Source organism: Hakea prostrata, chromosome 6 (genome assembly GCF_041222555.1).
Source record: "Hakea prostrata isolate BN-2017 chromosome 6, UWA_Hpros_2, whole genome shotgun sequence".
Taxonomy (NCBI): Eukaryota; Viridiplantae; Streptophyta; class Magnoliopsida; order Proteales; family Proteaceae; genus Hakea; species Hakea prostrata.
The window spans coordinates 34,918,110-35,030,110 of record NC_142605.1 but is presented as its reverse complement, the minus strand read 5'-3'; the positions used below and the strand labels follow the sequence as shown (position 1 = coordinate 35,030,110).

The 112,001-nt window shown below is 36.6% G+C and overlaps 10 protein-coding genes and 1 pseudogene across 17 annotated transcripts; 5 read left to right on the top strand and 6 right to left on the bottom strand.

Annotated features, from left to right (window-relative positions):
• Positions 1-1,888: 1,888 nt before the first annotated feature.
• LOC149013620 (dehydration-responsive element-binding protein 1C pseudogene) lies at positions 1,889-3,403 on the bottom strand (annotated as a pseudogene).
• An 11,685-nt stretch (positions 3,404-15,088) lies between these two features.
• Positions 15,089-16,294, bottom strand: LOC149013619 (ethylene-responsive transcription factor ERF027-like). The gene has a single exon (XM_089159648.1). The coding sequence runs from the start codon at positions 16,241-16,243 to the stop codon at positions 15,563-15,565; it is 681 nt and encodes a 226-aa protein (XP_089015774.1). The 5' UTR covers positions 16,244-16,294; the 3' UTR covers positions 15,089-15,562.
• Positions 16,295-20,317: 4,023 nt separating this feature from the next.
• LOC149013618 (TraB family protein) lies at positions 20,318-24,853 on the top strand. 3 transcript variants are annotated; one of them, XM_089159605.1, is made up of 7 exons: positions 20,323-21,008; positions 21,974-22,089; positions 22,231-22,319; positions 22,460-22,534; positions 22,723-22,830; positions 23,613-23,708; positions 24,103-24,807. In XM_089159605.1, exons 1-7 carry the CDS (start codon positions 20,605-20,607, stop codon positions 24,421-24,423), a joined length of 1,209 nt encoding a protein of 402 aa, XP_089015731.1. In that variant the 5' UTR covers positions 20,323-20,604; the 3' UTR covers positions 24,424-24,807. The 3 variants fall into 3 exon arrangements, with proteins under 3 accessions (XP_089015732.1, XP_089015731.1, XP_089015733.1); XM_089159607.1 differs by having other exon boundaries at positions 20,856-21,008; positions 21,961-22,089; XM_089159606.1 differs by lacking the exon at positions 23,613-23,708 and having other exon boundaries at positions 20,318-21,008; positions 24,103-24,853.
• Positions 24,854-29,904: 5,051 nt separating this feature from the next.
• LOC149013617 (uncharacterized) lies at positions 29,905-33,642 on the top strand. The gene is made up of 6 exons (XM_089157740.1): positions 29,905-30,040; positions 30,547-30,702; positions 30,804-31,190; positions 31,306-31,382; positions 32,174-33,085; positions 33,178-33,642. The coding sequence occupies exons 1-6, from the start codon at positions 29,905-29,907 to the stop codon at positions 33,178-33,180; spliced, it is 1,671 nt and encodes a 556-aa protein (XP_089013866.1). The 3' UTR covers positions 33,181-33,642.
• Positions 33,643-34,045: 403 nt separating this feature from the next.
• On the bottom strand, positions 34,046-44,316 carry LOC149013616 (Protein kinase superfamily protein). The gene is made up of 9 exons (XM_089158894.1): positions 44,116-44,316; positions 43,867-44,020; positions 43,514-43,604; positions 43,350-43,424; positions 43,182-43,270; positions 42,225-42,343; positions 41,063-41,203; positions 34,853-34,929; positions 34,046-34,356 (listed from the first exon to the last, which is right to left on the bottom strand). The coding sequence occupies exons 1-9, from the start codon at positions 44,219-44,221 to the stop codon at positions 34,210-34,212; spliced, it is 999 nt and encodes a 332-aa protein (XP_089015020.1). The 5' UTR covers positions 44,222-44,316; the 3' UTR covers positions 34,046-34,209.
• Positions 44,317-45,168: 852 nt separating this feature from the next.
• On the bottom strand, positions 45,169-48,919 carry LOC149013615 (RING-H2 finger protein ATL5-like). Its single transcript, XM_089160154.1, has 4 exons — positions 48,485-48,919; positions 48,187-48,379; positions 46,937-47,034; positions 45,169-46,487 (listed from the first exon to the last, which is right to left on the bottom strand). The coding sequence occupies exons 2-4, from the start codon at positions 48,343-48,345 to the stop codon at positions 46,142-46,144; spliced, it is 603 nt and encodes a 200-aa protein (XP_089016280.1). The 5' UTR covers positions 48,346-48,379; positions 48,485-48,919; the 3' UTR covers positions 45,169-46,141.
• Positions 48,920-53,159: 4,240 nt separating this feature from the next.
• Positions 53,160-57,740, top strand: LOC149013614 (serine/arginine-rich splicing factor RS41-like). 4 transcript variants are annotated; one of them, XM_089159483.1, is made up of 7 exons: positions 53,160-53,238; positions 53,326-53,611; positions 53,841-53,980; positions 55,363-55,475; positions 55,612-55,850; positions 56,049-56,318; positions 56,415-57,740. In XM_089159483.1, exons 3-7 carry the CDS (start codon positions 53,875-53,877, stop codon positions 56,500-56,502), a joined length of 816 nt encoding a protein of 271 aa, XP_089015609.1. In that variant the 5' UTR covers positions 53,160-53,238; positions 53,326-53,611; positions 53,841-53,874; the 3' UTR covers positions 56,503-57,740. The 4 variants fall into 4 exon arrangements, with proteins under 4 accessions (XP_089015609.1, XP_089015608.1, XP_089015611.1 ...); XM_089159482.1 differs by having other exon boundaries at positions 53,172-53,611; XM_089159485.1 differs by lacking the exons at positions 53,160-53,238; positions 53,326-53,611 and adding an exon at positions 54,812-55,152 and having other exon boundaries at positions 53,893-53,980.
• Positions 57,741-59,152: 1,412 nt separating this feature from the next.
• On the top strand, positions 59,153-62,628 carry LOC149013613 (uncharacterized). Of its 2 annotated transcripts, none has more exons than XM_089160108.1 (5): positions 59,153-59,249; positions 59,382-59,542; positions 59,701-59,773; positions 60,389-60,446; positions 60,668-62,628. In XM_089160108.1, exon 5 carries the CDS (start codon positions 60,702-60,704, stop codon positions 62,385-62,387), a length of 1,686 nt encoding a protein of 561 aa, XP_089016234.1. In that variant the 5' UTR covers positions 59,153-59,249; positions 59,382-59,542; positions 59,701-59,773; positions 60,389-60,446; positions 60,668-60,701; the 3' UTR covers positions 62,388-62,628. The 2 variants fall into 2 exon arrangements, with proteins under 2 accessions (XP_089016234.1, XP_089016233.1); XM_089160107.1 differs by having other exon boundaries at positions 60,284-60,446.
• Positions 62,629-64,458: 1,830 nt separating this feature from the next.
• LOC149013612 (peroxisomal membrane protein 11D) lies at positions 64,459-73,992 on the top strand. 2 transcript variants are annotated; one of them, XM_089158273.1, is made up of 8 exons: positions 64,459-64,633; positions 72,016-72,224; positions 72,686-72,760; positions 72,846-72,920; positions 73,032-73,112; positions 73,259-73,333; positions 73,420-73,593; positions 73,729-73,992. In XM_089158273.1, exons 2-8 carry the CDS (start codon positions 72,033-72,035, stop codon positions 73,762-73,764), a joined length of 708 nt encoding a protein of 235 aa, XP_089014399.1. In that variant the 5' UTR covers positions 64,459-64,633; positions 72,016-72,032; the 3' UTR covers positions 73,765-73,992. The 2 variants fall into 2 exon arrangements, with proteins under 2 accessions (XP_089014399.1, XP_089014400.1); XM_089158274.1 differs by lacking the exon at positions 64,459-64,633 and adding an exon at positions 64,657-64,733.
• Positions 73,993-86,974: 12,982 nt separating this feature from the next.
• LOC149013611 (protein DETOXIFICATION 49-like) lies at positions 86,975-89,226 on the bottom strand. The gene has a single exon (XM_089158933.1). It carries the CDS (start codon positions 89,020-89,022, stop codon positions 87,376-87,378), a length of 1,647 nt encoding a protein of 548 aa, XP_089015059.1. The 5' UTR covers positions 89,023-89,226; the 3' UTR covers positions 86,975-87,375.
• Positions 89,227-104,024: 14,798 nt separating this feature from the next.
• Positions 104,025-106,972, bottom strand: LOC149013610 (BAG family molecular chaperone regulator 3-like). Its single transcript, XM_089159859.1, has 6 exons — positions 106,758-106,972; positions 106,563-106,645; positions 105,987-106,444; positions 105,595-105,851; positions 105,347-105,493; positions 104,025-105,225 (listed from the first exon to the last, which is right to left on the bottom strand). The coding sequence occupies exons 3-6, from the start codon at positions 106,210-106,212 to the stop codon at positions 104,728-104,730; spliced, it is 1,128 nt and encodes a 375-aa protein (XP_089015985.1). The 5' UTR covers positions 106,213-106,444; positions 106,563-106,645; positions 106,758-106,972; the 3' UTR covers positions 104,025-104,727.
• Between the last annotated feature and the right edge of the window lie 5,029 nt (positions 106,973-112,001).

The following is a 112,001-nucleotide window of genomic DNA, read 5'->3' as shown; positions in this document are numbered from 1 at the left end:
ACATGGGGTACCTCGGACCTTCATTAGTGATTGAAACCTATTATTTTTAAGTGGATCTTGGAAAGAACTCGTTTGATTGCAAGGAACAACGCTAACTCTCAACCACTGCTTACCACCCTCAAACAGATGGCCAAATGTTTAGAGATGTACTTGTGAAGCTTTATTTATGATAATCCTAAACAACGGGCAAAGCTACTACCATGGGCAAAGTTGTGGTACAACACTTCCCATCATCATACTGCAATTGGGATGACCCCTTTTCAAGCCTTATTTGGTTATCTTCAACCTACTCTGGCCTGGTATGTTCCTTCCAACACTCCTAACGCGGCCGTAGAAGAAGATTTGATTGATCACAACCGAGTACTATTGGACTTAAAAGCCAACTTGCAGCAAGCTCAATCATGAATGAAAACATATGTCGATACTCGTAGATCTAAGTGCACATTGACTGTGGGAGAATGGGCATATGTCAAACTACAACCCTATAGACAAACCTTTGCTGCACAACACCTGCATCCTAAGCTCTCTCATAGGTACTCTGGCCCTTTTTGAGTTCTTGAACGAGTAGGACTTATTCCCTCGCCTGAATCATCTCAAATACATCCTATTTTCCATGTTATCCTATTAAAGAAGCACTTTGATCCACCTCCAAATGACTTTGTTGTTGCTTTCCTATCCCCCCCCCCCCCCCCCCAATTGTCCCAACTCCGAGGGTATCTAATGGAGGATGCCACCTATGAAGATGCTCAACAATTTCAAAATCAGTTTCCAACTTACAACCTTTAGGGCAAGGTTGATCTTCCAGACAACGACAATGTAATGAACCATGCTGGAGAGGAAGGAGCCACGAGAAATGCCATGGTGGACTCCACACCAGGTGCAATAGAAGCCTCTAGAAGGCGTTCTAAAAGGGTGGGAAGAGCCCCTATGTATCTCTAGGAATATACTCAGTAACAAAAGAGAATGCCAGGTATGATGTTTGTTTCTGGAGTTTTTTGTAGGGCGCCCACTTAAGTAGGCCTATAATTCATGACTATCCACTTACATGGGATAAATTGCACGGTGCCCACTTTGCACTTTTTATAAAATTGCAAGTTACCCACAGTTAACTTTTTTGTTAGTTTGAAACTAAAATGACCATTTTGCCAGCCCATAATGTGTTTGTAAATATAATATTTATTATTATTTTATATTTAAGGATTTTAAGTTTTTAAATTTACAAAAAGAAGCACCCCTACTGTGATGTCTCCTCTTAGTCCATCCCTTGGGTCACACAAGGGGCTACATCTAGTAGTTATGTTCCTCTGTCATATCTAGTCTTTTGATGCTTGATTCTTTCCTAACCATGATGCATTTCTTCTATTTTGATGGATTTGTCCATATACGAAGACAAAAAACGAGTTAACAGAGCTAGAGACAGTGTTGAATCTATTTGTGCATGCTAAATGATGTTAATGATCTTGTTTGTTTATCTTAATGATATCTGATCCAATGGGTAATATGCATTGTGTGATATCAAAACTCTAGGTCTTCCAAGAAAAATCAGGTTGAATTTGGGAATATCTTTGTTACGATGAATTAGGATGATTTTAGATTTTGCGAATTTTATTTGGACGAGAAATGTCCAAATAATTAGGATTGAAAACATTATTAATTGATATCTGCAACTTCAAATACTGTTGAATGTAAAAGCTATTTACTTGGGTCTATTGAAGCTGATAGAAAAGTGTGACCAGTTACCCATTGTGAGGAGTATGATGATCTCTGTTCGGAGGAGTCGGCAAGAATTACAAAAGGTTCAATCACTGGTTGACTCCTTTCCTCCATGAAAGAACCATAACTGGTTCCATCGGACATCGGAACAATCGCATAAACACAATACCTCTCTTAAACTCTATCTGGGCTCTGTTTCTAACTTCCCTCCATTTCTAAAACTTCTATTTCCTTACCTCTGCTTTACTTCTCTGAGAATCACAACAACTTGTGAAATAGTTACAACAGTTACAGAGTTTGGAGTAGAACCCACAATTTAGAATACGACTCCAGTAATAAATCAGTGAGAAAACTAAAACAGAAGCATAAATAAATGTAAACTCAAAACACCTAGACTTCACTCATTCTTCCTTTTCGATCAGTGGTTTTATTACACAAGGCAAATGCAGATAATGTGTTTGTGTGCAACAAGTGATCACAATTCGTTCATTCCTTACGACCAGTGTTTTTATTACAGCAGGCAAATGTACATGATGTGTTTGTGTGCAACAAGTGATCACAATTCAGGAGATGAGTTGCAGACAAAAGAACTTGAAACTAACCATCAGGGACATAATCCACAGAATTGGTTGGAGCAAAAAATTTCTATTAATCGACTATGTATGAGAAATTTACAAACCTGCTCTAACGCCCTTTTCATGGGTATAAAAACGAGGAAAAGGGTTCATGGTCAAGCACTATTCTAATTAACTATGAATAAATCAATCTGATCATATGAACTGAAGCGAATCGACCCATGGGTATGGTAAAATTGGGTCCCCTAATCTTTTAAAAAAAAAAAAAAAACTACTCTGTTTTTTCCCATCTTTCTTTCCCAAAGAATAAAAGAATGAAAAAATTCAAAATAATCAAATGGAGTGACTCCATAAAACCATGTCGCCCTCGACTTCTACGTCTTCCCAATGGAACCCACCGCCTAGATGAGTAGGAGAGAGTAACGCCATATCTTTTAGTCCCATTCGAAACATCGAATCTGCTGCTGCTTCTTCTTCTTCCTTGTCAATGAAAATTCTCGAAAATCTTGAGGTAGGAGTAGTAGCCACAGTATTGTTTGGTGAAGCCACGGCAATCTCATTCTCTTCGATTTTCATTTCATTGCTACAGATTTCCTCAGTTTCTGCAGGTCTAAACATTTCCGCAGCTTCAAAAGCCGCTCTCTGTATATCCTTAGCATCAGCAGATTCCGGCACCCGCAACCGCCACGCAGAATCGGCAAAATTAAGACAAGCAGTTCTACCCCTGAGTGCCAATGCTGCAACATCATGAGCCCTGGCAGCCATTTCCACCGTAGGAAAAGTACCAAGCCATATTCTCGTCTTCTTATTAGGCTCTCTTAACTCACAAACCCACTTACCAGAATTCCTCCGTCGAACGCCTCTGTAAACAGGGTGTCTCGTCTCCCTAAACTTCTTCCTACCTGCTCGCTTCTTGGGTCGATCTGAAGCTAATAAAATCTCTTCATCGGAGACTGTTGTGCCGCTGCCGCTGCCGCTGCCACTACCGCCGCCTCCGCCGCAGCAAGACAATTCGAATGATCGAGAATCTGAACTGCAGGACATGTTATCCATCGAAGTTGAAATCAGTGAAAGTGTTTTTCGCCAGTGAAGATTTGAAACAGGTACGAACTCGTTGGCTGGTTAGCTCAGTTTGAGGCTGCGAAGTAATATTAATATATATATATGTATACAACAAGAGGGAGACAAGGGTAGAGGGAGAGTTAAAAGAGGAGAGACGATTAGGACGCGCACACGGAAATTGAGCTGTGTTCCCCAGGATATGAAAATGAGTGTTTAAAGCGCCAGCTGTTCCGTTGGCCGGGTAAAGACCCATAGATTAATGACGCGTGTCCCAATGATAGACCATGACGTGGGCAGCTACGACAGGTTCATCCAACTCTGGACAACACATGTACTTAACTGGAAAGAAACCACCCCTATTCGTCACGATGTTTCCGTTCCCGGAAGCTTCCAAAGTGGGCAACTCTCAAGTCTCACCCCATGACCGAGTTTCAAAATTCCTCGCCAATTGACCGGTTTCGGTATGCGGAGAAGTGACACAGTAATCTTAACGGTTGTCCTTTCGGGGCCGTCCAATTAATTTTAAACAATAAAATTAGTATATAGGTTAGATACTACAGCCGTATAATCTGACGACGCGTGGTCCTACTAATAAATAAATATATATATATATATATATATATAATGTTCTATATCAATTTTCCACATGAGTGATAATATTTTTTTTAAATACTCTTGTTGTGTTAAATGTTGTAGTGTAGGTTGTAAGGATATATTATATATACCATTTGATGTACTTGGTTTATTGGATTTATTTTCTTTAATATTTTTGTACGTAGAAAACTGCTACCGTAAAATTATGAGGTAGATGTTTTTTCAGCAAATATATTTTTTTATTTAAACAATTTTTTAAAAATGGTCAATGCAGTCAAATTTGATTTGATTCATCTTGTTCAAATCATCTACCTCCTTATATGGATAACTATAACATTTTCCTAATGTAATTGTACAATATATTAACATCTTAGTATAATATCTATTATATCGAATTTTTCACATGTTAATTTTATAATATACATAAATTTATAATATTTTGTATATGATACGTTTTATCAACTTATATGCACATAATAGTCAATCATTTACATAATTTACCCTATTTTTTCATGTAATGTCTTACATTTATTATATTTTTTGAATATTTTATATTTTTCTCTAAAATAAATTGGATTCACACCAATGCAACATATTTATATATTTTAGCTATAGGATTTATCTTCCCCCCCCCCCTTATGCAAGAATCAGACTTCAATAGAAGAATGTTCTAGAGAAGGTCTAATTTGCCACATGATGTGATCCATTTATTATAATTGAAACTTATCACATTTTGTCGTATTTATCAAAAAAAGAAAAACTTGCCACATTTTTTGTGTGGTACATGATGTATTCTATTGATGCATCTGAATTTCTCTCTTGGTACTATCAATAAGATACTTATTAAAATTTTCGTATAATGATGTTATGTCACATGGGCCTAACTTTAATTGTGTCATGTGTTCCATTTTTTTTTTTTAATAACTATTGTTGTAGTAGCGATACATTACGTTTGTCGTATATGTGTGTGTATGTATATATATATTATAGACACCTAATTCTCCGTTTCTTGAAAAAATAAGAATTTGTAATATATATATCCTAATCATTGGATTAATAAACAACAAAATATTTTAAATCTAATTAAAAAACGAAACCCAATATTATTATTTTTAGTGAAGAGTCAAGTCAGAGACACATACGATTAATCGGGGGCGATTTATAAAATGCTACCCCAGCTATACACCGTCATAACCGCCCTCTAGAAATATAAAATAGAGGAGCAAAGTGATAGGAGACCAGAAATGGAAAATGTTTAAGAAACGAAACAAGGAAGAAGTAGCCAAGAAAGTTCCTGGAAAGTCCACCTTCGAGTCTCCATCTGCCACTTGTACGAAGTGGATAAACTTACGATGATGGGACAGGTGATATGTTTATGACGTGGCATATACAGACAAGAAACAACTTTTTGAGATTTATGATAAGATTCAACGGATTACGCCGCCCTTTTGGCCTCTGAAAGATTCTTAGGAGTATCTGCAAAATTCATTCCGTTCAACCTAATCTCCAAGACACGGTTATGACAGTTGGTATAGCTCGCTCAGCCACCAACAAATTGCGCGTAACGCCAGTTCCGCACGTGCTGTAATTCCGAAATATCTGACTTTCCCTAAACACCAAAACATTGAAATTAAAATGAAAAAGTTGAAAACCATCAAATTCCACAAGAAAGAAAAAGAAGAAGAAAATATTGAAAATATTGAAAATTTGAAATTTCAAGGGTCGTCATCAATGGTCAATTAAATCTTTAATGGTTGGACAAAGAAGTGACACTTGTTTAATTAGTTATTTTGACTCTTTCAGAGCTTTCACAAGTCACAACAAACAAGCACTCAGTTTTGATTAGATCGGTTGAGGACTGTAGAGGTTTGGTTTACATCAGTGACTAGTATATGCTGACGATTTGTATCTAAGTATGGGAAACACATGTTGACAAGTGGCAATGTAGGAATGAGTCAAATTTCTACAGGGCCTCCCCTCCCCATGTTGCTTCTGAGTTCTGAAGTCATTTTCAGTTCAAATGTTGCGTGTCAGCTGGACATCAAAGTCGCCCAGTTCAGACTGTGATAAGACTTGTTAGTGTAATTATGCAGTCTTCTTGATTTGGTCTTGGGAATCTGGAAGGTTTTAAGGAGGTTTCAAGGTTTTTTTTTCCTTTTTTCTTTTAATTAAATATCTAAAGGTAGATATTGCAAGTGGTCCATGTTGCAGATCAACTAACTCAGATCCAGTTCATATGAATAGTTTCATTTTGCCTTTAAAAACAAACAATCACGTGGTATTTTGAGTTTTGAAATGATCAAATCATCTTTTTGTATTCTTAGAATTTAGACTGGTGATGAGTAATCACAAATCAATCTTCCTTTCTTTGATCCTGTAGACAAATAGTTTTGTACATATAGTCAATCTTTTTTACTCCAATAATAACATGTATGCTTTTTACAAGCCTTCCACCCCGCACGTCTTTCATCACTCACTATTTCTAAGTCGTTAGGCACATGCTTGATTCGTTCCGTCTTTTCAATTCAAATCAATGCCCATCGCTTCACTGTTCTTTTCTGTTTGTAGCATCAGGTGATCTTTTATATATTCCATGGTCGTGAGGGAATTCAAATCCTATCTCTTATTTGGAGTTGTTGATTTTTTACTAACTGGGCCATCCCTCAGAGTTTAATTCCCCTATCATTTAAGGTTTTTTTTCTTTTTTTTTTCTTAATCAATTTTCTTATTTTAAGATTCTTTTTAATATGTTTGGTATTCATTTTAAATTTTATTTTTCTTTAAAAGAACAGAGAATTCTTCAAAATCCATAATAGGTTTTTTTTTTTTTTATTTCTATTATGGATTAAGGGTAAAAACTCATTCTATTCATTTTGTGCAAGTCTCTTAAAATTCAAATGCAAAATGAGGTTATAATACTAAACATACATTCTTTTCTTATGAAAACCCTCTTGTTTTACCTTTTTTTTTTCTCTCTCTCTCTCAAATCCTAAATATCAGTTCTCAATTTTTTTTTCTTTTTTGTTTAGAAAATTGGTATTGTTGGATGAACAAAAGTGATAAATCAACTTTTATACAATCTATGTTCTATATGCTAGAACCTACCTCACGTCATATATGTATACATGTTATCAATATCTTCAAGATTGACCTTCATGACTTGCAGTCAAGGTTAAACATTATCCCACAATGTTTGAGGGAACCCTAAGAAATAATCTTGATCCACTTGAAGAACATAGTGATTAACAAAGATCTGTTCTCAATTTTCATTATAAATTTTTTTATTTTTATTAATTTTTCATTTTGACATATCGCACTTGTTTTTCATTCCATAAGTTATTATGGACAAAAGTTACCAAAAGACCCTAAAAACATTCAAAGGCTTTTGTTGCACCTTTGATGTCCTCAAACAACTTTCTCAAGACTTATATGTATCTAGAGCTAATCCAAATTACTCACTTCTTGTTTCACTGTCTATTTATTTTTTTTTTTTAATTTATCCAGTTGCAATAAAATTTGTGTATACTCTTGCCGCAAATGACCATTTTCTTAAGTTATTCCCCAACTTTATGAACTCTATACATGAAGGACAAGGTCCTTTTTTAAAAGAAACATGCTAGTAAAAGCCTGCGCTGAGGTAGTTTGAGAATTCCTATTTAGGGTTTTGTCCCATGGGGGCCCACCAGCCCAGGGAGAAAAAGAATGAGCTGGGAAAGACTCTTGATCAGTGGGCCTATCTCAGCCCATGATTCGTCCAGCTTTTGAACTGGGCTTGTGGGCTAGCATTGCTCAACTCACGAGGCTTCAAAATAAAAATCAATACACCTGTTTGGTCTATAAACTGCTAGGGGTGATTGTCTGATTGACAAGACACGAGAGGGTTCTGGTTCAAGCTGACGATGGATGACAACTGATGGTTTACTAGAGATTTCACCTGTGGGCCCCACGTGTTTGTGTGGTTGGGAAGCTATCGGGGAGCAGTGCTCCTCCGACGGGGTGAGGATCCGGACTCCACTAGAAAGTGGCTCTGCGTGCACCCCGCGTCAATACCTGCGTTGGGTTTCAAACAGGTTTCAGCTTTCAACCTCAACCTGAATATGACTTACCAACAACTGAGCTCAGAAAATCTCAACTCTTTTTTCATTCATGTTCAATCCAAGTGGAGCTGGTGATTTCCAATGTGAAAAGCAAAATCTGAAAGGAGAAAACAACTCAGAACATATTTGGATTCGAATTTTGGGGAAATTGATTTTAGATGCCATTATGCCAATTCAAAAGGTGACATGACATGACTTCAGTTAAATTTGTTTTAGACAATCTAACCTTTTTAAAATATTTATGCACTGTGTGAGTTGATTTTTGGTGTTTGTTTTGAGCAATCCTATGGGTTCTTTTTCTCGACTTATTTATCTCAAGTTTGTGGGTTGTTTTCCATTTTAAAGATTTGGTGGGTTGTTTTAAATAACAGAGAGACCTTAAAAGATAGGTGCTTGTACGTGTGTAATTTTCGCAAAACATGCATGACAAAAGGTTAATTTATTTCTTGAATTCTTCATATTAGAGTTGATTTATATTTGATGAATCACAATAAATTTAGACACAATCAAGTGGGAAGGTCATGAAGCTGCATTATCTTTCACTAATCATACCTTACACTCTCCAACCCCAACAAAATACTTCATTAACTAAAGGGACACTTAAAAGAAGGATTGACGGTAAACGTTAAATTGTGCACTTGGGTGCAGCACGTGTAGCGAGCAATCAATATCAAGATCTCGATCGTCTATTTTTGAAAAATGAATTTTTACACTTTTGAAAAATGGACGGTCGAAACCATTCGTAGCACGTGTGCGCATTAATTGCGCAACATTAAAGTCAAGCTCCTGTGCATGAATGGCTTCTTACCCCATGACTTTTTAAAAATTCTTCATCCCTGTTCATATTCATCAGCACACTGATGTAGCATAGCATGGTCCAGTTCTAGCCATGGCTCCACTTAAAGAGTAAATGAGTTCTAATTAAGTAATGTTGGTCCAGTTCTAGCCATGGCTCCACCTAAAGAGTAAATGATAAGTAATGTTGGTCCAGTTCTAACCATGGCTCCACCTAAAGAGTAAATGAGTTCTAATTAAGTAATGTTGGTCCAGTTCTAACCATGGCTCCACCTAAAGAGTAAATGAGTTTTAATTAATTAAGTAATGTAATATAACCTTAGAGCTTTCTAATTTGCTACTCAAACAAATAAACTTTACCCACATCATTCGTAAGACATGACCAGAAATAGAAAGAGCATCCAGCTTCTTCAGCTAATTATTCTTTTTTTCACTGTGACCCAAATCCAATTACATTATTCAATTCTCTAAGAACCATTACCCGACCACCCAATCAGATGATTATGTCTGTACGAAAAATCTGCATTTTTTTTTTTTTTTTTTTTTTTTTTTCTTCCTGAAGGTTCTTGGTTGTGGGTTGGTTCTCATTAGTTTACCAAAGTAGATGTCCATTAATATTATAGCTTTCATGTGGGGTAGTCACTAAAGTTTACTGGAATTTGGAACAGACCCCTCTACCCCAATAATAGAATTTAAAAAAAGAAAGAAGAAGAAAATTGATCTGTGGTTTTAAACGTTGCATGGAAGAAGAAGATACTGGTTTGGGTTTGTGATCATTCCCATGTTTGATACTTTTAGAACTCCTTTTTCAACGACTCTGCAGTAATGATTTAGGTAGAATTCATTCTCAAGAATGAACTTTTAAAGAGAGATCAGCTGTTGTTTTATGACGAAGCATGACATGGATTGTACGTTAGATTCGTCTTTTCATTTGCAATGGCATCATTAGATATTGTCTAAAGAGAATGATAATTGTTATGATAAAAGAGAAAAGATTTTTCTAATCTGTATGAGATTGTAAGACCCACTGTTGCAAGACTTTCACTGATCTCAGACAAAAAGGGGTAGAGACTGTGTGTCTGTGCTTCCCACATTGGATGCTTGTCCCTTCCTTTAAACTGCCTTTCGGTTTTTATAAATTATTTTTTCATCTTCACGTAGACAAAGCAATGGTTGTTCAGTGAATCGTCTCCTTCTGAGAATTGTTCTTAAAGCAATTATAGGCCCCCAGGGCCCCCAAGGACCCAACAGGTTCAGGAAGGATTCCCCAGCTTGACAGGTCAAAATTGTCTTCAAGCCCTTTTCGTTTAACTTTTCTTAACAAGGAAAGAAAAAGCATCCCTCACTTGCTAGCTAGCACCTGTGAATTCGAGACCAGTAAAATTGGAGGCATTTGGAGTCTAGGGTTTGGTTCAGAATCTTGAAGATTGAAGTGTTGAAATCAAAATTTCACCTTAAAAACCAGAAAGTGTTCGTGTGAAGTCCTCAGTGAGCCAAAGCTAGTGAGTTAAGTACCTTGGGCATTAGGTTGGTTTGACATAATAAGCTTTCTGCGCTTAACAACTAAACTGTCCTCCTTAGAGCTCACTGATGCATGGAATTGTCGGCCTTCCCTATTAAAATTTTAAAATACTAATTAAGTGAAGGACCACCCTTCGATCTTTCCTCCTTCCACCCTTCTTTCCTCCACTCATCCACTCCATTATTTCCAAAAATTATTTTTAAAAGTTTAGTTGAAGCCCAAGTTGAGTCAAGTCATGTCTCAAATGCTAAGTCACAGACACTTGAACAGGGATCACTCTTCCTTTCCTAACACACAAACACAGGCACTAAAATATAAACTACTATACTCATAATTAAGGAGAACATTTTTTCTTTTCTTTAACCATATTAAAAATAGTCAGACTTGAGCATCATAATCAATTCCCATTTTTCTGTGCAGTCTGAAATTTTCTTATATATATATATATTGATTTAAAGGTGCTTCATCTCATGTGTCAGGATCCTGTTTGATGACATTTTATAATTAGAGATGATATATCACTATTTACTGAGTGTAACTTTAGTGATTGAATGTAATAGAAAAATATTCTTGAGGAAAGATACTGTACCAAGTGAATAGAGTGGTAAAAAATTTGGTTTGGGAGTTAAAAAGAATAGAATGATACGTAAAATAATACCTTTGTTATTGCTTTACATGAAAAATTGCAACAAAAAAGTACTTTTGATCACTATTTTGAATGACTATGGTAAAACATGACCTAGTCAAAATGTAATACTCGAATGCTTTTTTAATAGTGTTGATGACCTTATAGACTTATCGTTTTGGGTGGGATGTCCTTGCGGATTAGACGCCCTTCGAAAGGGTTCCTAAAAATCATTGAAATTGGTTTTGAAGTTGATTCTGTGTGGCTAGCTAGTTAGATAAAAAGAGAAAAGAACCACTGGGAATCCGGGAAGCTAGTACTGGTTTAGAGTCACTAAACCAAAGCCAAATTGGTTGGTTTTGAAAATTCACACCCCCACTGAATCGGTTCAATTCTAGTTTTACTTGGTTCAAGTTTCCCTTGAATTGGGTTTGACTTGGCATGGATTATGAATGATTTTTTTTTTTAAGAGTTATAGTTTTATATTAAAAATTGAGAACTTAATATTACATATACTACAGGAAGAATTGAATTCATGAACTCTTCATTATTACTAATTAAATAACCCTTTGATCGCAGATGATCTGAGTTTTTGGTTTTTCATCTTCACAAATAAATTACAATATGGGCCAACCAAAGCGGTTCACTCACCTGGGACAACAATGGCCCACTCACTATCTCTATCATTGACCTTAAGTTCAGGAGATATTCTCAACCATAAAAACCATTTTTTGGCCACCTTTAATAGGAAAATGATTTCACACACACAATGTGAGAATGTGAGAGAGGGGGGCTGATGTATCACCTACCGATTGTGGGCATGAGAGAGAGAGAGAGAGAGAGAGAGGCATTGTCGGCCATGCCTTGTCTAACAGCAGTCAACCTTTCTCTTCTCTCTTTTTCTCATTCAAAGTTTTGAGGATTTTGGCTTTACGGCTCCTCTATCGAAGTCTGTGGAACCTGTCTTCTGAGTTCTGACTCTTCTCCCTTGTCCTTCCCACTGTAACTTCTTTTGCCCGAAGAAAATCTGCAACACCTTTTGGCTTTCATTTCATGGCCGATTTAATCAACAACAACCCACTTTCTTCTGTCCAAAACGAACACGATATACGTAGCTACATCGAATATATATATCTGGTGTATATTGAAGCCGTTTGTCTCTTTACATGATCAGTTCATGATCAAGTCTAATCTTTGGGTCCCCCACCTGCAACTCCTAAGTACTCATCCTTATAATATATTGATCATACCTGTTGGACACTAAAATCAGCCCAAGTTGCTTGAATCCGGATAATGAGATAAAAATCACAGGATCGGTGGCTTCTCTTCTTTCGTTTCTGTCTGTGAAATCTTCGGATAAGCTTCAAAATGATTGTTCACACAAAATTCTAATCCTAATAAACTCTCATTGTTGGGAATGGATGCATAATCGCGCGAATAAGAACACAAGCAAAACATCTAGATTCAATCGCAAAGAATTTAAGGTGGTGTGGCAAAATTGCTTACGACTACCCGAGAGTAGACCGTTAAACCAGTAAACGGATCGGATTCTGGCTAAGGTACACAAGTATCCGAATCCGAATCCGATTAGCAAAATCGCTATCCGAATCCGACAAAAATTTAGAGAAGGTATTCGAATTCGAATCCGGAACTTTATCGGATTTTCGATAATAATCCGATCTGATTATTGATTGGTAATTGTCATTTTTTTATTTTCGATTTACAATTTCTGATTTCCGATTACCCAATCCGAATTTGATTATCAACAATTTTTTGTGAAAAATGTTTAATACTTTACTATAACCGGATAATTTTTTATTTCTGATTATCCGATTACCGGTTTTCGAATCCGATTATCATCCATTTTCAGAGGAAAAAATGTTGAATACTTTACTCTATCTGGATATTATCCGATCCGATAAGCAATTATCTGAATCGAATCTGAATCCGGTTGCTTAACAGACGGATACGAAATTTTTCCTGTAAGAAAATTTTCGGACACCTTTAAACAAATGCGAATTCGGAGGCGGATTTCAACTACCATTTACAGGTCTGCTCCGAGAGAGAGAAAAAAAAGTTTCCACTATTTAAGAAAGCCTCACAGCTGTATTCCACAAAATACTGCCCTTTGTTTGCCTTATTACTTATCTCATAAAGATTATCTATAGAAAAATCCAAAACCCTCACTTGCATATAATTACAATTTATTTCTGTACAAATATTTGACCAAAAAACTTATTCTAATTATAAACACAAGCAAATTATAATTGTATGGACCTGTAGAATACAAGACACCCAAATCCAACATTCATTGCATGAAGTGTTTGCACAACATAGGACTTCAAATTCTGATCAGTCACATGCAATAACAGTTTATCAACCAGAAGGATTCTTCTAACATATGATAACAGCTCAAGATGAATTCTATCTGGACTCAAACTCTTGTATAATTCAAAATAATTTTAATTCAGATATTTTTAAATCCTATCAGAGACCTTGTAACTCAGAAATTCAAATCTCCACAAATTTTGAAACACAGAGTTCATTCTAGCTATAAGAAGGGATGTAATACATTGTTTTGAAACATGGTGGAAACCCTAAACTACATTAGACATAAGTTGACTACAATCAAACCACTCTAAAATCTCTCCTCTCTCTCACTCAATTTCAACAATCCATTGATTTCATCTCGGATCGTTCACTCAATTCAACTTAAAAACTTCTCTGGCTCATCCCTTCAATGATGGGTTATCTCCTGTTGCAAAAATACTTCATTAAGTTTTCTAGTTTCGAACTCAAAATTGAGCATAGTTTATTTTTATGCCTCTTCATGCCAGGGTCATTTTGTAAATGCTTCTTATGATAGACTTCTTTTCAAATTGTGCATGCTTAGCTACCAACTAAAAATGATTAAAGAGCTTCCACTACAAATTGGAAGTTACCTCAATTAGGTTGCCTTTTGGCACCATTTAACATTGATGATTATGATGAAGAGACTCCAACAATGACTGCTATTTGGCTAACTTGGGATAATAAACAATACCCACCCTTCAAGAAAACTTCAACTAATACCTCAGTACAGCTGAGAAGAAGAAGAAATCCACACCACATGGGCATCCCAATATGTGACCAAAACCAGATTCCTACCAGGTTGAATTTGAATTGTCCACAATTTAAAATGGTAAATGAGAAATATAGTGTGAATCACACAATTGAACTAGGGTTTCAAATTTGACATCTGGGTGATACAAGGATCTCATTCAGTTTTGTCTACCAGATAGCAGATATCATCAGCAGGCCTTAGTCTGAAAATTTTGATGTGAACATCAAATATTCTATGGTACTAGTTAAATCTAAGGTTCAAGTGAGAATGGAAAATGCACAGGAGTACTAGGTGGTACTTGAAGATGTGTAATTAACATAATTAATTAGAGAACCTAGATTATATTCTATCTAAAATCATTACTGGAAGATAAGCCAATACTGTGGGACCTAGCAGACTCCAAAATTTCAAAGAAGAATCAACACAAGATGTATTATTATATAAAGAAGGGATTGCCGAAAGGTCTAAATCCTTAATAATTATCTGCAGAGTTTATAGTTGAAAAAAAATTCAAATCTGAGGAATGTTGAAACTTAATTATCCTAGTTGTTTTATACTGAAATTTTGGCAATTATTCCCTTTTGAGTTCATCCTGTCAAATTCCTACCTTGAAGTCATAAAAAGGGTAACTTGGACTAAACTTGCATCTGTCATCAAATAGGCAGTTAAAAAACAACTTGAATAACGTTTGGATCAATTCCCAAGTTCCATCGAAGTCTTTAATTAGTTGTAAATTAGCAACTGAGGACAAAGAGTTAAATTGTATGCATTTGTGTTTGTATGTGAGAGATTTTTACGGGAAAAGCTCATACAACCCAGAAATTATACCAGCAAATTCGTCCAGGAAGTAAAATATGTTATTTCTATTGCTGCAAGCCCTGGGTAAGACGAAAGTACTCGCAAACTGGGTATTAGCAATTATTTTTTTATCACAGAGAAATCATACAGGTACAAATTTGACCTACTGGTCCTCATTGTTTTACAACTGTTTCCGTTCAAACCAAAGAAATCTAGTACACTTAGCATTTGTAGATTCTCAATCTTCAGTCTTCAATTGTCAACAATTCCCTTTGAATTATCTCTTGCTTCCACACAGAGGACCCAGCCGTATAGGTTCACAGAAAAGATATATGGTAAGACTTGAAATGGGTCTTCTGTACTTCATCGGGCAACTGGCCACAAAACGCAGAAAGGGCTGAGGTGAAAGAAAAGGGAAAATCAAGAACGAAAACAAGAAGGGTTAAAATTGGAGTCATAAAGGCAGAAAATAGAAGAAGAGAAGCATTTCTACATGCACTGCTCATATACTGCCAAGTAAGTTGCTACCAAGGTGAACTAGTTACTTCCGCATTGGCAATCTAATTTAATAAAACCACAACTCAAGTAAAAAACAAAGTTGCGAAAAAAAAAAAAAGCCAATGCAAAAATGCCCTATTGTAATTTAATTTTATGCTCTACTGACTCTTGCAATTAGGATTAGTAGTTCCAGAGGCTATCTGTATCAGTACTTCCGGGTGAGTCTTCATCGGAAGATGGAGAGTTTATTCTTGGAGGGGTCATTAGCATTCCTTCTGCCATGTTGACGAGCAATTTGGGCATGTGAAACAGTGCTTCCTCGTCTATGAATTCGTCTGTTGCCGGTGGTGGTGGTATAGAGGAAGGAGTTGCAGTACTAGGAGCGATGTTGGTCTCTGTTGTACTCTCAACGGTTACTGGCTTGGGCAACTTTGAAGCAGCAGCAGCGGTTGCTGCTGCGCGTATATCAGATGGAGAGGCAGAAGCAGGAATTGGGTAAGAGGGAACGGAGTCCGGGAAGTTGAGAACGGCATCAGAGCCCTTAAGGGCTAGAGCTGCGACGTCGTAGGCGGCTGCTGCCATTTCTGGGGTGGGGAAGGTGCCGAGCCATATGCGAGTACTCTTACGTGGCTCTCGAATTTCAGAAACCCACTTCCCGCTCCGGCTTCGGATTCCTCTGTAGATTGGATGTCTGCTGGTGGACGACCCACGGGGCGATGAAGAGGATGTAGTGATGGGTTGTTGCTGATGAGGAAGTGAAGAAGGAGAAGGAGGTTGGTCTCCAAGGTGCAGAGAAAGAGAAGCTTCAGGAGTAGGAGGAGGAGGAGGAGCAGGAGGGGGTTGGTCTCCCTGGTTGGCCATGTAAGATTAGTAGAGAAGGATCGAAGGAGAAGAAGAGGGTTAAGGAGAGAAGGAACATTAGGTTATCATGTTGGGTATCTTAAGAATGGCCGGTGTTGCAACAAATATAAAAAGACGATGAAAAAGAAGAAGAAGAAGAAAGGATTCAAAAACTGCAAGCGTGGGCAATTCGCGGGATCCTGCATTGTCTGGGTTGGGACGCAGAACATGAAAAGACTTTCTGGGGAAGAAAATGCGGCGCTGTGGTGGAGGACGAGGATGAGGAAGAGGGAAGCACCAAGAACACACGCATTGGGCGCGAGAGAAATTTGGTAATAGCCGGCGCTGAGCTGTTGCCTATCTAATGGAGGCTCTCTTAAGCAGATTTACTCATTCTTGGAACGGCAAACCCTTTGCTTTGCTTTCCTTCCTTCCTTCCCTGTCTCCATCAAAATCATACAAGCCGCGCTTTCTAACTATTCTTCCAGTGTCAATTGAGTGTAAAGTCATTTTCCTTTCCTCACTTTCCCTTTTAAATATTAAAAATTCAAAGGCAAGAGAAAACACTGCCTTATATTAGTGCAAAACCATTATTACATCAACATTGATCATAATATATATATGTTTTGATTCATTACTTAATGAAATTTTAATTCATACCAATTATATAATACATCTACGTATGTTTTCCTATACGCTCATGCCAATTATATAGTACACCTATGTATGTTTTTGTATACACTCAATATCTAGAATTTTCTATATGGATCATTTGCAAATTGGACACTTGTGTATATTGCATGAGAAAGCTTGACATATAGCTAGGCATGATCCGTGAAGAACAAGACCATGGGTACCTAACTATTGGCTAGATTGTCCATTATCTAACATTCCACATGAGATAGAAGTCTAACATCCACAAATAGTACTTCTATTGGTACTGAAGAGGAGGATAGACTATAGAGTAGGATCAATTCATGATTGAGATGCATGATCATTATCGATAACAATGTAAATTGAATAACCTATGAAGAACATGATGTTTAAGTACTTATAAATCTTAGTAACTATACTACTTAAGTTTGATGTGAATCATTATTATTGCCTTTAGCATCGAACCCTAGCAAGTTACGCCATCATCAACGTATAAACGTCATTTGCTTAGAAAGATTAGAAGCTTTTTTTTTCTTTTTCTTTCCTGAAATATATTTAAATGTAATCTAGATAGCTTATTGAACCGGTAATATTTGAACACTATAGGAACAAAGTTAGCCTTTTCTATTTTTCTACTTTTTCTTTCTTAAAGACTTGAGGTCTACAATGAAATCTTTCCCAAAGTGATGGCATCCTTTATTAGACCAATTTCTTTTGTTAGTACTGCTGCCTTGAAGTGGAGGAGAAGAGATGTCAAATTTAGAAAAACTTTCAGACTTGGAGTTACAAGAAACAAGCCGCCCAATGGTTGCCACCCACAAGCACCTACTCCTTGTCATTCTCTTCCTCCCTTTCACCTTCCTTTTCCATTCCAAAGAAGGAAAAAAATAAGAAAGGGATAGGAAAAGAGAAGTACTAGTTGGAGATCCAATTATAGTCCAACATTTTGACTATTGTTTAGGAAATTAATTAAATCCATTTCAAATGATGATGGAAGGTGAAATGTTCTCAAAATGAAGATAAAACTAGAAGAGGAACTGATACCAAATTACACAAACGAGGGTCATCAACAGTCAAACATGGATTGCCTTTGTGGACTGTTAGGACAAGAGTTGGGCAACGAGGTCCTACAACCATGTATTATTACATGGTTGGACAGAAATGTAACCCAACCCACCATTGATATGTGAATTCATTCTGAAATGTAATTATACCACACAAACACACGACGTGTCAATAAGTGTAGCACTCATCTTTTGTCTACCCTAAATTTTAATCTGCTGCTTCATGTCTCTCTCAGGTTCTGTCTTTAAATTATACATCTCTTTATCGAGATCTGAACTTTGATAGTAACACATGTAGTACATGATAGGAAATCCCAGTTGATCACCGTGAACTGCATAATAAATATCCACACGGACCCAACAACACCCTGAGTAGTTCCTGACTTGCTGCAGCTTTCGAATTCTTTGTTATGGCGCCTATAATTCAAAGATAAAAAGTGTTCATGACTGAAGGAAATCTGTTGAAAGGTGATTCTGCTTATGCTCTCTCAAATCTGAATGAACGCAGCCAAACAGGCTTGATAAGAGTTATATATTTATAGAAATGTAAGACAATATAAGCATGCATGAGGTTTCATACAGATCTAGTTATATAAGCTCAGGTATCCTTAACATGCAAGTATCAAAACCTCACAAATGGTTTACTACTGTAGGTAAGTTAAAAACCAACTTTTTATTTTCAGAGCAATTCTCTTGTTAATCGCGTTGCTCATCACTGTGATCCAGAAGCTGATCTATTCATTGGAAAATTGGACCACAGCCAGCAAGGTGTCCCTTATAACTCAGTACATTGCCACCCACGCGCATAAAGACGGACAGTCCCAGCCACGTTCGGGTGTTTTTGTTTTTCTTTAGTTTCTTGGATCTTCTGATTTTCACTCCAGTTGGTTCAGTAACAGACCCAGGTGGGAAATTTTTTCTGGACTTCCAAATTTTACTGGGTGTGGTGGTCCATGCCTATACAAAAACCCCACAAGTAATGAAGCTTCAAGTTGTAATTTAGTAAGAAGGATTTCCATTTCAATTAATCTCGTGGGGTTTCATGAAGTCCTGGGTTCAAAATCTTTATATTCTAAATTACGTGTAAAACTTATTCTAAGAATGTAGTTAAGGTGTGCTTAAGATCTTATGCTGTTGTGTTTATGGATAAAAGTGTATGATTCACACCCTCTCATGTCTTAAAGATGTTTTTTTCTTGGAACTGTAGTTTGTCTGATAAGCACACTTCAACTACATTCTCAGGAGATTTGTCCCTAACCTCAAAGGTCTTAACCTCATATTTTGAGGCATTGATCTTTGTCAATTGAGTCAATCTAGAACTACCCCAGGGCCATGGGAGCTATGCCCCCCTCCCTCTCTTCTTTTCTTTTTGTTGAAATTTTCTTCATTAAATTTTCCTCTAGTCTTCTTATTATGTGTGAAATATTTATACTTAGACTATTCAATTGGAAAAAAAAATTCTTAACAGTAGTGTAGTATAGATAATGAACAGAAAGGTCATTATGTTTTGCATAAAATATTAATACTACCTGGCCTTAATTATCAATGTTAAATCATAACTCCACCCTTGCCCTTGAGGTTCTTGTCATATGATGCATGTTGTATATAACTGTAGCTCTAAAATCCATCCAACCTAGTGGTGTTTCAAATGAAAACCTACAACAACTATAATAAGTCTTGTCCCAACTAAATGGGGTCGGCTACATGAATTCTTGTCTTCCAATCGATTATGTTTGAGGTCAATCGGTCATGCTAGATACAAATCCTAAGCTGTACATATCATTTCTCACAACTTCTCTTAAGGTTATTTTAGGTCTACCCTTAGCTCTTTTAGTTTCATTCAATTTGGATTATATCACTTTTTCATACAAGAGCATTTATCGGTCTTTGTTGAACATGATTGTGCCACCCCAAACGACTTTCCCAAGCTTTATATCACTTATACGAACAACTCTCACACCAATTATAATATGATTATTTATTATCTTATCATTCTTAGTTTTGTCACTCATCCATCTTAGCATCTTCATTTCTATTACGTTGAGTTTATCTATATGTTTATTTTTAATAGTCCAACACGCTACATCGTATATCATAGCTGGTCGAACAACGGTCTTATAGAATTTTTCTTTAAGGTAGTTTAATGGAATACGTTGATCATACAAGACTTCGACTGCACCTTTCCACTTCATCCATCCTATTTAATTCTTTGAAAATCATTTTCCTACTGAATAAAAAAAAAAATAAATAAATTAAATTAAATTTAAAAAAATCATTTCGGTTTTCACAGTGGTCATTCGTCTTGGAAGCGTGGTAACGGTCATTGACCTGTCGAGTCTTGCAAGGCGCGAGCGCAGTGCACACGGACACCTCATGAAGCCACACACACGTGATCCTCCCGCCGTAAGTTGAGTGGTTATGCTTCTTCTTCTTCGTCTTCTTCTTCTTCTTCTTCTATCGATCCATCTATCCATCTATCTATCCATCTATCTATCATCAGTGGTGACTGGACCAGTCGATCACTCTCAAGCTCAGCCATGGACCATTAGCCATTGAAGTGACACTCTGCCCCAGAAATGGTATGGTCATGGTGGCTCCCCTCTTCTTTCCTCTAGCAGGAGAAAACCAGGAACACAAGTCTCAATTTCATTCATTCATTCATTTATGGAAACCCTAACTCGTCCTTTCACTCTTTGTGGCTTCTCCTTCTTCAAATCTCATCACCCACCCAAACTCAATCTGCGAAATCCATACCTCCCTAGCCCTAGGGTTTCTATCAAACCTCCTCCACCAGATTTTAATTTCAGAAAAGAATTTCTCGACGATTCCAGATCCAAAGTCGCTAAAATGTATCCCCAGTTGCTGGATTTGGTTGACAACGGAAGCTTAGTTCTCATTGAGAAGAGACATTTTGGTCCTGTACCCATATGGAGAACAGAGTTTGTGGAGCCGGACGGTATTTGGCTGATTGGGACAACACATATCTCGCAAGAGTCCGCCGTAGATGTTGAGCGCGTTGTTAGAGCTGTCAAACCGGACAATGTTGTGGTGGAACTCTGCAGAAGCAGGCAAGTTTACTAATTCGACTCCAACAAAAAGATTTCCGTTTACTCGTCATTCTTTAGTTCTTAACTCTATATATTTCCTTAACAAATTACTGAGTATCAGGTGTTTCATGAACACTTGAGCAAAATGGAAACCTAATTTCAGAGTTAGAGCCTTTACGATTCATGTCATGTATTTTAGATATCTCACTCCTGCACTGTTGTTGCTTGACTAGAAATGTCAAATGGTCGGTTTGATCCTGAAAATTGAGTAGAAATGTCAACTAGTGGGTTTGGTCCTATTCTATTCAGTAATTATTATTTGCACATACCTCTTGTCAAATGTCAACTTACCCATTTGTGGTATAGAAAAACTGATTTCGTTCGATCTGGTTTGTTTGGTCCATTATCTTTTCTTTAAGCAATATCCATCGCTCTGTTCTTTTCTGTTTTTTTGGGTCTGGTCTCAGTTGCATACTTGTATTATGCAATGAGAAACGAGTTTAGAAAATCATGAATTTTGTCATTTTATTTCGGATTTGGTGAAGACAGTTGGTTTTGTTTCAGTCCTTAAGCTGTTTCTAGACACCATTTGACGAGGGGTTCAGTTGGTCATTTTGGTTACTTCAATTGAACACAATGAGCTTTATCAATAGGTTAATATATTTGGCCTGATTAATCTAGTGACTCCATCAAGAAGGTCGACAGGCAGAGCTGTCAAACCATCCTCTGACTCTTCGACTGCCTGGTCCAACAGTCTTGAAAATACTGCTCTACAACCTCTCACTGAGACATTCTTTTATAATTTTCTATGCCACCTACCAAATAAAACTCAACACTGCAATCTTTGTCAGAAGGAACTCATCTTGTAATTGTATTAGCTTTTATGATTGATCATACTTGGTATTGAAGACTTGGATGTCTTTTGGTTAATTTCTTCACATTATATTGCACATCCTAACTTTAATTGTAGCAGAGCTCATTTTCAGAGCTGGAATTATGTACACTTCCAATGATGATGAAACTGGCCCTCAGTTAAAGTCAAATATGTTCTCACTGAGTGGTGCTGGATTTTTTGGAGCTGTTGGTCGTAGCTTAAACTTGGGTATGTCTATAGATCTGATCTTTGTTTTCTATATTGTTATTACCCCCCTGTTTATCTAAAATGGAGTACTAGCTAGAAATATTTAACATCTCTCAGTTGTAAGTTGAATTGTTAACCAGTGCTTCATCTTCCAACTGGCAGGGGGTCAAACTGCTCTTGCATTACGGTTGCTTCTGGCAATTTTCTCTTCAAAAGTCTCCTCAGATGCAAACCGGCCTTTTGGGGATGAGGTAGAGATTAGAGGAGACGAAATGGAAAAAATAAATTATGAAAAGAAAAAGAAATCTGGAGTAGAGATTTCCTTTTAATTAAATAAGAAGTGCATTATTATTCCTTTTTTACATTTATGGAATTAACTTTTATCTTCCAGTTTCGTGCTGCTCGAAGAGCCTCTGAAGAAGTTGGAGCTCAGATGGTATTGGGGGATCGCCCAATTGAAATTACTGTATGTTTTTACTTACTTAGCAATATGAAGCTCAGCTAGCCTTGGACATGACATGCAGAGTAGCTTTTATTTATCAAGTCACCTTGATTAAATATCCTGAGCAATACCCAAATTATATGTTGGTTGTTTTTTCCATTCTTGGTCTTTGTAGGATTAACTATTGAGTTATGGCTACTCTATTACTGCAGCTGGAAAGGGCTTGGAATGCTCTCACATGGAATGAGAAACTAAGTTTGGTAATCTCAATTCTTCGTGGAATCACTTCATCAACTGATAAATCTGCAAATGATTTGAAGGTTATTCTCTTACAACTTCTTGATTTGCATTCAATTTTAATGGAAGTTGAAGAAAATTTATATGTGCGATAAATATTTTGTTAGAAGTTCATCCTCTTTGTTGAATTCCTAATCAGATATTGGTTTTTCTGTCAAATAGCAAGGAGCATAGTTAATGTAACTTCTTGTCAAAAACATATCTGATGGATCCCAATCCAAATTGTTATATTATCCCTTGATTTCTTTTTAAAATCATTTTACCAAAATAGATAAATAACTGTGTGCCTTCCCTTGTGTATTTCAGTTGCAAGTCCAATTTGAGAGGTGCTAAAACCTTTGGATGAAACTTATAAACCAGTGCATGTCTTCCCTTCCTTTGGAGGAATTTGTCCAAGAATATAGGATGTCTCCCAGTCATTTATTTACAGATCCTAGTCGTTTGTATACATGTGTATGTTATTTATTTATTTTTTATTTCTTTTTGTGCCTTGGGGGTGGGGTGGGGGTGTTATGTTATGTGTTTGTTTGGAATTTATTTAATTCATTATAAGCTACAAGCCTACAACCTTCTATTGGATGAAAATACCTTTCCTAATGTGAAGTGACTAATGGTAGGGAATATGATTTCCAGGTTCTGTTTTACTTGAACCAATGAAGTACAATGGTAACTTTAACAATAATCAGTGCTTCATGCACTTTACAGAACTTGCTTAGATGAGTTAGCTTGATTGCAATGTTGTCCGATCACATTTAAAAGAATCTTCTGGTCTTTCTGCTTGATTCTAAATCTCCTTTTGTTATAGGACTCAGAAACAGAAAGTAGCTTCTTCCAGTTATATGAACAGCTGAGTGTTTCATACCCTTCGCTGCTCCAACCTCTTATACATGAGCGTGACACGGTAACTACTCATGTCTTCCTACCCTCCAACCCCTTTGAAAGACTTTTTAATATCATTTTTCTGTTCACAATTTAAAAAAAGAAAGAAAAAAAAGTCAATTAGATGTGTATCAGATCAGGGGTTAAGTTCTGCTGCTGATAAGGCCTGCCAGCTATGGAATGGAAAGAGTTGATTGTAGAAAAGGATCCGTATCAGCAACATCATTTATTAGGGATAAGGCTGAATAGAGTTGAGTTTTATATGCCATGTAGAAGTAATGGTAAATTATTTAGCAACTTTATCATGAGTTCAACTCTCCTTGGGGTCTGCCCATGCATCATACTGGTCTCTTACCTTTATTCTGCTGATATCTCACCTTTGGCACTCATCTAAACTGCATCATTGTAATTTTCAGTACCTGGCATGGTCTCTGAAGAGGAGCAAAGCTGTGAAAAACAGTAGGCAAGTTGTTGGAGTGATCGGAAAGAGCCACATGAATGGCGTTGTGTATGCACTAATATCAGATCTGGGGGATTTGCGGTTCCGTGACCTTGTTGGTAAGAGGGCTTCTGGTAACAATTCTGATGATTGGGCGAGGACCCTTGTCAAGAATTTGGTTAGGGACACTGTATTTGGGGTCTTGCTGTGGGAATTATATGAACAACTGATTCGACTATGGTCTACAGATAGTAGTCATTGGATGGTGATCTTGAAGGAAAGTTTTGTGAGGAAGTAGGAAAAATTAAATGAAACTTAATTTGGTTATTAAACATGTCTGTGTTCCCATCAAATGTATAGCAATCATGGAAATTTTTCATCCCCTAATGTTGGAAACTGAGGGACGAGCTTGTAATAGAGCTCAGTTTCGCAAATTAGAAGTTACCTTTCCGTGTTGAGTTCTTTGGTTGTGGTGTCACTGTGTAATATCACTGCGGAAGCTGTGAGTTTCCACCACACAATACCACCTGGTTGTGGGCATCTTTAAGGCTCTGAGCCGTTAATAGGATCAAATCTTATTCCCCTGTTTTTACATGAGATTCTTCTTTCAATTATTTTCCCTACTTTGCTTTTTCTATCTTTTCACTCAATTTTACAAGGGAAATTTCAAGATACCCAAAAAAATTAGTAAAAATTACAGACACCCTAAAAAAAAATATATCAAATTGGCAGATACACCCCAAAATGTCTCCTAGAATGGAACCCCTCCTATTTTTGTTAAAATGATAAATTGAAATAAAGAAAAGACAAGTATATTATTAGTAGTATTTCTAATGCTAAAATTTAAGATTACAATTTTACTCTATTCTACATATTATAACTTAGAAAGACTTAATACACCTTTTATATTTTTTCTTCCCCCATCAAAATCTACAATCTCCTTTTTCCTTATTTTCTTCTCTATTTTTTGATAAATATAGTCTCTTTTCTCATAAGTATGACTGGACAGAATGTATCATTGGGAGCTCAGGATCAGAAAATTGTCTACTTATTAAAAGTTTTTTTGTTCTACCATAAGAGAAAAAATCAAACACTTGATCTAATGGACAAAATTTTTGGGGTTCATCACGGTGGAAGAAGCCCCAGCAGTTCCAATTATTGGTTGTTTGTCACCAAAGCAAACAACAACAGGAGTGTTTTTTTTTTTCTTTTCCAAAAATATCAAAGCCAGCAACGCTCATTTTCACTAGAAGATGCGAGCAGACCAATACATCTCTTCTTTTGTTGTAGTTGCCAAAAAATGACAACCTTTTTATGGGTATTGTCATCCCTGCAAGGAAGGATGGAAGATAAGACTACCTTTTTTTTCTTTTTTGGTTTGTAAAAGGAAGAGAATGGATGGTTGGTATCCCTTAATTGAGATTTGTCAAATTAGGTATCGTAAAATCATAAGAAAAAAATAGTGGTTAAGAGTAATATTGTAATGTCACCAGACATTTAGGACAACTTAGATTATAAATTATCTTACTATGACTCAATAGAATCTACGGAGAGAGTATATTAGTGTGCCATTTTAAGAGATATTTTATGGTGTCTCTACCAATTTAATATTTTTTTGAGTGTCTATATGATTTTTACTATTTATTTTGGGGTTTTCATAAGATTTTGCCACTTTACAATGATCCCACACAATTGAGACTCCTAAAGATGTTTTTCAAATAATTTAACTCAAATGGATTTATTTTTTAAAATAATTACAAAGCCCAAATTTCGTGATTATTTTTTCCGCAAACCAATATTCTACCATGAACTATCCAAATTACCTTCAAAGTAAAGTATATAGTAGAGGAGCCAACATAGTGGTTGATCCTTTAGCCAGAGGGTAGGCCTAGTTGCTCAATAGCACGGCTGATCCATCTTCACTCCTTAGATTGTAGATTTTTGCTACTTCCACGGTTTTGCTATTTGAATAAATTAGATTTTCTACCCAAAAAACTGTCCCGAGTGCACAGTGATAGAGTTGATGCCCATATTCTGTGCAGTCATCAAAATCATATGGATCGTAATTGCTTCACTTGTGAGAGTTTGAAGCCCATTGGTTCAAATGAGTCCAGATCCTCTCCACCCACTACACCCATCTGCCCAATTTTCCCCCCTCACAGCTCACCTAACACAGGTAGGCCTGGGTGGCCTGACATAAGTGGATTGTGAGAGAAAAATTTAGGTGGACTATGGAAGTGGGTGGAGAGGATCTGTATCAGCTTCTAATATTTTAGTCAACAATTTATTGTGAGGCCCAAGAATAGAAAAGCCCACATCTCGATCTTGTGCAAGGAACAATTTAAGAGACAAATAGCTACCTAGTTGACTTACATCCAGCACAAGACTAGAAAGATATATCAGTGGATTTGTGTTTCCATTTATATAGTTCATTGCACAATCGCTTTCTATGAGCAATTTTCCCACTCCTTCATCCACAATAGTCTTTAATGGCAACCTTACAATATAATTGCGTATATCTTGCTTTTTTGGTAGTTTACCTGTTATAATCTTCTAATTTAGGCAGGTTATTTTCCTTATGGAGAAAGTCTATCTCCCATTCATATATTTATATATATCAAATTCTCAATAGTAAACACACCAGTATTCAGCCATGTAAACTACAAAAAATGCAAGATAGGTGAAAACATTTTGAAAAAAAAATGTCATTTTTTCCACCTGTGGGCTCCAGTGTATTTTGTGGTTGTAAAGCTGTTGGGGAGCACAAAGATCCAGAGTCATCCGGGAGGGGTGAAAATGGCAATGGATCTTGGTGCGTGGCTAGTGTAGTTTGAGTCAAATTCTTCCAAGGCAGTCTCTATGTTGTAGCCGAATGCTACAGTGCAATGGTGGTTGGTGAATATAGTGGAGAAGGTTCACAGTCTTGTTGGCGTAGATGAGCATTTTTTTCTCATTAATATTGGTAGAGAAGGTAATAAATCGGCTGATTGGTTATCGGAAGGTGAGAATTCGTGATCCGCCTTCAGTTTTCTTTCCAGATCCCCTTATGAGTTGAAGGAGATCCTAGAGGCTGAGTTGATCCCTTTTTGAGTTTTCCTTTGGTGCTACCCCCGTTTTTTGTATAAAAAGAAGACTTACCATGCCTTTGTTGTAACTTGTAAGTAATGTGTTAGCCAAATCCATTGTTTATAAATAAGAAAATGAGCGAGTTTGAGTGTGTTAAATTATTAAATTTACACTTGATATAAGAAGTGATAAAAAAAAATTGGGTTAGGGTAAACTAGGGCCAATCTGACCCTATCATGGTTAATTAGGGGGGCCGGGCTTAGAGAAACCAAGTCTGGATCGGGTTACATTTGGAGATTTTAAACCATGACTAGGTTGGGTAGGGCTTAGGTTTCAATTTTAGTCTCTAGGGTAGGGATTATGGTTCAAGGCTGGCCCGACTCAACTCGAATCATTGAGCCCATTGACATCCTTACCTAAACCTAAGGTATGAAATCTCGCCGGGATTTGGCGAACCGGCGAAATCTCGCCATATTTCGCCGACATTTACTGGCTCATATGTCATATAGTCAAATCACTCACATACGTATAAAGTTTACCTACAAAATGAAGTTTAAAAAATTAATAAAATAATATAAATATCCCTGCAATTCATGTCAATACTCATGGTTACCTTTTATATATATATATAACTCCATGGTTCTCCATGAACCACGTGTGTGGTTTAAATATTCATCACTTCATCTTCTTCACGAAGAAGTCCGGTGACTTCTGTCATCTATTGCAATCAGGCAATATCAGGGTGTAGCAGTTCAAAAATTAAGAAGACCTCCATAGGAATGAATCTTCACTTAATAGATCGAAAATTTCCCCCACAAGTCAAAATGCAACTCTCTCTCTCTCTCTCCTATGAACTTCTTTTGTGTATACCACAAATAGATATAGAACAACAACTGGAGAATGAGACACCAACGATAGTTGAGACTTGAAATGGAGAAAGATAAGGGGAAGGTAAAAATGATTTTCCTTTAAAAATACAATTACAGCCATCGTCTCGCCAATATATCGCCAAATTGCCGGAATATCGTTGATTTTTTGGCGATATTAATCGACGATATTCCAACAACATATTGTAAAGTCATTTTGATGGTGGATTTCGGTTCACCCCCACCGAGACGGGCGAATTTCGCCGAACTGTTGCACCCTGCTTGTGTTCCCTTTACACCTCTCCACCACACATTACTAGGGGGTTCACCTTTGAATTTGACAAGAAAAATCAGAGGTGAGTCTCCCAGTGGCGGGTCTCCTTCCTAATATGTGAAGGAAAAGTGAAGGGAGTATAGACCTCCAGTTGAGACTCTAAAATTGCATCCATTGGATTTCCATCAGCAACTCTAGTGGCACAGAATCATTACGTGTACACCAAAAATACCGTAACAATAAGGAAAATCTAGATAATGAACTACATGCAAGCTTTTTATCCATTGCTAAGAACCTCCCAACTCGCACGCGATTCCACCACATGAAAAGAACTTTCACATGGAAGAACAATGTAGCCCATAGAACTACCAAACCACACTGCCTTTGCAAAAGGATAATCAATGAAGAAGTGATCCATTGATTCTAAAAGAATCGATATGCAGAGAGGCATATTTAATATTTTAATTAGGTGAATCCAAACATTCATTACAAAACCTCCAAACCATGGGTTGGCACACGCACACCCAAAGTCATGGGTACACACCTGAATGAAGAATCAGGGAGAGTGGATGAGCTGAATTTGCAAGGAATAAATGAATCATAAATTTGCGAGGAATAAATGAATCATAAATGTCTGCACAGCTCACATTTTAATGGCTAATTAATTTTAAGTAAATGGATAACTATTGACTAATCCGAACTCACAAGGATCCGATCTTCCTCTGAGTTTGGTAGACACGTGGGTATCTGTAACGGTTAACCGCCGGATTATTCCATATCTCTGCGCATGCTTTCTTACCCTCCCCACCCGTTGTTTTACTTTTCAATTTTTACCTACTGTCAAACCGTGGTTTTACTGGGACAGTGGTATGGTATCCGGTATCCGGTATCCGTGTGGTTAACTTTTTTTTTTTTTACTTTTGGTCACCGTGTGCATGCCCATGTAATATAAACCCTGAAAGCCCAGATAATTACCAACTCAGCCATCGAGAACTAGAGGAGTCTCTCACACACTCTTGAAGGTTGATGGAAACCCATGAAACCCCAATGAGATATAGATATACACTATGTAACAACATCAAACAATCTAACACTAACTGAACTAAGTTTTTCCAAATGATGAATTGAATCTAATTGTGGAAGTAACTGATCCATTTCCCAAACCCAAAAATGAGAAGAAACATGACCAAGAAAGAAAGGGCATAAAAGGTATTCCAATCCTCTACCAGTTAAAATTGCTAATTTTGCTTTTCCATTAATTACATCTAAATTCATAGGTTCTACCCACATATCATTCCACATGTTACAACCTCTTGCATTAGCTAGAATCATCTAAGAACTTTTTCGATGCCCAAAAGTATCAGACATTAAATTACAAAACAGGCAAACAAAATTGTGGGCGCTGTATTTTTACTTTCTGCTTTGAGTCACACCCTTTCTCTTCTCCTGACACTATAAAACCAGCTCTCTCACTTTCTCTCTCATTGTGAGTTCTGTAGCGTCTTTTTGAAACCTCTTCCCCCTATTGCAAAGAAACATTCTTCATAAAAGCTTCTTCTCCTCAAGGTCAAACATGGACCAAACATCCTTGGTAGCTCAATCAAGTAAATCAATGCCCTTCAGTGCTATTATGAAGGTCTTGGTTATGGATAAAGATACAATATGTCGTAAAATGGTCGAAGAAGCACTTGAGTCATTCCACTGTGAAGGTATCGAAAGCATATTGTAATTTCTCTCATTTTCCCCCCTTTTTGAAACATTTTTGGTATCTGATTCTACAAATAATACTAGGATCATTTGATTAGATGATCTCTTTCACATCAATCTTATTATTGAAAGATATGGACACCTCCAGTTTTTTTTTAATTTGTTTTTAGGTGGTTGGATTGTTAAGCTTATGAGTACTTTTGGGCTCTATTAAATTGTTCATGCAGAAATTACATTGTAGTTTCTCATCTATCCCCCACTCATGAAGTTTTGTGCATTTTTGGTTTAAGCTTTTTGATATAAATTTTTCATGCATTCATAATGTTACATGTTAAGGTCATTTTTTTTTATATCTTAAGGAACCTGAAAGGAATTGCCATGAAGAATGACTACATGTTCACTCTTCAGATTTTTTAAAAATTGGCAATATTAGAAATGATACAAATAGTACTTAATTTTCTTAGTTGTAACAATTAATGCTTATTAATTGTCTTCCTTTCCATTGTAGTTGTCTCTGTCACATGGTTGGCTGATGCTTTAGACGAGCTTCACGAAAGACAAGGAGAATTTGACATTATCCTTGTAGATCTTGATATGCTTATTGGGATGGATGGGATTGCCCTTCTTAAGCAATTTAAAGATGAATTTAATATACCCATTGTTTGTAAGTATTCTCTTCCCCCTCCACCAAAACCCCATATATATATATTAGGTTTATTTTTATGTATTTAAGTTCAAGGACTAAGATCTAGCTCTTTGATCCAGTGATGACTTCCAGCGACAAAGAGGCTGTTGCCTTGAGATGTATGAAAAATGGGGCTTCGTTTTATCTAACAAAACCACTAAGTTCATGTGATCTTAGTAACCTTTGGCAATTTTTGTACTTGAAGAAACGGAATGAAAGTATGATAATGGAACAAGCGTGTTGTAATTTAGAAAAACCAGCACCTGGAAATGTATCAGAGGGAAATGGCGAGTCTTCAAACTCCAACAATAGAAGACACTTGAGACAAGAATCAATGAACCCCTGTGAAAATCAAAATGTGGAGCAAAATATAGAGGATAATAGTGTTATACAAAAGACAAGGGTGGCTTGGAAGAGTGTGCTTCACCAGAAGTTCTTAGAGGCCATCAACCGAATAGGCTTCCATAGTAAGAAAATTCATTTTCAACGTTTAAAGCATTTCATTCATTTTTGCATGTCACATTTCGATTGGATTTGTTCTCATTGGAATTTTTTTTTATGGTGATGTTTTTTTCTTTTTAGGGGCTGTACCAACCAAGATACTAGCAGAAATGAGTATCCCTGGATTAACAAGAGATCAAGTTGCAAGTCACTTACAGGTATACTATCCCTCAATGTTATTTCAATTGCAAATGAGGAATACGGTAGTGGTCTTCAAGGACCGCAACTTTATAATCACAATTATTTAAATTGAGCTCAAATGTGCTTTTGTTTCTATTTGTGTGTATGCCCCCACACCCCCCAAGAAAAAGATACCGCAAAGTGGCAATAGCATATTTAGCGTCGGTAATTGAAAACCGCATTCATATTCATATAAATTATAATATCCCTAAATTAACTAGAGATTAGGTTGCAAGCAATTTATAGGCATACTATCTCTTGAAGTTATTTCAATTGCAAAGGAGGAATACGGTAGCGGTCTTCAAGGAGTAGCAAAATATGTTTTATGACCACAATTATTTAAACTGAGCTCAAATGTGCTTTTGGTTTTTGTTTTTTTGTGTGTATCCCCTACATCCCCAAGAAAACAATATCGCAAAGTGGCGATAACATATTTAGCGTCGGTTTTTGAAAACCGCAATTGTATTCGTATATAGCATATTTAGCGTCGTTAATTGAAAACCGCAATCGTATTCGTATAAATTGAATGATATGAAAAATACTATCTATAATTGTGGTAACGTATAACTGCATTCATATATAGCTATTTATGGTTGTTGTTATTAGATTGACATATAACTCTAGTTATTTTATTTATTCTATGAAAAAAAAACAAATTATCCACCTTACTACATTATCCACTAGAGATAGAATTAGTGGTTGCAAATATTTGTGAAGATTTCTGTATATAATATGACTTGGTATTTTCTTTTGTTGATGTATGATGCAGAAATATCGCAAATTTCTGAAGAGAGCCAAAGAAACAAGTCAAACAAGTAAACCAAGTGCCGGGAGACCATTGAGACCTCATAAAAGAAAAGGGCAACCAAGTGATAATAGACCACTGAGACCTTATGTAGGAAAGGAGCAGCTTGCCTCTGACTTCAACAGGGCTAGCTTGCCTACTTACAATGGTCACAGTGTTGGAATCCAAATGAGAAACAATGCAAATCTCTATGGATTCAATCAAATGCCCATTAGTCAAGGGGCCTCAAATGTGATCAATTGCAGCTACAGTAGGCTGGATGAGATCCGAAATGGAAAAAGACCCCTAGTCGACATTGCTGGGGTCACTTCTTCTCATCCTGAGTATATTTCTCAAGGATTGGTTTCTCCTTCTACGACTGGTTTGATCCCTCAGGAGTTGGCTCCTATTGCTGGGTTGGTGCCTGAAAGCTCATTTCATTATGACTATGTTCCACAAGGGCTGGCATCTTCTTCTACCACTAGTTTGATGCCTCAGGAGTTGGCTCCTATTGGTGGGTCGGTGCCCCATAGCTCATCTCATCCTGCTTATGCTTGCCAGGGATTTGGTTATTCTAGTGACTTGATTCTTCAAGGTTTAGCTCCATCCAGTGGATTGGTGCCTCAAGGACCAATTTCTTCTGCTGAATTCCCAAGCATGACTCCGTTTTTGCCGATCCCTACTAATGTAGTTCAAGAATTATCCTTGTTTTCACCTCCACCACCACCACCTCTGTCACAACAACAACAACAACAAGAGAAAAATGGCATCAGGGCTGGAGAAGTTAATACTTCATTAGAGTCAATGGAAAACATTTCCTCCTTCAGTAACTTCTCATTTGGTGACGATTATCTCAGCGAAATAATGTTCATGCCAGTAAATCAGTCGCCAAATCAGGTAACTCTCTAATGCTCATTTCATCCAAAATTAGTCCTTGTACATTACATAGTAAGCTGGAACCATTTTGAAATATTGATCTTTGTTCGCAGTAAGAAGCTTTTTGAGAAACAGGGGATCTTGGATTAAATATGAACGACGCAGATGGTGTACATATTGCTTAAACCAGGCTTCCATAAACCAATGTATATAAGCATTGCAACTAGGAGAGAGAGACTGTACCTGTACCTGTACCTGTAACTGGGATTCTGGAATATTTTTGGTTAATTTGTTCTTTATCTTTCAATTCCCCTGGTTTTCTTGATGGCTAGCACTAGAAAAAAATTAGGAACAATAGACTTCTGCACTGTTTTCTTTGGCACATCTATGCTTCGAAGTACAGTCTGTACAGACACTGTGGGTGGATTAGAATTATCAACAGTGAAGCACCTACTTGCACTTACCTGTCTTCTTCATATTTCCTTTTCACGCTAACGACTATAAGCATCCAGATACTGTGGGTTGTTTGGAATTATCAACAGGGCAGCACTAGTTTGCACTTACCTACCTTGTTCATAGTTAATGCATGGTCATCCAGATACTCTGGATGGATTAGATTATCAACAGTGAAGTAACAGCATGCACCGTATGGTTTTGTTCATATATCCTTTCCATACTTGGACCAAGTACTGTGAATGGATTAGAATTATAAACCGTGAAGCAGGAATGTGAACTTTCCTTTCTACTTGAATACATTCCATACTAGTGCAGCTAATCTTTCCATCTATGTTAACAGTCACATATTGCTTTTCCTCTTTATTTGATTTAGATATCATTCCAATTACCAATAAGTCGGAGGTCTCTACCATAAATAAAGACCCTCAATCACCATCCACTATCACTAGAGGAAACCAGTAATTTTATAACTGTTCATTAAGAACATCAAACAAAGAGCAAATCAGAAAAGATTTTTACCCTTCTTTCATTTTCATTAAACATGATACAAAAAGATATCAAACTTTCAAATCCTAGTTCAAATATTCAGACCAAGACTAAAATTTGAAGTATACAACAACAAATGGGAATAAAAGTTAGCTTATCGAGAATTTACATATACAAGAAGGTCATAGATATTATCTCAACGTTTATGATTTTAAATTCCGTAGATAGTCATCTATTATAGACATGGCAGATGATCGGTAACCAGAACCAAATAAATTGTAATGGTTCAAATAATGATATAACATATAAAGGTCTCTCCTTTTCTCAAATCCTGGTTGCTTGGTCATCACCTGCAAAACACAGAGGTTGGAAAGAAGAAACAAAGTTAAACATGTGAGCTCCAAGGGCTAGCATGCAAAATACAATCAGTCCATCTTCAGATTCTTCCCCTCACTTCCATCAGTCATCAAACTATTTTTTTCCCCAAACTTTTCAGCATTTTTCTTTTAGAGTAGGGGAAGATATGACCATCTGAATTATTCAACCAATGGATAAGACTAGTACTTATCATGTGCATCAACTCTAAATCCAATTTAGAAAACTAACATAATACTGAACTGAGAAATGCAGTTTTTCACATTAGCTTTAAGAAAGATCTATTATGATTATTTTCATTGACCTAAAATGTATGACAATTTGTATGTCGAATTAAAAGCACATAAAAAGAAATTATCACATGAACGAATATAATAAACTGGTAATGAATACGGATGGAAGCAAGGCCTCCAACATTTTCATTCTTGTAATTTAGCTTCTCCCAGCAGGGAATGATAGGAATAAGGATACCTCAAAATAGGAATTGTAAAAGGATCCACCAAAGCCAGCACACCATGACATCCCGAATTCTGCCTCATTATGTCCATCTGGGGTGGGGTACAAAGAATAGGAGTAAATAGTAAATAGATTGATTACATTCTTTATTATCTTCAAAATAAATAAAGTTTTCATCACAAGGAATAAAAAACATCATACCAGACACATGCTTAGAAACAATTCCTAGGAACAATGTTTTTTGTAGAGTTCAGATCCTCTCAGTTCCTCTACCCTTATGGGTAGAAGTCTATGCTCCTCTCACACTTCTCCACCACACGTTAGGAGAGGGCCCACTCAGGGGCACATCTGATTTTCCTTGACAGAATTTAGAGATTGACCCTCCTAATGTGTGGTGGAAAGGTGTGAGGGGAGCACAGACCTCTACCCTAACAAGTAGAGGATCCCTCTGATTTTTCTCATGCAGCCCAGCCTATAAACATCCCGAATCCAGCATGTCTTTGTGTTCCTCCAACCCTATAACTCTTAAAAACTTGAATGTACCAAGTCTAGACAGCACCCCTAATTCTATATTAATATATTTATCTACGACTTCCAAGACCTTATTTTGACGTTTCACTAACAGATGTCTCCATCCAACTGTTACTTCAGATTCACTTTCCTCTGTTGACTTATTACTTCTTTTCCAGATTTCAAAAACCATCCCTGAAAATTCTCTTTCTTTTTTCTCCCAACATGAGTATCATTATATATTAATCATTCAAACCATAATCACAACCAATAATGGACACAAGGCCAACTATATATGAAGTTCGCTTTCACAATAGAGAGCTCAACTCTACTCAGCTATAAGCATTTTCAGTGAATGAAATCTTATATCAGAAGGATACTTGAGGGACAATAACATAATATCTCACTAACACTATGCTCACATCAAATTCCAAAGAGCAATTCATTTCAACATGAGACCCTTTTGAGTTATCCACCAGCAATTACAAAAAGAAGCCTACTGCAAAATTTAGATTTAATAAAAGAACTGGTCATTCAATCAAAATTTCCATTCTTTGCCACATTCTCTATACATAGATATTTTGATAATCATCATAAATTACTTAAAATACTTGAGTGTTCTTTGGACATATAGTCCTACAGATATGCCTTAACTTTAAATTGACACTTTTTTCCGTTTTTCCATTTTCATGCATTGGTGCCTCAAGTGCATGATAACCTCATTTATGCATTTAGAGCACGCTTGGTTAGGTGAATCCATGGAATTGAAAGCAGTAGATTCATGAATCTACTTTTTAAAACAATTTGGTTAGGAAACATCTACAGATTCATGATTCCATGAAATCCCACCTTTACCCTAAAAATTGGAATCCACGGATTCCTGGGGTTGAGGTGAAATCGCTGAATTCACCCCTCGTATAAAAAGCGGTGAATCCGTAGATTCACGTTTTATCCGGTTTCCATTCGAGCGAGACTTTGACCACAGTGTTCTTCCTTCAATGACAACAGTTCTTCTTCCCTTCCTTCAACAACACCAGTTCATTGTGGAGTTTTCCCCCTTCCTTCAACCACGGTATACTTCGACAAAGGAGTTCGACCTACAGAGTAGAGAGAGACATAGAAAGATAGAAGTTGAGGAAGAGGTTCTCATAGACTCTCAATGAACTCACGATTTAGGGTTTCAAAAGATAAGGTAAGATTGTATCCATTTTCTAATCTTTAGTATCTAACATTTAGGGAGAGTATTTATAGGTCGTTCTAATGTTTAAGGAGAACTGAAGATCTCCGTTGTTGATCTATAAAAGTAAACGAAATGGTGGAAATGCTGGTGCATTTCAATCTACAATAGTGTAGCATTACTTTGACGCTTTGTTGTTCTTGTTTATTTTTCCTCCCCATAAAAAGAAAAAAAGTTGGATTCAACTTCTTAACCCAACGAATCGATTAGAAGATTTTACTTCTTGTGTCCTGGTTTTGCATTTCTCCATCCTTTTTCACTATTTAATTTGGTTTAGCACCGCAAAACAAATTTGAGATAAATGAAAAGAATGAGTGTTTTTCTTGCCCATTTAGATTCTCTCATCTTCCTTATGAATACATCATGGTTTTTACTTTACTAATGTGGTGAATACATGTGTAGATACCGCCTGGGAGAATCTGCTAAAGTGGGTTTTTCAGAAACAGAATGCAACCAGTGATTCTGAGGAGTAAATTCATGTGAGAGTCTCTTCTGTTTGTATGAGAAGATAGTTCAAATCTTCTGTTTCATTTTTGAAAGTAACTCTAATAGTTTGTTACAAAAGTTAGTCTACTACTGGAGTCACAGATTGAGAAGCTAATAAACCCAAGAGGTCCCCTCGTCCCTGTTTAAATTTTTTCTTTTTCCTCTCCGCAAGAAATTTGACATAAATGAAAAACATTAGCGATTGTTATTTCTTGTTTAGATTCTTATTGACAACTTTGTTTGTTCAATACATTTTTAACCTATTTGGTTGCTCCTGGGTATTTTATTTTCCTTTGATTTCCATGTGGTTGCATCTAGTTAGAATTTAATCATCAGCACCTACCATTTTAGATTCCTCTGTTGATATTCTTGAAGTTATGAACCTGTGAATTTAGTTCCTACAAATAGCTCTCACTAACCCAAACTAAAACTTGAGTTCTTAAGCAAAAACTTGCTAGATGAAATTAAAGAATAGTATTACATGGTGGAAAACAGAGGACATCATTATAACCCAGAAAACATAGCTACTTAATAAGGACATCACTTCGTCAAACAATAACACAACATTCTATACTGACTTAGTTGAAAAAAGCCAAATTGATTCCCAGCATTTTCAGGTTAAGATCTGTTTCTAAATTAGAATTCAGAGCAAAAACCCTACTGAGTACAATCAAGTTCATCAAAATTGAGTATTTACCAATAGCAGTAAAGCATTAAAAGATTTAATCTTGTCAAACCAAACCTTCACTTTTCAAACCTCAAGAAAATTACAAAAAAGCAGTTCATAATTCAACATTACAAGCAAACCAAGCAGTGCTATAGTCTTCCAACTTTTCTGGTACCAATTAAACAGAAAAAGAAAAAATTCAGTACTAGTGTCACTGACCTATGAGAAAGATCACACTTTCCCATACTGCATGAAGTGAGAAGAGGGATCTGAGCCACAGCTTCAGTTTCTTTCACTTCACCCATTTTCTGGTCTCTTTGATGTTATTTCCTTGAAGACATTTGGGTATTTATAAGGTAGAAAAGATGAGCTTGGTTCAGTCAAATAAGATCCAAGGAACACTAGCTTCAGAAATTAAACAGATTGAAAGGTCCCATCAACCAAAAAGAAAGATATAATCCCCATGATAGGAGGCAAAGAAGTGGCTTTCAGTCCACAGGAAGTGGTGGTCAAGTTCACACACCAAGCATCATTTTTTTTTCTTTTCTGTTGCCCAGCCAACAAGACAAGAAAAAAGTGCAAGAGGACCACACTTCCATACATGTGAACCAAAGGTGTAGACACCAAAAGAGAGAAAGTGCTAGCAGACTTCACAACAGAGCATGCTATGTGTATATGTATGTGAAACAGAGAGAGAATCCTGACCAATATAGATAATGTCACTGTATTTCAAGTGGTGAAGGAGACATTAACTACTAAACAAAAACTAAGCCCCTGGACTTTCTTGATAATGTCATAACTAAGAGCCTAAGACCAGCAACCAATAGTGTCCTTTCAGTCCTCACAAAAATATGATGATTCTAAAGACTACTGAAGGCATCATACCCGTCATGAGTAAGACAAGCAGTGGGTATAAACATCTAGGTCATATTTGAAGGGTACAAAACTTAGTGCTTCATGTGATTTCTTGAATTGATCCACTATGTTTAAATTCACTAGGTTCCTTTTAGTTAAATTACCTCTTTTATCCATTGTGGATGGTAGTTTACATGAATTTTCTAAATATTGTTTGAACTGTGATACCATATGGATTTCTTTTTGCATGTTAATAAAGATGGAGTTGGGTAGAGGAAATTGATTTGGTGATATTGATGCAGGTAACGATAAAATGGATCCAAAAGATCTAGGATGGGAGTTCATTGAGATTCTGAACCCACAGAACAAGCCAGGAAGAATTACTGTGATAACTAGGATGGGAGCTGAGAAAATGAGAGTGAAGCTCTGATGATCTTTCCTCTCACTACCACACTGCAGTCCAAGACCGAATGCATCTCAAGCACTTGAGCTTGCCTTCATAATTTCTCAAAGGCTTTAAAAAGAGGATTGGCTAAGAGCCCTCGGTAATATCTTAATTAGTAACCCTTTTTATATGTATTTGATGCTGGATTTTGAAGTTTGATATGTACTATAACGTGAACATTTTATAACCAGTGAATACTTGGAGTGGGAAGGAATGAAATAATTGGTATTATGTCTTCAAATTGGAAGTTTTATTAAGGTTTACTCTTCAGTATCTATTTAAGAGTTTCAAGTCCTCGGAAGAAATGAAATTTTCATTTACAGCTTGATCAATATGAAACTGTACACTATTATTCCACTGGAGTCCCTTTGTATTTTGTCATACATTATCTAGCTGTATATTAGAGGTCAGTTAGTAGAACATAAATTTGGCATAGTGCTATTAATACTGTGGCTTTTACATGTTTTATTTCGATGAATCCCTTTGGATTTTGGTTCTTATTAGAATAAAACACCTTTGGTTTTTTTTTCCCCCCACACCTTCAAAATAGTTTTTCAGAATAATTCAGGATGGATTCATTCAACAGAATCAGGTAACCAAACAGTTTTCCAGGATGAATCCACAGGTTTCATTCCACAGAATTAGGGTAACCAAACATTTAATTTTATTGAACCACGATTCCATGGATTTCAAATCTGATTCCATTTGAAATCCATGGAATCAGGTAACCAACCCCACTCTTAAGAATATATGACAAAAATTTGGCTCTACACATAATAGGTCACAGTTTTCCATCACTGCTACCTGGTGGAAGAAAATCTTTGAGAAAATCACATGCGTCAAAAAATGGGACACCACAGATTCAGGTAACCAAACAATTAATTTATGAACCACGATTCCATCCATCTCCAATCTGATTCCATTTGAAATCCATGGAATCAGGTAACCAACCACATTCTTAAGAATCTATGACAAGAATTTGGCTCTACACATAAGAGGTCACAGTTTTCCACCACTGCTAGATGTTCCCATTGAACTTTGTCATTTTAATCCTTGAATTATGATCTCAATCTTATTCAAGACTTAACCACCCAATCTCCATGTCCCCTCCTCTGGCTCTTCTTGCAGAGCACAAATTTGAAAGGGCCAAAGGGGATCTCTGTATTCCATTGACAGAATTTCATATTACGCCAATCATCACAATCAATTGATTTTCAGCAAGTGCAATATCAACTTTTCTAATCTCGTACTTTAGTTCCAGGATATCACTAGAAATTTACCACTTCTAATTAGAGCTACCAGAACCAATTTTAAGGAAGTAACAAATGACTCTCTCTCTGTTTTCATTCAGAGATTTGAGAGAAATATAGCAAATGTCTTCCCTCCCATGACATTAACACCCTTTGAGTCCAGTTTGGTTAAAATGGAAGTAAAGTAAAATTACATCAGATACTATGCAATATACCAAAAATAATTATACAACTCAACAACATAGTAATATAGTAACTAAATAAAATGCATTTTGGCCTTAAGTCTGAAATTGGTACAATTTCTTTATCAACCTAGAATGCATACCAAACGGATTGTTAGCTTCCATGTTATGCCTTCGACTCAGTTATACAATGGCCTCGGTAATCAAACAAAAGTTTCTTTTATAACACCTAACTAAAGAGAGCCTCAGCAAACTTTTTTTACAATATTCTCACAGAAATGACGCCAGGGTAAAATGTGAAAATTTGAGAATCCTAGGCTAAATGAGAAGCTCCCAACATTAATGCTCCCTAGCAAAGATGAGCCCCATTATTAAGATGTCAAAAAAAAGCTAAAAAAGTTTCCAATTTGCCCCTTTGAGACTAAAAGGGTAAGACACCCTGAATCTCATTCAAGTTTTATTGCATCACATTACAAAGAAAAACCAGCATTGTGATATGAGTAAACATAGGCAGATCTCAAATATTTGAAGACAAGTACCTGAGATGAAGTATCTAAGTACCAACACGGTAATCTGAACCAACTTAAACTTACAATAACATGCTGGGTCTAGTATAACAGGCTCGCCATTCTTGTCTGAGGTGATATTCCCACTCCATAAGTCACCATGGAGCAAGCAAGGTTCAATTACAACACCTTCGAACAACTGTCCCATATTCTTCATCAGTCTTTGACCTGTTACATAATATTTAAGCAAAAGAACGTCATATTGAAGAAAATCCCATCTTCAAGCAAATTTCTTGACTTCACGGGCACAAGATGATACATGCAATTGTAAACTCCAAACATGCTGAAAAGGAGAGCAAGGTACTTAACAGTAATGCTATGTAATGCTCTTGTGGTGCCTTCATGTTGGCTGGTTTCAAAAAGAAAAAATTGCTGTCTCTACATATTTGGATGTTCATTGTTTTGTAGATCATAAAAGGAAAATGAATTGATATTCAAGGAACAAAGTTTAGAATGCAATATAATCAGTCTACTCTTTCAAAAAATCAGTGTTTTATTCCTTTGTTCTGGGCTTATCATGATTACCACTTCCAGTATGCATCAACCACCATAACCACTTCAACAGTAATAATTCAGTCCTTAGATAAGATTATTTACTCTCGATGCAATCACTATTCAACATTATCCCTTATGATTGCTAATAGGCAATGAAAATGAAACTGGATAACATCATGGGTCCCCCCAAAAAAAAAAAAAAGATAGTTCTATTTGTCACTGTAACAATTAAGTATCTCGAGTAGTCCAACTGTAATGTCCAGCTGTGTTTGTATCATCTATTATATCTCTCCTGTGCAGCTGTGTTTGTATTATCTATTATATCCCTCCTGTCGAGCTGTGTTTGTACTATCTATTATATCCTTCCTGTCCAGCTGTGTTTGTATTATCTATTATATCTCTCCTGTCCAGCTGTATTTGTATTATCAATTATATCCCTCCTGTCCAGCTGGATAGTACAGCTGGACAGGAGAGGTATAATAGATAATACAAACAAAGCTGGAAAGTACAGTTGGACAACCCGAGATACTTTATTTGTAACAGTGATGGACTGTCCAGCTGGACTCCACCCACGACACCGTTCTGTAACAGTCACAGAGGCCTTGACATTGATTTTGTTCAATAGTTTCTTCTCACTTGAATGTGAACAAGTATGAAAACTCATTATAAAGGAGACATTGATGAACCTGCATACCTTTTTCATAGATAGTGGAGTCACCATATTGTTTTTGAGCCAACTTTAGCTGGTAACCCAATCTATGCTCTGCATAAAATTCAATCCAGTCCGACGACCAAGTGTTTATCTGTGGAGTACTGACTCAAGAAAACCTTTGAAACCATCAGCACTGTGAAGCCAAGATCATATGCTCAATTGCTTGACAAAAAATCAATAATAGCAGATACTCTGACCATCTAGTGGCATTCCTTGCTGTTAGACTTGTAAATGGATAGCTGAAATCCTCCTCCGAGTTTGCAATTATATTCATTTAAGGGTGCTCGAATCTGGAATTTTTCTTACACGAAAATATTCATATCCATCCGACAAGCAACCGGATTCAGATTCAGACAATATCTTCTTAGAATATTATCCGGTTGGAGTAAATTTTTTTGTTTAAATTCTAAATGGTATCTCTTCAAGTGACATTTTGACCCTCACTAAAGTTGAACCGGTTAAGCCTAATTAATAGGATGAACTCACCCTAAAACTCATCAAATTATCCACAGCCAATTGGACAAACTATGGGAAAACCATCAGATTAGACATTATTTTTTTTCTCTAAAAGAGCTAATAACCAGTAATCGGCAACCAGAAAATAAAAAATGGGAAACCAGAAATCGAAAAATGACAATCAGCAATTAGTAATCAGACAGTTTGTCGGATCGGGTAATTATCAGATATCTGACAAAGTTCCGGATTCGAATTTCGGAAACCTTCTGTAGATTTTTGCCAGTTATCAAATTGGATTCAAATAGTGGTTTTGCGTATCGGATTCAGAAACAAATACTGGTGTATCTGAGCTGTATCTGATCCGTTTACAGGATGATGCAGTAGAATAACATATAAATTTTATGGCAGAGAATATACCCCAAGGAAACACATCCACAAACACAGATGAAAAGTGATATTTGAGATTGATGCAATAAAAATCACCTGCCAATGGTATTATCCACAGGAAAACCAAAGCCCATAGCAGATTTTCCAGCTTTATGCATTTCAGCAAGCTTTCTTCCTAAAACTGACTGAGAACAGAGAGTCTAAATTAATTAAATGTCATATAATTACTACCTCAACCAGAGGATGACAATTCATCAGCATCACCTGATCGCCTCTGGATGAACCAAACTCAACGAATTCCATAATAATATAGGAACCACCTTGTGGTAATGCTCCCACCTACAACACTTAAAAGCATATCAGTTTACATCCGTTGGCATCTTGGACAAATTGCTCTATCAACCAAAAGGAAAAACAGAAGTCCAAACCTTCAAAGGCTGAGGCACACGGATTGTTTTGGTTTCATACATAGCCCTTAATCCAAGAGCCTCTCCCTCAAACATTGATGGCCCAATACTCCTGCATCATTGTCATTATACAAAGGGTTGATGATTTTTCTCTTGGTGAAGCAGTACATGTTCGCTTTCTTTTTTTAGGAGGATAAACTTAATGATGACAGTGGTGGATGGAAATTATGGCAATGTTCGGTTCCTATTACACTTTAATCCAACACAATTACGAGTGAAAAACTGAATAATTAACCAGATGTCATGTGATAAACAACTTCTTGAGGCAACACTTAATTCAAGTACCCATGAACATTTAAGTACTATGGTATTACCTGTTTGTTTTAACAAAAAAGGAACCAGCATCAGTATCATATCGGTTTGCGAGATTGATGCATCCACCGCCGATAGGACTGATCCTTTTGATCTCCTTAGCTTTTCCTTCTGTAAGAATCCATTCACGCACTGGGTCATCTGCTTTTGCTGCCACTGTCAAGAAAAACACCATGTCAGTCTGTTTCTTCCATTTGAGAGTTCGAAGGAAGAGGAAAGTGGACTAACAAGTGAAATACGCTACTACTTACTGGAAAATGGTTTATTATAGGCGTGGAATTTTATGTAAGGAAGACGAACAACACGAGTGGAAGAGAATGAACAAGAGAAGGAGAGGGCTTCCACCTGCAGCACCATTATCTCTCTTCCTCTGCGCCTCTGTCAGCCTCAACTAAGTCACCCAAGTCCGAGCTCGTTCGCTGGCCCGGTGACGCGATTGTTCCTGAGCGTTCCACGATGCCAGACAGCTGGCAATTCGGTGAAGTCGCAACTGACGTGTGCGACTTTCACTTTCTGTTGAGTCTTTGTAAATAGGCTGAGCAGATTTTATTTGGGAGCAGCGCTGCTCCAAGCAGTCCAGATCTTAGTCATTCAACATTCATTTATATAATTTAGACCGGTCATATTAACGCTACAAATTTAATATAGACCCAACTAGACCTGTAAATGGACCGGATTCAGCTCGGATACACCAATATCCGAATCCGATCAGCAAATCCGCTATCCGAATCCAAATCCGGCAAAAATTTAGAGAAGGCATCCGAATTCAAATCCGAAACTTTATTGGATATCCGTAATAATCTGATCCGATAAAATATCCGATTATTGATTGATAATTGTCATTTTTTTATATTTTTTATTATAAATTTCTAATTTCCGCTATCCGAATCCGATTACCAATATCTGAATCCGATTATCATCTATTTTTAATGAAAAAATGTTAAATACTCTACTCTATCCGGATAAAATTTATCTGGATATTATACCATCCGATAAACAAATATCCAAATCCGAATCCGGTTGCTTAGCGAACAGATACAGATATTTTTCGATAAGAAAATTTTCAGATACTAATACCGTAAACGAATACGAATTCGAATTCAGAGGCGGATTTCGGCTATCCATTTACAGGTCTGGACCCAACTTAGAATCTGTGCCCTGGACTACTCAGAGCAAAGCTGCTCCCATGCATTTTCCGACTGGAGAGGGCATTGTAGGGGAGTCTGGATCTGCGATCCTAATATTTGTGCTCCTTGCACATTTTTCGACCACAAAAATCTCCACAATTCTACTGTGGGTCCCATTCTTCTTAATTTTTTTTATTATTTATGTATTCTACCTAATTTTGTAGAAGTGTAAGCAAACTTCCTTGCATTTCCAATCAAGAGAGATGATCCAATCATCCAAGTCCTTTGTAGGGCATCTCATCCCCTTGGATACGGTTTTTCTGTTTTCTGCTTTTCTCTTTTTTGGTAAAATTCCATCGAATACTCTTGAATCAAAGGTTTTGAGACATCCAATCAAAAGAAGCAAGAATTTCGACAAATCATTTTTAAATTTAATTAACAGTACAAATTGGATTAAAAAAAAAAAAAAAAAAAGATCTAAATACATTCCCCGCGTATTCCAAAATGGGTTTTAAGGTCATGACTCATGATACCATTTTTCTGATTTTATTTGATTTCTATTTAAATCCAACCGTTCAACATCTGCTATATAAGTTCAGTGTAGAGTAAGAACTTTCACCATGTTTCCCTAAACAATAGCATGAATTATGATTTGACCGTAAAAGAATGTCTTGTACAAGCACAACAATAACACATTCAGAATTGAAAATACTGCTGAATGCAAAAAGAATGTGAATAATAGCACCAACCACAAACACCCATTTGCAATTGATGGTCCTCCTTCCTGCACGTAAGACAATCAGATCCCACGTTTTCTTTTTCCTCAGAGCCTGCATTTTTCCATCCATTGCTTCTTACCAATAGAATGAGCTAGTGCTTCTTACCAAGTGTTAGGAATACAAACAGAGAACAAGGAATTAACGATGAAACATGAGAGATCTCATACACCACACATTCTCTATGGAAAGTTCCAACACTTCCAGACCCAGATCTGTCAAATTTCCCTACAAGTCACAACAGACCAGGCACTAGAAAACACCCTGGTTATTGTCTACCTTTTTGTACATGAGCACCCTTGACAAGAAGCAAATGTACATCGTTTTCTGAAAGAAAAAAATCCAGCCTAATTCATCTTTCTTGTTGTTTTGCGTTAACTCCTTGTTTCTGCTCCTTCTGCTATGTTAATTTCTAAGTTTCCTGGTACAGATTCATGGTGGCCTTGATTACCTCCATTCCCCTCTGAACTTCTGGAGTCAGGGATCTGCCATTGGTCACTCACAATCTCTGGACCATCCACAGAGTTTAGAGCAGTACCAAACATCGGTGGTCTCACATTCTTTATTCCAACTGAATCACGTAATGGAATGCGGCATACAGGACAGGTTGATTGCTTTTGTAGCCATATATCAATGCAGGAGAGGTGAAAATTGTGGTTGCATTTTGGCATAATTCGTAGAACTTCTTTTTCTTGGTACTCACCTAAACATATCGAGCACCTACAGAAGCCAAAAGACGACAAGTTTATTGCAAGCTAGAAACTCAAGAAAAATAGAATAGATGTTATACTCCTACAATATCCTTTGTTTTTGTAATTTTATCCTGAAATGAATAGTTCACTTAAACTTGCAGGAAAAGTGGGAATAGGGGAAGGACACTACATGCTAAAATTTGAAGTCTGCAGCTTCATTACTCTTTTTCACCTTCAAATTTTCCACCCTTAACTGAAATTGTCCATGCTGCTTGAGAAATGATGAGAGATATTATGGGCATACCCAGTCCAGTCCATTTAGTGTTAGGGTTTTTCTTTATTTATTTTATTTATTTATTTTTTTCCCTTTTGGGGGGGCAGCAAAGGGTAGGGGTGAAAAAGACTTACTGTGCATCTTCAACTGAGCGGTGTGTTGTGGGGGTTGGGCAGCAAAGGGTAGGGGTGAAAAAGACTTACTGTGCATCTTCAACTGAGCGGAAAGCCTCACTATTGAACTTCATTGTGGGAATTGCTGCGACTACAACTGATTCAAGGCCATTCATTCTATGCTCCGACTGTCACCAAATTCCAGTAAGTATAAAATCCTCAGACCTCAAAACATAAACAATTTCAATTGGAAAACAAAAAAGAATGATGCAAATTTAAAATCCAGTGAGACCATGGAAACAAAATTTGTTTAGTTCTTCCAACTGTCTACTGAATATCAGCATACTGGATGACAGATGATTTCTTCAGTGTAATGCAGCAAGTAAAACTCAAACAGCGAAAGTAATGGAACCATCTGAAAGTTGTGCCTTTTTCATGCTTAGTAATGAAATGTGGCCATTCGTGCCCATTTAAAGGTGGAAGAATTTTGAACTGATTGGTAGTTCTTCAAAGGAATATTATATTCTAAGTTGTCATGAGGTAGTTCTTGATTTGCCAAGGCAAAGAAACTTCACAACCAAACATTCACCACTGGGTTTAAATTTGGAACATTTTTTAGTTTCATTTATGCTTCAGATCATCCTGAAAATGGGGACAGTTTCAGATACAATTCTCCAAAACCATAACAATGTTCAAACCAAGGGTGTCTAGGAACACTTTTGCAACTAGGACAAGGATAATTAAAGGTTGTTTAAACAGTCCAAATTCCATACAGTATTGGAGAACAGGATAACCTCCAGTGTTGATGAGATTTTCAACATCACATAAATGTGTTTAAGTCTCCTCAGTGAGGGCGTTCTAGCAAATTCCACCTAAATGTACAAGAAATAAAGCATGTAATGAATTCTCTAAAAAGAGAAAGAAAAAAAATTTAGACTTTGAGGAAACTCTGGATTGGTAAATGTCCCCATTCAAATGTATTAGCTTCTTCTTTTCTGTCTTCAATCAATATTTCATCAATCCGTTTCACATTACTAACACAGACATTCACACTCAGGGCGACATTAAAAGCCTTCAGTGAAGCAGAGAAGCTAGACAACTCTGGTAGCTCAAGTTTCTAAGCAATCTGGAAAAAGAGAACAAGATGGCGGGGAGTACATGGATCCAACTAACAAACACATGGTATGCAGAGGACACCACTCAGCAAGTACCCACATCGAACGGATTCCCTCAGGCATAACCCGACAGAGCGGACAGCATAAACTAGAAGCAGAAACCAACATCAAAATAGAAAATACCCAGATCAGATGCCAAAACCCAAGAAACAGAATCCAACATACCTGTTCAAGATCAGCCACGCCGTCCAACTCGAACACTGGTCTGGAATCCATCGGTCGGATCCTCCCACACATGAGTCTTGTGCAGATAAACACAATAAACGTCGCACTCATCCCAAACCCGATCACAATAGTAGTCAGATTCATAGTCGAACCCAGCATCGCCAAGCCTAAACGCACCTTCAACGATCCAACCCTAGTAGAGGATTCAAGAAGAACAAACTATAAGAACAACCCATGTCAAAAGTCTTCGATACAACAACAACCATATAGAATTTTTCGCTACTGATAAGAATCACACCTCACAATTAAGAGGTAACGAGTTGTACTCTACCATCCAGAAGGATAGAGTGAAATCTTTCAATGATCGGGAAGTTTTTGAATCTAAGGATTGAAAAAAAAAACCTAAAGATTAGACTAAGAATCCATCAGGAAATCTTTGGATCGACTCAACGTATTGGCTCAAGAAGGAGTCATGAATGAAAGGTGTGGCTGCGAAGGGTAATGGAAGGGAAATGGATGGGAAGGAGGAGAAAATTCGTTTTCTTGTCGTAGGAAACTTGGAATCGCATTCGTGGGGTCAAGAGGGACCCGCTAATTTGGATAGAAACTCATGAAGAACTCAGAATTGTGAGCTCGCAGTTGGCGGCAATACTTACAGGAGAAAAACAAAAATGGTGAGTGAAAGAGAGCCTCCATTCTCTCTGGAATCTGGATCACCCAAAAATGGTAATAAAACGAAACAAGGATAATCTTTGGCGGCAATATGCTAATTCTCCTCCCACCCTTTTTTTATTTTTGGTCTTGTTTTTTGATAATCTTACATTTTATTTTATTTTTTGGGTAAGAAAAATATTCTTAATAATCTTAACCTAGCCAGTAGCTCCCGAGTGTCTTCGATATTAATGCATAAAGGCTTTGAACCAATATCGATCCAATTTCTTTTGACAATAATTCAGCTTAAGCCAAATCAGTTTTGGCCAATTTCTTAAAAATTTAGTTATGATTCAAATCACGAATTGGTAAATTCATTGAGAAATTTAGCTATTACAAGTATTGACATCCAATTATAAAGATTTAGAAGGCAAGAGTGGAATGGGTATTGTAAAAGGTAAGCAGAGCACACCTCCTTTCAAATCAAAACTTTACAAAAACCCGTTAATACCATCACTAACCATTAAAATCTAAATATTTTTTTCATATGACTATATTATCCTTATAGGCTAAAGTGACCACTATACCCCCAAAGTTGTGTTGAATTTTCAAAGATGAACCACATTCACCCAAGCACATCTTACGACCTGCCTAACCTTCTCGATTATGGAAACCTTGACATCGTGGCATTTCAAGGAGTGCCCTAGGGCAGGGCGGGGTTTCATGTCCCGCAAGATGGAACTGTTACGTCCACCATTATTCAAGCCATTAAACCGAAATAAACCACTCTAGTCGGTTCTATAGACTCAAATCTGGTTAGAGGTGGTTAGTTGTGCACTTCTCCAGGGGATGCTTGCTGAGAAGTGAGTCTCTTGGTGACACCCATTTGTCACATTAGGATTTATCAGCCAAAGTGACATTGTAAGAAGGATCAAACGTATCTTCATTCAAACGTCAATCACTGCATTAATTTCAACATTTACTGTACTGAGAGTCATTAAATGCTCATTGCCGACAAGGTAGCTTCTCATTCGCTCGAGCCACCCTTGAGTGCAGCGCCCCACGTTTTGTCTGCCCAACTGGTAATTGATGTCACATCAATGTCAACGTGAAGCTAACCTTTTGATTTGATGATATTACCTTTAGCTATATTGCAAATCAACTCCTTGACTTGTTGATCAATCTACGTTCGAGAGGCCATCACCACCCTTAATTTTAAAACAAAGATATCATAAGGCTGCAGAGCGTCTACTCTCTTCTGAGACATGGACCAGCTATATATACCATCACTTTACATTGTGAAAAGGTAGAACCTTTAATCTCCAGCCATTACTCACCTGCAACCACTCCAAGAAGACATTATTTTCTTCTTCTTCTTGGACATTATTTCCTTTCTAGGAGGACTGATGTTTCTTCATTTACTGATTTAATCATTGGAGATGGTTTCTTGTCTTGAGACACGGCCCACTTTCACCTTTGTTTTGTCCTTAGGAGTTGGATTTGGACCAAGAGAGAACCAAGTGGTCCTTAATTAGATTTTGGAATAACATAACCCTAGAGGAGTTTCAAGTGTTCTAGATTGCAAAGGAAATCTGGGAGCCATCGAGTGGTTTTAAAGATAGCTGATGTACTAAGAGCAGGGATAGAGGCTCATTCAAGTGCAAGGTCGACAACACACTCAACAATTAATGGAATTTGCGATCTGCCCAAAGGCTTTAAATGTTGAAGCTCAGGGTATGTAGCATTCTGGCAGGAGAAAACCCTGTAGAGTACGGAGTACCTTGGCGATTATCCTTTTTCTTGGACACGTTAGGACCCAAGAAAACACATAACGTCTAATAAAACCTGTAATATGAGATTGATGGAGAGTGAAAGAAGAGAGATGGGAGGGAGGATGTGCCTAATATGATGTATTTATTTTAGCAAATAAAGAATTATTTTTATCAGTTGGGTTGGAAATGTTGAGGTATTTGAGTCATACTCAAATATGGATTAGGTATTTGAATTATACCCAATATATATTCTAATATAGGCTATCAGATTAATTACGTAATAGGTCTTTGTAGGAGTGTCTAATTAATTGTAGAACCTAACTAAAAGCAACGGTATGAATATTCCAAACTAGATATTCAAGAGTGTAATGCTTTAAACAATTGTGTGGTTAAACTTTAAATTTCAACAGAAAAGAGGTTAGACATCCCATGATGGTCTATGTATTATCAAATTCTGATTTGGCATTTAGGCTTGATGAGTTTTGCAATAAAGTATTCATCTCTGCAACCAAAAACCTAAAAAACAACCAAGACTTGATATTATATGAATGATCCATTGGTGGTATATCTCCAACGCTCAACTTCTCCAATTTCTTTTTATGTTTTTGGCCAAGTTCACGCAACAAAGCAAGATGAATGCATAAAATGCACGAAAGTCCAGAAACTCCAATGATGAAGTGCCATGAATTTCAGGTTTTAGAAGAATGAATTAAGAAAGTTGTGCTATCCTTGCTGGTGGATCTCATGGCGATTGGAGGTGCATGGCCACTGTTGCCGGAGAAGGAGGTAGAGAAAGGAACAGAGGAAGAAGAGTGAAAGTAAAGGAATAATGTTAGGGTACACTGGTCGTTTCATACAGGTCTTCTTCAAAACAGTTTTATCGAGGATAAAAATGTAAAATCAAGTTTCAAATTAACATGTCACTAATGGTGTTAACAATGGAGGGGTCTTTCTAAAATTTTAATTTTGGAGGGAGTGCACTCTGTTTCCTTTGAAGGACCTCACGTAAAAGATTCTAAAAAACACAAAGGCCAAAGAGAATCTATTATGCCAACACTTTGTTACTTTTCCCATTGTCTGATCCAAGCTTAATAGATTTAGGGCCTGTTTGGTTACATGAGTCTGGAGATTTCAAATATCTAGAGATTTCAAATTTATAGATTTCAAATCTATGGAGTTATAATTTATAAAATTTGATGTTTGGTTGTGGAATGAAATTTGTGGATTCATCCTAAAAAACTATTTGATCGACATGATTTTTGTGAATGTGCAAATGTATAGCTTTTTTGAAATCTCTGGATTTCACCCTACCCATAAACCGATTCACGTTTTAGTGAAAGGTGAATCTCTAGATTTCATGAATTTAGAAAATTTTACAACCAAACGGGTATAATTCTCAGATTCATGAATCTAGAGATTTGAAATCTCTGGATTCATGTAACCAAACAGGCCCTTAGAATCCAGAATTCCCAACATTTTATTCTAGTATTGAATTCAAGCTTTACAGCCTACCTTTGGGACCACCATCGAATTTCAATTAATCAAGATTTATATCTTGTCTATTGAGAAATTAACGATTGAGATCAAAATCTTGATCAAAATATCGGATCTGATGGTCTGAAAATTTGCAGAATAATCCTATGTATATAACGTGTAAGACTGAAGCTTTTTTTAGGGGAAGTGAATGATTTGAATTAATTTTTTGGGCTTGCATCCCCTCCATTCTACATTAAAACTCGTAAAGCCCCATGATGGAAAACTTTGCAAAAAGTCTCATATGTTAGGCACGAAAAATCTGTAACACGTCAAAATGACTAAGGCGTTTTTGGTATCAATTTTCATTTTCTATTATAGTTATTATTGGTCAAGAATGAAAAATAATTTGGTGAACTTTGTCAAAAATAAATTATGGGATGTAAAATAATTTTGGTATGTCAAAATAAAAATTTGTTATAAAATGATAATGAACAAGTGAGAAAAGAAGAAAGAGAACAAAAATATGGTTTTTTTTATTAAAGAATGTGTGTTGACTATTTTACCCTCGTTTTAATTATAAAATTTTGAGTAAACTTTTACGTAAATGAAGAAAATGAAATTCTCACCATAATCCTATTATGGATTTTGGAGGCTTTTTTATTATTTTAAATAATAAATAATAATAAATGTTAAATAATTTAAAATAATAAAAAATTCAATTAAAAATGATAATTGATACGAAAAAAAACCTAAAATACCCCTGACTTTACGTTTTTCAAAGTTAAAACTATACACATGATTCCTTCTTCCTGTCGCATTACAAGATAATGCCAACGTGGACTCTTCTCTTTGAAGAGACTTTGGATATGAAAAGAAATCCACCTACTTTTAGATAAGCTAAGGCCTGGGGGATTTCTTTACTTAGAAAAGAATGACTTCCAACCGATTTTGAATCAACAAATCCGATTCTTTTATTAGTTAAAGCATATTCTTTAATAGTAGATTCCGGCAAACAAAAATAGGAATCACTTACTCTGTCAACTAGTCAATTTAATAACTAATGATTTGATGTTGTTGGCCTAATTTCTTGTTGGATTTGTGTTGGCATGCCCAGGTTTGCCATAATCCAAGAAAAATCTGGTGATCAACTCGTGTAGGTTCTATTTGTCTCGAAATATTGAGGAATTTGATGCCTTTTAGAACAAGACAACTAAACTCACGAAATTTTTTTTAATGACAGAACGTTTATATCTTGATTTCTCATTCAAAAGAAAATGACCGTCAAATTCAGATATACAGTTTCCGGACATGTTCCGCACGGGAACAGATCTCATGAGACGTTAAACAGTTACTGGTTGTTAATTGTCAGGCCCCACGCTCATAGATCATTTATGGTTTGGCGATATTTTAAGATTTCACGAGTCTGTGAGCAGTGAAATCCTGTTTTCTGACTTACTAAACTTCGGATTCCTTCTGCCTGCAACTAGGGTTTTGGGGTTCTGGAATTTGGATCTGAGGTATCTAAGGTAAGATATCCATGTCTCAATCGTTAGATCTTGATTTTGGGTACCATATTTTTGCGATTTCTTAACGTTTTTCTTCCGGTGAATGGTAGATCTGCTTTTCTTTTTTGTTCATTGTTTCATTATTTTCCTGGACATAGTTTCTGGTGTTGGTAACGTTTTGTTTCTCTGAAGGTTTTGTTCATTTGTGGAACGGGGGCGCAATTTTTTGCCCCCTTTTGTTGTATTGCAGGTGAATAAGAAATTCGGACATCTTTCCTGGGAAAATGAAGCCCATCTTCTGTGGGAACTTTGAGTATGATGCTCGCCAGTCTGATCTGGAGCGACTTTTTGGCAGATTTGGGAAGGTTGATAGGGTGGATATGAAGTCTGGTTCGTTGCCTTCCCCATTATTTTTTTTGGGCTAATTTATGTATGTTAACTGAGATCCTATGATTTTTGTTTACTCTACTAACTTCTAACATATATTAACATCAGTGCATATTGCATATTACTTGGTTTCTATTAACGGGTTCAGATTGTCATCCGTCCGCACTTTTTCTTATGTTTTGAATTGGTCTATGAAACCATTCTGTTTGTATGTAAACACCTGGAGCAGAGAGTTATTGTGTGTGTATTCAAGGTTTTCTCTTAGGATCAAGTTTAACTGTATCTGTCAGTATTATGCCAGGATGGTTCTGTTTTCTATTATCACACCATAGAATTCCACATATTCACTAATTTTGAGAAATTAAAGATGATAATTTCAGGGTATCTGGTATCATTTGTTCTGTTTTCACATTTACTGAATTGTATTGTAATGTCAAAAAAAAAGGGGGTCTGGTAATGCCCATTTAGGGCAACGCTTCTGTGAACCTACATATGACAATCGAAATTCTCAATTTTAAACGCATCGCATCTGCAATTGAAGAGGAGTCATCTATGGTGGTAGATTCCATGTATTCATTTTGGCGATATCCTCTGGCATCAACTCGATTCAGCAGGGACAAGTTCTCTTCCTTCAAGGTGCTAGAATCTAAGCATGTTTCTGCATTGGTTCTTCACTTTTTTGACTGCAGCAGTGTCCAGAGTTTCAAGACAACATGACATGGAGGGGGATATCCTTCATTGCTTGGGTCTTCAGTGGGGTTAAGGATTTGTTTAAGAAAAGCAAGTCTGTTTTTTGCAGTGTAAGCCCCATACTTAAAAATTTCTTTGGCGCAGGAATGTTATGAAAATCCAATGTTTTCTTGGCTGATGGATGGGCTATTGTGACATTTTCTTTCCTGCCGTGCCCGAGCTTCATCTTCTTGTGTTTTTCAGAAGAGCTGATCTGATCTGCCATGGCACCACCATACCACATTTTCCCAAGAGACCATTGCCTTTCATTCCTCATGACCTTCGCCCAGACTTCATTTTCAGACATGTCTCAAGGTAGAACCCTTGTGGATCATGTGGCCAGAGGCAGCAGAATAGATGGAGAAGGCATTCTATGTTCGTTGACCTACCATGAGACACCCACTTTTGGCTTGTTGTTCATTGACATCAATTAGTTCATATTAAAGGTCTGTTACTGATTTTCTGGTCACTTAGTTTCCAGCTTTGGCAGAGATGGCCAGGTGTTGTGTTTATTTATTGGTAGAGTTTATGGTTTAGTTGGTGGTAATACAATCTCATATTAAAATATACCATGGGGATTCTGAACTTAGTAGACCATGTTTGTTCTAAAGAATACTTAGCCATTTTTTCTTATTTTTTTGTGTTGCGGTCATTAGGATTTGCTTTTGTCTATATGGACGATGAGCGGGATGCTGAGGATGCAATACGATCACTTGACCGGTCAGAATTTGGTAGGCAGGGGCGCCGGCTTCGAGTTGAGTGGACAAAGGTAATGCTGTAATTATTTTGGTTAAAGATTAACGTATTATATGATTGGTCTAACATTGTGATAGGTTAAATTGTATTTTTCTCTTGATTTTGTTTGATAATGTATCTCATCTTAGTCTATCAATTTCTAACTGCAGCAAGAACGTGGTATAAGGAGACCTGGGAGTTCAAGACGATCGACCACAGCTAATCTGAAACCCACTAAGACTTTGTTTGTTATAAACTTTGATCCGGTTCGCACTAGGACAAGAGACTTGGAGAAGCACTTTGATCCATATGGAAAAGTACTGAATATAAGGATCAGAAGGAATTTTGCTTTTGTTCAGTATGAATCACAAGAAGATGCAACCAAAGCACTGGATGCAACAAACATGAGGTATTACGTTCTTTGTATGTCTTTATTTGGTCATTCATTTTTCCATAGCAAACTGTCTGGTTGTGTGTAGCAGTTGTGTATTCTATGGCAATGTCTCACTCATCTTGCTCTTAACCTAGTTTATAGAAAACTATATTGTTGGTTATACGTTGGTCCTTTGGTTACTAGTTACAATGATTTATAAAATTAATTGTGCAGCAAGCTGAGGGATCGAGTTATTTCCGTGGAATATGCTGTTCGTGATGATGATGACAGGAGAGGTGGGTACAGCCCTGAGAGAGTCCGTGACCGGTCACCTGAGAGAAGAAGTCGTGATAGGCGTGATCATGGTCGATCACCAAGCCCTTACCAAAGAGAGAGAGGTAGTCCTGATTATGGCCATGGACCCAGCTCATATTCTAAACCTGAACCAAGGGCAAGTCCTGATTATGGTAGAGCTGAAAGCCCTGCCTACAATAGATATCGCAGGTGAAGTCTTACATTTCATTTCTCCTTTGTTTACATCCTTGTTTGTTGACCCATGATAAAAAAATTGATAGATGCTTATTTGCATTGACAATGCAGCCGCTCACCCCATTCACCCGCAGAACATGAAAGATCTCCCCTGGCGCATGAAAGATCTCCTCCAGCACGTGAAAGATCTCGATCATGAGGCCACCGCAGAACTTGAGAAATGCTCACCTGTATTTTGCATCAGCACTTCTCATTTGCGGATCTTAAAATTGTGAGAGATGCTTCTAGATTGCTGGATTTGGGGATTATGTAGTGCAGATCCATGGCTTGTAGAGTTTCCTTGATCTGATTAGCTTTGATGGGTTTTTTTTGCTATCATCTTAGAAATCCCGCTATACAATATGCCATGCTATTTATACAAACATGTAATGTCAGAAGATAGGTCTTGGAAGATGGTTTAAGCTTGACTCCAATTGAAACGGCTGTGCTGGTACTGGTATGATTTATTATTAGAGTTTGGGGTTTGTTTTTGGTATTGGTGTTGGATATCCATATGTTACTGATACTTGATCAGCTGGTAGAGGCCAATTAAACCATCTACGTACACCTCCAGTGTTGATATGGTGGGTGATAAGAGTGGATCAGAGGCACATATAAATTAAAGAATCAATAACAACCGATCTCCAATAAAGCTCCCAAAAACTGGTAAAGCATTTCATCAGAAAGAGAAAAAGGGCTGGGTGGCGTTTAGAGTTACATTTCCACGTCTTGAAGCTGTTTGATGGGGATGTGGAACCCATTTGGTTAAAGTAGAAAAAGACTGGGAAGAAACAGCTCAAGATCCGTTGACTTTCTATTCTCTCCATATGAGTCCGATCACCTCCTCAGCAAGTGGCCATCCCAGTGTATCTCTCGCTGCTGCCCACGGAGTGCTAAAAGCCTAAAACACACCTTTGGTTTGGGGCGCATATAATGTTGACGACAATTTCCATAATGCCTATCAAATCATGGGAGGTCCTCTTAGATGACTGCGGAGGTTGAGATTTTGTAGAAATTCTGTGTGCCGATCATGTGTTTGATTATTTGTCTGTACGAACTTGATCTCGGGTATCCCCTGCGGCCTGTTGTATGTGTAGGAGAAAAGGATCAAATTTAAGTGGAAATTGAACTTTATCCAGTTCATGTTCATGAGGTGGAGACATAATACGAAACTTGCTACATGCATGCATGCTTGTCAATAAAGTGATTTAAGTTGCAGAGGGTCCCCACACATCGAAGACTCGACCCAGGACTGATCCTGCTGATAGAGCAAGAGAAAGGTAATCCCAGTTCCACACACATGACACAATCTCATCCAAAGCACCACAGAAATGATCACGCAGAAAAAGATATTATAGATTATAGAACCAGATAAACAAAGACCCATGTGTGTGACTAACAATAAACTGAACTCTGTAGAAGCAAATGAAGGGGTCCAAACAGCTCACGACCTTTGCCTTTTGGGTTTTGGCCCAGTTAACTACTAAAACACTCAAAAACTACACTTTGATCAATGATTCCTCGTCATAATCGAGAAGCAGATACCTTGCTCAATGGGTGAAGAGGGTTGAGAGAGGGGTTGGATGGTCAATTTCCATGGGAAGTGATGGTCAAATCATTTTCCCTTATTTAGGATATGATTCGATTTTTTTTTTGTATGGATGTTGATAATATCTGTTTATTGATTATGAAATGGATAAGTTGAGTTGGACAGTTTTGTCCGATTCTTTTTTCAAAATCAAAATTTGATGTTCCCTCGTGGTTGGTCTACAGTCACCCACTCATAGGGGGACCACAGAGTGGAAGTGCACCAACTGTTGAGATCATTGAGACACAACAGTGAAGCCTGTAGGGCTAGCACCGTAAAATAACTGTAGAGGAAGCAGTCCTGCCGTCATGCGATATATCTCAGTCCGTCGAATCGAGATTGAAATCTCAACTATTCAGATTCAATGGTTGAGATTGAAATTTAGATCGAATGAAATCTCGACAGAAATTTTCGATCGGACGGTCCAAAATTTTACTTGCCCGTGCATGATTGAAACAACTTAGGCCGAAGCCAACAACTTAGGCCGAAGCCAATGGAAGGATAGTGCAGTGGTTGAGAACTCACCTCTCAGTGGAGAGATTGTGGGTTCAATCCTTTCCGGCGGCATATGTAATTATCCCAACCCCAATTTCCCTATATATAAAAGCGCCTTTGTTACAAAAAAAAAAACAACTTAGGCCGAAGATTCGTCATCAACCATAAGCAATGCTTAATGAGAACCCTCACTAAGACAATGATGATGTTCTTATTGTAATGTGATGGAAATGGAATATAATCGATTCCCTAATAATTTAATTGTTCCGCTTTTAAGCACGCTAACCTATTAAATCAAATCAAATCAAACCTTTACGCCCGGAAAAACTCGGCAGTTGGCAAATTCGAAAATCCAGTGGGCCAGTGGCATTCTCGTAGATTAGTGTAGTCATAAGTGCTTTTACATAGTCCTAAGAATTTCCCATGCCGTCATATCTGTACATATATACGTGTCACCAAAATCGACCGTTAAAACGTAACTTCCTCTTTGTTCGGAAATGGGAAAAGTCGTACACCTGTTCCCAAATCCCACGCGGCATTTCTTTCGAATAAATTATATGTCTATAACTCGGTAACGTAAATTTTTTGAAAAATCTGGATTTTTAAATTTTAATGTTGTCGGAACAGTCGGATCTTCTACGGCGTCGTCTCACAGCCGTTAGATATTTTAGAGCTCAACAGTTAAGGCATTTCTGTATTGGAAGTCTCTCTCTCATTGGGAGTTTTCTTTTCTCTGTGTCTTTCTCTGTGTGAGACTAAAAATAACAGATGACAGAGAGAATCATTCGACAGACAGTGCTTTCCCACACGGGGGAGCCGAGAAGGTGAGGAAGGTTTTTCAAAATGCGATCATTTCCTTCTTATTTTAAACTATTTTGTTTAATTTTCTTCCTCTCCTCCTTCAGATTCTTCTATTGTTGTTTTCTTTAATCTTACCTCCTCTGTTTTTGAACTAGGGATGCGACCGTTTGATGTCTTCTTCATATTTCTGGTAGAGTTATGTTTGGTGTTCTGTTACTAACGAGTAGAAGGCAAGCCCTCTGTTTTATGATCGAAGGAGATAAATCAAGCTTTGGGTTGCTTCTGAAAGAAAAAAACGCTTCTTGGGTCCCTAGAGGTTGATCTTTGAAGCTACCTACTAGACTTTCTTTTCCCATGATTCGAGTTTCAGACATTTCAGAGCTTTTTCTTTTTCTTTATGTACTTATAATGTTCTATTCCACAAAATTTCTCCTTTGGCATTACGTTCTCAGCTCACTTTGTGTCGTCTTACAGCCGTAGAACAAGGGTAGAGACGTGGAGGTCTCATTCTCTTTGGATGTTCAGGAAGAAAAGCCATTCAATCCAGGTATTTTCTTTCTGAAAACTATGGCCCCTTAATTATTTTCTTCTTTTGGGTTGGTAAAATTTTAGTACACTCCAGACTTCGTAGTTGTCAAGGGGAAAAATTAATTCCTTATCTTCAAAGCCAAGTCTTTGTTTTAATTTTACGCACATCCAAACTTGAAGTCTTTGTTTATGTTCATGGGGACTCAACTAGAACGCGGGAAAGGTTTGTGTTATCCTATGCCAACCCAATCATGCGTTTCCATAAGGCATTCAAAAGGTACTATTGGAAATGGGTTTCATGGTTTCCCAAAACACATTTCTGAAAATCATTTGGAACGCTTAGTCCTCTCAGAAATATGGACTTGCAGAGTGGAGGTTCTGGGGAGCTGAACGATTACATGAACTAGTGTTCTGGGTAAAGTTATTAGATTCGGCCTCGTGGGATCCGTGACATGACCATATTGTGCTTCAGTTTCTGGTTCTGTAAGGGATAACCATGACAATGACTTCTGGATTTTCTTGCTTGCAGTGGGTGCTTTGGTAATACGATACCTTCAAAGTGCGAATATTTTACTTTTAGCGGCCCAGTGGCCAACCTTTACGTTTACTTGATTCGTCCTGTTGCTCTTTTCAGTAATTTCATTGAACCTTCACTCTCTACAACATCGAAAAGACTCGTGCGTCTCCATCAGGTACAATGATTTTGTTGGTCGGATTTTGTTTTCAGCAAAAGGGATATCTGTGATTTCTTCCTAATCTTTAATTTATTACTCCTGCGGCTTGCACCTACTCCTTATCAATGCAATATAAAACCAATCCACCATCTTTTTGTTTACTGTATCAACTTCATGCCTTTTAGTTGTCTGGATCTTCATTCCAAGCTTTGGTTTTTCTGAATTCTGTGTTCTTTCAGGTACTGTGATCCATAGGGTGCTAGCCAGATAGAGATGATGGTGGAAGAGGAAGGGAGAGAGGTTCTGGCAGATACCTGCCCAGCTGTAGAGTGGCTATCGCGTGCGCAAGACCTTGTGCCTTTAGCTCTTCAAAAAGCAAGGGAAACTAAAGGGTTTCCTGGTCGATGGAAGATGATAATTTCCAAATTAGAGCAGATTCCTTCTCGTTTATCAAACTTGTCAAGTCATCCTTGTTTCTCAAAGAATGCCCTTTGCAAAGAGCAATTACAGGGTGCGTGCAAGACACTGGGTGAAGCAATTGAATTGGCAGAGTTGTGTGTGGAAGAAAAATCTGGGGGAAAGCTTCGGATGCAGAGTGATCTTGATGCCTTATCTGGCAAGTTGGATTTAAATTTACGGGATTGTGGGCTGCTGATCAAGACTGGAGTGCTTGGTGAGGCCACCTTACCTTTGGCTGTTTCCCGTTCATCTGCAGAGCCAGAGGCTTCAACATATCCGAATATACGAGAATTGCTTGCCCGGCTTCAAATTGGGCACTTCGAGGCAAAACATCAGGTGCTGGACAGCCTTGTTGAAGTCATGAAGGAAGATGAGAAGGCTGTGTTGGCTGTGCTGACCCGGAGCAATATCTCAGCTTTGGTCCAATTGACCATGGCAACTTATCCTAGAATTCGAGAGAAAACAGTCGCAGTCATCTGTTCACTTGCAGAGTCAGGGAGGTGTGAAAATCTGCTTGTTTCTGAAGGTGTACTTCCTCCTTTGATCAAGTTGGTTGAATCTGGAAGTGCTGTTGGAAAAGAAAAAGCCGCTATTTCACTCCAGAGATTGTCAATGTCTGCAGAAATAGCTCGGTCAATTGTTGGGCATGGGGGAGTTAGTCCTTTAATTGAGATTTGTCGTACAGGGGAGTCAGTTACACAGTCTGCTGCTGCCGGAGCCCTGAAGAATTTGTCAGCTGTGCCTGAGGTGAGACAAATTCTTGCTGAAGAGGGTATTGTCAAGGTCATGATCAATCTCCTTGCTTGTGGGGTATTATTGGGTGCTAAAGAGTATGCTGCTGAATGCTTGCAGAATCTCACTGTGAGCAATGACAGTCTTAGAAGGTCTGTTATCATGGAAGGTGGAGTTGAGAGATTGTTGATTTATCTTGATGGTCCACTACCCCAAGAATCTGCAGTGGGTGCATTGCGGAATCTGGTGGGTTTAGTGTCCACGGAAGCTCTTCTGTCACTTGGTCTTCTTCCTCGACTGATTCATGTGCTTAAAGTTGGATCCATTGGTGCACAGCAAGCAGCTGCATCTGCCATATGCAAGGTTTGCAGCTCAACAGAAATGAAGAGATTAGTTGGTGAAGCTGGGTGTATCCCTATGCTTATCAAACTGCTTGAGGCTAAAACAAACAGTGCAAGAGAGGTTGCTGTACAAGCAATATCAAGCTTAGTGACTGTTGTGCACAACTGCAGAGAAGTCAAAAAGGATGAGAAGAGTGTTCCAAATTTGGTTCAGTTACTTGATCCAATTCCTGAGAACACAGCTAAGAAGTATGCTGTTTCCTGTCTTATCTCCCTTTCTTCAAGCAAAAAATGCAAGAAATTAATGATTGCACATGGAGCTATTGGATATCTCAAGAAGCTGTCTGAGATGGACATACCAGGATCCAAGAAGCTGCTTGAGCGGCTTGAAAGAGGAAAGTTTAAAAGATTGTTCAGCAGCAAGTAGTAGAGCTAACACTAGGTGTCCTTGGTGTAATGAAGTACCTTGATCTCCCACAATTGTCTGTAACTTCAATGTTTCATTTTCTGTATGAAACAAAGCTTTCTTTGGTTTTTTTTCTTTCCTTCAGGGGGGTTGCTAATTCATGATTATAGTTGAGTTTTCCACTCTGTCAGTTTGATTGCTACTTCTCGCCCGTTGTTTCTGATAACATATGATAATTGATGCTTTCAGAACTTTAATGACTCATACCAGTATGTGCTGAAGATGTGTCCTTTGATTTCCTTGGTGGTTAGAAATGACAAAAGAACACGTTTCTTGGCTCCATTAGTAGCACCGTTGTAGAACAGGAAACATACTTGTTGGACACAAAAAAGGATAGTTGGTGAGAAAGAAACTGCTTTTCCAATTGCTTTTGATTCCATTGTGTCAGATTACTGAAAGAGAAATTTTGATTCTCCTAAAACCCATCTTCAGCTCATTGGAAAACAAGGATCTATGTTGCCGAGCTCAATTTAGCTGGGATAAAGCTGCTTGTTATACTCATGTAATACCATCTTAAGATGAATCTGAGACATTGCTGTGCTAATCTGCTTCTGGTTTCAGTGAGTTATGTTACTGAGATTAGGAATGTTGAAACATGAAAATACCGGCTTATCTGAAGAGGAAGAAATTTTAAGTGCATTCACTTTGGATGAAACAAGGAAAGAACATGCAAGGGTTTCCCATGGATCATCCCTAACAATATTATCTTACTTAGGTTGGGACTCTGGGCCCAAACCCAGCTCTAGGTAAGCATTGGGTTGTAGAATTTCAGAATAGAAATCAAAATGTTCATTTAAGTTAACAACAATAGAAGAGAAAGCAGTGGGTGTGAATGCCAGTTTTGAGGTATGAGTAGGCTGTTATTGGGGGATAATGAACAGGAACAATAGATGGACATACAGCTTAGCCTTTATACAAGGGACAAATACAATCCAAGCAGTTGCAAGGAGACTCTTGCATACACTACAACATGCTGCACAAATACTTAGTCATGTTGATGTAATTTGGAGTAAAGTGGAAAGAGGGTTTATACATCCTAATGCCACAGAAAGTCTGGCCAATAGATTTAGCCTCGGATCTACTACCCTTAGCACAACAGTGAAAAGACAAGGATATCCAAACATTTTCGCAAGGAGAACTTCTATAATAGATGAACAATTTGGCAAGACAGACAACATATAACGATGGAACAGGGTGGATGATATTACCACCAAGAGATTTGTGTAGTTTTGAGTTGTGATATGTTCTAATATCTCTGTTTACTTCGAAAAAAAGAAAAGGTAAACTGTTGTAATCAGTCACTTCAAACAATTTTTTTGTTTTACTGGAAAAACAATGCTAATCCTTTTTTCTAAATTGGAACTTTACATTAGTTATACCATACGTAATAATACAATTTCACTCTCTGCTTTGAAACGGTTTTCATTTTGAGTTTGATGATTAGGTGGAAGAGTAAAAAAATTGCATACATTTATATTGAAAATACTTTTATGAAAATAAAATTCATATAAAATAAAAACCCTTCTGAGATGGCTATTTGTTTGGCGGGAAGCATGGGATCTTTCTCCCAGGATAGCTACAAAAGTTTTTATTTTTTATTTTATAATTGGTTAAGAATATATATTATTTTTCTCAAAAAAGAGTATATATATTTTAATGTGTCAATTTACAAAATTGTTTATGTTAAATGTGCATGACCGTTAAGCCAAGATTTCAGACAGATAGATCCGAAATTTCGGTCGAAATTGAATATTGACCGTTGAATTTCAATGGTCGAGATTGAAATTTCGATATATGGTGTTTGACTTAATGCGCAAGACCTAAGCAAAATCTGTCTGTTTATGCCTACTAGCAAAATACAAAAATGAATGATGCCAATACGTTCATGAATCATGGTTGGAAAAAAAAAAATACATACATTTCTCAAGTAATTTGATATTAATATATTTTATTTTAAAATAAATATATATATAGGGTAATTCACTAATTTGTCTGTATTTAGGGAACGATCTTGACCTTACAAGCTCTAATCAGTTTATCATGCGCAACCCTCGATACAGATATAAACAGAACAACAAGGGAGCCGTGATCGGCGAAGCTGCGTCTCTGCTTCTAAAATAAATTGGATCCAAGAAAAATAGGTGTGGATATCGAGCTCCGCACGCAATCCGAGACGCCTCCATCTCTCCGCCCACCTCAAGAGGAACGTAAGTTCGGTGAAATCTAACTTCATCTTCTTAAGCTGTTAGTTTTTGTCTTAGTTTATAGCATACGATTATCAAAAAACGCTCTTCGTGTCTGCTACAGGTATCTGTTTGAGCTCCCTTTACTTTCATTTCTTTTCTATAGCAGGTGTTGTAATAGGGGCTGACCTGAAATTCAGTTGGGTTCTTATTGGAATTGGGAGATGAGCTGAATTTTAATTGAATTCGTATTTCCGGCCGATTGTTTTTGGGTTTTGTCGTCGGTTGGGTTTTAAATATTCATTTGGGTTTTGTCGCCGGTTGCGTTTTAGATATTCACTGTTCTACTTATGCTGTTTAGGGTACAATTTTTTCGCATTTTAGTTGTTTTGATCTATTGTATTTTATCTACCAAAAAAAAGATCTATTCTATTTCAACTTTATAGGGTTTTATTTGTTTGTTGCAATTAGTAGCTCTTTATATAAAAACTAAGTTCTACTTAGTTTGCTTCTTTAGGGTTGTAATTTGGGTTTGGGGCTGAGCTGGCGTGTTCTCTGTCTTCATGCTGTAGTTCGGAAGATAGAAGAACGGTATATCTAATGTACTGGGTTCTATTAATTTTTGGTTTTGAATGTTAGACCATTAGATTCATGTAATTCACGACAATTTTTGGAGGCGCATGGGTCGCAGTGTCTTATTTCAGGACCAGAATTTCAAGATGGACATCGTGCTTTTTCCTTTTTAGCAGACGGGAACTGCCACGTCTGCCTCTCTTAGTGCATCTGGGTAAGTTAGAGCCTTAGAGGTCATCAAGCTACCAAATTATTTCTGCCTGTTAGTAACCGAAGTGTTCTTTGAGTTTTCTTGTGGATGAGGTGTGTTCACCATCTATCTGTAACTTCATCTCATTTGGAAGAGCTACTGAATATAATTCTCCATGTGCTGAGGTTCCTCCGATGTATACCTCCTCCAAACCTTAGCCTTGGTTGGTAGGCCACCAAGAAAAATAGGAAGGGGAAAATGTTTGAGGATATTATGCAAAAAACGTAGAGATTTTTGACAGCCACTGTTTTCCTGCCAGTCCCAAGCCTGGGTGGTCTGGGTTATTGGCCCAAAAAAAAAATTCTAGAACCTTATATTTTTAACTTTGTGCTAGGGTGTTGCCAAGAAGCAATATGCTATGCTTTGACCCAGGTGTAGTAACACTAAAAAGCAATATGCTATGCTTTGACCATATGTAGTGAATACTAGCTTTAAAGGACTAGAGTCTAAAATTTGATAAAGGGAGGAAGAATCAACCCAACGTTGTATATGGAGATTAGATAAAGGGGTGAAAAAAGCTAAAGACTTGGATGACTTTATACATTTGCATTCGGAAGAAAAGTCATAAAAGGTTGTATCCAGTGTGTAAGGCTTCTAGTTTAGCAACGCCTACACGTAATTGGCATGGATAAATATTTAAAGAATGATATGGTGGATGTTATAAGATTTTGTCGTAGAATTACCCATCAAGCTTGTGTAAAAAGAAGAGGTTGCCAATATTAATTAGCACTTCGCACCTCAAGTAGGATAGAATGCAAGTGCTAAGATACAATATTGGGAACACATTCATGGATTAGTGCAAGATTTAAGCCAAGGAGACATAGATGTACATAATGGGAGAAATTGTTGACGTTTAGAAATGTGGTGGATATTGTTTTGTAAGAGTAACCTAGGGGGGGGGGGGGAAGAGACTTCAGTTCTAGATTTTGAAAAGGTCGTTATAGAAGATGGTTGTTGAGATTAATGTTCTTTTTATATATCCTATAAGTGGCTAACAGAATGCAATGACTACTTTTAGTGGTGGTTGGTCTCTATGCTTATGATGGTGAACCTGATGCAAAAGGCTTCCGCATAAGCAAGTACAAGGGGCAATATTCTTACGCAAGCCTACCCCAAAAGTTTTTGCTTATGATATGTTAGCTATAAACATGTACCTTGATAAGAATTGGAGCATTTATGTTACCTTCAAAAGTTGGCATTGTAGGAGCAAATAGATTATTTTTGAGTTTTCTACAGGTGACCCACTTAAGTGGGGGTGAAACTCTAGGTCCCCCCCCTCTGAAGTGGGAAAAATTATTGGTTCCCAAATTCCAAAATTACTAGTTACCCACCGTTAGACATTCTGTTAAGCAATTCAAATTTCAAAATTTGAATTTGAAATGACTCTAATGCCCTTAAGGGGTTGTTATGACCAAATTACCCTCCCTAGCCAACCCTTAGGTGGATCTATCTTCTTCCTACACCTTGCTGAAAACTGCCCACCACCTGCCTCTGCCAGCAACCACTGCCCCCAGTTTCCCCCCTGCCGGAAATAACCCATCACTGCTGGTTCAAAACCCTAAAACAAAACCAATCAAAGGTGATAAATTGGTTCTCCTTATCACTGAATCCAAGGATTTTAACTAGAAAATGGGGGAATAAAAAGTTCACCTTATCACTGAATCCAAACATCACAAAAGATCCGACGTCAAATGTAAACCCGTCTTCTGATAATACCCTGAAGTCCCACCAGGAATCACATACTTCTCAAGCACTCCTGGTCTATTTCTCGCTCTAGCTCTCTAGTTGTCTCTATTCAAAGTCGCAGGCAGTTATTGGAGCTCAGCCGGCCCTCTGTAATTGAAGCTGCAAGGTAATCTTCATTCTTATCTATCATTCAAGCTCCTTCCCTGTTTAATAAGATTGGAAATTTCATTTGGTGTTTCAGTTTCACAAATGGATAACCCTCGTCTTATATTTCTGTTCTTCTATAACGATTAGATTAGGTTTGGTTGATATAAGGGTTGAGATTCCATTTTTATGTCATATATGTTTGATCCCCCCCCCCCCCCTATAATCAACTTTCTTAGTTTCAGAAGTGTTGGGGTTCCAATGATAATTGGAGATTCATAACTCAATTTCAAATCTGGCTTTTATCTTCTCCGTATTGTAGGCAAAGAGCATCATTGTGATTTTCGTTTTTTTTTTGGGGGTGGGGGGGGGGGGAGGTGGTGGCGGTGGTCTCTGCACAGGGAGGTGGCGGGCAGTTTCTGGCAAGGTGTAGGAAGAAGATTCTCCCTTTGCCCACCTAAGGGTTGGGTAGGTAGGGTAATATGGTCATAACACCCCCTTAAGGGCATTAGGGTCATTTCAAATTCAAATTTTGAATTAGTTAACAAAATGTCTAACAATGGGTAACCGGTAATTTTGGAATTGTTTAGAATTGGAGAACCAGTAATTTTTCCCACTTTTAGGCTTAAGTGGGCCACCTGTAAAGAACTCATTTTTTATTTAAAAAAAAAAATTGTTATAATTATAAGGTTTGATGGTTTGTCGCATGACTGGTTATAATGTATCGTAAGGGCACCACATTAGCCAAGTATATTTTTCCCCCTAACCAGAAGGTTTGGTAGTTATATGATTGGTTATGGTGTTGGGCAGTTAAGAAGCTTCATACACATAAACTCAATGCAGCTGAAATAAAATGGTGAGACAGATTTATGGCAAAACTAAGGATAAAGTAAGAATGGTTAAATTGGAGCTGATATTTGAGTAGCTGAGGTACATGATTGATTATGAGAAGTTCACTTGAGGTTGCATGGACATGTTCAATGGAGGCTTGTAGGTATTCCAGCATGGCCAAGTAATTTATTTATATTGAAGGACCTAAAAGAGTCACCTGTGGAGTTAAAATTACTTTTAAACTCGAATAGAGCTGATTGATTGGAGGGTAAGGATTCATGTATCCAACCCCATTTAATTGGGAACTTTAGATATGGTATTGTTGCTGAATAGACTAAATGGACTTCTGAAGAATTTCTGCTTGAAGTTGAGATCAATAGAAGGGAAGGGTGGAAGAGAAAGAAAAACTGATACATGCTTGTTCACAGTGGACATAGTTTCTCAATTCATCTTGTGAAAATTCATAGAAAAAATTGAACATCAGAAGTAAAGAACATAATATAAATTCTTTAAAAGTTGGCAGGTTTTGAAGGAAAAAAAAAAAAAAAGATTCTGGCAAAAACTTATTTAACCACCTAATTTAGTTCTGAATTTTGTTCTTCCAGGTTGGGTATCAAAAGGTATTTATTTCTTATTCTGTTTGTATTATGCCTTATTTAGAAGTTCACAACACTCTGGTTTTCGCCAACCCAATTTAGCTGTGATAGGGCTTGTTTGAGTTGAGTTTCTAATGATTTTCACAACTCTATTCATCTTCATATTTTGGGTATCAAAAGGTATTTATTTTTTATTCTATTTGTATTATGCCTTATTTTGAAGTTCACAACACTCTGGCTTTCGCCAACCCTATTTAGCTGTGATAGGGCTTGTTTGAGTTGAGTTTCTAATGATTTTCACAACTCTTTTCATCTTCATATTTTATTTATTTGAAGCTGAAAAAAAATAAATCCTCAGACTCATCTATTGTTTGATATTAATTTTTTTTTTTTTAAATTATCTAGAAGGGGAGAGTGTTTAAAGGGAAAGGATGTTTATTTCCTAAATGATGGATATTGTCAAAAACTTTAGTGATAGACTTATAATTCTTGACCTTGTATACTCGGTTTATATGTCTTTTAGGATTTTATTTTTAAATTTTTTTTTTGGGTTCAATGTTTGTTAGAATTTAGTTTTTTTTTTTTTTTTTTTTTTTATTTTTTCTTTCTATCTGTGTTATGCCTTATTTGGAGGTTCACAACATCATGCGTCTAGTGAACCCAATTTAGTAGGGCATTGCATGAAATCTCACTTTGAACACCCATCTCGCCCCCTAAAAAAAGCAAGATCTTGCTCGAGTTGGTGAGATCTCGAGTGAGATCTTGCATTTTTTGATGGGCCAACTCGATAGAACTCGAGGGCCCATCTCAAGGGAGTTTTAGGGCCTAGCTTGGGCTTAAACTTGGTTGTAAGTCTAATTTAGGCCTTCTGAACACACTAGTGGTCTTAGATTTGTGAGAAAATGACCTTAAGTATGAGTGTGACTCGACCCTAAGTTTGAAATGAAATGCTGTAGGAGTGAACATGGAAGGTTGTAAAACATGAACTATAGAAGCTTTAAGACATATAAATGAAAATGCAAGTGTATCAAATAACTTAAAAATCTTAAATAGCAGTAGAATTCCATCCATATGAGTACAATACAACATTACATTTTTTACTCTCAATATTACAATAATGCAACCATCATAAGTTCAATATAAATCAAATGTTCATAACAAAAGCGTTGGGTGTGGCTCTTGCGTCACATTTTGATACTGACTACCTTATATCATTCTGGGCCTCAGGATTTCCTTTGCAATTTGGGCTTGGGCCCATGAATAGCTGTTGTGGCCTTGGTTGAAGAACTCCTTCAAATGGCCTTGTTTGATCTTTATTTCTTGATGTAGATGTGCTAGACCTTTATGCGAGTGAAGATCGAGTGTCAGTCTGCAAAAAAATGGGACAAAAAAAGGGCTTTGGAGTGGTTTTAAGTGGCTGGGTGGACCAAGATCTTGGTTGAGTTTGGGTAATTCTAGAGTCTCATGATCTCAAAAAATCGAGATCTCAAGCAAGAGCTCGGCGAGATTTCATTCCATGTAGCAGGGACAGGGCTTGTTCCGGTTGAGCTTCTGATGATTTTTAACTCACCTCTTAATTTTCATATTTTATTTCTTTGGAAGCTGAAAAAATTCCTCATATAGACTCATCTACTGTTTGATAAAAATCTTCTGTCTAGAAGGGAGAAAGGTTTTGAAGGAAATGGAACTTCTATTTCCTAAATGTACATTGTCAACAACTGGGTTATTACTCTGTTCTTGTGTACTCGGTATATTTGTCTATTAGGATTTTGATGAATTAACTCTTATCACAACAACAAAAAAAAAACAAGCCTTTATAAAAAATTAATGGGGTCTGCTATATGGATAAATTGACTCTGATCATATTTCCCAATTGACAGCATGATCCTTAATGTCCGCTTTGTGATCCTGAGAACTGATCCTGGAAGAATTATGCAAGTTGAAATAAATCTTTGATTATATAACTTTCTGGATAAAATTGAATTGTCAAAGCATCCAGCGTTGGCACTGCTGTCACTGAACCTAAGCTAGTGAAAGATGTGTGAGTTGCTTGTCTTAAAGATGGATTGAGACTCCATTTATATGCTGCTGACTATTCTGTGGGCAGATTTACAATCTGGTTCTAAAATGCTAGTATAAACATAGTATGCCCTATACCATATTACCATGAAACTGGTATCTGCACAAACCTAGATATTTTGCGTTGTGAAGGAATTTCCTCCACACTATTGTTTCAAACTTTTCAGTTCTTTGATTTGCACGTTATGAGATTGTTAACCATTTTATATTGGTTTTCCTTTTCCAACTTTCTCTTTGTTGTGAAGCATTAATTGATGGCAATCCCACTTCTATTTTTCTGCTTTCAAGTGCTCGATATGCTTTTACCAGAAAAAAAAGAAAAAGAAAGTGCTCGATATGCCTTCTCATCTTTTAAACAGAGGAAATTGTGGGTTCATATGCAGTATAATATACCTATTTCTTTCCATTGAATTTTGATAAATCTGATTATACCATTCTTCTTGAAGTATCCATATTAGTGGCTCCAAAGATGTTTATTTCTGTAGTCCATCCAAGTAAATCATTATATCTTGACTTATAAAGCTTATGGAATATTTGCTGGACTTTAAGGGTGAAGGTCAAAAATCAAAACTGATATCTTCCTCTTTAGTCATCATTTTGGTTACTAAGGAGCTTAGAAAAATGTGAAATGAATGCTGAAGGAGATGTCTGGAAACTGATAGAAGGAAGAAAGTGAATGGGGCATCAGAAGAAAATGTGACAGGATTTTATGGTTAGTGAAATATGTCTGAGCAGGGGGTTTGGCTCCTCTCCTCCTTGGAGGGGGTGTCCCAATGAGTCCTGATGAGTTATAGGATTTAACCACATGGAATACTTTAATCCAAGGCTATGGTAAATTCAATAAGTGTCTTTGGATTAGAATACTTGGACATAGCAATCTCTCATCACTTGGGCACATTGGGAGATATGCTTCAAGGAGAGGATCCAAACCCCTGAGCAGGAACAGGAAATAAACAAAGACATGGAAGCATGGATGGGACATGATTAAAAAAAGGGAAAGAAATTCAATTTTATGGGTGTGATGGAGAAAATGTCCTTTTCCTTCAGATTGCAGTATCTTACTGTATAACCTGTGACGTGCACCTTTTTCATTTTTTATTTTTTATTTTGTTTTATTTTTGTGGTTGAAGCCAGTTCAGCAAATAAACTGGCTTGTAGCCTTACTGTACAGTCTACATAGTTTATGCATCTGAAATCTGTGTATTAAAGATGATGTTTTGAAATCAGCTGGGGGCTTTGTTGGGCAGGTGCATTCAGATAGAAGATGAGTACGCTAGATGCAACCAGAGCTGAACTTGCTCTTCTGGTCTTGTATTTAAGCAAGGCTGAAGCCAGGGATAAGATATGCAGGGCAATACAATATGGTTCAAAATTTTTGAGTAATGGAGAGCCTGGTACAGCTCAAAATGTTGACAAGTCAACTAGTTTGGCCCGTAAAGTTTTCCGCCTTTTTAAGGTTTGGATTGAAGCTCTTGGTGGTTATTATTATTATTATTCTTATTTTGGTTTTCATTTTTTTGTGGATGAATGGTTTGTAGCTTGTTATTTGTACAAGTATGCAATTGTAAATTATTGGTCTCTGTGTGTAAGTGGTGGTACCATTGGGAAAACATCCTCTGCTGTGCATAGCTCTCTGCTGAGCACAGCAGTGTACATTTATACCAAATAGGTGGCTGAGAAAGCAAAGAAGTTAGAAGGCTATTTTGGACATTTTAAAGTATGGACATTTTACCTTCAAGATCAAACTTTTAATCTCAACCTCTTATTTGGCATAAAAAGTTTACTGCTGTGCACAACAGAGGACATTTTTCTCGGTACCATTCATATAATTTCTCTTGAAATTCAATTTCCTTCTGATGTTTCATGGGTTTTTAGTCTAAGACATTTTCTTTGATCCGTTTTCTATTGGACTTGCAGTTTGTCAATGATTTGCATGGTTTAATCAGTCCAACACCCCAGGGAACTCCTCTCCCAATTGTTTTACTTGGAAAGGTTCGTTGCTTTATTCTTATCCATTGTACTGATTAGATCCTCTTTAACCCTCACTTTTTGACATTTTACATGATGCTGTTATTAGTCCAAGAATGCATTGGTATCAACTTTCTTGTTTCTGGATCAAATTGTTTGGCTTGGGAGAACAGGCATCTACAAGGTAGTGATTGTTTCTTCTTAGTTAGCTTTCAGTTCTATTGAGTTTACCTTTAGCACATTGGGAATTGATGAAATCATTGGAATGGTTTCCCTGCATTTTAACTATAAATAGAACAAGGAGCGTGCAGAGCTTCTCGGCAGAATCTCCCTTTTCTGTTGGATGGGTTCCTCAGTTTGCACCAGCTTAGTTGAGGTCTGTGCTTTTGTATTTTTATTTTTATTTTTATTTTATTATTTATTGATTTGGATAACTGTGCATTTTTGTGTTGTTGGTTGTCATTGTCATCATTAGTACTGTGATAAACAGCTTCATTTTTTTCCTGTTTGTCCGTTATCAAGCTTGCGGAACTTGGAAGGCTGTCTGCATCAATGAAGAAGTTGGAAAAGGATCTTAAGAACACGGATAAGTATGAGGTATGTGAATCTGGTTAAGACGTATTCGTGTTATTCCTTATGCTGATGACTTTGAATAAACTAACACTTTTCGCTGGTGAATGCAGAATGAACAATACCGCGCCAAGCTCAAGCAGTCAAATGACAGGTCACTAGCACTGATAAAATCAAGCATGGATATCGTGGTTGCAATTGGGCTGCTTCAACTGGCACCGAAGAAAGTTACTCCTCGTATTGCAGGAGGCTTTGGATTTGTCACCTCACTCATCTCTTGTTATCAGGTGCTCTGTCATTCTTTACCTCTATGATTTGTGGGGTTCTGATGACCCCCCCCCCCAAGCCAAACACTAAAACCTCCAAACTCAAACACGGATCTTATTCATATTTTGCTGCTTTCTCCCGAACTGTTGTTGCAGTTGCTTCCATCGGCGCCTAAGTCCAAGACATCGTGAGGAGGGAAAGATGGATTGGCTCAACACTCATCAGCAGCATCAAAATAATAGTCCAGGTTGATAGGGATTACATATATCCATGTTGGCATACACTTTTGTGCTAGTTGTTGAATGGTAGAAACATACTGAAGTTTCACTCGGACATCACTCTGTCCATATTTTCCTTCATTTCAATTACCTAGGGTTTAATTAATTTAATAATATTGTTGTCGCATTTGTTGGTTGGTTCGTTGAAATCTGCATTCCCACTGGTCATGTTTGTGCTCGTACGAACATATTAAGTTCGTCCAAAACAGGAACGAAATCATCCAAACAAGTTCGCTGGTTCCTTGAGGTCCTTCTTCCAAGCTCTCCCTTCTTTGCGGTAGGTACATCCCTTAAGTTTACACTTTACACACACGATCAGATTGTTGTTGATATCTTGTTTTGAGCTGGGTCAATGGCTACCCTATCGAATATGGGTATGTTCATCTGCTGAGCTCACCTGTTTTGTGTAAAGCTTCCCGCCAAATGTTCTTATACCTAATAAGCTCTGCAGCTTTTTGGCCTTTGCTCAATCTTGATCATTATGATTTTGGTGGTTAGTCACATTGTACAAGTTTCACATTTATGAAACTGGGGAAAGGCTGATGATGATTTTGGGGGTATTCACATGTATCTACGAGTGTAGATGTAACTCTCCAAGGTTAACCAACGTCAACTGTTGGTAAAATACTAAAGATGTCAAAATTCTTGTGTATTTTACTTTTTTAACTTTATTTACATATTGATTAAAACGAAAATCGTGATCAAGTATAACATTCGCTAGGGTTTTGGGTTTAACCACAAGGTCGCTGAAAGCATTACATACTGAGTATTTAATTTGGAATATTTAGACCGTTGCTGCCTGCTAGGATTTTATAGAACAACATTAGGTTGTACAATTAGTTGGATTCTTTTACAAAGGTCCTATTATACTATTGGATTGTAACTAATTCAATGGTTTATATTAGAACATATGTTGGGGTATGATTTAAATACTTAAAACAATAATTGAGTATGACTTGTCAACAATCTCTTCCTATGTTTTACATATGATTCCAACATTAGTCTCAAAAATATAATATTCAATTTAACACAGAATCATCTATAACTTTCAAAAAAGAATAATATTTAATTAAATTCAAATGAATACCTTAAATCAGAATCATGAGTTTTTAAAATAAATCTTAAAAAGAAAAAAAAATTAAAGGTTCTATATAAAGTATTTAATTTGTAGGAAAAATTAAAAGTTCTTCGTAGCCTTGAACGATTTTACTCATTAAGTAAATCATCATCATCAAGCTCTAGATTAAAATGATCTCCTCTATTTTCGTCATCCCCTGCAAATTATCTTTGAATTTCATAAGAATATGAAACCAATTATTTAGACAATAAATGTGTGAATATCTAGTTCTACCAAAAGAACTTAATACAATCCACATAATGGCTGAAAAACGCTTGCATTTTCATCAAGTTTCTATACAAGAACAAGTTTTAAATGGTTTCTTTTACATAGAACCGTTCTATGTTTCCATGTGGCATGTAATTGTTATCATGTCCACCACAATTATCTATTGTATCATAAATTTTGGAATGACACATTCTTCCATGGAAGATATATCATTAGATGTATAATGATATAAAGATAACAGTAACATCATTGAAACATATTAACAATTTTTATATTCGTTGTTTGGAATAATAAGATAATCAAGCTTCATACAAAGGTTGCTATATCATCAATGTGTAATGACTTCTCACACCTCTATACTCCTCAATCTTAACCAATTATTTGAAATATGTAAATTGTTATGAATAAAAAATACGGCTAGATAAAATTCGATCAATTTAAAATAATATAGAGTTTGATTAAAACTTACCCATATGGTCTTTAACCCCCCCCCCCTCACAGTTTTGAATGTTCGATCTTTATTCAATCTCTTTGTAAGGGCATTTGTCATGTTCTCCTTTGATATTACATCAATCAAAGTTATCATTCATTGTTTAATAAAATAATTCAACATGGTCTGTCTTAGCCTAATTTGTTTCCTCTTACTATTAAAAAATGAGTTATTGGCAATCATTGTCGTTGCTTGATTATTATAGAACAAACTCAAAGAGGTTATCTTCAAGTTAACCAATGGAATATCCATGGTTTAATTTCTTATCTACTCTGCATCATTTCCTGCTAAGGATATAACATATAATTCTGATTCCATAGAACTTAAAGCAATGCAGATCTGTCTCTTAGATTTTCACACAACAACTGCTCCACCTAGTGTAAAAATATAACCACTAATGGATTTGTTGTTTTCTATATTTGAACACCAAGAGGCGTCAGAATATCCTTCCAAAATTAGAGAATTTCTAGTATAGGAAATAACATAATTTGCAGTACCCTTAAGGTATCTCATTAGATTTTGAGGGCAACCCAATGCTCTATACTAAGATTACAAGTGAAAGGACTCAGCATGCCTACTATATAGGCTATGTCTGGCCTAATGCAACTCATTGCATACATGATACTGCAAATCAGTTTAGAAAATTCTGATTGATTCATAGCTTTACCATCATTCACTACAAGCGTTTTGTTATAATTGTACGGTATCTCTACCGGTTTACATCCATTGTATCATTGTATACCCACTTGAAAAGTAGTTTTTCAATATAGCTATATTGGTTAAGGATAATTCATTGCCCATAAAAACTTACTTTCATGCCAAGAATGACGTATTCAACACCAAGATCCATCATGTCAAATTCTTTAGTAAGTTTTCTTTGATATCACTCACTACAGATTGATCAAAACAAAAAATCAGCATGTCGTCTACATATAAACAAATAATTATGACCTTATGCAACACAAATTTATAATAAAGGCATTTATCAGAATTACTAATTTGAAACCCAAAGTTCTTTATTTTTTGTCAAATTTTTTATGCCATAACTTAGGTGCTTGTTTAAGACCATATAAAGATTTATTTAATTTACAAACTTTATGTTCAAAACCTTTCATAATGTATCATTTAGGTTGGTCCATGTAGATTTCTTCACTTAGGTCTCTATTAAGAAAAACTAGTTTTACATTCATTTAATGCACAATATAGTATTCAATAGATGTCAAAATAAGAAGAATTCTAATTGTGACTAGATGACAGATCAATGACTAGATATCAAAATAATCCACTCCACTGATTTGGGTATAACTCTTAGCTACTAAACGTGCTTTATATCGAACTACAAATCCATCAAGATTTAGTTTCTTCTTCAAAATTCATTTTCAACCCACACACTTAGCACTTTTAGGTAAATCAACTAAAGTCGGAGTGTTATTTTGTAGTAAAGAGTGCATTTCCATTAGTTGTCTTTGTCCATAGCAAAGAGTCCCTAGATCTCATCGCTTTCTTATAGGTAGATGGATCATTCTCTAAGTGGTAAATTACATAGTCCTCACCAAAATCTTTGGGTACTCTATCTTTTTTGGAAATGCGCATAGGTTTGGGTTCAAGAAACATGTTAGGATTAATGTTTGAAGTAATTAGTTCAGATTCTATAATCGATTCGGTAACCATAAATGTTGGATTTGGTAAGGTCATGCCTTGATTTCGAAGAAACTTATATTCAAAGAACTGCATCCCTAGATTCTATCATCACATTGGTTAATAGATCTAAGAATTAGTATGCAACACTCTCTTATGCACATCTTAGATATACACAAATGTTGGTTCTAGGTCCCACCTTAGGTCTTCTAGGATCTTGTATCCTTACATAAGTAATACAAATCAAGGTCTTCAAGATGTCAATTCTACAAGAATGTTTATACCACAATTCATATGGAGTTTCAGTTAATTTTGAGTGTGGTAACCTATTTAGAATGTGATTCGTAGTTAATGCTGTTTCTCCCCAATAACAGGCAAGCATGCCAACGGTCGACAACATGGAGTTCAACATTTTTGTTAATGTCCTATTCTTACGTTCACCTATGCGATTTGATTGGGGCAAGTAAGGTGCAGTAGTTTAAAAAATTATACCATCAAAGGCACAAAATGTTTTGAACTTTGTCAAAGAATATTCACCTCCTCTATCACTTTTAAGTTGTTTAATTTTTAAATTTTAACTGATTTTCAACTTTACTCTTAAAATTTTTGAAAATTTCAAATGCTATTTTTTTTTTAACAGATAAATATGAAAATATATGAAAAAATTTGTCTATAAATGTAATTAAATACTTCTGTCCTCCTCGAGTTGTTAAAATTTTAAAATCACAAAAGTGAGGATGTATTAATTCTAAAAGTTGTGTGCTTTTAGAAATCTGACGAAAATATTTTCTAGTAATTTTTGTTTAAGCACACACTTCACAACTGAAAAAGTGTTTAGCAGTATCTAATGGTATGTTATGAATTTTAGAAAACTGGACCATCTTCCTGGAGTTCACATGTCCCAATCTACAATACAATGTCTTGGGATCAATCAAGGTTGAACTAATATGGTTTATTGTCTCATTTTCTAAACTTAGTCTATACATACCATTAATTAGATAAGCACAACCAAAGTAGTAAGAATTAACAGATAAAATCATACTACCACTATGAAAAGAAATACACATGTCAACAATGCATAAAAGGCTAAGTGAAATTAAATTCTTTTTTAAATTAGAAACTACTTTAACATCTTTTAATGTTAGAGCTTTACCTGAAGATAAAATTAGATTTGTTGTTCCTCTCTGGGTTACCAAAGCTGATGCTCCATTAGCAACTATTATAGTCTCTGAAACCTCAATGCTGTCAATCAGCAAGTTCGTGTTGTGGCAAATATGACATGTAGCTCCTAAGTCCAACAACCAATCTGAAGAAGTACTAGTTTTGACCTCCTCTACACCCACCATGGCTAAAAAGTGTCTAGACTCAATATTATCAATCATCATATTGACTTTTTTCTTTTTAGTGTGTCCATCATTCTTTTTTGGTAGCCTACAGTCAATTGCAAAGTGTCTCCATTTCTCACAGTTGTGGCATTTGCCTTTCTTTTTGTTTAAAATAGTTTTTTTGACCTCTAACTTATTGGATCCACTTTTGTGTGGCTTGGTTTTCTTAGAATTATGCTTGAGATGGATGACCATATTCGCAACATATTTTTGTCTATTCGCCTTCTTTAAGTTGTTTATGAGTTTATTCTCTTCTTTTTTTTATTCGTATAAATCGTTTAAGATCATCTAGTCCCATCCGTACCTTTTTCATACACACCTGAGTTAGTATTTATAGAACAACATTAGGTTCTCCAATTAGTTGGACTCTCCCACAAGGCCTCACTATACCGTTGGATCATAACTAATCCAATGACCCATATTAGAACATATGTTGGGTATAACTCAAATACCTAAAGTATATTTGAGTATGACTCGAATACCTCAACAATATTTAAATAAAGTGTATGATATGTAACTGTAGTCATCTTATGATACATAATGAAGTTGTAAAAACTGAGGAGAAGTGGATTCAGCAAAATGCTTACTTAAAGAAGATTAGAATGCTTCATTGCTCGGTGTACATATATTTTCCCCAAGTACTCTTATATGGTTTGCTTCTCTACTTGCACGAGAGAGTTTGGTGCAACTTTGGAAAATGATAGAAAAATTGACATTCTGTGATCAAAATACAAAGGAGTTGAACTACAAAATAGAGCGACCAAAGTAACAATTCTCTTTGGGTAATAATATTACAAGGGGATGTTCTTATCATTGGATGGTGGAAGTTAGAAGATCATTTTCAAAATAAACACAATTGGATGTGTTTGGGCATACTCTTTCATTTTGACACGAGTATTATTGTTGGATACACTTGCAGCAACAGAAAAAAGGAAAGGTATTGTTGAATACACTTAGATGCATGGGGTAGACTTGAATGTCGTGCATTTAATGCACATAACTTGCTGCCAATGGTCGAAATCTAAATCTCATTAGCATTATTCAATGGGTCCACAACATTTTGTTTGAAAGTATTCTTCAACTACAGATTGGTTTTGGGTCCTTCCTATATCTATGCATATATACTTTGTTTTAATGCTTAAAATTTTTTTCTTTTTTTCTTCTTCCGGGTTTTGTATTAAACATAAAGTTGGCATTGTAATGCAAAATAACAAAGAGACACATCCTACACAGTAGACCTTATGATAAAGAAATGATTGTTAGTATAGAATATAATTATGTAAGACCCAAAAGTGACAAGAACTTCTTTTTTCGGGGGTAAACGTGACAAGAAGAGCTTCACATCGCTATCTAATTCAAAGCATAAGTTTAAATTCAGAGTTTTGCTTCATGTAATGGTGTGACATTGAAAACTCTGAAAGAAAAATGAAAAAAAAGAGGGCAACACCACAAAATTTGACAATAGGAGGATCAAAATCGAAACCTCACCTTCCCAAACCAAATATGATAAAATAGACAGGACCAAACTAAAAAAAATTTATAATTTATGATTTACAGTTAAAACCCTGTTGTCCCATATCTGTATCTATTATAAACCCATTGCAGATGATTTTAAAATCACCAAGTCTAACTAAAGCATCTTAGCAGCTAGTTAGAGTTAATAAAAGACAGAAATGCTCCATAAAAACTGTGTTCTTGTGTCCAAAGGAAGAAGAAAGAAAATCCAACTTGTGATCGTCTGATTTTTAAAGTCATATTTAAATTATAATCTGGCCGTAAATTTCTATTAAATGTAATTAACTTTTGATTTGGAGATAGTGACAGTTGCTAACCAGAACAAAGAACTATATATTTTCTTCTAAAGAATACTGAACTTGCTAGGATTGGAGGCTTATTCCATCAAAGTCTCTTAGCAAAATAAAGATTAAGGTCTACTCGGTGAGCTGTTGCCACTTGATCATGTCAATTAAATGAAGTACACATTAAGACTAATTAGCTTATCATGGAAGAAGAACCTTATAAAGTCTCACTGTTTGTTGGTAGACCCAACAGAAGAAACATGACAGCTTAATTATAATGAAGGAAAATGGAAGCCTGCATCTGTAAATGGAGTTGTCTTATTTTTCAGTTATTAAACTTAAAAGAGACATTTTTCTTGGTATATATTTATATATTTAACTTGAAATAAAATAGTATCAGACTTTCGTATGGTTAACCAAAAGAAGGAGAGTTGACCATTAGAAGGTGGTTGACTTTGTGGGCTCCCGTTAACTGAAGTCAATCTCGACCATTAGAAGGTTGACTTTTTGGGCTCCCATGAAGAGAAATGATGTTTGACCAATGAGGTTCTGGATGGGGAATTTGAGTTCTTAATGCGATGTCAAACCATGATGATCTTACAAAAAAAAAAAAAAAAAAAACTGATGATAATTTCTACTCCCATTAAAATAAATAAAAACAATAAAGGGAAATCAATAACCTAATCAACAAAATTGGAACCATGGTTTTGATCAAATTTTAGATGGATTGACCATACGTAAAACCTAAAACACCTGATCTATTTATATTTGCAAGTTTCAATTTGAAGTACTTATAGGTTGGGTTGGTCAACCACATTCTCATATTTGAAGTTCTTCCATTGTATAAGTTATAAATCTAGTCACAAGGTTCACCCCTCCCCTCACAGCCCCATTCCCTCATATAAAATATAAAAAATAAAAAATAAAATAGAGGAAAAAAATTAATTAATTAATTAATTTTGTTTTTATTTTAAAATATTAAACTTGTTAGTCTTACAATTCAATAAGGATGAATCACCATGAGTAAATAACATAAAGAATACTATCGAAGGTATTTCATATCTTCGACAATATGGAGTGGAGAATAATGACAAATTGATAATACGTAGATTTGCAGGCCTTGATTGTGTTATTTTTAATACATAGCAAGCATGTCTCTTGGTCTTCAAATGCTAATTCAACTATAAAGTAGTAAACTATGTGAGAGACATTTTCACTAATAAGACCTTGTTTTTTTTCTTTCAAAATGTAGATGTAAATGTTAAAAAGTCAACTTGATAAACATTTAAAGAAAAAGGAAACTTGACAAACTCAACTTGAAGACAACATGAAATATCCCTTTCACATATCAGCCACATATTCTTATCTTGATTATATTTTTCTTTAGAAATACATAATAAAAAGATAACCAAGTCAAAGAGCCTCTATTGGTGAAGTGATGAAATGACAATGTTTTTAGATGAATAAATGTATGGTTACACTCTTTTGTATTAATTGACGTGAATTTATTTCAGTTTCATACGACATTCTTGGTTTGCTTGTGTTTTTGTTTTTTGTTTTTTGCTTTTTTTTTGTGTGATAATTGTTTGCTTGTTTGTTGGTAACGTGTATTATGCATATAATTTAAAAACTCATCTAATTGTATTTGAGCCTGCTTTGGGTCTGCCATTCCTATAGGAACAACCTCGAACCTTGTCATTGGATTATGGGTTTGACATCTCAAGAAGAATATTTTTATGATAAAGGATTAATAGACTATGTAATCATATATGGTTACATTAGTCTGTCACCATCATATAAATCATATGATAATAACATAATCTATAGTATACAAAATTCTATGGGGTAATATTTTGTTCTTTTCTCCCTTAACCATGTATGTGGCTAATAACTTGGCTAGATTCTAAAAGGGTTTTGCCAACCTAGTCTGTGGTTGGTGGAGTTATGTAACAAAAACGCCATGAGTTGATTGATTTTGGAATAGACTCCTTTTTACCCCCAAAAAAAAAATCTTTTCTAAAGGAAAAAGTCAGAATCTCATTTCTAGAAATATTATGTGTTCCAACTTCCAAGAGGAAGTTAGTGATAGAGATGATGGATATGTGTTTTTCCTCTTTCCCTAGTAAGTTTCTGTTACTCTAATTTATGTAACCTCTTAATTACTTAGATTAGGTTGGGAAAAAAAATCTCTAAAATAATTGATTATGAAGTCCTTAATATTTGTTAGTTAAGATTTTGTAATTAAAAAAAGGTAAAAAAACAACTAGCTAGATTGTGTGAATGTTTGACAATGTTGGAGCCATTTTCCAGAATAGATTCTCTGTATGGTTGGACTTTCTAAGCTCTTTACCTTGGCACAAGTACTAGTTCCGCCGTTTCGTACTTGTGTTCCTCATTCGAAGAATCATGAGAGAGAGAGAGATCATATATCTTTCATCGTTCTCTTGCTTTATTCAAAGAATCAAAAGAAAAAGAGAGAATCTGAAAAAGTCCAAATTCTGAAGTACAAGAGGCAGTGGAGATGTGGAGATGTGGAGGTTGGTAGGTGGTGATGACGGTCGTGGAGGAGTAATGGGCTGCTCAAGCGTATTGTTTCAAAGACTTTATTCAAGTAAAAGCCAAAAACTTGTCTGTGAAAATGAAACTTTGAGAGTTGAATAAAAATTTGAACTCTTGAAAGCACTGAAGGGTTGATGTTGTGTAACTCTGCGACAAGTCGTGCATGTGTGTGAGGTTTGATGACGGTGGAAAGCACACTCATGGTGAAGCATTAATACCCCCTGCTGAGTGCTGAGCATGAAGTTTTAACTACGTACGCAACTGAAGAAGAGAGATGTTGGGTTTCCGCATCTATCTGCATCATCGTTTTAATATTTTAAGTTTTAGTTGTTGGGTTCTTCAAGGAATTCAACTTCATCAAACCTGTATTCAAGAAGAGAGAGAGAGAGAAACGTAGAGAAGGATTAAATAGTTGGCTTTTCGACTGTGGGAGGGGACTTGTAAATTTCTGGATCTTCATCCTCCAGATTCTTGCGGGCATGTCGTCCCATCTGGCCACCTTCTGAGATATTGATATAAATTCAAGGAATCTGATAAGTATTTTTAGGAGAAACCGAGAAACCAGAAACCAGAAAGGCAGAAACAAGATTGTCAAAATTGGTAAATATATGGGAATGTCTCGTCATCACATTCGTATGTATTACATCACACATCAATTTTGATTATTTTAAGTAGCAGTAGTAAATGAAGGCTTGGAAAATGAAGGCTGGAAAATATCCGACAGGCCGCAATAACAGAGGACACTAGTAGAATGGTGAAAGTGGTGGATGCATTAGCTGGTAACCAGAAAAAAGATGAGATGGTGACCTAAACAATTGACAGAGACAGCAGGTTAATTAAAAGAGAAACAGAGCTTCCAGTCGTTGAAGTAATAGTAAAAAACATGATTAAAACAGATACAAGAGCTGATCAGTGGAGGGTTTAGATTGGAGAAGTCACTCTCGATCACATCTGGAGATTGTGGTCCTTCGTTGGTAAAAGAGCCACCCTAGTCTCTCTCTCTCTTTTGCCAATTTTGCTTCTCCTGTTCCTCTTCTTGCGCTTCCTGACAAGCTATCCTGTCTCTACTTGGGGGAGCCAGTTCCCTTTATTCTGATCTACGTTTGCTTGAGTTGGCTTGGTTATCCTCAGCAAGAGCAGAAGATAAGAATAACACAAATATCTACCTTAATAATATATATATCAATTAAGTTTAACAGATGCATCAGTCAGTTGCTTTCACTTCTTTCTGGCTCCGTGTGAGACTTTGAGATTGTTGTAATGGTGGTCCAGCAAGAACCGCATTTGCTCTTGTTCCCAGGGTGAATAGTTACCTTACCTTAATTGCCTAGCTCAGCAACAAAGAGAAAAAGATCAGGTTTGACTGAACCACCTTCCTTCATGCCCGGTAGGAGGTGGGGGGGCTGCAGCTTTGATAAATATACTACGTGCAGCGCCACAGATTGACAAGGGTCACACAAAATTAATGGATTACTACCCAGACCTCGATTTCAACCTAGTAGTAATTGAAATGCATGTTTCATGAGATTACTAGATCCAAGACTCCATCAGGGTTGACCATTCTAGATCGGTCACACACTCTCACACCACCCAAGCAAAAGCCTCTTAATATATATATTTTTGTTTTTAGGTTGTTCTGGTAGAAGCAAGCCTCTTATTGATCCTTTCATTGTGATGATGATGATGATTCATAGTTCTGAAAAACTTACTTAATTATTTGATTAAATTCAATCTTAGAAGTTAATCAATTACTTTATTGATAATATATTGTTTCAAGATGTGGGTTACAACGCATACACACATCTGCATCCTTAACATGTAAATCTGGATTAGCATTGGAATGCGTCGACTCCTATCTGGGCATTCGCCATTTGGGTTGACCGTGGTGGCCATGGTCATCGACTCCTCGTAGTGCTGGTTTGATCCAAGATCCCCAGATGGTATATACCCATAAAAGATCACTCATATATAGTTCTTCTATCCATCTACTGCATGGCCCTTCCATCGTTTTTCTTCCCTAACCCCTTCTACCCATCTCTCTCTCTCTCTCTCTTTCTTTTTTTCTCAACTTGCATGGTATAAGCAGCACCATATACAGTGGAATCATGCATAAAATCAGGTACATGCACGTAATGATCTGAAAATCTCGTCTTCCCAGAGAGAGAGAGAGTACTCGAAAGGGATTGAGACAAACCCAATTGGCCAACTTGGACAAAGGACTATATATACTCGACCTTTTCTCAATATCCAAAACCGCCTAATCAATCCTGAAATGGCAACTTCGCCACAGTTTTGTTATCTTGCCATGTCTCGAAATTGTTAATCAATCAATCTTGAAATGACAATTTGGCTAAAGGAATTATTTATCTTCGCAACACTTACAGGGGCTTGAAACTGATGTACTTGGCCAACTTGGGGATGGGAACCCATAGAAATACCGTTTGGTTGAACAGCAGATTAATATAGAAATTTTAGGAGACTCCAAGTGTCTTCAAGTAGAACCCACCATGTAAAGGTGATGTCCCTAGCTTTACACCTATAAGAATATTTTTATATGAGGGAGGAATATAGGAATAGGATATTGATACCTAATGTCGTTCATAACCATTCTGTTGAACAATGAAAAGCATTGGTTTGATCGTTCAAGTCATGATGTACGTCTCTATGGCTCTGTTTTGTCTTCCCCTCCACCAAAAATCAAAAGGCGGTGATGGACGTGAAAGATTGACTTTCAATCTTTCATCTTCCAGAGGCGACGAAGCAGCGAAGATCATCATCATCATGAACGACCAAAAGAACAAGGGAAGAATTTCTTCAGTCGTTAATGGCGTCCGCAGTCATTGTCTGCATTCAAATCTATTAACAATCTAGTGCCGGCAGAGGCGGAAATGACGGATTCTACGATCCAAAAATTTAACTTTTACACCAAAACACAAGCCACGCAAAATTATCATATTTCCATGCATCATTCCGCATGAAATGCCATTGATGGGTTATGGCAAGGGTCATATTTTTGGGGGGAAAAAACCCCAAAAAAATAGAAATCTCTCAATAATTTATAGAGTGCCATAGAATAATACGAGATACAAGCATAACAATTCTTAAACTCAACTAAGCAAAAAAAATTCACATTGTTACAGGGAAATTAGTAAATTGATAAATTATTTGAAGCATTCAGCAGATGGGCAATAGAGCTCAACTCCTTTAAGTGAATAACCAGCAGTATCGCCAGTGGTAATAGATTTACTTAATTTTATAAAAGATCTTCATTAAAGAGTAATGTAAAGAAGTACCAAGTTGTACACTATTTTTTTTTCAGAAAAAAATATAAGATTACAGTAAAGCATATGTTAACCTCACAGAGTCACAATATAGGTTAAAAAAAGTAATTCGATCAATCAAATATTCATGAATACGCTCTAATACTCTCTCATATTGGTGTAGGTGTTACATGACCAGAGAAATAATGCACGCTAGCTCATCAAGTAAAAAGAAAGAAATTTATATATAATTTATATTTAGTTTGTGGTTTTGAATGCACTCCACACTTTCACAGTATGTATATGGCTGATGGCATCGTTGACGTTTGAAACCCAATAAGATCTCTTAGGAATGAACGGACGAGACAGGGAATAATGGAGTTTTGTGCCCATAGGGATCCGTGATTTTGCATTGTTGCCGTTGTACGCTTTTAATTCTAACCATTCCTTTTTTTTAAAAAAAAGGAAAAAAAAAATCAAATCAAATTAAGATAATCTTTTTCTCAAGCTATTACTTGTTCTCCAGAACACTTGAAGACAGAGGTTCCGGCCATGGCAAGCTAATTGCCTATGACTTCTTTGTTGTTGTGAACACCAGAGACTGGACAGAGCAGCAAGTTGCAGGCTTGCTAATTAGTTAAATACGCTAGCCTCGCTGGTGCCCTCTTCATTTGCGTGCTTTTCTTCCTTAATTAATTTCTTCCTCATGAAGTTTGGAGAGAGACGACAGCAACGCATAGGCAGAGGAAGAGGAAGAGGAGGAATTAAAGGAAAGGAGAACTATAAAGAACAGGGGCTAGCTATTTCCCAATTTCTTTGCCTGCAATTGCAACTTCAACCGTAATCCACAATAATAAAATCCTTTCGAAAGAATGTTAGAACAGAAAAATAATAATAATAATAATACAACAAAACTAATTTTAAATCTGCTCTGAACTAGAGTGGAAGATTTTGGTACAATCTAAAATCTAAATAATTGAAGGCTCGCTCATCAGAATATTTATGGACAGACTGGGAATGAGGGTTTGGTTAAAATTAAATTAGGATATTAAACTGGTGGTAATCCCTTGATAAATGAAGAATCTTCGACTTCATCATGATCATCACCTTCAACAGCTCCGGTCAGCGTTTGTGCCTTCTGAGCTTGAAGTTTCCAATCTGTTCTAACCAACACTAGCATCATTATCAACATGCAGGAGAGCTGTGCAGCCAAAAGCCCCAACCAGAGACCCTTAAAGTCGAAACCTGCAAAGAATGCTAAGCCAACTGCTACTGGCATTCCGACTAGATAGAAGGAACCCAGATTGATATTTGCTCCCACCTTTGGCTGTGCAGTTCCTCTCAATACTCCACACCCTGTTGTTTGTGGACAGTTACCAAGTTCGCACAATCCGATTATGGGCAGAACTAAGTAAGTTAAGGCAATGATCTCTAAGTCCTCTGTGAACATTCTTGCCCAGAGTGACCTCACTGTCAGAGCAAACATCAATGCCAAGAACCCCAAGAAGAAACTGCAAGTGATTCCTACGAGTGCCGCAAGCTTTGCTTTTTTTGGCCGGTTAGCACCCAATTCATTTCCCACCCTTGTGGATACACTGAAGCTCAGAGAGGACGGGAATATGTAGATTAACGCGGTTGTTTGAATCAGTATACCCATGGAGGCCACTGTTGCTCTAGGATTCAACATTAACCCACATAGCACAATCATGATTTCGTACCACCACCACTCGAGACACACTGAAATGCAGCTTGGAATTGCGAGATTGAGGAGTGATTTCCAGCCCTTGAGGCATTCCCAGGAGATACCTCCCCAGGTTTTCTTGTACACATTCGAAATGTAGATATAGACGATCAGAGAGCCAACCAGGTTGAAATTGGTCCAGACACCGCTCAAAGCTACGCCTTTAATACCAAGTTTTAGTACAATAACAAGAAGGTAATTAATGGGTATGTGAAAAAGGATTGAAAGGGTGGCACAGCAAGTCAGAGGAAGTGTTATGGATTGACTTCGGAGATAAATTCGAAGTGGGTGGAGAAGTGATTGGGCGAGCAGGTCAGGAAGAGCATATAGAATGTAGGATTGGGCTTCCCTGGCTATATCCGTGTCTTGACCGCAAAAAATGAGAATTCTCTCCACATTCAACCAAAGGAAGGCGATGGGGATTGAGGAGACCAGCAGGAGAAGCACAGTTCTCTGTAAGGCAAGGCCGAGGAGATTGTGCCTTTTAGCACCGAAGGCTTGCCCACAAATGGGTTCCATTCCCATGGCCAATCCGGAGAGTATTGAATAACCTGTGATGTTTGCAAATCCAATGGCGAGAGAACCGCCGGCCAAGGCAAGCTCACCGAGGCGGCCGACGAAGAGCATGGAAATCATGGAACGAGAGTAGAGTAAGAGACCTGTTAGTATCATAGGAAAAGCTATGTTGGCTATGGACTTGGCTTCTTTAATGGCAAGTGAGAGCTGGGTCGTACTTGAAGTAGCAGTGGTTGGCTTTTCGTCGTCTTCTGTCTGTGTTTCTGTTTGTGTCGCTGATCGTGTTTGCGGTTGTTTTTCTTCCTCCGTTAGTTCCTGGGTTGTTGGGCTTTTGGGGATCAACAGAGTTAACATGTCGGGTTCCGGGAATTTGGTCAGAAGGCAACGTTTGTCCCAGTGGCAGTTACAGGGAACTGTAGGGTTAGCTAATTGACACATGGCTCCGAGCTTAATTTTTCGACCCCAACGAAAACAGAGCCACCTGAGTGTCCAGAGAAGGAGAGACAGAGAGAGACAGAGAGAGAGAGAGAGAAGATGGTTTTTGCCTAAACTTGTGCTTCTTCAGGGTTGGTAGAAGCTGAGATACTTGCAAAAACTCACAACTAGGGAGGCTGAAGAGAGAGAGGAGAGACCCTAGATGGATCCGCGTTGGAGAAGAACTGAGTTTTGGAGACGGTGCGCGTTTTCGTTTTTATAGTGTCTGTTGCCGTTGACTACGACATAGAAGACAGAAGAAGAAGTAGAAGAAACTTTGAAAAAAATAAAAAAAAATAAAAAGGTAAAAAGCTCTCGTCGGTAAATATAAATCACCTATGTGCTTAATTACAAATTAATCCAATAACAAATGTACAGATGGTCGAGCTAATAGGTGTGAAATACATGTTTTTTTGTTTTTTTCGGTTTCTTAATGAAATTTTGGAAGGTTGTGGTGAAGAATCTACTAATTTAAGCCCTTGATGGGGTCCATTATTCCCCAATTCCATGCTATTACTAAAATAGGGAATTAATTGGTTTACCACGTATGCTGCTGCGTTCTTGAGGCGCCAGTTGTATAACTTAAATTGGGTATCCAGCAATCAATCACACAAGGAAGGATTGGGGATCTTTCTAATGTCGGTAACATTGGAATAGGTTGGGGTTGCAGCTATACTGTTTGATAAAATGACTAAATTAACTTTTTCCTTTCACTGGCTCTTCCCATTTTCCTTATATTTTTTGGGCCGCGTGTACTTGTCCTCATCCAAGTTCGAGTACCATCATCCATCAAAAACTCAAAAAGCAAATTTAAAGCAGACAAGGAGAGACTCAAGTGAGAATGGAGAAGGAGAAGTTTCAATTAATATTCTCATTCATATTCAGGAGACTAAACATGTTTGCTTCATGCAGATTCTGATTTGGGGTTGTTGTTCTCTCTGGGGCGTAAGGATAAGATAACTACCACAACCGAAAAATAAGCATGTTTCACTTCCATGTGTAAAGCATGTTTCAAGTCAATTTACTTGGAATCTCTGTCTTTATTAGGGAAAGAAGTCTAGTTTTACGCGTGTATGTGTGTGTAAATACTAGATGTTTTTGCCCACATTCAAGTCAAAACATGGACTTTTCCACAGCCAGCTGGTTTGAGTTGAGAGTTGAGACTTGAGAGGTGAGCTTCACTCCTAAACCCCTGATCAAGCGACGCTTCTGGCTGCGTTCCAGATGTTCAGATGTTCAGATGTCCAGATGGGTTTGTACTTTGTATATATACATACTTTCACTTAGTCATTTTATCGAGCAGGTGTGGTGCAGACATATCCAACAAAACAGAGTATGTGGGTTAACTGACGTAGTACCCAAGCTCCACCTAAGTCGTCTGACAATATTTAGTTGTTTGTCTGTTTCTATAGTACGTACTAATTCAGTACTTCATACATGTAAAATGCAACTTTAAAGTTAAGGTTGTTTTGGCCCTCTGTGAAGAGAAGAGAGAAGAGAGAAGAGAGGATTCCAAGTCTGCAATTTGTGCGGACTTTGCGGTTGGGTCTTCTCAAGTGAAGACTTTTAATGGAGTAAACAACGGTCTTGGTTGGATGCCCATACCCAGAATTGTAGTGCTTTTAACTTTGGGACACTCCAGTACTAGTCTAGAATCTTAAGTTTATCTAGAGAGGTAAAGGTGTAAAGGCCATCTCATTCCTTGCCGAAAGATATAGAAGCGACTGTGTCTTTTCCAACATGTAGAGACAATGGATTGGTCGCACAGACGTGTTGAAAGTTTCATGTCGCCTTTTGTTTTCTTTGTCGAAATTTCTGCCTTCAAATTAGTATTCACTTGACTCTTGATTCGGCAATTCTATGTTACTACTTCCCATGCCAACTGAGAAAATTCATATCTTCAAAGCTAGCCAGAAGATACAGACTTACAGTCAAACCAAGTTCTTCAACGAGGGGAGAAAGATTTGCAGTTTGGCAGTTCCCTCTACCGTGACATGCATATTTGAACGGGCCTCCTCCTTCAATGTTGAACAGTAGATCGATTGATTGTCAAAAAAACTCTTTCTTTTTGGTCAAAAAAGCATTTCCCATTTGCAACAGGCTTTCATTATCAAATCGAAGCTTCTATCTCAGTTCCGGAATTTCTTCTTCAACCATAATTAGCATAATAGTCGGTGAGATTACAGAATTGATTGAAACCTTATTTTCAAAAGAGCATGCCGCTAGGAATTATTATGAATTAAATCACCACCAATCGCCAACGCTTATCCAATCTGAACGTCTTACATTGTCAATACAGAGCTTAGCTTAGATATGATTGGACTGAAATTTTACTGAGTGCTAGCTTCTTAATCCAAAGATAGTAGAACACATGTCACAATGGATCCTGCCCTGCTGCTTCTTAAATGTTCTTTTCTCACCTTTGCTTTTTGTATTACAAGAATAAAAGGAACAAAAGGGTCTCATCTGAAAACTGTGTTTTTCATTCACTTCTTTCTTGGTGTTAATCTTAATCCACACATAGATAAGATAAAATATATAAAATAAAATATAAAAAAAAAAAAAAACCCATTAATGAACTGAACTTATCTTCACTGTGTAAACTTTCTGTGTGTGTTGCCAAGACTTCAAACCGAAGAGATTTAAGGTTTTCACGTTTTACACAAAAGTTCATGTGAAACCAACAAGATGCATGAACTTGTATCGGTGGGGGTGTCAGTGGTCATTACTGTAATTGATGTGGTCAGACTCAGATATGAACCAAACCATATTGGTAACGTGTCCTTACAAAAACGATTTCTGCTACTGAGAAATTTCCAACCATCGATCTTTTTTGGATTATATATCTATGGTTTTTACCAAATAGGGTATAATTCCAGATATTGGGTTGTTGAGAATTTGAATTACTCTTACCCTTTACCAAAAAGGAAAAGAAAAGAAAAAAAAAAAAAAAAAAAAAATATATCCTTACCAAATAGTCAGCCATCGCGTCCAGTCTTACGGATACATACATATATATCTTTATATTGCCGACGGAAGTGATATTTTTGAGGTCGTTGTACTAACTGCTGATTTGCTGACGAGAACTGATGAGTGACGTCAAATGACGTACAGCTGGCTTAATGGCTCACACCTGTCATTCCAAAATGCTACCACGGCTCTCCGTGATTCCTTACAAAATGACGGCGGAGATCTTGTTGGTTTTCGTTTTAGTGGGTCCCACTATCCGCGTACGGTAGATTTCCTGACCATCTGACCGGCGCAGTCTTCTCCCTCTCTCTTCATTTCTTACCTTTGACGTTGACGTTTCTCTGCACTCCCAACGGTTATGAACACGTTTCTCTCTAAGTCTCTCCCGCATTCACTCGTACGCATTTAATGCCCATGGCGGTCAAGCGAGATTTTAATCCGTTCAATTCAAAATTTCAGTGGTCAAGATTGAGATTTCGTTGGATTGAAGTGTTTCGCTTGACGGACTTAAGCAAGGTCCGCTCGTCACTCGCCAACCAATCCATTTTTATTCTTATTTTTTGGGAACAATATATGTAGCACAATAGTGGTAAGGATACATTGGTTGAACGACCTAAGTTCAACCTCTCATTTATTAGATTTAACCTCATTCATTGAATTTTTTTCAAATGTAGCAATCAGTTCTCCTTAGTTTTCTTTGACGGTAAACATTTCAATTCAAAAAAGGCTTGAAAATTGACAACACCACAAAAAAGTTTGAGAGCTCTCTAAATTCAATAGTTATTTTCTTAAGTAGATTATTCTAAATGGGCATGAATACAGATTGAATACAAGTTTTCAACTACTTGTTTAAATCTTTACCATTTTATTTGTAAGGGTTAAATTTGAAATTTAAGAATTTGACAACTTTGGTAATTATTCTGATAGAAAATATAGAAAAATAAATACATAATTTTGGACGGATAATAATCTGTAAGAATAGGCTATATCATATCCACATTCTATTAGTAATTTAACGGATTCAAATACCCCTAAACAGATACGAATGCGAATTCTAAAGCAGATTTCGATTATCTATTTACACCCCTTACCCAAGAAGCAATCAAGTAAGTAGAAATCAAATATTTATAAATTTGAAGAGTTAGATGTTCTTCAATGGCGAGAGATCGTTGGAGTCTTTTCGTAAAATCAATTGTTGAAATGGGATGGAGAGGCTTTCATTTCATCTAACCATGGATTGATTCCCTTGTTAGACACTGAGATCATTGTGAGTTCACAGTGAACAAGTAGGCTTTTTATAGTAGATTTTGTTTTTGCTCTTTATAGGTATTTAGGTATATAGGTATGTATAGGTAGGCCTCAAATAAGTTTTTTTTTTTTTTTTTTAATTCTTTTTCATTTCAATTCAGAAACGACAAAACTGAATCAATAATGTATATATATGTATCAATATATATATATATATAAATGCTGAGACTGGATATATAAAATGGTGAGACTGGAGTGAAAAGAAAAGGGTAAAAAAAAAAAAAAAAGAGAAAAGTAAAATGCAGAAAAGGAAGGGGAAGCTTCGGTGATCACATTCTGATTCTGTTGGCTGGAAAACCGTTGGAAACCCAAACAATAATATAGAAACGCATTTTCTCGGGAAAGCATGCGATTCTGGAATGATGTTCCCAAGTGGGAAAAGATGACAAAAGATTAAGACAGACAACCCCTGGTTTCATAGCCTTTCCTTTTCTGGTTATCTCATGACTCATCAGAGAGAGTGAATGAATTGTTTCTTTGGACCTGGTCAAGTAGATGTAGAAGAACAGGCTAATTTTCCATTGACCACTTAAAATTCTAAATTAATTAGTAGCTGAACTAAACTATTAGGGAGTCTTTCTACCAATGAAGTGTCATGGAATAGTTTCAACTTTCAATACGATGAAAAATAGAAATTATAATGACAATTTATTCCTTTTTTTTCTTTCTTTCTTTCCCAGTAATTCAAAGATTTTTTATTTTATTTTATAAACCTTGTAAAAATTGTCACCAAAAATAAATTGTACAGAGATAAGTAAATTTCAGGTCATTATATTGTTATGAAAAGATTTCGTTTAGTACTGTAATACCAATATACGATTGGTTAAATTCTATTATTAAATCATTGATCTAATGCGTCAAGTTTTATCATTTGAAAAAAGACTAGTAAAACTGGTAACACGTTTGTACGACGGAAGAAAAAGAAATAACAAGAGAATAGATAGGATCTTGCAAATAGTAAATAGTAATACATGCAGAGACTTTCAAGTGTGAATGCAATTTCTTTGTTTAAGTCCTAATTCTATTTTCATATCATCAATCTGACGGAGTAGTATCATTGTTCTGTCAAGTTTTATCATTTGAAAGAAGAATATAAAAATTAGTAACGTGTTTGTACCACCGAAGGAATAGAAAGAAAAAGACATGCAATAGATAGGGTTTTGTTAACACATGCATAGGCTTTTAAGCGTGAACAAAAAACCATACAAGTTAATTTTCTTGAGTGATTAAATGTGCAAGATTAGCATGATCACCTTCCACCCTTGGTTTACTTGACTAACCCTAATTTAAAATGTGTAGATGACTGGTGAGATAGAGAAACTGGTGTGTAAGGAATAACAATGTTGTTGTTATTGTTATCTCTGTAATAGTCTTGCTGCTAAAAAAAAAGTTAAAAACGTGAATGGTGGAATAATGCTTGACCTACCTGATATAAAAGTATTCTGTTTTCATGTCAAGTTGTTGGTGTATGGTGGATTCCACCTTGGAGATGCTAACCCTATAGTTACTCCATATATAATTGGATTCTTTTTCCATGGAAAACTTTGGTAGTTTAAGAGACAGATGGAATAAGAAGAACGAAGAAGAAAAATTGACGGTAAAAATATAAAGGGGACCAAGAAGATGGTGACATATAAATCCATAATGTGAATGCATATTTGTTTTCTTCAAAAGTTTTACAATGGAGATGGATGACACAAAAGACTAAGAGAGAGAGAGAGAGAGAGAGAGAGAGAGATAAAAGGATTAATTTTCAGATGAATCGGAATTGGCCGAGCTTGACATTGTTTCATTCCATTCAAAGGTTTTGACCGATTCTCATCTTCAATTAAACCAAACATTCTATTTTATCAACCATATTAGAATTCAAACTTTGGTTCTACCTAAGGAGTAAGGAGGGAGGAGGAGATAATTTTATATGGATAGATGTTTCTATTTTAGATTTTTCCCATGATGTTAAGATTGCTGTGATTTGCTGACCAAAGAATTTGAATAAAATAAGTAAGTAAATGCAAAATAAGTCAAAACTTTGACTTCCTTCAAAAGTCCAAATCTGTAGTTACAAGTGCTTCATGCACTAAACAAAAATGCCCTTCCCATGACTTTCTATAGTAATAATACAAGTCCAATACATTTCTAAATAAATAAATATTGAATAGTACTACTGAAGTGGCATCATAGGATTGGGTGTTCACTTGCTTCATGGATACCACTCATGAAAGATTTCAGGCGAGACACATACGATGACAATTTTCATGTGGAGCCTTAATAAGAGTAGACCTTACATATAATATATATATATATATTAGTTTCTTAATTATGTTCTCTCTCCTCTGACATTTCCTTCGTTGACTGTAGTAGAAGAAGGATTTAATTTAGTTTAATGTTTTTTTTTTTTTTAATTCATTGACTTGTTAAATGTCAACAACACAACTTAAGATCGATTTTAGGATTTATCAAACAAATTAATAATGATGATCCAGATCTAGCTACCGCCCATATATATATCTCATATCATAGCTGCTTGCTTATATACAAGTAAAGATGGGCATGCCATGCCATTTCGTGTTAGTATTGTTTAAACCAAGCTCTAATCAACACTTAGTTTTATAATCATAATTCTAATCCTTAATATTAGTCAGCTTATAACCATCTTATTGAAGAAGAAGAAGAAGAAGAAGAAAGCCTGCTGGTGTTACTTATGGTCAATCTAATTAAGGACATTAATTCATTGACTACGTTATTAATTAATAGTATTTAATAACCAAATGTTCCTCTCTCACTGTCTCCTGTCTCTGTACGATCGATGGAATATTATCAAAAATATGCTTCCAGCTAGAAGCTCTTAAAAGAAAAAGCCTTGTTGGTACGGCTTAACTATATATCTTCCATATGTATTATTATTCTTCAAGAAACAAACCATGTTGATGCTCCAAGAGTAGTGTAAGAGGAAATATATATATATAAAAGATCTTTTTGATGCTAACATATAGTCAAAAGTTGAAACAACTATTAGTTTATTTTATGGGAACGTGATTGATTCTAAGGAAGTTATCTCCATTCATTCGTGTAATATGATTATTGCGGAAGAATAGAAGGTTCAAGTTACTCTTCACCATATAATATTTCTAATGAACTTAGAAGATATAAAAATTGAATGGGGTTTTAAGTTTTGCTTAATTTCCCCCCCCCTCCTTTGCTTGTGACTTCAACGACAATTTTCTACATTGGTACACTTGTCCTTCACATAGTCTTATGACATTTTAGTCTACTAGGGTTAAGTGTAAGCATTGATAACTCATCATTGTATTGCTATTATTATTGTTCATTATTTTTAACACTAAAATGTTGGATGATGGCATCAGATGTTAAATATACTACGATGAACTTTTTTCTTCTAAATTTTTCTATCTGTTTTTAAAGATTTCAATAGCGTATTCGATTCAAACTAAGACGTAAAGTTGATGTAAAGTGCTAACGGCTAAACTAGTCTTCACTGCCAATCGATGAAGTGGCTCATATAGTTTTGTCTGGTTTGAGGCGAAGTTGACGCTGGCAAGAAACTTCTAGTTTGACATTCATTTGGAGTGATCGATAAACTCGCCGTATAATGAGCTATGAAGTAATCATTTCCCAAAATTAATTCATCTCTTCATTGACTAGCAGGCACAAGTTTAAGAAGTTGACGTGAAGTGTCGAAAAAATCCACTTTGGCCTACATTTTGCTTACAAGAGTCCTCGAAACAAAACAAAATAAAACAAAATATGAAGTAATAGTATTGTAATATTGGTTTTCCCTATGTCTCATTAACCAACAAAAGCAAAGAAAGTTGACATGAAGTGTCACAGTCATTCCCGCATGATGATTTTCCATTGGATTGATCAATAATGTGGCATAATACAATGTATGAGATAATAGTTTTGCAATATTAGTTATAAATTAAAGCCCATTTATAATTGTTCTCAAGTCATAGATAATAGACCTAAATAATAGTGGACAAAAATTTTTGTTCATTCCAAAATTTTTTTCGATATATATATTCTAACTACAAATGACCATCTATAGGTAGAATATCACAATTTAGGGCTGAGAAGGAGTAGAGTACTTACATTATATCCAAAATTTGTGGGAATAATAATAATAAAAAGAGTTGAGAAAGAAATCGTTTTAAACTTTTTTTTGGTTATTTTGTACCCTTACGCCTCCACCAAGGGAAAACAATATTTGGGTTTACATACATACTCAGTTCTCGAGCATTTTCACTTGAAGATGAATAAACACAGTTTGTAATGTGAAATGGGCCTGGGCCTGGGCCTGGATATAACCCTAGTCAATGAGTTTACATATAAGAAGCTGACACTGCGCTTTATCCAAATCCAATGGTGCCTACGTGGCAAGCGCAGAGATGGGAGTAGTAGGATGATTAAGAACCTGACTTCTCGATGGAGAGGTCATGGGTTCAATTCCTACTGGCGGCATGTTATAAGCCTACATATAAAAGGGGGTCTTTGTACCCAAAAAAAATAAAATTTATAAGCTCTTATCTGAAATATTGGTAGCTTATAAAAGAAAATAATGAGATGGGCCTACTTACTTCTGGACTTGTATAGAGATGGCAAATAAGCCCAATAAGTTGTGGATAAGTGGGCTTCTACTAAGGCATCTTTTGGGTTCACTGGGGCTGTACCCAGCCCAGTCCATCATCACACACCAACAATGTGCGTGGAAAACCGAACTTTATCAGATCTATTTCTGACACTATCCCTTTCTCAGTGGTGGATGAAGGATAGATACATATCCATCAATCACATCCAAAGGTTGAAATAAGATTTAGAAGATATAAATTTTTTATTTGAATTTAATCTTAACATTTATGTAACTAATGAACACATGTCCTCCATCCAAAGGGAAATGAATGGTCCATTTCTGACAAAAATTCCCGTAGAAAACTGAAAATGGATACGAAGGGGAAGGTGGATGAACATCAAACTAGCACTAGTCTCTCTCCTGTCCTGTCCAACATTTATTGTTGACTAAGAGAGGATCTTATATTTTAATCCTTGACTTTTATAAAGTCAAATTATTATTAAGTGACTAAAACTATGATCAGGTGTAAGATTTGGTCCAATTGGGTTAGCCAATCTAGCATAACCCATTATAACTAGTCGTTTTGTTTAAACCCACTAAACAACCAATAAACATAGTAATTAACACAATAATTAAGAAAAGTAATCAAAAGTATTAAGTCGTGCAAGTCATTTTTATATGGTAATTGGGTACGTGGAAATGTAGGTAGCATTCTTTATGTTTTCATGCACTTCACCAATGAAAGCATCGAAGAAGGCAAGCTAAGCTCCTCATGCGATCATGATTGTCACGTGGAATCTTGAGATTAAATGAGAAAGGTTGACAATTCAAACTTACTTAATTAAATGTATGTATATATCGATCTATGTCTTCTCTATCATTTTACGTACAGGTTTGACTTGCCGACTTTTTATTTTATTCCTTCATGTGTGTGTAAAGTCAACTTCTCAAGATATAGATCAAATTTATAAGATGGAAATGGTTTAAACTCTATATAAATAAAACTTCATTTCCTCCATCGTGACTTGCAGGTAGGGATAGACGGCCATGCATGATTGATTGCATGCCATGGTATGCTACTGTTGTTGGGCACTACCAGAGAGAATCAAATAATCTACAATAATGAATTAATTAACCTTAATTCTAATAAATGATATATATAATCATCCTGTAAAAGGAAAGCTAACCCTGCTGTATATAATATATGATGCAAATCTTCTTTTAACTATGATTATTGTGAATGACATAGAAGGGTTAAGTCCAATCTCTGATCTTCTTCTTGTTCTTTATTTTAGTGAATTAAATGTTGTAGGATGGCTTAGGATTCTAAACAATATCATAATCCCCACCCCAAGAAATTTCTTCATTTTTCCCTCATTGCTTTAGTTATGTCAATGAGATGCGTGATGCAACTTAGACGCAACGTCGATGTAAAGTGTTAACGGCTAACTGATTTAGATAACTAAAGTTACTAGAAGTGGCTCTTGCACAACGGCGTTGTTTCGAAAAGGAAGTTGACATGAAATGTTAGAGAAATTCTACTTTGTTGTGCATTTGTTTATAGATGGATAATCTCATGTCAAGAAACCGTAAGGTGATAGTTAATTTCTCTCATGAATAGATAAAAGCTAAGAAAGTTGACATGAATCATTTGGCGGAATCCAATTTGATGCGCATTTGAATTTTTCAATAACGTTATTACAGATTAACCATATGATAATCATTTTACTATATTATTCTCTCACATCTACTGGAAGAAAAGAAGGAAAAAAAACACTAAAGAGGAAATTGATGTACATTCGGGTTGTTCCATTATCTCATCATAAACAGAAATCAAGCTATCGAGGGATAGTTTGTCAATGTCAATTTCCTCCATTAAGACGAAAGATGCGGAATTTGACGTGAAGTGTCAGGTCCATTTTGATGTGCATTTGGATTATTCATTACGTTGTCATACAAATAAGAAACGTACGTAACCATTGTTTAGCTATATTATTTTTCCTCATCAATTGAAAACGATTGAGGAAATTGATGTGCATTTGAATTATTCCATAATCTCAACGCAAATTAAGCTATGAGGTGGTAGGTTGTCAATATTAATTTCGTCATCGGTTGGCGAAAACTAAGGAAGTTGATGTTAAGTGTCGAGAGTAATGTATTTTGATGTGCAATTTGGATTATTAATAAAAAAAAGATGTGCATTTGGATTGATCTATACCATCATCATAAAATAAGCCTTCTAGTCATGGTTTTGCCATATTTTTGTACTCTCTCAATTGAAGAGGGTTGTGTTTGAGTTTACTCTAAAATCTTAAGGTGTTAGCCTGCTATACAGTTTATCAACATTAATCTGTGAAAGATTAAGAAATGATCATTTTTGGAGTGTGTTGGACACGAGAGTTTTTTTTTTTTTTTTTTCCTTAAGACAAAAGAAATTTTATATGAGGCTTGCTTTCTAAATAGTTTTCTATTTTGGGTATGACTATTTTGAATTGATAACGGTGTGTGAAAAATAAATATAGATATGAAACGATGCACAATGAGCTATTTATTTTATTATCTACTACTCTCTTTCTCTTTTGTCCAACATTTATTCGTTGACTGAAATAGATTGTTATAATTAATCCTTGACTTCTATAAATTCAATTACTTGGCTAAAAGTATGATCAAATTTAAGATTTGGTATAATTGGATACCATTAATCTAGCTTAACTTTGTTTAATATATTACCAATTCAGTGTTAATCTTCTTTACGTTTGATTAATCTAGATTATGCAAACGGTAGCGATATTCTATCATTTCTTCTAAAAACTAGAAAGCATAAAGATTTGAATTACATTCTCAACATTAGCTTTTAAAATATAACAAAGTAAATGCTTTTGAAACCTTGAAAATTCGTCCATTGACTTCATTCTTGTTTATTAGTTTTATTGACTGAATGTTCTAGGCTGGCTACGGATTAAATAGTCTAAAACAACCACCCCCTCCCTTTCAACACACTGGAAGAAGAAAAAAAAATCCCAAATGCTTAATTTTTCAATAAATTATCTTATGAAATTCACACGTAGAGTTGATTTTACAGTACTAACGATTAAGCTAGTATTGACAATTGAAGTGATCATAAGCGGTTCATGCACGCAATGTTGTTCTAAGAAGAAAGTCGGCATGAAGCGCCAGACAATCTAATTTGACGTGCGTTTGAATTGTTCGATAATATTGTCATAAAATAAGCTTTCTACAATCATTTCTGCATAAGGGTTGAGAAAGCGTATTTAGTTATATCGTAATGTTGTGATAAAACAAGCTATGAAATAATTGTTTATCAATATCAATTTCTTCCAGTTTTTCTAAAATCTAGCATAAAACAAGCTATGAGGTGATAGTTTGTCAACTTCAATTTTCCCATCAGTCGGCAACTATTGAGGAAGTTGACGTGAACTTTTAAGCGTAATGCATTTTGATGTACAATTAGATTATTCGATAATATCGTCATCATATAACCTACGTAGTAATCGTTTTTTCATATTATTTCCCCCCAGCAAATGAAAAAGGTTGCGTGCATTTGAATCGTTCTATAATCCCAGTATAAAACAAGTTATGAGGTGATAGTTTGTGAATATTAATTCCTCCATCAATAACGGACAAGGGTTGAGGAAGTTGATGTGAAGTGCCGGGCAAACTTCAGTTTGACATGCATTTTGAATTGTCTGATAATATCATTACAAGAGTATCTATACGGTAATCAATTTGCTACTGTTCTCCCATCAATTAAAAAAAAATTGAGGAAGATGATGTGCATTTAGCTCATTTGATAATCTCAGTAATGAACCAAGTTAGGAGATAACAATTTTTGAATGTTAACTTATCCATCAATTGAAAAGAGATGAAGGGATTTACACAAAGTGTTGGAAAACCTAATTTGATATGGGTTTTGATCATTCAACAATATCACCATAACATAGAGATTGAACTGTTATGCCCTGGTTAAATAAAACATAATAACTGTTACATCCTGTGAACATAGACACTCACTTTCTACCCCAAAAAAAACATAGATACTCACTCTTCTAGCCTTTACAAAAAAAAAAAAAAAAAAAAAAAGTGTTTATCCAGAGCCCATTACAGTTAGGCCCACTCATGACTTTCTCTTTCAGAATGTACGAGCCCACCAACAATGCTCATCAGGGTTTTAACAAGCCCAAGAGGCCTATATATATATATAGGGGAAATTTTATTCTATAGCTTTCCTTCTCTATTTCTTCTCTCCTCTTTACACACACCTCACATGCACTTTAGGAAATTTTGGAAATGCTAAATGTTGGAGTTTATTCCCAAGTCTTCTCCACAATCAGGTATTGTCTCTCTTTCTTCAATTTTTTTCTCTCTTTTTCAATTTCTTTTTGTTATCCTTTTGTTTGATATTATATGAAAGAGATTTATTTTTTGTTATTATTTTTTATTTAATATTGTGATGGACTGTAATTTGTAAGATAACTAACTACTATGATTTGTTTGGTTTGCATCTATTTTAGCCTTCTATGGAAATTATGTGTATTTTTTTTATTTTTTGTAATATTGATTGTTTTTTGCTAGCGATTCTCAATGATTTAATTTACTTATATTTTGTAAGTGTAACAATGTCATTTTATATAATGTATTTATATTTTTAATATGTGTGAGCCTATATCTGAATATGATAAAATAAGTCAGAGGTAGATACCACAGTGAGTCCCACATAAGTCCTACACAGTATGTGTGGTAAAAAAATGACGGTACTCCCCTACCTGACTCTTATTATTTGACCCCTAGTTGAATCTTGTGTCCGTGTGTGCGCTTCTAACACATTGGTAGGCAGCCTTTTGTTAGAGGCCTCAATTCCTAGGAGGTCTGTGCTTCAATCTTCTGTTCCTCCTACACTTCCTCTCCCCGGACCCAATCCCCAAGGGACCTGTGGGCCCCTAGTCAAGATGACTGGCAATAAATTGGTAAAAGAAAAAAATCTTGGGTCCACCCCAGCTCACCTATCCCTTTGTTCTGGTTTATTTCCTTGTTTCTCACTGACACATGATCATGCTTGGCTCCCTAAACAGTAAAGAATTTGAGGTCTATTATTGCTCTTGCTGCGAGTGGCAACGGATGCATTTCATACTCTCAAGATACAACAAGGGCATTCATGCCTTCTTTTTTCTGTTTCCTCTCTCTTTTACGTAGAACAAATATAATATTTTCTGGGAACTGAAGGAAATTGTAGTTTGAATGTTTATTTATTAGCCTACAAAGTTGTCGCCTCCAATTGTCAGTAAGCTTAAATACATACATCAACTGAAGCAAGCCAAAGGTGGAAGGAAGGACAATCAATGATATGAAGGTTGTTAAAATTGTTAGTTGTAGCTTTCGTCCTTTTTCCTGTATTTCCATTTCAAACTAGTCTTTTCGCACCACCACCACCATTCCACCAACAATTGCACCAGACTCCTTGATTATGGCCAATATTTGCTCAGAGTTTTGGAGCAAATATAATCGACTTTTGTTGAGAGATTTGTTGACACCATTCGGTGCTATTTTGTTAAAATTGGGTTGAACTGTACTTTTGCATCTTTATGATGTAATGACTGAAGAAACAACAAGTAGAATGGACCCCTGAACCAGGTAATGAAGCTGCCCAGTATGCCATGCCCCTACATGAGAAGTTACATCACTCTCTCTCTCTCTCTTCTGTTTTTCATCAGCCCCATTGTTCAAGTACTATCTATAGCCCCACACCATAAGGTACATTACAGTTGGATAATAAAGATGAGTATAAAGCTATGCTTTTTCTGGTTTGTGGTAGACAAACTTTAGTGGCTCCTTCGCCAGAATTGCATTTTGGATTGAACAACTGAGGTTGGCTCATGAAATGGAAAGGGAAAGCTAGGATCTATTCCAACTCTGTATTACACATGGAAATCAGCAATGGAACTCACTGAGCTGAGATTGGTAGTGGCCAAACCGGTTTTGTATGTTCTAACTAGCTAGTACACAGTATCGGAATTGGTATCAGTCGCCACACACCGATAATTAAGTACCATGTCGATCCGATAAATGATCTTCAGTTAATTTTCTTTTAAGTCTAAAACCTGCATTTGGCCATTACTGGGGTTATTTCTTTTCTCCATCAAGCATTTGGACCTTTTTACCATCCAACTTCAGGCAAAGTGTCATATACATTTACTTAATTGATATGATTCTGATTTCCTTCCAACCAAGAGATACAAAACAAAAAGAGAGTGAATCCATAAAGTGCATCCAATGGTTTTAAAGCAGAAACACAAGAGAGGAGAAAGAGAACGGCACCGACACTTACGGGGACATGTTACATATTCCTTTATAGTATGGAATAATTGAGCCATATTCCCCAAACTGCAATTTTATCTCTTTTATCTTTCAAGCACTAAGCTTTTCCCAGTAATAGATTTATAAATTTACATAACTGTGTTACAGACATATAAATGGCAGACATAAAGCCAAAGAAACAGAAAGAGGAAGAATAGAAATAAATCTAAGAATGAAGTGGCCAGCCATCATAACGACCCCCATTTTATTTCTGCTGGATAGAATCTAAATAGTAATTAAAACTAGTAAACAAGGGGGATGTTGATGCCCTGAAATCTAAATACAGAAAAGAATGGAGAATTGAATATAGAGATCAAACCAAAGTAGAAGGCAAACCCAAAACCACACGCTACCCACTAAATTAATTTACCCATAATAAGTTGTGTCTGTAGCTCTGTAGCTCCATCAAGTGATGTTTTCAGTTTGGACTATTACTGAAGAAAATCCCAGCTGAACTTACTAGGAGTTGTGGTTGTGTTTCTTTGTCTTGGGCTTTGGCTTTGGCTTTGGCTTTGGCCTTGGCCTTGGACGCCGGTGGTTGATGTGGAGGATGCTCCAGGTACATCAAATTCAAATGTTTCCCACTGGGTTGTCACAATTGTCCCTGATGCTGAGTGCCTTGAAGGTTGCTGCGATTGCTGCCGTGTGCTTGAAATTTGACCCGTTGAATGCCTCGGCCGTTGCTGCTGCTGCTGTGGCATTGGCTTTGGCACTTGCCCAGTCGAATGCTTCTGTTGATGTTGATGTTGATGTTGCTGTTGCCTTTGCATCTCATCGCCATTGGCATAACCATTTTTATGCTTCTGTTGCTGTAGCTGTTGCATTTGAATTTGCCCACTATTAACATCACCATTGCTATTACTAGGGGGCATGGCGTTCCGGATCTTCAGCAAATCCAGAGTTTCGACATACTTCTGCACTCTCCTTACCTTCAAAGAAGCAATGCAAATGCGGAAATTCAGCCAGGTTATTTGGGTCCATATATAAAGGGAATCAATCAAAAATCTATACTTTTAAAAGAAATACAGAAAGGTACCGAATTTCAGGTACCTGCATTCTCCTCTGTGCTTTCACATCTCCATCGGCGACTATACCATCCAACTTAATAAGTTGGTTCATCAACAGTTCAGTCAGATTCAACACATCGGTTTCTGCAACTTTTTCACCTTTGGATATAACGGATTCAAGAGCAGACACCTGCTCAGATTTCAATTACAAAAAATGCAATCAATTAGAAGCTTCCAAAGTTAATCAGACGATACTAGGCTAGCTGTAGAAGGCAGGCAAAGCAACATTACCTGGGCTGCGAGATTATCAACTTCCAAGCTGATTTCCGAAATGGACTTGGAGGCCTTCTCCATCTTGACATTCTTACGCATTTCAAGGTACCGTTTTTCCCGGCTAATTGGGTCTTCAACAAGAACGAGTTTTGATCCGTCTTTCACTCCCACAACATCGAGATAAGCATTAGAGCTTCTTTCCTTGTCTTTGAACATCAGCTTCTGGTCCTCATGATGCAACCCTGTCGGCTCCGCCAGTAACTTTTTTAACTCCCCTGTCATCAAGTCCACAACCAAAGCTACTGCTATATTAGACTCAATACTGAATTTTTCTTCTTTACAAATAGGAAGAAGAAGAAGATGAGAAAAGGGGGAGAGATTTAGGGAAATGAAAATCTTAGAATACTGACCGAAGCTGGCTTGAGAATTGACATAGATTTCGTGATGAGAGGAGCCGTATTTGACCTTCACTCTAATTGTTGGTGCCGCTCTGTCGGAATCTGGATTTCGCTTCTGAACCAGCATTCCACCTGGTCTCATTTCCCAATCTGAAACCTCCGATCCACCGACTCCCCCAGGTAAGTCGCCGTTCAGAGCCGACGTCCCTTGGGTCTTCTTCGTTCTCATCCGCATCATCTCTGCTAATCTTTTCACTGAACTATTTTCTTTCGAATCCAATCGCTCAAAACGGAATGAGATACCTTTCGCTTAGTCAAAGCAGCAATTTTTTTCTTTCTTTTTCCTCTTGAGTTAGAGGTAACCCAGGACAGAAGAAAGAACCTGAGAATCAGATCTCTCTAATGTCCGTTTCACGAAGATACCCAAATAAAGTCCAAGCAAAGAATCGCTGAAGAACAAGCTTTGAAGCCTATGAGCCAAGCATTAAACAGCAGCAAGTGAGGAAAAATCTCCAATGAACTCCAAAGTGTCATTCCCCGTAACCGAACTAGGAAATCGGCATCAAACATACAAATAAGTAAACTCACAGCATTGCTCCTTCTAGATCTTCTTCGAAGATAGAATAATCAACCATTCCACTAAACAGGAATCGCCAAGATCGAACCCCCCCCTGCAAGGCAGCAACTAATCAAAAATAGAAACCCCCAAAATAAAATTAAAAATAAACAAAAAAAAAATCTGCAATAACTGGAAAAAATCTGAAGAAAACCTCGTAGAGTTACCTGAAGAGAGCTCTCCTCCCGATCAAATCGAACCAGAAAAGAATTACCCACTTGTTCCTCTTCTGGATTAATGGAACCACGGAGAAGAGAAGGTTAGAAAAATAAATGGGCAGCGAACGAAAATATTTAATTTATATAAGAACAACTGGTGGCCGTGGAAGAATGGGGAGCAATGGTGATCAGAAGACTTCTTGACTCTCGAACCCACCTGCTACACAAGTTAAGTTATAAAGAAATCCAGCGAAAGCCGCCAAGGCTTCCTTTTAAGTTTTAATAATAATAATAATGGTGAAATCCATTCCCCAACAAATCCAGAAACAAAATTTACTACTGAATGATACCTTCTTTTTACTTCGCCTCTTCGAGAATCTTTGCCAGAAAGATAGGCGGGTCTTGCAAGGCCTGACTGACGTGTTTGGTGCTTCTGTCTTAGATAAATCTCCCGTAGATTTCATTAAATCTCAACCATACAAACAATGATTTGATTTGAATCCAGAAAAAATCAGTTTTCTTTACTTACCTTACTATAATTTGTAAATACTCTTTTGTGTAATTAAAATTTAAGGCTGCATTTATTTTCAAAGGTGGGTTGAAACCAAAAATAAATAAATAAAGTAGAAGATAAAGAAAGGAAAAAAAAGATTTGGTGGAAAAACATTAATTGTGAGTTTCACTTTTAGTTTTTCACATTTTTTTAAATTTTAAAAAAAACATAAGATAGAAAAATTAGTTTGCCACCTTAAATAAATTTTCTTAATTTAAAAAAACTTGACTCTAATTTTTCTATCCGAACCAACCTAACAAGCCATGCTTTTAAAGGAGTTTGTCTGCGACAGCACACCTATTGTGTCTCTAGAGTATCTAAAACCCGTTGCAAGGGCAACAACAAGTCTCTATAAGGAGAAATAATGTATTCTTTTCATATATACTTTTGAACCACACAGTGAGGTAAGTCTCACCTATAAAAATATAAAGAAACAGAAAAACATCAGTAGATTTCATGTAGACCCTCTATTATTGTATGGTAAAAAAATATAAGAAGAACACATGAAAAGCTAATCTGGACTGGCCAATAGTCATTCTCCCCATGACATCGGCCAACACCTAGATCTAGACTCCCTTTATTAATTGTCACGTGTTTAATTTGATATGATTTGAAAAGCCTGTACTCCTGTTTGTCAAGAGTGAAAGATGAGAACTTAAGATTTACCGTGAAGTCAGTGGACCTTGCTTGGGTAATGCGCATTTACATCAAACCAAGCATTTTAAGCAGTCAGATTGAGATTTTGGTCAAAATTTCAATCTCGACCGTCAAAATTCAATCGTAATTTCAAATTGGACAGTCAAAATTTCGGCTGAATGGTCATGTCCATGATCCAAGCCAAATTAGAAGTAAAGGTGAGGCCAGGGTTTTTTATTTTTATTTTTATTTTCTTTACATTTTATGTCTTATGAAAGAGAGGCCAGATTTGGAAAGGTGGAAAAAGAAAAAGAAAAGGGTAGTAAAGCTATCAGCACCAGCACCATCTCTGTTTGTGTTTCGTGTGGTAGTCTGGTTTTCTGTCGGTTTAATTACCCATATATCCTCATTTATTACAACTTGTCATGGTGTGTTAGGTGGCAATCTTGCCATTTCAAAGTATTAGAAGAACTCCAAACACCAAATTATAAAGTATTTGTGGTGTACTTTTACTTTTTCTAATTAAAAATCGGTAGGTACACATAACACATGTGCTGTTCTCTTCCGAGTTCCGTCCACCCAATAGGAAACACACACAAACACATACGTTAACAAAACGCAGAAAAAACCCTAACCCCGATACCCAATAACCCAATAGAAAACTAGATTACGAAAGCCTATCTATCTCTAGTGATTACGTCTCTCTCTCTCTCTCTCTCTCTCTCTCTTCTTTTTGTCTCAAGTGGATTCTCGCTACTTGATGATGGCTGATCTTCTATGCCACCGACACCTTACCACAACACTTTTAGCGAAGCTCAACTTCTAATACGTGGCTAGATCTAAGCCGTAGATTGTCGTCATCATGCTACCAACCTAGCTTGAAACAGAAGCTCTAATGGTGGTGACCCTCCACCTTAACATTACATGAAAAGAAACAGAAACAAAACAAAATAACAGAAAGAAATGATTCAATTTTGTATTTAAATAAAAGTTTTAAGTAACCTACGACTACTTTTGTTTTTTGGTGCAGTAACCTACGACTACTACTTTCCTGTTAACGGAAATGATTGGTTGGTGCAAATGTGCAATGGTAGACCAACCAGCCTCCCATATATCTAATCACCCTTATTATGGAATCATTTTCACTGAAGCACCTTTTTGAAACAAGATCGACCAATCAAGTGTCATCTCTTGAAACCTGCATGAGACAGCTAATGCGTGTCTATGTAATCTCATGAGGATGAGTTTTTTTTTTTTTTTTTTTTTGGTAAACCAAGAGGATGAGTCATGAGTAGTAACTCAGAAAGCCTTAGCTGCCTCAAAAGTTGTAGGAGGCTTAACAAATAGATTTTGTAGAGTTGTACTTGTACGGCTAATAGTCTAAAAGAAGAAGTAGATCGATGATCATGATGATATGATGCTTGAAGGAAGCCGTAAAAATAATAAAAATGGTTAGGCGCGAGGAGTGTGACTTTTATATGATTCAGGGGTAAGAAATAATCATTTGATTATATTATACTATTTTGGATATGTTCCTAGCTGAACCTAAGTCCAAAATGTCGTCTGGTGTTGCCATGTCGGTGGCTAGCCACACCAACGTTTCAGTAACACCAAACAACATTTCAGGGGATTTTTTGCAAGGGTTCAATGAAAATTCAAATCCCAATTTCCCCTTACGTAGTAACGATGATGGCGGGCTCTACGTGTTCTAATAGCCACCGGATTGTTTCACCATCGGACTTGTGACCGAGTTCTCTGGTCAGCTGAAAAATCCTGGCCGCAAACGTCACCGGCATCCAAATCCGCCACCCTCGATCTTCAGGCTTCAACCTTTGTGTGGCAGTCTTTCGTTGAAGCCTTCTTCCTAGAGTCGTCATTGATCTCCCAACCTGCACAGGCATAGGCATAGTCATTTGCATCACCACTGGTAAAACCCCAATGGGTGGGTGTTGCCTTTCCTCTGACTCAAGATTTGTTTCTGTCAGCTCTTCTTTTAACAACACCAGCAACGGCGGTGGGGCAGCCACTGCTGGAGGTGGTTCTTGTGTTGGAGACTTGGAGTCGCATCAAGGATAGAAAATGATGGTTATGATGTTTCAATGAAAATTTGATTGTTGACGATATATCGCCGATAAATTGCAAAATTCATGGCACTGGGGAGAATCGTGTCGCCCCCAAGGACAGGACGATATATCGTCGACACATTGTACAGTGAGTGAAACAACTTGGTTGTTGACCACCTAGTTTGGAGGGTCAAGTCAATGGATAATACGATTATTTGGCCCAATTTCGCTCCTTGGCTAGTCTTTATGTAATTATGTTCCCTTGGCTTCGCCTTGTTATTAATAAATTCTTCTGCTTACCAAGTTGATTCTGCTTACCAAGTTGGTGCATGTAATAATAATAATCATTTTTGGAATTTAGGGTGTGTTTCGACTTCAGCTTTTTTTTTCCTTCCCCCTCCCCATTCTGTTATTCCTTTTTAAAAATAATCATTTTGATGTGGGGTTTGTGTTCTTCATTTTTCTATTCCTTGTAATTTAAAAAAAAAAAAAAGAAAATTTCCAAATCTGTAGGGTTGTGGGTTTCAGGGTTTTGAGTACAGATGTGATCAAAAGGTACATTTAATAAGTATGGTATTTGAATATGTTTTGCCTTTATTATTGAGGAGTAAACGATTTAGGTGTTGATTGTTAAGAAAGATTGCCTTTTCAGGTAATAACGTATTGCTACAGAAAGGAAACTTTCCACATTTTCCATTTCTTCTGCACTTAGATGATTGTTAATCATATTTAGAGGGTTCCATCATCCATGCATTTCATTCCAATTTACAACTTCATTATCAAGGATGCCCTCTATCTATGCGCTGTCACTCCAAGAAAATAGAGTTATGATGACATCTTCAGTCTAATCGGCATTGAACGAGTCAAGTACGTTTGAGCTCTTATCCAACTTATTAATTAATCCATCGTCAAGTTCAAATCCAAGCATTATTGGATGGTATTCTCAATTCACATATATTTCATCTCAACTAAAAGTTTACTTCCATTGAGTACAAGTTTTTTTTCTTCCAATTATTGCTAATTTGCCTTGGCTAAAGATTTGCCTTATTGATTAGACTAGGAGTGTTGTCTGACAAATTTTTAATTCATGGCTTCTAATAAATGTTATAAAATAAATATTAGAGTTTCTATTAAGGGTTGGGGTCTTCTATCCGTCATAATAAAGGTACGTCTCCACATCTAAATTTTAATAAAGTAAATTAAATATGAGACCTCTTAGTGGGTCTCCCTCCTAATATATGGTAAAAAGATATGACGACAACATAAACTTCTATCCTAATGGGTAAAAAAATTCGATGTCTTGTTTGAACCAAAAAAAAAAAAGAAAAAATCGACTAATCAATCAAATTTGTTTTCCAAAAGCAAAACCTGCCCTTGATAAAAATCCAAACATTGATTCAGAATACCTCCAAAGGAGGTAAATCGGTCATATATATATATATATATATATATAGGTAAAAATAAGAAATTTCTGGTTGCAGCGCACTTTGGTGCATACCGCAGAACAACTCTAACTCGGATACAAGTTCTTCTTGTGGCGAGCTTTACCGGTACGCTTCTACGGCCGAGACGGATGGTAGGTCAGAGCCTTCTTCACAACATTGATGCTAACAACGCGACAACCGAAAGTCTGCTCTCGCGGCGTGTTTTGTCTCTACCCTCGCGGCGTGTTTTGTCTCTACCCATGTGGCGTGTATGGCTCCGCCTTTGTGGCGTGTATCCTCAGCTTAATTGTTGTTGTCTTTGGTACAGCTTTCGTTCTAAGGATTTATTGGACTTGATCCATCCCTTAGCCTGGATGACCCTGTCTATTGCATGAACAACAGTTTGGTCAATTTCCGCTCCTTGATTAGGTCCAAACCTTGTGTTATCATGCATCTGTTGTATTTTCTTTATGTATCTGTATTTTTTATGTGTGTCTGTACTTTTCTTAATTTCTGAATAAAGTGTCTCTTCTTACCAAAAAAAAAAAATATTTGTACCATCAGAGGTTGATCTCCA

Bases quoted from the DNA above. Each gene is read 5' to 3' on its own strand.
- LOC149013619 (XM_089159648.1), bottom strand. From the start codon at position 16,243: ATGGCCAACCAGGGAGACCAACCCCCTCCTGCTCCTCCTCCTCCTCCT.
- LOC149013618 (XM_089159605.1), top strand. From the start codon at position 20,605: ATGGAAACCCTAACTCGTCCTTTCACTCTTTGTGGCTTCTCCTTCTTC. The intron at 22,090-22,230 runs GTATGTCTATAG...TCCAACTGGCAG, and splicing joins TGGTCGTAGCTTAAACTTGG to GGGGTCAAACTGCTCTTGCA. The intron at 22,831-23,612 runs GTTATTCTCTTA...CTTTTGTTATAG, and splicing joins AATCTGCAAATGATTTGAAG to GACTCAGAAACAGAAAGTAG.
- LOC149013617 (XM_089157740.1), top strand. From the start codon at position 29,905: ATGGACCAAACATCCTTGGTAGCTCAATCAAGTAAATCAATGCCCTTC. The intron at 30,041-30,546 runs GTATCGAAAGCA...TTTCCATTGTAG, and splicing joins TGAGTCATTCCACTGTGAAG to TTGTCTCTGTCACATGGTTG. The intron at 30,703-30,803 runs GTAAGTATTCTC...TCTTTGATCCAG, and splicing joins ATTTAATATACCCATTGTTT to TGATGACTTCCAGCGACAAA.
- LOC149013616 (XM_089158894.1), bottom strand. From the start codon at position 44,221: ATGGTGCTGCAGGTGGAAGCCCTCTCCTTCTCTTGTTCATTCTCTTCC. The intron at 43,605-43,866 runs GTAATACCATAG...ACAATGATGCAG, and splicing joins TTTTTTGTTAAAACAAACAG to GAGTATTGGGCCATCAATGT. The intron at 41,204-42,224 runs GTATGCAGGTTC...ATTATGTAACAG, and splicing joins CTCCACTATCTATGAAAAAG to GTCAAAGACTGATGAAGAAT.
- LOC149013615 (XM_089160154.1), bottom strand. From the start codon at position 48,345: ATGCTGGGTTCGACTATGAATCTGACTACTATTGTGATCGGGTTTGGG. The intron at 47,035-48,186 runs GTATGTTGGATT...ATTTGGTGACAG, and splicing joins GCGTGGCTGATCTTGAACAG to TCGGAGCATAGAATGAATGG. The intron at 46,488-46,936 runs GTAAGTCTTTTT...TGGCTTCTGTAG, and splicing joins CGCTCAGTTGAAGATGCACA to GTGCTCGATATGTTTAGGTG.
- LOC149013614 (XM_089159483.1), top strand. From the start codon at position 53,875: ATGAAGCCCATCTTCTGTGGGAACTTTGAGTATGATGCTCGCCAGTCT. The intron at 55,851-56,048 runs GTATTACGTTCT...TTAATTGTGCAG, and splicing joins CTGGATGCAACAAACATGAG to CAAGCTGAGGGATCGAGTTA. The intron at 56,319-56,414 runs GTGAAGTCTTAC...TTGACAATGCAG, and splicing joins GCCTACAATAGATATCGCAG to CCGCTCACCCCATTCACCCG.
- LOC149013613 (XM_089160108.1), top strand. From the start codon at position 60,702: ATGATGGTGGAAGAGGAAGGGAGAGAGGTTCTGGCAGATACCTGCCCA.
- LOC149013612 (XM_089158273.1), top strand. From the start codon at position 72,033: ATGAGTACGCTAGATGCAACCAGAGCTGAACTTGCTCTTCTGGTCTTG. The intron at 72,761-72,845 runs GTTCGTTGCTTT...TGCTGTTATTAG, and splicing joins CAATTGTTTTACTTGGAAAG to TCCAAGAATGCATTGGTATC. The intron at 73,113-73,258 runs GTCTGTGCTTTT...TCCGTTATCAAG, and splicing joins TTTGCACCAGCTTAGTTGAG to CTTGCGGAACTTGGAAGGCT.
- LOC149013611 (XM_089158933.1), bottom strand. From the start codon at position 89,022: ATGTGTCAATTAGCTAACCCTACAGTTCCCTGTAACTGCCACTGGGAC.
- LOC149013610 (XM_089159859.1), bottom strand. From the start codon at position 106,212: ATGATGCGGATGAGAACGAAGAAGACCCAAGGGACGTCGGCTCTGAAC. The intron at 105,852-105,986 runs GTCAGTATTCTA...ACTTGATGACAG, and splicing joins CAATTCTCAAGCCAGCTTCG to GGGAGTTAAAAAAGTTACTG. The intron at 105,494-105,594 runs GTAATGTTGCTT...AAATCTGAGCAG, and splicing joins TTGATAATCTCGCAGCCCAG to GTGTCTGCTCTTGAATCCGT.